This window comes from Pelobates fuscus, chromosome 1 (assembly GCF_036172605.1).
Source record: "Pelobates fuscus isolate aPelFus1 chromosome 1, aPelFus1.pri, whole genome shotgun sequence".
NCBI lineage: Eukaryota > Metazoa > Chordata > Amphibia > Anura > Pelobatidae > Pelobates > Pelobates fuscus.
Genome location: NC_086317.1, coordinates 200833285 through 200977463, shown reverse-complemented (window position 1 = coordinate 200977463; position 144179 = coordinate 200833285). Strand labels below are relative to the sequence as shown.

The window sequence follows — 144179 nt, the reverse complement described above, 5'->3', positions numbered from 1 at the left end:
AGGCACATTAGTTAAACGTTTATGCATAGAGGTGTCTGCACTTTTTTTTTAGGTATATGATATTTGAGAAACAGGCTAGTCTAATAGGTAAAACATGTTGATAACAAGATAAAGCCTAGAGCCCTGTAGGGTAGAGAACGGTCTCGCTTGTCCGATATACGGGCTTTGATAGGGTCAACCAACTTGTCACGCTAATCACAGCATGGGTCCACTATGTGTAGCATGTACTGATTTGGCGTGACTGGACTACTGAATAATATGAGAGTCTGCAAAGAAATATTTGTGTATGCTTTTGGCTTGCCATGCTAAGCCTGTTATGCCATCACGTTAATTTTGTCTGTGCATGGGTATAGTTGAGCGGTGATCTATAGACTCGATATGAACATGCACTGGGGCTGCTTGTACATAGTTTAAGGCATAACGTGTGTTGCGTATTGGAGCCCTTATGGCAGGTACGTCCCTGGGACGCGTCCCCCAAACACTCGGTGAAGTCATAACACTAAATACAATTTACACCATTAAGCGCTATCTGTAAGCGGTAGGTAGGATAGAAGATATCGATAAAGGCTAACAAAAAGAAACAAAAACAGAAAAAATAGGCAACATTATCATGAGCAGCCATAGAGAATGTACAGTCCCCTTCTGAATGATTCAGGTGGTGGTTACAGTGTGCGTGTTGCGGGTGGGTCCACCCGGGACAAAGGGTATAGAGGTAGCCGGATTCCACTTGTGTGGCCTGCGGGGCGAGCGATGTCGCTGCATGGCGTCTGCTGGAAGGCCCAGGGTGGGGAGGAGGGCTTCGGCCTCCTGTAAGTCCGTTACAAGGTGTGTAACCTCTCCATGAAGCACTTGGAGTGTACAGGGCGATCGCCATCGGTATTTTACGTCGCGCTCGCGGAGCAGGACGGTGAAAGGCCTCAGAGTAGAGCGCCAGGCCATAGTCCCCCTTGATAAGTCAGAGTAAAGCGACAATGTCATGTCCTCAAAGACAATCGGCGCGGTATTTCGGACGGCGGACAGTATTATTTCTTTGTCCTGTCGCCTCTGGAATTTGATGATCAGGTCCCTGGTTGCTGTTGGTGGGGCCGTTGGTGGTTTAGGGATCCGAAACATGCCCTCGAGGCCCACTCCTTTGGCCTGCTTTGGCGGCAGTATTGTGCTCACCAGGCGCCTTACGAAGTGGGGGAGTTCAGCTTCTGGGACTGATTCAGCTATGCCTCTGACCTTGAGGTTCTGGGCACGTCTGGAGTCCTCCATTGCTGCCATGGCTTGTTCCACCTTTATATGTTTTTGTTGCATAAGTTTCAGCTCCTGTTGGAGTGAGTTAATCTGCCCGGTATGTGTGTGGGAGTTTTGCTCCACGGTCGCCACGCGGTCAGTGAGGCCTTTTATGTCTCTCCTCATGCCTGCCACGTCCTCCTGAATGTTCCGTCTGAGCTCTGCCAGCAGCTCCCTCATTTCCGATTTTGTGACCGGAGCTGTGTCGGGCTGCGGAGCCGGTTGTGTGGTAGGTTTCTCCTGAGCCCGTATCGCGGGCATACTAATCTCGTCCGGCTCGGGTCGTCGTCGGAATCCTCAAAGCCGTCCATGTAAGCGGCCATGACAGGCTCTGGGGCGCCATGCGCTCGCCGCCACAGGCCACCTATGCTAGTGCCCTGCCGAGGTGGATCGGGCCTAGGTTTCTTGCTCTTCCTGCCCATGTCTGCTGCCTACTCGGGTGGCTGGTCCGCCGACTAGATCTCATTTTAAGAGGGAATGAAGGACGCCATGTCTCTCCAGCTGTCTGACGGTTTTTATGACAATAACACTTGTCAAACAACAGCAGGACCCCTTGCTTTCCAAGTTTTATAATATGTCATAGGACAGTTAATAGTCACAATAATTACCATAAAAAAAGTCTAGGCAAGTGTATTTACTGTATTTAATACTATATTGCAGAATATTTAACCAAACTCCATTCAAAATAAATGGTGCGATTTATCTATTTTTTTATTTGATTTCTTCTATCTATTCTTCTATCTTTCTTCTATATTTGTTTTGTTTTTTACTGTAAAGCACTGAGGAGTTAAAGGCTTAAAATAAATTTCCCTGCGGTAAAAAAAAATTATGGCTTAAAAAAATGTTTCCTGAAAGAAGAAACTGTCAGGTCTTTTGTACAGCAATAGCCAAGAGGGAATATTTGTTGCACAAAGTGTTTTTAGTGATGACCTAAAAATAAACATAATTTATAGTTCAGCATGCCTAAAACAGAATATATCTCTGATCACCAGAGTAAAATAAAACATTAATTTATCTCTGAGTCCAGGCAAAAAAAAATATCTCTTTGTACATTATGCTTCATATATAGATGTTCATTTTAATGGTCACAGGTTACTTCTTTTGCTGACATTGACAAAACCAAATGTGATCTGAAAGCAAAGGATAAATGGGTCCTCTTCACAAGTACAATAGACAGTTGCATAGTTACATAGGCGGAAGAGAGACATGTGTCCATCAAGTTCATCAAAGGATTGAAAATGTATTCTCTGACATGGCTAGTACAACCTTGTGGCAGATATTCAAAAACTAATTTTCTGAGCAAACATCATGGGGTACTGCTGGAAATGTATTAATTCATCCATTTATTTATTCTTGTGTGTGTTTCTGTAGTATTTGTTATTTGGGTTGGTATGTGTCATTGATTGCCCAGTAAATAATCTCTGTTATGGTATGCAAAGGCAAATAACTCACATAAGTATATACACTCATGGGGCCAGTCCTGAGGAAAAAAGTGTGGGAACTCACCCAAGATCCACCCCCCCTCCCCCCCAAAGAAAAAAGGGGCACTTAACCAACTACTTATTGATACACTTGACTAGGTCCTTATTAATGACTTATAGTGAGGGACTTCTCCGGCTACTTCTTATTACTCTACAGTGGGACATTTAATATTTATTTATTAATATCCTACAGATGGTCATTCATACCATATAGCGGGTTACTTGCCCAGGTCCTCATTAATACCCTATAGTGGGACATTTGTCCAAAACCAAATTCCTTATTTATTAATATTCTATAGTGAGGTTACTTGTCTAGTTCCTATAGTGAGGCATTTTACCAATTTTTTTGATCAATTCCCTACAGTGGGGCACTTGAGCAACTCCCCAGTAATACCCTATAATTGTCAGCTCCTGAGCCCAGTTCAGTCTTTAGACTCTTAGCCTCAGGAAACCCTTGTCCTTGTCACTTCCCCTCTCTTGGAATACCCCCATATCAGCCCGCAGCCTCCCTCCCATATACAAGGTTAGTCTTTACATTGACCTGTTCTGGTTACTTTCTTACCCCTGCCCCTCACTAAACTGATACCCCCCAAGGGCACTTACCTGTGTCCTCCATTTGGAAGTCCCCCTCCTCATAGTAGAGTTCCTCCCCCTGCTCACAGTCTGGGTGCCAGTTCATGTCTCCCTGTCTCCCGGCCCTATCCAGCCCGGTGTTCTAGGGGTGTGAATCCCACATCTAGCTGCCGCCAAGTGGGAGAATTGGGCTGTGAACCGACTCCTGATTGGCAGGCTGCTCTTGACGTCACGGATGCTTAGCCCCGGCCGGGGGTGGGGGGCATTCTGTGGACGGAGCTCCAAACACCACTGCCGCATCGCGGCACCTGAGGCTGTATTTGGTTGCATTGGCTGTGTATTATTATTTTAAAAAACTGTGAAAAAATGAATGATTTTTCCCATTTAATTCACACTTAAAGCGGCACTGTCGCCATCTGGGGCTTTGCAGAATTTCGATCCTTTAAAAAACAGTATATAATATGTATTGGGGCATGTGACAGTAGTCACTGGAGATGGAAGACAGACAACCTCCTCAATCTCCCATCAGTCCTTGCTATTGTCTGACCCCACCCTTCCTTGTACTATAGTACTCTGTGCAAACTATTGTATGTAAATGAGGCTGTTGTCAGCTTAAAATATGTGTGCTATGTCTTTTAAAGTTAGTTGCTGTTTTAACTTTCACCAAGTGGTGTTTGGGTAAAGGGATATAATCTGCTGATGAAAAGTGTGTCCAGTGCTAAAATCACAGTAGCGCTGCGCACCCCCCTCCACAGAGCTCCTACATAACTTACTTGTGTGCAGTACTCCTTTGACTTTATGGGAAGAGTTTGTGGAGGAGAATCAGGCTCTCTGGAGAAAATCCCTTCCAACCACAGAACAGCGACATCGGAATCAATTTGATCTATGGATACCTTTCTTGGGAGAACAGCCCCCGGAAGAATGGGTGGTTAAACTGGAGAGACTGCTCTGGAGAGAATTGACTGTAGATGATGGCTACTGAGCTCTACGGTGGGATGGGGTCCAGTAGTACCCATGGCTATCCAATGACGACCTGCCAGAGGGTGAGGACTATAATGGCTCCGGCCTATTGTGGAAGGCCTTTGAGGAGGAGAATGAGTTTGGTACTGCGGTGCTCAGATTCTGGGACATCCAGGCACTTAGGCGAGACGTCCTGGAACCCGATTTGTTCTACCTGGCCCTTATGGAGTTTGATCTTGAACTACAGGCAACGGTTTGACGCAGTACAGTAGCAGGTTCCAGAGACTGCGGACTTAATAGACTTCACACCCGAGGATGTTGGCAAGGTAGGTGTTGAGGAACCTGTGTTTCCCTCCTTACCTGAGTCACAGGGATAGTGGGCTGCCGTTCCAGATCCCGAACCTCCTGGCATGGAAACCCAGGAAGCAGAGGTAGAGGTTGTCTGCCTCCCCCCTCAGCAGCAGATTGAGTTATTGGGAATATAGGCAGTGGGTCTCTCTCCACAGCAGCAGTGTGCATTCCATGGAGAAATGTGTTTGCAGTCAGTCTCATTCCCCAGCAGCATTGTAGGTTATTGGGAATGGAGAAAGTCAGTCTCACTCTCCAGCGGCAAAGTGTGGTCCGGGGAGAGTAGACAAATGGTCTCACTCCCCAGCGGCAGATTATGTTCCAGAGAGGAGAGACAAATGGTCTCACTCTCCAGTGGCAGTGCGAGTTACAGGGATTGGAGAAAGCTGGTCTCATTTCCCAGCAGCAGAATGTGTTCTAGGAAGGGGAGACAGCCAGTCTCACATCCCAGCATCTGTACTTATTATAGGGAAAGGAGACAACCGATCCCCAACCCCAGTCTGCCTTCCCTCCAGTGGCTGAGAGAGATCCAGGGAGACAGGACAGTGGACATGCATCGCCAGCAGCAGGTATATGCTTCTGTAGATGTAGAGGTCGGCTGGGTGAGTGATGTTCTTGCATGGGCAATTTGCTTGGGGGTACCGATTTGGTGAGGGCCTTGGTGGGCTGGATGTACTGACTAACTTCGGAGTGAACTGGTCTGGGGTCTCCTGTATTGGTCTCCTCCCGAAGGGGGAGAAATATGCTGGAATCGATCCTGGGCTGGAGTGTTCCAGATTTGCTATTGGGGTGTGCGGGTGTCACGGTGGCCCCCTGAGAGTGGAGTCATATGGGGATAGGTTTGAGTTTGGGAGTGGGGCCATGGCAGATTAACTCGGAACTCCTTTTTTTTCCACTTCCAAGTCCCCTCTTATGTCTTAATCACCCAGTGCTTATTAGGGGCACAGGGTGAGCGGGAAGCCCAGTCTGGCCTTCCCAAACCAGACTTCCACAGAATGATTGGCTGTGAGGGCTCCATGCTCCCGACCGGGACAAACTTACAAACTATGTGGAACTTTGTCGAGGAGGCTGCCAGGATGGATTGACTTTTTGAGACTTGTTACCTGACTAACCCAGGCACAGGCAGATTGCAGGTCTGGTACCTGGTTAGTCTACCTTTGGGGAGAAGATATGTGATGGTAGTCACCATCACTGGGGATGGAAGAAAGACACTATGCATGGGTCCCCAGATTCCTTTTGTGTTTTGGTCACCCTGTGCCCTTTATTGATGCAGGGTATGTTGAATGTATTGCTTGTCTGTGCCTCTCCCCCTCCCCTTTTTCAAGTCCTATTGTTTCCCCAGCAGTGCATTGTCCCATAACACGCCAGATGGGTTTAAACTAGCTGCCCTGTCTCTCCTTAATCTTCCATCAGCCTTTGCTTTTGTCTGACCCCACCCTTCATTGTACTATAGTACTCTATGCACCCTATTGTATGTAAATGAGGCTGTTGGGGGCTTAAAATATGTGAGCTTTGTCTATTAAAGTTAGTTGCTGTTTTAACCTTCACCGAGTGTCGTCTGGTGTTTGGTGAAAGGGATATAATCTGCTTTTGAAAAGTGTGTCCAGGGCTATAATCACAGTAGCCTGATCCAGGGTGGAAAAGACCGTCAGTGATCTTAGTTAAGCCTCGGCGACTGGGTCTGAAGTCCTCCAGGGTCCCTGATAGCTACAAGGAAACAGACTTGGTGGAGGTACTCGGTCAGAGTACTGGAGCTCCGTCACAGAGCACTTAAAAAGAAACCAATCCCAGAACCAAAAAAATCATTGCGTTCAATGAAGACTCCAACAGACAGCGCCTCTCTACCACACTTCACCCACAAGGTTATTTATAATTTAATTTTTTATTATAATTTTTATTTTTTTTAAACCTTCAATTTCTGCTTCTTTTGCTGTTCCAATGCTACCTACAGTTGCATTCAAACGTGTTTAGCTTTGTTTAATTGTATAAAAACTTGACAGAACAGAACTGCATAGAAAGAAACTAAAGTTGCACCACCAGACAACAACCCTTTCTCTACAAACTTTTCTGTATAACGATGTACTGTTGAAATGTTTGAACTTTGGCTTTTGCACAACGTCTAGGTTTTGTTTTAGTTTTAGTCTTTAAGGGACTAAATCCTGCTTATGCTATTTACGTCTATTCACATGCAGGGAGGGATGTGTTTTGAGGTTTAGAATAATTTCAGTAATTGATTATTAAATCATGTATTTAATGTATACTATCAATCACCAACATTTATCAGACTAGTCAGTAAAACATAAACCAGAGTATTTAAATGCCATTTTATATTATAATGTTCATATATAAATTAGCAATAATGCTGGAATTTAACCCCTTAAGGACCAAACTTCTGGAATAAAAGGGAATCATGACATGTCACACATGTCATGTGTCCTTAAGGGGTTAATGTTGCCACTTTTGTGTCTCTCATTGAGTCTTTTTTCCCCCTGTCATTAAAATCTTCTGACTTTAACTGTCAAAGCCATATAATCTTTTGAGTGACTATTTTGACTGTATTATATAACATTAAAAATTGTGTACTTTTCATACATTGCTAATAAGAAACTCGCCATCTACCTTTTTATATAAGGTATCTGATTTGCCTTTTCACAGTTATAACAATTTGTCTTACATTTCCCAGGGTTGTTGCTAGTTTACAGAACACCTGGGGACGAGCCCAAAGTAAAAATCAATTAACTCTACTGTAAGCATTGAAACCATATTTTCACATCTCTATGCACACTTGGCCAACTATGGAAGCTGGGCTGGCAATGAACAAGGCCCTGGGGAGATAGCGCAGCTAAGCGGACAAGGGCACATGTAGGAGTGTGGGGATAGATGCGTGGGGGAGTGGTTTGGTAAGAGTGTGTGGGTGGGACTATGTTCTATGTGAGTTAGTGGGGGTCGGTCTTACATCAGTGCCACTTAGGATTCGGGCCAGCAAACAGCTTCCCGCCCACCCCTTTAGTATAGTTAGTCACAGCTAGCCAGGGGTATGTCCTTGCCAATTACGTTTGAGGCTATCCTAACTATAAGATAAGGCCAGAGACTAATGAAAGTATTTAGAAAATTGGGCAGACTAGATGGGCCGAATGGTTCTTATCTGCCGTCACATTTTATGTTTCTATGTTATGTTTAAGAATATGGAGTGAGTTCAATAGGTTTGCAGGTCTCAACCTCCCCTGCTTAAAAGGGTTAACATTAGGTTACCTGGGATGTCGTGCCCATCGAGCATGGATAAGGTCGGCTACTGGCAGGCATTGGAAGGATATGATTTTATGACTAGGGGGGAGGTAGGAAGTGGTACTTAGGAGCAATGTCTGTTATTGGCAAGGATGGTTGGGTCACTGTATAACACTATGTGTTAAGTTATATATGTATATATGTTAAGTTATGCTTATTTATGTTTAGTGTTTTGGGTTACAGAAAAAGAAGATAAATTATTAAATAAAGTTATGGATGTGTTATGCAGTATTTTATTTTATATTATAATAAATGCTGGGCCTGTTTTCTGTTGTGTGTCATTATTGGGGGGGGGGGGGGGGGGTTGAATGGGGTAAGTTTATGTAGTATGCTGGATCGAAATTCCCCACTACGTACATACATGTGACGTATTTAAAGGGACTCTCCCCTGCCAATAGCCCCAATGAAAAACGTATGTCTTTATTTGTGCCTATTTCCACTGTCAATAAATCTAAAAACCTCCAGTTCTCTTGTCTGAAGTCTTTGCAAAGCCTCCCCTTCTAACCCCATCCAGACTTTCTGTGGCTGTCCAGTCACAGACTTCCCAATGCAGCTCAATGAGAAGTCTTTGCAAGGTTCTGAGCTATTGCTGCCTATTGAATTTACCTGCACTGAGTTAACCAAACCAAGAAGTAACAGGACCTGTTGTCTGATTGATAGACATGGGGTTTAAGCAGGTTAATTTATAAAAGGGCCAATTTCTATTGAAAGCTGCACTTTTTGTAAAATGGAAAAAAGAGGGCACACTCTTCACACATAAAGGTAAAGTACTTTAGGAGTCCAGAGTGTCCCGTTAATATAATCCTACCTAGCCACCAGGTCCAGGGTTGAATTTCCCATTCGGCAGAGAAAGCCACCTGCCTACAGGTCCACTTCAGGAAAACAACCACTAGAGGCACATTTAATCCTGCAATGTATGTTGCCAATGCCATATCTTATAAACGCCATAGCTTTATGTTACAAGCTGAAAGGACAATTGTAACCTCAAAGCTATTTTAATATCCTTTCATCAGGTTTTGAAAAATATATATTTTGTTTTTAAATTAAGTATATGTAAAACAAATGAGAAAAGTTCATCTCTACCTTTAGTATAGCACAGAATCCTTTAGCTATTGTAAATGCACCTTGGGTCAGACAGTGTTGGAAAACCAAGAATTAGTCTCCACCCTGTGTTACTCGAAGCACAGAAGCCAGGAAGATCAGAAATACCAGAGAATAAACCGTCCAGGTGTATGTATTTTTAATTGAGGGATCTTGTCATATAATAAAGGTAGGGATCATTTTTTTCTCATTTGTTTGACAAAAATAAAAGGATTAATATTATTTTTAAAATAGTTTTAGCGTAACAGTTGTCATTTTAACTAAGGGACCACTGCCACTAGAACACCTCATCTATTTGCACAGCTGCATACCCTCACTCTACTCATATATTCAAACATAATACATTACAAGCAGAAACACACACACACACACACACATATGTGAGTACAGAGTCCATACAGATGTTCAAACAGCTACTAGATGCATACTTGCAAAAACAGAATATTCAAGGATATAATCTTTCAATGTAGGGTAATAGCTGCTTGATCCAAGGATAAATCTGACTGCCATTCTGGGGTAAATGGAACACAGAAAATATACAAACAAAGTGGGATTAAGTGTGGTGGCAATAAATGCCACAGATCACCTGAGTGGGAACCCCTTACACCACTCTATAAAATACAAACAAAAAATACATACAATGTAAGAGATGATTCACACTTCTAGACTGGTTCTGTAATATAAAAAGCAATATAGTGTAATATGCTAGTACAATTGTATCAATTGAAATGAGCGTCAGGTACTCACAAGCCTAGAGCCAAATTTCTGCGTATGGCTCTCATGGATAGCGCTGTGGGACTTTTCAGGATGTCCCTCTCCTATTCCCAGATCACTTATATGATGCTCCGGTTGGGTAATAATCCAGGTTCCACAACTTGACTTGACTTTTTTCAAGAGAAAACTTTATTGCTCCCAAATGTGGAGTAAAACATGGATCAATTAAAATTTCGATAAAATAAATAAAAAATAGAGTAACTGTATACAGTCCTGCCAATTGGCAAAAGTCCAAGTGTCCGAAACGCGTTTCGCCCCGTACCAGGGGCTTTTTCAATCGGTGTATGGGCTTCTTTCTCTGTTTGGCGTCTTCTTAATCCCCTTGTGTCTTTTCACTTCCGGGTTCCGGCTATCGCACGTATGGAACGCAACGTGCGTTCCACCGCTGACGGCATGCGTTCCACTTTCAGATGGCGCCGTCGCTATCTACTGACGTCACTGGAACGCATGTCGAGCGTGTTGTGCGTTCCATTTCGGAATTAATAGAAATTTAGATAATTTAATGGCATAACATAAAAGTGCTAAATAGATATGAATTTGTATAGCATTAGTGGCTTAGCATTAAAGTGCTGGTGGAATTTAAATAGCATTAATAGCTTAACATTAAAGTGCTTAATTCAACATAAAAATGCTGATTGCTGTGCAAAAAGTGATATTGCCTTTAACTTAGATAGTATTATTCACATTGAAAAACATCATATGCTGACATCTTATATTAAAGTGCTGGTGTTGTGCCGATGGTGATAATCATTCTTAATCTTAATACTGTTATATATAAAGTGCTTATAGTTGTAGGGTATTATTCACTATCCATTATAATATTAAATATTAATCACACAGGTGTCTCTAGGTGGATAACAAAGTGCTTTCCGTTTTAGAGGATTGCAAATATATCTAATACTTTTAAAAGCCTGCTCTATGTAGTAGGAGGTGACAGCATTTTCCTGATATTATTCCATTTTATTCTAGCATAAAGATGTATCTAACAAATAGGCATTTAGAAGAAATAACAGACCTCGAAGTCTGAATTTAATCCGTGGGGTATTAGAGTGTTAAAATTATAGATGAATTTCATTTCTTCTATTCCGATTTTTTTGTTAAAGTCACCTCCCCTCCAATCTTTTTCTACAAGTTTAAGTGGGCAAAAAAATAGGTTCTCAGGTTCCTGGTTATGGTGGGTTTTAAAGTGCTTTGATAAACTGTGTGTCTCTAGACCTTTTTTTATGTTGCGCACGTGTTCCGAAATTCTTATGTGCAGGCATCTTATGGTTCTGCCTATGTATAATAGGCCACAGGGGCATTTTATCACATAAATGACTCCTTTAGAGAAGCATGTAAGTTGTTCCTTAATGGTGAATTCCTTATTGATGAGATCTTTAATATCGGTCAGGTGTCTCTTTTTGCTTTTGGTGGTCCTGCACGCCAGGCAGGTCCCACAACCATAGAAACCTTTATTATAGTTTAGAAAATGTTTTATTTTGGCTGGGCCTTCACTACTTCGAACTAGGGTTTTTTTCATATTAGTGGCACCTCTATAAATTATACGTGGTTGGGTCGGTAACATAGTTTTTAAAACAGGATCTTCTTGTAAGATATACCAGTATTTCCTGATGGCTCTATTTATTTGTTTATGGTTACCATTAAAATTGCAAATAAAAGGAATATTCTGGGTATACGTAGATTGTGTGTTTTTGGGTTTGTAGGTTAGTAAATCTTTCCTTGATGTGTTCATTACTTCCTCCATAGCTATGTTCAATTCAGTTTCTTCGTATCCTTTTTCTTTAAATTGTTCTCTTATTCTCCCTGCTTGTGTCTTAAAGTCTTCGTCATTAGTGCAGTTTCGCCTTATCCTCAAAAATTGTCCTTTGGGTGCGTTCTTAAGCCATGGTCTATGGTGGCAGCTGGATTTCTCGATGTACCCGTTTGCATCTACTGTTTTGAAGAAATTTTTTGTTTTAATTTGCTCATTTTGTACAAAGATGTGGAGATCTAAAAAATGGATTTCCTTCTGACTTTGAGAGGTGGTGAGGATAATCCCCCAGTCATTGTCGTTTAAAAAGTGTTTGAACATCTCTAAAAGGTCTGTCGTGCCTTCCCAGATTAAAAAGATGTCGTCTATATATCGGTGGTAGGACACCAAATTCGACACCCAGGGATGGATTGAATAGATGAAATGTTCCTCCCAATACGCCATAAAAAGATTTGCGTAACTGGGTGCGAATTTGGTGCCCATCGCCGTCCCTCTAATTTGTAGATAAAATGTGTCGTGATACCAAAAAAAGTTGTTTGTTAAAATGAGATGGATCCCTTCTAAAATGAACTCTATTTGTTCATCTTTAAAATTCGCTTTAACTAAAAAATATTTCACCGCTCTTATTCCTATTTCGTGTGGGATAATGCTGTACAAGGATGTAACATCACTTGTGACCAAATGATAACTGTGTTTCCACTGGATAGAATCTAGAACTTGTAAGATATGGATTGTATCTTTCAAGTGTGACAATGTCTTAGCAACTATAGGCTGTAGTAGTATGTCGATGTACTCTGAAATTCTGGAGGAAATGGAGTCTATTCCTGATATAATTGGGCGTCCGGGTGGGTTTAGTGGGTTCTTATGGACTTTAGGTAAATAATAAAAAACCGGTAATTTCGGGTGTGCTGTCTGTAAATATTTACCTTCTTTTTCTGTAAGTATTTCTTTTTCCAATCCCTTCTTAATATATTCTTCAAAAAGTTCCTTCACTTTGTTAGTGGGATTTGAATTAAGTTTTTGGTAAGTGCTGGAGTCTGAAAGGATTCTTTCAGATTCTTCCATATATTTCCGCTTCGATAATACCACTATCCCCCCCCCTTTGTCGGCTGGTTTTATAATCAGGTCTTTGTTTTTTTGTAATTTTGTTAAAGTATTCTTTTCTTTTTTAGACATGTTTTGTTGAAATTTATTTAGTTTTTTAATTTTGTTTATTTCCCCCATCACCATGGTCTCAAATGTTTTCATTCCATCAGAGATCATGTGTCTGGGAAAAAAAGTTGATTTCTCTTTCAATTGTGTTTGAACAAAATTTTGTTCGCTTTCCGAGGGTTCATTCGTCGGGCAATCTTTATCATTAAAAAACTTTTTTAAGCATAGGTTTCTCATGAATTTATTCATGTCAATAAAAAAGTTGAATTTATCTATTTCGGCTGTAGGGGCAAACTTGAGGCCTTTTTTCAGGACTTGTATTTCTCCATCAGTAAGTGGGCAATCAGTAAGGTTAAAGATTCCATTGGAGTCTATAACCTTCCCTTCTTTTCTTTGTTTCCCCTTTCTTCCTCTTCTGATTCTTGTTCTCTGGATCTCTGGCGTTTGCCCGGGGATTCCCATGATGTCGGTTTCTCTTGCCATTTGAGCTTCCCTGTTGTGGGTTCCCTCCGAAAATCCACAGGAGTATCTCGATATTTTTCTGTGTGTGGTGGTTCTAGATTCAAAGTTTTTCTCTCTTCATATCTTTCTTGAGACTTGATGTCTCTTCTGGATTCCTTTTGTTGTCTTGAGGGATCTCTTTCTCTCGCATCTTCTGGTCTGAGAGCTTTCCGGCTATTCCTTCCATATTCTCTTGGCGTAATTTCTCTTCTTCTGTTTGGATCTGGCGAGGGGTTCCTCTTTTCTCCATATCTTTGGGTATTCCTTCTGTATTGTGGGGACTCTCTCCTTATGCCTTCTTTTACGACATCTCTATAGCTCCTATTTGGGTCCCTATAGTTCCTATTGGGATATTGGTATACTGAAGTTGATGCCTTTGGTGACCAATTGGTTTTCGAGGGATTGTGGTCAAGTACTTTTTTAGATTGCCTATTACCTCTCTGATCTTGTCTTATTCTCTGGGGGGAATTTTTGAGATATAACTCTTTATTGTTCCAATTATTTGTTCTATGGATTGGGGAGTGACAGTCTCTGTGATTTCTATACTTTACAAATTCGTTTTGTGGTCTATACCTTTCAATCTGATTTCTCTGATTTTGTTTTCTTATTCTTTTTGGATACCTGATGTTACCTGTTTTATAATCGTTAGTGTCTCTCAGGTATTTCTTTTTTTTAATTGCAATAGTTTCTTTTTCTATTTTTTCTACTTTTATTCTGACCTCTTTTATTATTTGATTAAATATTTCTGGGCTGGAGGTGTCGCTGAGTTTTTGTTTCCATTTATTTATCTCTTCGTCTATTTGTATTAGGGTTTCTTCCCTTCTAGATACTATGTACCCAATCACGCTAAAAGAGAAACCTTCAAGCAGCTTATTCCACCCTAACATAAAGCTGGGGTCTTCTCTATCAAAGGTAGGATCTTTTTCAAATCTGAGACCTCTCGGTGTTATCTGTTCTTTAACGTATTTTTTTAGGGTAGCTACTTCCCATTTTATTTTCATTTCACGGGTCAGTGCTTTTTCCAGATTGTTTTTACATTTGTCAGTGTTGGTGTATTCTATATTGTTTGTTGAATCTTCAATTTCTACAAACATATGGTCAATATCTTTGACCGTGTAATTTCTGTCTTCTAAATAAGACATATTGGTTTATCCCAACGTTGTATATAAAAGGGGAATTAAAACAATAGTAAGTGGAACACAGAAAATATACAAACAAAGTGGGATTAAGTGTGGTGGCAATAAATGCCACAGATCACCTGAGTGGGAACCCCTTACACCACTCTATAAAATACAAACAAAAAATACATACAATGTAAGAGATGATTCACACTTCTAGACTGGTTCTGTAATATAAAAAGCAATATAGTGTAATATGCTAGTACAATTGTATCAATTGAAATGAGCGTCAGGTACTCACAAGCCTAGAGCCAAATTTCTGCATATGGCTCTCATGGATAGCGCTGTGGGACTTTTCAGGATGTCCCTCTCCTATTCCCAGATCACTTATATGATGCTCCGGTTGGGTAATAATCCAGGTTCCACAACTTGACTTGACTTTTTTCAAGAGAAAACTTTATTGCTCCCAAATGTGGAGTAAAACATGGATCAATTAAAATTTCGATAAAATAAATAAAAAATAGAGTAACTGTATACAGTCCTGCCAATTGGCAAAAGTCCAAGTGAGACACCTGACCGATATTAAAGATCTCATCAATAAGGAATTCACCATTAAGGAACAACTTACATGCTTCTCTAAAGGAGTCATTTATGTGATAAAATGCCCCTGTGGCCTATTATACATAGGCAGAACCATAAGATGCCTGCACATAAGAATTTCGGAACACGTGCGCAACATAAAAAAAGGTCTAGAGACACACAGTTTATCAAAGCACTTTAAAACCCACCATAACCAGGAACCTGAGAACCTATTTTTTTGCCCACTTAAACTTGTAGAAAAAGATTGGAGGGGAGGTGACTTTAACAAAAAAATCGGAATAGAAGAAATGAAATTCATCTATAATTTTAACACTCTAATACCCCACGGATTAAATTCAGACTTCGAGGTCTGTCATTTCTTCTAAATGCCTATTTGTTAGATACATCTTTATGCTAGAATAAAATGGAATAATATCAGGAAAATGCTGTCACCTCCTACTACATAGAGCAGGCTTTTAAAAGTATTAGATATATTTGCAATCCTCTAAAACGGAAAGCACTTTGTTATCCACCTAGAGACACCTGTGTGATTAATATTTAATATTATAATGGATAGTGAATAATACCCTACAACTATAAGCACTTTATATATAACAGTATTAAGATTAAGAATGATTATCACCATCGGCACAACACCAGCACTTTAATATAAGATGTCAGCATATGATGTTTTTCAATGTGAATAATACTATCTAAGTTAAAGGCAATATCACTTTTTGCACAGCAATCAGCATTTTTATGTTGAATTAAGCACTTTAATGTTAAGCTATTAATGCTATTTAAATTCCACCAGCACTTTAATGCTAAGCCACTAATGCTATACAAATTCATATCTATTTAGCACTTTTATGTTATGCCATTAAATTATCTAAATTTCTATTAATTCCGAAATGGAACGCACAACACGCTCGACATGCGTTCCAGTGACGTCAGTAGATAGCGACGGCGCCATCTGAAAGTGGAACGCATGCCGTCAGCGGTGGAACGCACGTTGCGTTCCATACGTGCGATAGCCGGAACCCGGAAGTGAAAAGACACAAGGGGATTAAGAAGACGCCAAACAGAGAAAGAAGCCCATACACCGATTGAAAAAGCCCCTGGTACGGGGCGAAACGCGTTTCGGACACTTGGACTTTTGCCAATTGGCAGGACTGTATACAGTTACTCTATTTTTTATTTATTTTATCGAAATTTTAATTGATCCATGTTTTACTCCACATTTGGGAGCAATAAAGTTTTCTCTTGAAAAAAGTCAAGTCAAGTTGTGGAACCTGGATTATTACCCAACCGGAGCATCATATAAGTGATCTGGGAATAGGAGAGGGACATCCTGAAAAGTCCCACAGCGCTATCCATGAGAGCCATATGCAGAAATTTGGCTCTAGGCTTGTGAGTACCTGACGCTCATTTCAATTGATACAATTGTACTAGCATATTACACTATATTGCTTTTTATATTACAGAACCAGTCTAGAAGTGTGAATCATCTCTTACATTGTATGTATTTTTTGTTTGTATTTTATAGAGTGGTGTAAGGGGTTCCCACTCAGGTGATCTGTGGCATTTATTGCCACCACACTTAATCCCACTTTGTTTGTATATTTTCTGTGTTCCACTTACTATTGTTTTAATTCCCCTTTTATATACAACGTTGGGATAAACCAATATGTCTTATTTAGAAGACAGAAATTACACGGTCAAAGATATTGACCATATGTTTGTAGAAATTGAAGATTCAACAAACAATATAGAATACACCAACACTGACAAATGTAAAAACAATCTGGAAAAAGCACTGACCCGTGAAATGAAAATAAAATGGGAAGTAGCTACCCTAAAAAAATACGTTAAAGAACAGATAACACCGAGAGGTCTCAGATTTGAAAAAGATCCTACCTTTGATAGAGAAGACCCCAGCTTTATGTTAGGGTGGAATAAGCTGCTTGAAGGTTTCTCTTTTAGCGTGATTGGGTACATAGTATCTAGAAGGGAAGAAACCCTAATACAAATAGACGAAGAGATAAATAAATGGAAACAAAAACTCAGCGACACCTCCAGCCCAGAAATATTTAATCAAATAATAAAAGAGGTCAGAATAAAAGTAGAAAAAATAGAAAAAGAAACTATTGCAATTAAAAAAAAGAAATACCTGAGAGACACTAACGATTATAAAACAGGTAACATCAGGTATCCAAAAAGAATAAGAAAACAAAATCAGAGAAATCAGATTGAAAGGTATAGACCACAAAACGAATTTGTAAAGTATAGAAATCACAGAGACTGTCACTCCCCAATCCATAGAACAAATAATTGGAACAATAAAGAGTTATATCTCAAAAATTCCCCCCAGAGAATAAGACAAGATCAGAGAGGTAATAGGCAATCTAAAAAAGTACTTGACCACAATCCCTCAAAAACCAATTGGTCACCAAAGGCATCAACTTCAGTATACCAACATCCCAATAGGAACTATAGGGACCCAAATAGGAGCTATAGAGATGTCGTAAAAGAAGGCATAAGGAGAGAGTCCCCACAATACAGAAGGAATACCCAAAGATATGGAGAAAAGAGGAACCCCTCGCCAGATCCAAACAGAAGAAGAGAAATTACGCCAAGAGAATATGGAAGGAATAGCCGGAAAGCTCTCAGACCAGAAGATGCGAGAGAAAGAGATCCCTCAAGACAACAAAAGGAATCCAGAAGAGACATCAAGTCTCAAGAAAGATATGAAGAGAGAAAAACTTTGAATCTAGAACCACCACACACAGAAAAATATCGAGATACTCCTGTGGATTTTCGGAGGGAACCCACAACAGGGAAGCTCAAATGGCAAGAGAAACCGACATCATGGGAATCCCCGGGCAAACGCCAGAGATCCAGAGAACAAGAATCAGAAGAGGAAGAAAGGGGAAACAAAGAAAAGAAGGGAAGGTTATAGACTCCAATGGAATCTTTAACCTTACTGATTGCCCACTTACTGATGGAGAAATACAAGTCCTGAAAAAAGGCCTCAAGTTTGCCCCTACAGCCGAAATAGATAAATTCAACTTTTTTATTGACATGAATAAATTCATGAGAAACCTATGCTTAAAAAAGTTTTTTAATGATAAAGATTGCCCGACGAATGAACCCTCGGAAAGCGAACAAAATTTTGTTCAAACACAATTGAAAGAGAAATCAACTTTTTTTCCCAGACACATGATCTCTGATGGAATGAAAACATTTGAGACCATGGTGATGGGGGAAATAAACAAAATTAAAAAACTAAATAAATTTCAACAAAACATGTCTAAAAAAGAAAAGAATACTTTAACAAAATTACAAAAAAACAAAGACCTGATTATAAAACCAGCCGACAAAGGGGGGGGGATAGTGGTATTATCGAAGCGGAAATATATGGAAGAATCTGAAAGAATCCTTTCAGACTCCAGCACTTACCAAAAACTTAATTCAAATCCCACTAACAAAGTGAAGGAACTTTTTGAAGAATATATTAAGAAGGGATTGGAAAAAGAAATACTTACAGAAAAAGAAGGTAAATATTTACAGACAGCACACCCGAAATTACCGTTTTTTTATTATTTACCTAAAGTCCATAAGAACCCACTAAACCCACCCGGACGCCCAATTATATCAGGAATAGACTCCATTTCCTCCAGAATTTCAGAGTACATCGACATACTACTACAGCCTATAGTTGCTAAGACATTGTCACACTTGAAAGATACAATCCATATCTTACAAGTTCTAGATTCTATCCAGTGGAAACACAGTTATCATTTGGTCACAAGTGATGTTACATCCTTGTACAGCATTATCCCACACGAAATAGGAATAAGAGCGGTGAAATATTTTTTAGTTAAAGCGAATTTTAAAGATGAACAAATAGAGTTCATTTTAGAAGGGATCCATCTCATTTTAACAAACAACTTTTTTTGGTATCACGACACATTTTATCTACAAATTAGAGGGACGGCGATGGGCACCAAATTCGCACCCAGTTACGCAAATCTTTTTATGGCGTATTGGGAGGAACATTTCATCTATTCAATCCATCCCTGGGTGTCGAATTTGGTGTCCTACTACCGATATATAGACGACATCTTTTTAATCTGGGAAGGCACGACAGACCTTTTAGAGATGTTCAAACACTTTTTAAACGACAATGACTGGGGGATTATCCTCACCACCTCTCAAAGTCAGAAGGAAATCCATTTTTTAGATCTCCACATCTTTGTACAAAATGAGCAAATTAAAACAAAAAATTTCTTCAAAACAGTAGATGCAAACGGGTACATCGAGAAATCCAGCTGCCACCATAGACCATGGCTTAAGAACGCACCCAAAGGACAATTTTTGAGGATAAGGCGAAACTGCACTAATGACGAAGACTTTAAGACACAAGCAGGGAGAATAAGAGAACAATTTAAAGAAAAAGGATACGAAGAAACTGAATTGAACATAGCTATGGAGGAAGTAATGAACACATCAAGGAAAGATTTACTAACCTACAAACCCAAAAACACACAATCTACGTATACCCAGAATATTCCTTTTATTTGCAATTTTAATGGTAACCATAAACAAATAAATAGAGCCATCAGGAAATACTGGTATATCTTACAAGAAGATCCTGTTTTAAAAACTATGTTACCGACCCAACCACGTATAATTTATAGAGGTGCCACTAATATGAAAAAAACCCTAGTTCGAAGTAGTGAAGGCCCAGCCAAAATAAAACATTTTCTAAACTATAATAAAGGTTTCTATGGTTGTGGGACCTGCCTGGCGTGCAGGACCACCAAAAGCAAAAAGAGACACCTGACCGATATTAAAGATCTCATCAATAAGGAATTCACCATTAAGGAACAACTTACATGCTTCTCTAAAGGAGTCATTTATGTGATAAAATGCCCCTGTGGCCTATTATACATAGGCAGAACCATAAGATGCCTGCACATAAGAATTTCGGAACACGTGCGCAACATAAAAAAAGGTCTAGAGACACACAGTTTATCAAAGCACTTTAAAACCCACCATAACCAGGAACCTGAGAACCTATTTTTTTGCCCACTTAAACTTGTAGAAAAAGATTGGAGGGGAGGTGACTTTAACAAAAAAATCGGAATAGAAGAAATGAAATTCATCTATAATTTTAACACTCTAATACCCCACGGATTAAATTCAGACTTCGAGGTCTGTCATTTCTTCTAAATGCCTATTTGTTAGATACATCTTTATGCTAGAATAAAATGGAATAATATCAGGAAAATGCTGTCACCTCCTACTACATAGAGCAGGCTTTTAAAAGTATTAGATATATTTGCAATCCTCTAAAACGGAAAGCACTTTGTTATCCACCTAGAGACACCTGTGTGATTAATATTTAATATTATAATGGATAGTGAATAATACCCTACAACTATAAGCACTTTATATATAACAGTATTAAGATTAAGAATGATTATCACCATCGGCACAACACCAGCACTTTAATATAAGATGTCAGCATATGATGTTTTTCAATGTGAATAATACTATCTAAGTTAAAGGCAATATCACTTTTTGCACAGCAATCAGCATTTTTATGTTGAATTAAGCACTTTAATGTTAAGCTATTAATGCTATTTAAATTCCACCAGCACTTTAATGCTAAGCCACTAATGCTATACAAATTCATATCTATTTAGCACTTTTATGTTATGCCATTAAATTATCTAAATTTCTATTAATTCCGAAATGGAACGCACAACACGCTCGACATGCGTTCCAGTGACGTCAGTAGATAGCGACGGCGCCATCTGAAAGTGGAACGCATGCCGTCAGCGGTGGAACGCACGTTGCGTTCCATACGTGCGATAGCCGGAACCCGGAAGTGAAAAGACACAAGGGGATTAAGAAGACGCCAAACAGAGAAAGAAGCCCATACACCGATTGAAAAAGCCCCTGGTACGGGGCGAAACGCGTTTCGGACACTTGGACTTTTGCCAATTGGCAGGACTGTATACAGTTACTCTATTTTTTATTTATTTTATCGAAATTTTAATTGATCCATGTTTTACTCCACATTTGGGAGCAATAAAGTTTTCTCTTGAAAAAAGTCAAGTCAAGTTGTGGAACCTGGATTATTACCCAACCGGAGCATCATATAAGTGATCTGGGAATAGGAGAGGGACATCCTGAAAAGTCCCACAGCGCTATCCATGAGAGCCATATGCAGAAATTTGGCTCTAGGCTTGTGAGTACCTGACGCTCATTTCAATTGATACAATTGTACTAGCATATTACACTATATTGCTTTTTATATTACAGAACCAGTCTAGAAGTGTGAATCATCTCTTACATTGTATGTATTCTGGGGTAAAGATGGATTTTTTTTCCTAGTTTGTTGCAAAATTGGAAGTGCTTCAAACTGGTTTTGTTTTACCTTCTTTTGGATCAACAGCAAAAAAACAAATGTGAGGAAGGCTGAACTTGATGGACGCATGTCTCTTTTTAGCCTATGTTACTATGTAACATACACACATACAAATACACATATGCATTTGTCAAATATGAATATATATTTTAGACATTTTACGTCTGCAATGTCCAATTTGTAAACAACAGCGGCAGCAATGTCTCAGTGTAGTTGTGGCCAGGGCCGGCGCGTCCATAAGGCGGCTCAGGCAGCCGCCTTAAGGCGCACCGGCCCGGGGGCGCAAAAGTCCGGGTGACTGTCAGGAGGGAAGCGCACAGCTCCCCTTTCCTGCCGGTCACTTCTTGTAGCGTGGCCGAGCGCAAGCCGGCAGTGCCGCGGACTGTGTGGAGGGGGCGGGGATATGAACACGTCATATCCCTGCTCCCTCTGTAGCACACAGCGCAGCTGGCGCCCAGCAGGGGCGGAGCTACCGCCGGCCACCTCACGTCAGCATGGGAGGAAGTCCTCCCAAGAAGAGAGCAGAGAGGGGCTGGGCAGGACCAGCTCCTCCAACTCCCAACTACCTCAGGCAGCACTTTGGATCCCAGTTAAGCCACCCTCCTGAACCTGTCTGTCAGTGTGTATGTCTGTCTGTCAGTGTGTGTGTGTATGTCTGTCTGTCAGTGTGTGTATGTCTGTCTGTCAGTGTGTGTGTATGTCTGTCAGTGTGTGTGTATGTCTGTCTGTCAGTGTGTGTGTGTGTGTCTGTCAGTGTGTGAGTCTGTCTGTCAGTGTATGTCTGTCTGTGTGTGTATTTCTGTCTGTCAGTGTGTGTGTGTCTGTCTGTGTGTGTATGTCTGTCAGTGTGTGTATATTTCTGTCAGTGTGTGTGTCTGTCTGTCTGTCAGTGTGTGTGTGTCTGTCTGTCAGTGTGTGTGTGTGTGTGTGTGCCTGTCTGTCAGTGTGTATGTGTGTCTGTCTGTCAGTGTGTGTGTGTGTGTGTGTGTGAGTGTATATGTCTGTCAGTGTGTGTGTGTGTGAGTGTATATGTCTGTCAGTGTGTGTGTGTGTGTGTGTGAGTGTATATGTCTGTCAGTGTGTGTGTGTATGTCTGTCTGTCAGTGTGTGTATGTCTGTCTGTCAGTGTGTGTGTATGTCTGTCAGTGTGTGTGTATGTCTGTCTGTCAGTGTGTGTGTGTGTCTGTCAGTGTGTGAGTCTGTCTGTCAGTGTATGTCTGTCTGTGTGTGTATTTCTGTCTGTCAGTGTGTGTGTGTCTGTCTGTGTGTGTCTGTCTGTCAGTGTGTGTATATTTCTGTCAGTGTGTGTGTCTGTCTGTCTGTCAGTGTGTGTGTGTCTGTCTGTCAGTGTGTGTGTGTGTGTGTGCCTGTCTGTCAGTGTGTATGTGTGTCTGTCTGTCAGTGTGTGTGTGTGTGTGTGTGTGTGAGTGTATATGTCTGTCAGTGTGTGTGTGTGTGTGTGTGAGTGTATATGTCTGTCAGTGTGTGTGTGTGTGTGTGTGTGTGAGTGTATATGTCTGTCAGTGTGTGTGTGTGTGTCTGTCTGTCAGTGTTTGTGTGTGTATGTGTCTGTCTGTCAGTGTGTGTGTGTGTCTGTCTGTCAGTGTTTGTGTGTGTATGTGTCTGTCAGTGTGTGTGTATATCTGTCTGTCAGTGTGTGTGTATATGTCTCAGTGTGTGTGTGTGTGTGTATATGTCTGTCTGTCAGTGTATGTGTGTATGTCTGTCTGTATCATTGTGTATGTATGTCTCTATATGCCTCTCTGTTTCTTTATGTCTGTGTCTGTATTTCTGTGTGTGCCTGTGTCTGTATGAATGTATGTCTGTGTTTGAATGACAATGTACCTGTATGTGTAGATTGTATGACTGTGTTTGTTTGATTGTGTGCCTTTTATGACTGTGTGTCTGTATATCTTTGTGACTGTGTGCCTGAATAATTATGTCTGTGTGCTTGTATGGTTGTGTGTCTGTATGTTTGTGTATTTGTGCATGTATGTATTTTTGCCTGTATCCATGTCTATGTGGGAGAAAAAGAGAGATAGATAGGGGCTGAGGGGAAGAAAGAGACAGAAAGGGGCTGGCGGGGAAGTAAGAAATACATAAGAGGGGTTGTAGGAGCACACTAAAGGGCACAAAGGGGCCAAAGGGGTAATACATTGACGAGGTTGGATATGCAACACTAATGGGGGTAAGAAATTAAAAAGGGGGCTACGAGACACAGAGGTGAAGATGCATTGTTTATTTTTTGGGGGGAGGCGTGGGGTGGGGCGTCAAAATGCATCTTCGCCTGTGTAGTCAAAAATCATTAGCACCGGCCCTGGTTGTGGCTCAAAACCCACCTCTCATTAATGGTACAACTTTGTGGTAAAGCATTCATGAGAAGAAAACTTTCAACTGCCCAAATTACAGTGATAAATAAAATTGCAAGCTTATCTTTTGAACTGAAGTAACAATAACAAGAGGTTGGTTTTGAGCCCGAACTACATTTGTTAAAACATTTGTTTATATACATATATTATTATTATTTTATTTTTTTTACTGTGTTCTTAAAATATTCTAGAAGGATCATCTTCCACTTAACAAGTATATCATTTTTTTTGTTATTATTTTTTATTTTTTTCAGTCTTGTGTATATATATCTTCTATTTTCTGTACCTACAGGCATCTGACATTTACATTTGACTCTCCTAACCACACTATTTAAAGGGACACTCCAGGCACAAATACAAATGACAGATTTTGGCCTCATTGATATGCTGTATTTTTGGAATGCTCAAATCTTTATAGTTTTTTTTCCACTAAATAAACAAGTGTTATGCAGAATGCTGCTTCATAAGCCTGCCTCATCATGCCAGAAAGATTTCCTTATCAAAGGTATGCACACAGTCTCAGCCCCAACAGCACTGAGTGAGCGGCCTTTAATTCACAACCTAACTGCAGACAGTCAGAGAAACTGCAAACATGCTATGTGCCTTGCTGCATGTCCTCTCCTTATAATGCAGGTTGTTTTGTAGTTCAGATCATTCTGTACCAGAGGCGGCTCTCTAATTAGGCGATTTAGGCGGCCGCCTAAGGCCTCGCGCCTAAATCGCCTGAGGGCAGACTGACATGTCGGGTTCTCGGTCTATGACCGAGGACCCGACACAGGAGGGGGCCCGACGGCTTGCCCGGTATGCCGCCGGGTGTGAGGCCCCTCCTGTCAGGCCGCCCGGGGAGAGAGCCAGCCTCAGTCTGCAGCTCCGCCGGGTGTGAGCTGCAGACTGAGGTCTCGCGATCTCCAGCCAATCAGAGCGTTGCCGCGGGTTACCACGGCAACGCTCTGAATGGAGATCGCGAGACTTTGCCCATGTGGTCTGCAGCTCTGCATCCGGCAGAGCTGCAGACCGGAAAGCCCACTGGACCACCAGGGAGCCATCCAGGACACTGGACCACCAGGGACAGATTGACCCCACTGGACCACCAGGGAAAAGGTACATTTTGACCCCATCTCATCCTGTCATCCCCATCTCACCCCCCCTCAGCCCATCTCACCCCCATCTCACCCTGTCACCCCCCTCACCCCATCTCACCCTGTCACCCCCCCTCACCCCATCTCACCCTGTCACCCCCCTCACCCCATCTCACCCTGTCACCCCCCCTCACCCCATCTCACCCCCCTCACACCCCCCTCACCCCATCTCACCCCCCCTCACCCCATCTCACCCCCCTCACCCCCTCTCACCCCCCCTCACCCAATCTCACCCTGTCGCCCCCCCCCTCACCCCATCGCCCCCCCTCACCCCGTCGCCCCCCCTCACCCATCTCACCCTGTCGCCCCCCATCTCACCCTGTCGCCCCATCTCACCCTGTCGCCCCCTCACCCCATCTCACCCTGTCGCCCCCCCTCACCCCATCTCACCCTGTCACCCCCTCTCACCCCATCTCACCCTGTCACCCCCACCCCATCTCACCCTGTTACCCCCCCTCACCCCATCTCACCCTGTCACCCCCTCACCCCATCTCACCCCGTCACCCCCTCACCCCATCTTACCCTGTCACCCCCCTCACGCTGTCACCCCCCTCACCCTGCCACCCCACTTCTCACCACCTTCTCACCCTGCCACCCCACCTGTCACCCCCTCACCCTGCCACCCCACCTGTCACCCCCTCACCCTGCCACTTCACCCTGTCACCCCCCTCACCCTGCCACTTCACCCTGTCACCCCTCTCTCACACTGCTACCCCACCTGTCACCCTGCCACCCCACCTGTCACCCCCATCTCACCCTGCCATCCCACCTGTCACCCCCTTTCACCCTGTCACCCCCTCTCACGCTGCCACCCCACCTGTCAGCACGTCACCCTGCCCCCCACCTGTCACCCCCATCTCACCCTGCCACCCCACCTGTCACCTCCTTTCACCATGTCACCCCCCTCTCACGCTGCCACCCCATCTGCCACCCCACCTCTCACTCTGCCACCCCACCTGTCACCCCCTCTCACCCTGTCACCCCACCTCTTACTCTGTCACCCACCCTGTGACCCCCACACTGTCACCCACCCTGTCACTCCCCACACACTGTCACCCCACCTCTTACTCTGTCACCCCCTCTCACCCTGCCACCCCACCTGTCACCCCCCTCACCCTTCCTCCCCTCTCACCCCACATCTGACCCTGTCACTCACCCTGCCACCCCACCTGTCGCCCTGCCACCTCACCTGTCACCCCCTCTCACCCTGCCACCTCACCTGTCACCCCCTCTCACCCTGCCACCTCACCTGTCACCCCCTCTCACTCTGCCACCTCACCTGTCACCCCACCTCTTACTCTGTCACCCACCCTGTGACCCCCCACACTGTCACCCACCTTTCTCTGTCACCTTACCCTGTCACTCCCCACACACCATCACCCCCTCTCACTCTGTCACCCCCTCTAACACTGTCACCCCCTCTAACACTGTCACCCCCTCTAACACTGTCACCCCCTCTAACACTGTCACCCCCTCTAACACTGTCTCCCCCCTCTAACACTGTCTCCCCCTCTAACACTAGGTCTCCCCCCTCTAACACTAGGTCTCCCCCCTCACACACTAGGTCTCCCCCCTCACACACTAGGTCTCCCCCCTCACACATTAGGTCTCCCCCCTCACACATTAGGTCTCCCCCCTCACACATTAGGTCTCCCCCCCTCACACATTAGGTCTCCCCCCTCACACATTAGGTCTCCCCCCTCACACATTAGGTCTCCCCCCTCTTACTCTGTCGCCCCCTCTCTCTCTGTCACCCTCCCTCTCATGCTGTCACCCTCCCTCTCATGCTGTCACCCTCCCTCTCATGCTGTCACCCTCCCTCTTTCTCTCCCCTCTTACTCTGTTACACCCCTTACACAAATGTAACCCTCTCACACTAATGTCACCCCCTCTTACTCTGTCACCCCCCTTACACTAATGTAACACTCTCACACTAATGCCACCCCCTCACACTATGCCACCCCCTCACACTATGCCACCTCCCTACACACTCTGTCACCTCTCTCCACACACTCTGTCACCTCTCTCCACACACTCTGTCACCTCTCTCCACACACTCTGTCACCTACCTCCATACACACTATCGCTCCCTCTAAACACACGGGCACCACTCTGCGCACTCTGGCACCCTCCTGCTCTTTTACACTCACCCTGCCACAGTTACTCCTTTACTCACCCTGTAACCCCTAAAGGCAATCATTCTACACACTGTCATAAAACATAGCGTCGCCATGAACTTAATAAAGGCCACAGGCAGTACACAAACATACACATGCTCAGGGAAACATACATACATATACAAAGATACTCACTGGCAGACACAAACTCTCAGGCACACACAGGTAGACAATGCAACAATGTATACAAAGACTAGTTCTCTATATCCAGTACTGCAAGCTTCCCCTTCAATATATCTACAGCTTCTTATACACACACACAAGTCAACTGCAATTTTTTTTCCAATAATGGTGTTAGTGGGGGCCTCATGTATGAATTTCGCCTAAGGCCTCGCCAAGTCTAGAGCCGCCACTGTTCTGTACTATCAGTGACTTAGCTGGGTGCATGCTTTTGATATTAATAAGGAAGTCTTTTTCTGGAGTGAGAGCTTGTGGCTAAAAAGGCAGGCTTATGGTGCAGTATTGTTCAACACATGTATTTTATGCAAAAACTATACAGATTTGAGCATACAAGAAAATAGTAAAATCAAATGCATTAAACTGGTATTGGTGTGCGGAGTGTTCCTTTAAACAATGTAGGGCCCTCTGTGACTGTTACCAGAGATGGATCAGCCTTAGTAGCCTGGAAGAGCACTGTACTAGTGAAGAATTTTTTTTATTTATTTTTTTTATCAGGCAGTAGTTTTGAGAATAAATTTTTCCATATTGGTTATTTGGACTAAATTGTTGAATTCCTTGTTTAGTGTAAACACCCCAGAATTTTTAACAGTTTTTTTGCCTGATCCCCAGTACATCTTTAAAATGAGTGAAGTCTCAATGTACCCTTCATGTTAAAATATTACCATGCTTAATAAATAAACAAAAAAGAAAACACATGCAGACATGTAAGATGTTGCATTATATACATAACCAAGCAGGATGTTGCCAACAAGTAAATGTAATTGAGGATTTAGAGTAAATTGGTAGGTGTGTTTTTTGTTTTTCATAAAACCTATAATTGCCTTTAAAAGAAAAGTTTTCGGTTTATCTGGCAAAAGTATAAAATGGTTTAATTAATCACGAATGTAAAGGTTTTGTAAACAAAATAAGCAGCACCGTGATCAAACACAAATCTACTCTGCTGCCTAAAGTAGACATTTTGTTATTGTCAAAAATACCCAAAGCTACAGAAATGTATTAATAGTAGACTTGGACATTTGGATAAAAAAAAAAAAAGCAAATGTATTGCATGTCTTGAGACTAAATAATAGAGTTGTGTTGGTAGCTATGCTGTGCACCCACTACCAGCCTCCAGTCCCTATTTCCCACATCAACATGTAGTGGATGAGATGTTAAAACGACACTGTTACACTGCCAGGGTAACCCACCCAGCAGGCCAAGATTACAAACAAATTGCAAAGTATCATATCCCTCATATCTCTCATGTTGAGTGAGAGAAAGAGGGCTTAGGAGGGCTGCAGTTACACAAATATACTGTGGTCTATCTGGCTATAAAAATTAAAGCTGATTTTGAGCAATGTTCAAATACATGGGCTGCTCTTATACCTGTCTAACTGTTCACCATTACTCTGGCAGCAAATGGCACTTTGGTAGTTAGGTCCATCATTATCATCTATGCATGAGTAAATCTATATGTAATGAGTTAATCTATATATCTGTGATACTGTGTGTCTTTGCATGTGTAAATGTATCAGCCTTCCATATATCCCCACACACTCACTTCAATCTGTAAAGAATGCTGCTGCCTGGATTATCTTGCTGATTCACCACTACTGTCACACATCAAGCCTGTGCCAGTCCTTATATTGGCTTTCAGGATCAGATTGAAACTACTGAAATTAGCTTACAAAGTCCAGAACAATTCAGAAACAAATACACCCCTTCTCATCTCTGCTCTGTAATTAAGCTTTTCTTGTCTTTTGTAAAGTTTCCGCATTGCATATTCTCTGGATTTCCCAAGGGCCGCACCATTTCTATCCAATGCTTGACCTCGTCCTATTAGATTTCTGCTAGTCTAAAGTTCTTTAGGGAACCACTGATCACACACCTCTTTCAGAAAGCTTACTGTCTTCCTGAGTGCCTATTCTCTAATAACAATGAGACTTTCATCCATCAACATGTCATCTCTGCTTCCATAGTCTATTCACTCCTTCCATTCTTTGGGTCGTCCACACAACACTTTTACTAGGTTTGCCATATCCACCATGTTTTCCCGACTGACAACATGTGAATATGCCATACTGTAGTATGTAGAATGGCTGCAAGTTTCCTGATTGATTTTATCACCAGGTTACTTAGAAGTGTGCACATTTCAGTAGCAAAAATAATTTTTTTAATAAAATTTTGATGAACTTTATTAGTTTCATAAAAGAACCACTCCAGACTGATTTTTGTTTAAAATCAAAATCACTGTTTGATAGATATACCCTCAATGAATACATACATGCATTTGTCATGCATGCATTAATTGAAAGTATATCTAAAAGATCTTGCAAAACCTGCAGTTCTTTTCAAGCATCCCCTTTTTAAGCCTGAAGAGACTAACATTCTCTACACAGGGAATAAACTCATTGAGAAGCCTCTGAATCTGGGCAGAGGCGGCTCTCTAATTAGGCGGTTTAGGTCGGCCGCCTAAGGCCTTGCGCTGGCTGGGGCCTCGCGGCCTCTTAAACCACCTTAGGGTCCCCTCCTGTCTGCCTGGCCAGCAATAGCAGTGTGCAGAGCTGAAGACCATGTGTCTCACAAGTACTGGCCAATCAGAGTGTTGCCGCGGGTTACCATGGCAACGCTCTGACGGGTCTCGGGAGCTGTAGACCGGATATAATGTCCACCGGACCACCAGGCAGCCCACACTGGACCACCAGAGAATAGAAAAAGGTATTAAGTCCCCCCCTCTCCCCATTACCCCCCCTCCCTCACACCATCACCCCCCTCTGCCTCACGCCATCACCTCCCTCACGCCATCACCCCCCTCTCCCCCACACCATCACCCCCCTCTCCCTCACACCATCACATCCCCACCCTCTCACACCACCCCCCCTCCCTCTCACATCACCCCCCCCTAACACCATCACCCCCCTCCCTCACACCATCACCCCCCTCACTCTCACTCTCACAAAAGCTACAGGCAGACCCCGATACACACAACACACTTCAAGCAGCTACTACATACACATACGGTACCAGACAAAAACGCAAACATGCTCACAGAAACACACATTCACACACACAAGGATACTCTCTGTCAGACACACTCTCAGGCACATACACAGGTAAACTTTGCATCAATGTGTATATGTGAGAGTGTGCATGTATTGCAACTCAATTTTTTTCACTTTTTTGTTAGTGGTGCCTCATGTTTAAATTTAGCCTAAGGCCTCATAAAGTCTAGAGCCGCCTCTGCATGCACCAGTTTGTGTGTGTGTGTGTGCACAGGCTCTTGCACGTGCACACATTTGATTTGAGGGCTGTGGAGGAGTTTGAGGAGCTGAAGACACTTCTGAAGTCTGTGTGGGAGGAAAGGGTTTCCCACTTACCGTTAGCTCAGGGGAGCTAACAGAAGGAGGAAGCAAAACCCCCTGGCTCTCTGGTTGACAGCCAGGGGTGTGTTCCCTAGTTAATTTATAAAAGTCTCGATTTCACAATAAAATCTGCAGTATTATAAACTTGGATGAAAATAAGATATTTCTCACCTATGAAGTACTTCAGCAAGCTTAAGTGCTTTCTGGTTGTGGAGTGGTGGGGGGAAAAAGAGAGAAAAATATGGGCAAACCAAAATTTTATTCTGTGCACAAGAATAAGTAATAGAGCATTGTAAAGTTGAAGTATGGAATAGTGCATAGTGTACAAACAAAATATCCACACTAGCTTCTGCCTTCAAAGATGGATCCAGATAATATTGATTGTAATTAAACAAATGCTAATGGTAAATCAAATGCTAATGATTACTAATGGTATCAGCATGTATAAAAATAACAGTTTGAGAAATTATAGTATGAATGAAAGAAAGAGCCGCAGCAATTGTTCTCAGCTATGCATACTTTCATCCTGCAAACACCCCATTATCTCAATTCGTTTGTAAAAGGAAGAAAACAAAAGAGAAGCCAGGGGCCGATTTGTTTGTTATTTTAAGAATGGAATGTTCTAAAGAATATTATTTATTTCTAATAACATATTGATCGGAAGTCATAATATGTTCCTAATACCTTGAACCTTACCATGATGCCTCTTAATGAAAACTTTGAAAACTAAAATTAAAATCTTTTTGCTTCTTATATAGTTGTAGTGTTTGCACTTTAAAAGTATCTTAATATGATCAAGATGTTGATGCAAAAAAAATGCAAACGTTGTTTGATCTCTGTATTTACCATTGCAGATTAATGCCAAGAAGCCAATTTACAAGCTTGTTGATAATAGGTGATGTGAGCTGTAACTATTAACAGCAGCTGGTAGTTTGTAGAAGAAGAACAGCTCCTGCAATTTTTAGACATCATTGTCCCAAAAAGCTGCTTAGTTCCTTACCTAGCACCGAGACGTGGCAGGCGACCACACTGAGGGGTGCTGGCTCGGAAGCTCGGACAATTATTTGATTATTAACTCCTCGTGGGGAGAAACACAATCTCCATGATCAACATATATTATTATCTTGATATATCTCAATCTCCACTTGTCTATGGCACACATCAGCAAAAATCTTAATCCTGGCACCTCTTCAACTGCAGCTCGTTCATTGGTTGGTGCACCTAAGATTGCTGCCGAACTGGAGCTTCATCGTTGCCTTGCAGACCTGGCATGCCAGACATGGAAGGAAGCCTTGGAACCCAGATTCAATGCAATCTGCCAAGCGTTAAGCAGCCAATCTTGCAATTTTACCTCTGCTGCAGATGTGGAGCTTCCAGCGGTCACTGCAACACCATGCTCCACTTCCAGGCTGAGGGTCCAATTGGAGTCGTGTCCACATACCCAAATGGGCTACAAGATTCTGGAACTCCTGTGGGCCCAAGTTCCTGCCACAAGGAGAAGGGCGATCCGTGGACATGGGACTCTGGCCCTCAAAAAGGCCTGGGCTCAATGTTGTGGGGAGCGGAGCTGATCCTATGTAAAGTCCGGTTTCTGAATAGATTTCCACACAATGGTTTGTATTGGCCCCGAATATATTTGTATAATGTTATCATATCTCCTCTCAGGCAACGTTTTTCTAAACTAAATAGGTTTACATTTGTTAACCTTTCTTCATAGCTGATATGTTCCATTCCTTTTATTAGTTTAGTAGCCCACCTCTGCACTTTTTCTAGTGCCATAATATCTTTCTTTAGAACTGGTGCCCAAAATTGCACAGCATATTCAATAAGTGGTCTTACCAGTGATTTATAAAGATGCAAAATTATATTCTCATTCCAAGAATTAATGCCCTTTTTCATGCATGACAATACCTTACTAGCCTTAGCCACTGCTGATTGATATTGCACATTCTTGCATAGTTTGTTGTCTATAACAATTCCCAAGTCCTTTTCGTGTGTGGTTATCCCTAATTCGCTTCCATGAAGGGTATACGTTGCATTCTTTACGCCAAAGTGCATAACTTTGCATTTTTCAACATTAAATGTCATCTGCCATTTGAGTGTCCAGTCCCCCAGTCTATCTAAATCCCTCTGCAGCAAAGTAATATCTTGCTCACATTGTATTACTTTATGGAGTTTTGTGTCACCTGCAAACACTGAAACATGACTTTCAATGCTTTTTTCAAGATCATTTATAAACATGTTAAAGGGACACTATAGTCACCCAGTTCTAAAGAAGGATATTATGGCACTAGAAAAAGTGCAGAGGTGGGCTACAAAATTAATAAAAGGAATGGAACATATCAGATTTGTTTTCCTGACACTATAGTGTCCCTTTAAATAGAAGGGGTCCCAGAACAGAACCCTGAGGGACACCACTTGCCACCTCTGCCCAGCTTGAAAATGTACCATTAATGACAACTCTTTGTACTCTATTTTTAAGCCAATGTTCTACCCAAGAACAAGCATTTTCATCTAAACTGATTTCTTTGAGTTTGAACACTAATCTATTGTGTGGAACTGTATCAAATGCCTTGGCAAAATCCAAATAGATCACATTCACTGCAACACCCTGATCTATACTTCTACTTATTTCTTCGTAGAATGCAATCAAGTTAGTTTGACATGACCTGTGCTTCATAAAACCATGCAGATTTTTGCTGATAACCATGTTCTTCACAAGGAATTCTTGAATATTATCCCTTAATAACCTTTCAAATAATTTTCCAGCCACAGAAGTTAAGCTCACAGGTCTATAATTTTCAGGCAAGGATTTTGAACCATTTTTTGAATATAGGAACCACGTCTGCCTTCCTCCAATCCTCCGGAACACTTCCTGAAAGAAAATAATCTTGAAAGATTAAAAACAGAGGTTCACATATTTCTACACTTAGTTCCTTAAGTACTCGTGAATACCGTCAGGCCCTGGATAGCATATATCATATACAGTATTTGACATGCACAGCTATTCACCTTTTACGCTTAGCAGGGATTTGTTTTTTTTCTGTTTATTTCACTATTACCTATTATTGGTACCCAGAGGTAAAATACAAACCTGGGATACTTTAAAGTTTAACGTTACTCATGTTCTTAAAAGCATGTAACCAATCTCTGGCAGCTCCCCGCTTATCACAACGATTCATAGGCATACATGTCTGGCTTTATCTCATAAGTCTCATGCTCTTACCAAACCTATTCCAGTCTGACTACTAACAGTTGTTACTTATATTACTGCTTATAAGAGATTATGTACCTTATTCCATATATTACGCTTGTCTGCCAAACTGACATTTTCAGATTTTTGGTTATTTCCATTGTGTATACTGTATGTATCTCAATAAAAGAAAGATTTAAAAAAAAAAAAATCTAACCTGTGGTTATTTTCAAACAGTATTTATTTAAATTCTATTTAAAAAATAATTAAGAACTCAATATAAAAAAATAAACATATTGCCAGCTCATTAGAACATGAATGAGAGTACAGTTGGACAGAAATGATTGATTGATGGAGGAAAGTTGTCTATTTTTAACAACATATAACAAAACAAAATCTTATCATTTCCATAACATACAAAAGGTTTTAAAGCAATGTGCAAATACCAAAGATTTTTCATCTAATATAAATTATTTTAAAGTAACTTTACATTTCTGCAGTGGGAATGCTGGAGAAGGGCCATAAGTAATTTCTACTGATGGGTATGAGTCATTTATATTGTAGGTAGTATAAACATTAAAAGGAACATATTGACAAAATGGGTATGCAGTGGTGTGGGCAGGGAGTGGGCAATTGATATTGGAAGTGGGTTGGCAGATTAGTGATGGTAGGTATTCAAATGGGGGCAAGGAATGGGTGACATTGTAAAAAATAAAAAAGTGCAATTTACATGGGATGTCCAAAAACGAATCCATTCAGATTAATTTGGGTGCTAATGCTCATGACAGCACTGGGCACAATCTCTAATGACAAATAAAGAAAACTGTTATGACACAGTGACATTATAGAATCACAATGAGAGTTGCATTTGTATGTCAACATGTTTACAGGGAATCAAATTAGTAACTACTTGTATCCTACTCAGTCATGATGTTAATTGCTAACTGCACAGTGCTGTGGGTGATAGATCCCTGTGATTCAGAGCAGTGTCCCTTGGAAATGTCACTTGTATTATACAAGATGCTAACTAATGTGACGGGATGGCATTTTATGTACAACACTTTATAGTTATTCCCTTGCAGCCTGCTAGGGGTGTGCCTGTCCTGTGGGTGGAGTGTTTTTGCAGTGAGTCAGTGCTATGTATCCCCTATGCACACACATACCTTAACTCACACACAAAACTGTACCTCGTGCACACCTGGACTGGATCTGTATACTTACAGACAGGTAAGGGACAGTGTTAGGGGCTGACATAGAGACAGGACGAATATAAGAAACATAATTTAGCAAAGTGAGAATGTCACCTGATGTTACTTCCTGACATAGGTTTCTATTAATCGTGGGTTTATTGTGCTGTTGTGTATGTGTGGTTTTAGCAAACTGTATATGCCAGCCCGTGAAGCCCTGCTCGCAAGAAGGGCCATCGAAAACATTGACATATGAGACAGAGGTAACATACAGGTCGACGTTGCTTTATAGTTACTTGTAAACACACCTGAATGTGACACATAGCTTTTCATTGTGTATGAGTGACCCTGTGTCGCTGATGAACCTATTTTATTTTTCACATGGCTGTAACATATTGAAGATAGAATGTTTTGCAGCAGACTAAAGACTGTTGGATTCTGATGCACTCAGTTTAGTTTGTATGACAGGGATAATATCAGGAACATGGAGGCATTCAGCCAAACAGTCACTTTTTGAAGAATTGAAAACTGGTCTTTATTGGACTAAAATTATTTGAGGCCAGATTTTGTAAGCCTTTTGCTAAACAACCTGCTTTGGTGAATACACACACCATATTAAGTATTTTCTCCAAACATCTGCTTGGGTTAAGGCTCTAACAGTTTGATTATTTCTGTAAAATTCAACGTTTAGTGAATAAACCCCGGTGTATAAAAGTTTGTGTGCTCACCTGTATGACATAGACTGCAGGAGGCAGGCTAACATGTGTGGCATTGGAGAAATGGAGACACCCTCTATCCTGTTTATTTGGCACAGCCAGGAAGGATATCCACCTGTGTGTGACAGGCGGTATTCTTGAGAGAGTTGACATAAGGGTGTACTCACTAAATAGTTATTTTTGGTGCGTTGACAAGTCAAAATATTGACTAAAACGACATTTGTAACTGAACTAATTTATTTCTGTATTTTAAACTACAAAAGTCACCATAGTTTAGTAAATAGATCCCACATGAATACACCATCTTATTTTGATATAGACAGTGGGATGCTATATGGCTGTCAGATAAATGACCCCCTGAAAGAGCACCTTGCGGTGGGACACTTTATTATTAACTAAACTATGAATTGTAGTGAGTCAAAACCAAATTTAGGCCAAATTAGCAAACCTGCAAAAATTCTTCAACTAATCTACAATCACAACTACATTTTGTAATATGGTTTTCAATTCACTACAATTCAGTGTTTAGTGACCAAACCTCATTGCATAATTTCTGCTGTATGTGTTCACAGGGTTTTATTTAATGTGTGTGTCTAACTTGGCATTGCATATTGTACTGGTACACTCAATGATCCATTCAACTGTGCATATTGCACCAATGTCTAGAAAAACAAACTATGTGTTCTAAGTGGCTCATGTAATGGAGTTTGTTCCCTGCTTGTAAACTTTATGCAGCCTTAATGACTGCTGGGTGTTTATTTGGCAAATGAAGAGTGCCGTGAATGCTCACCTACATAATCACTCAACTGGGCAATGTGGAGAACTAACCAGGGAATTGCACATTTTTGGCCAAAATATCCAAATTGGAAATGTTCTCCTGATTCACTTGGTTATAATTTTAGTTTTTTATTATTATTTTGTTTTTCTAATTTTTCGTTTTACTGCTTGGATAAACACATTGTTTGGCATATAGTTATATTTTTCTACCTGTAGGTAAATTGCCAGCTAAATGGAATCCATATAAGAACCAGTCTTGTGGCACTCCTCTTTTATACACATAGAATAGGAAATGCTTTTAGATAGACAGGGATGGGCAATATCTTCAATCATACATATGGCTGGAGGGATCATTGATGTTGTGTTTCACATGCACACAAGAATGTCCTTCTGCCAGGCATTTAGACACATGAGAGCTTTCTATTTTCTGTAACTGAGAGCCTGAGGCCAGTCTTTAGCCACTGATATTGGCTAAGCACGATACAGGAACGGGCATCCACTGCAGGTAAGAACACATATATTTTTAGCAATACAATTCTCTGGGACTGATAATTCAGTTTTCGTTGCTCTAATAGTATATTTATGACAGGTGAAATGAACCTTGATCTTCACTGTTGTCCCACCAGCACATTAGGCCACAGGGTATTTTCAGTTGAAAACCACAAAATTATATTAAATATAATTATATAACCCTTGATGTTATATATATATATATTTTTATCATGGATGGAATGGATAACTTACTCCCTTTAATAACTGAGTTTAAGAGCTGGAATTCAGACAAGGTAAGGTGCCACAGACTGCATCTCAGTGACATGATTGATATCTATGGTTTCTAGGTACATATTTAACCCCTTAAGGACCAAACTTCTGGAATAAAAGGAAATCATGACATGTCACACATGTCGTGTGTGCTTAAGGGGTTAAAGTAGTGTGCAGAACTGTCCTAAACAGTCAAATTTGACTGTCTTACACATTGTCTGTAATAAAATAGGGCAGCTATAGGTCTAGATGTGTAGCCATGCAAGCCTATAATAGAACACTCCCACCCCCATGCAAGTTTAAGTTTTCTATGGTTGTTTTGGGAACAGGAGTGTCTTGGCACTGTAGTTCCTTCAGTGGTGAAACCATTTTGCAAAGGTTGAACCCCAAAGCTGAAACTCAGAACCTATCACTGGCTACTCATTGAGAGAAATTGTATGTACTATTTCCCTTGATGGGTAGCCAGTGATAGGCTGAGAGCGTCAGTTGACCCGACCACTTCTGGGTTAAACGAGTGCAAAACAGTTTAACCCTGAAGATAAACAATAAAGATATGTTTCAGCACAGTACCCTTTTATGAAAGTGTCTTCAGTGAAGAAAGCAGCAATGTTTCGACCATAACTGTGACAACTTGACAAAGACCACAGTTGGTGTTAAAATGCTGCTGCTTTTAACATTAAAGACACTTTAATAAAAGGACACTGGCTGTCAGAATGAGAGCCACTAGCAGTGGACTTAACCCTGCAATGTAAACACTGGGCTGGTGTAAGGATTTTTGCAGCCCTAGGCAAAAACATTTTTGCCGCCCCATTCACTCCACAGTGGTCCTGTAGGTTTAACCCGACAAGATAAAACATTGCCTTACCCTGAAGGGTTAAACATGCCTTTAGTAGCTGTCCCACTGACAGCCACTCGAGGCACATCCGCTGTTGGAAGTGCATAGAGCCTGCCACTTATGTGCATCAGGTCTCCAATGCTCCTGTATGAGGAACATTGGATTGGACCAGCATTGTCCCATCAGTGATATTAAGCGAGATAAGGTGGCCAGCAGTGAAGAGGGAGTCGTGGTGCTTGAAAAACATAAATAAAAGTAAATCCCCACTCCCTTTTTCTTAAAAAAAAAATATATTTTATGGTGGGGTGGGGGGTGGGTGGGGTGGGGGGTGGGGGGGGTGGGGGGGGTGTTTGAGTCTAAGTAGGGACAGATATACTATAGTATTTGGCATACAGGTTTATATTCTTAACACTAAGAAAAATGTTTTAAGAAAATGATCCTTTCTGCCGAAATGCAATCACTGATAGTCTGATACATACATACACACCCTCACGCATTCACTCATTCACAATCAATGGTCCACACAATAAGTGACCAATATACACACACACACACACACACACATTCACTGACTCATGTAGAGTGACACACACACACTGGCTCAAGCAGACATAAAATGATCTGTGTTGGCTAACATGCACACACAGACACTGTCCCCAGCAGACACACACACACTCTGTCCCCAGCACAATCACAATTAGTGACCAATGCACGCACACATTCAATGATTCATGTAGAGTGACACACACACACTAACTCAAGCATACATAAAATGAACTGTGTGACCCATGCAGACACACACAGACACACACACACACACACACACACATACACACACTTTCCCCAGCAGACACACACACTGTCCCTAGCAGACACACTCAGTCCCGAGCTGACACACACACACACACACATCATCCCAAGCTGATACACACACTCTGTCCCCAGCAGACACACACACTGTCCCTAACAGACACACACACTGTCCCCAGCAGAAGCACACTGTACCTAGCAGACATACACAAACTGTCCCTAGCAGACACACACAGTGTCCCTAGCAGACACACATACTGTCCCTAGCAGACAGACACACACAATGTCCCTAGCACAATCACAATTAGTGACCAATGCACACACACATTCACTGACTCATGTAGAGTGAGACACACACACTGATACAAGCAGACATAAAATGACCTGTGTTGGCTGACACACACACACACACACACACACACACACAGACACACACACACTGTCCCCAGCAGACACACACACACACACACACACACTCTGTCCCTAGCAGACACACATACACACTATCCCTAGCAGATACGCACAGAGAAACACACACACACTGACCCTAGCAGACACACACACTGTCCCTAGCAGTCACACACACACTGCCCATAGCAGACACAACACACACACACACACTGTCCCTAGCAGACACACACACACAGTGACCCAAGAAGACACACACAATGTCCCTAGCAGACACACACACACACTGTCCCTAGCAGACACACACACCGTCCCTAGCAGACACACACTGTCCCCAGCAGACACACACACACTGTCCCCAGCAGACACCCACTGTCCCTAGCAGACACACACACATTATCCCTAGCAGACACACACACACACACACACACTCTCCTTAGCAGACACAGATACACACCACCTGAAGCAGGCAGACACACATTCTTTAAAACACACACTATGAAGGGCCCCTCTTACCTTAATTTCATATTGGCTCTGTCCAAGGCTTCCTCAGGGCCCCTTGCTGCCTTGCTCTCAGCTCAGACTCCGCTATTCTCCCGCCCACTTGACCCTGAGTACAGGGCAAGGGGCGGAAGCGATCGAGCAAGGCGCCCTTCCACTGACGACTTTTTCAATCGGTGGGGGGCAGCTCTCTGTGGTTGTTGCGTGCGGAGGTTAATGCCACCGGGCGCTAGTCTGCATCTATGTAAGTGCTGCCTAGTGCCCGGTGGCATGACCTGCGGCACACAATACAGAATTAGTCCCTCGTAGATGGACCAAGGCTAGCATTAGAGCTGCTGCTGGCACCCCCCCCCCCCCCCCCCGAGCAGCACCCTAGGCGACCGCTTAGTTTGCCTATAGGGAGCGCTGGCCCTGATTGCAGTTTCTCAAATAGTACAGGGGCACTGCACCCTTGTTCACTATAGTGTTCCTTTAAGGCCTAGGACCCTCAGAGGTTGGCCTTTAAAGATAGGCAGGTAGCCTGGTATATATTCACGCTAGGCTGACCTGCCAGTAAAAGAGGCAGAGCCAGTGACACAATGGCGTCTCTGGCCCGCCACCTCTACCTCCTACTGTCTTCCTGATTCTACACATGCCGCAGTTGGCAGGTAAGATGATGGTTTCATGATGTGCTGTCTGGGGGCAGTTCCTTGATGTCCCTTGATACGAGCCACCAGATAACTAAATTGGGATGGCGGGACCACAACATTGATACTGTACTGTGAAAAGCAGGAGAATTGGGTACTGGCTTAAGTTGTTGTTGTGAGGACTGTGAATGTCTAGTGCTTATTGCAGTGGAATTTTTATTGCCCTTTCAAAATTTAAATTTTCTGTTGTAAAGTAGAATATGAAACGTGTGTGTGTGATATGCCAGCGTAGCAGAGACTGGACTCTTGTATGGTAATAATGTTCGAATAAACCAACATGACAAGCCCCTGAATGAAACGTAATATGTATAATCCAAAGTTTTAACTTCCCTGCACAACTGTGAAAAATTTAGCAATTTAGTAATTTAGATTCAGATTAGACTAATCTTTTGAGTTTTATTTGCGCTTAAAGCATCCCAGTCTAATCAGCATTATGATTAGACTGAGATGATGACCAGAAAAAATAATAATAATTTAATGTATTAAAATATCTGATCTGTTAGTATCTGTTGATACTATTTTTCCCTTCATCTCTTGTCCAGGCTAAAAGACACAGATTATTGGTACTTAAATGGTCACTCTAAGCGCTATAACCATTTTAGCACACAATTGTGTTCCATAATATGGAGCCAAACTATTTTATATTTGACACTTACCTGTATCCCTTCATTGGCCACAGTCCTTACAGTCTTGTATGATATTGCTAAAGTTAGCTAATACCAACTAATTAAGTCCAGGTAGGCCAAATTTCATATTGCTAAAACAGAATGGGAACTAACTGCTTTAGTGATATTACAGAAAAATAGAAGCGGATACCTGAAGGACCTAGGTAAGTGTCAAAACATTTATAAATAGCTTGGCTCCTTAAAAATGGGAGGCCACTATAGACCCTGCAGCACTCTTTAGTGGTTATGGCGCTTAGAGTGCCCCTTTAAGGATGGAGGGCCCCATGGCATTACAATGAAAATGGGTATTTAGTTCTATGTATGCATTAAAAATAATACAGAAAGAAGCTGTAATACATGCAATTCTGTACGTTTAATGTTTATCTCACAGTTTATTACTATATGATTAACAACACAACTTTTGTATGTTTTTGGCTCTGTATTCCAGCATATTAGATATGGAATAGAAAAATAACTAAGCATTGTGAGCTTTGTCTTTAATAAAACTCATTTTCAAATGGAGTCAGGTGTGACAGGTGTGGCCAGACGAACATTTTTAGCCTGGATAAACTCCTTGGTTGCTATAGCAGTATGATTAGGGTAATTGTTTTGCTACATATTAAAAAGGTATTTAGGTGGATTTGTGCAGATAAGATTTTTCTATACCTTCAGAATTCATTGTATTGCTGCTATCAGATGTCAGATCAACAAAAAAGATAAGAGAACAAGTTTCAGTAGCAGCCATGCACACATAAAGCATTTCAGCATTCCAGAGTTCCCCTTTAAGCCATAAAAATGCAGATTTCCTGGCACTATAGATCTCTAAGGAGACCCCCACTCTAGCACAACTCCTAGTCAGTTACCTGAATACACACTCCGCCTGATGACGGCATGGGAGACCTAATGCGCATGCGTGGCAATGGCCATGCTCGCATTAGGATTTTCCCATAGAAAACATTAATGCTTTTCTATGGGGCAAATCTGATGCTGGATGTCCTCATGCAGAGCGAGAGGATATCAAGCGTCAGATAACGGACCAAAGGTCCGTTTCGATTCTGGAAGCCCTCTAGTGGCTGTCTGGTAGACAGCCACTGAGGGCAGACTTGGACCTGCACTAGGTGCAAAAAGGACACAGCACCTAGACCATTTCAATTAGCTGAAGTGGTCTGGGTGCCTACAGTGTCCCTTTAATCTATTGTTGCCATAGTCTATTTCTAATCTCATTCTTATTCTTCTTATTATTTACCTTTGGCTGATCTGCTTCACTTATACAGGCATTTTTTGGCCATCTACTATAGTGGTATGCGTTCTGCCAAGCCATTTGCGATTGCCATACATCCTAATATGTTCCTGCGTATTTGCGATGTACCACACATTCAATTATTTATACATATGTCTTTATTTTTTTCAGCCTAGCAATAGTTAACTTCTGATATGTGCCACAACTTGGCTATTTTGCCTCTGGTTTATTGTTCGTATTTAATTTGCAAATAATTGTAGTCTAGTGAAAAATCGTGGTCAGACTTCTAAGGCAATAGACTTTACAATAGAATCACCTCCAGATCATTTTGTTATCTGTGCATGAACTAATTATACAATAAAACACACCTGACCAACATAATAATGAACAGCTAGTGGCAGTTTTATTACTGCTTCAGTAAAATTGTTGATTTCTGTTTAGATTGTAAAATCTACTCTGTTCACACTTATTAGTATTAATACGCTCAAACCAACGTTCATCATCTGAGTCATTGTTTCATTTTAGAATCCGAAACGAAACATGTACTGCACACATCAATAGGTAAAAAAAAGCACTCTGAGAAAGACCTATTGTTAGGTCGAAACGTTATTCAACTTGTTGTGGGGACCTCAATAAATCTCGAGTGCTTTTCCACCCATTGGTGTGTGCTGGACATTTTCTTTTTACCGTTTTACATTGAATAGTCATAGTCTATTTTTGCACCTTCAATAGAGATATATGAAATGATGTTGGTGGACTTTTTTTGTACTGTTTTATTTTAAGTTTCATGTGCTGTCCAATGCAACTACATCTGTACTACTGTCCAAATAGATACATTTTACCAGCTATACATTTGGCTATTTATTTCTATTTGAAAATGTAACTTTTTATAGACTCATAAAGGCCTTCCTTTGTTCATGAGAATAATTTATGTTCTAGCTTGTGAGAAAAAGACTTGCCTTTATAAATGAATGTTTTCAACTTTCACATATATAGATAAAGCTACTAAACTAATGAAAAGAAGTCATACGAAAATTTGGACTGAAATAAGTATATGTTTTATTCATTTTACATTTGAAACATAGGAAACAAAAATTACCTAAAATTACAGGTTAAATAATTAATTATCCACGCGTATCCCTACTCATAGGGAAACATTGAGGGGTGACCAGGTAGCTGCTCCAGTGGCTGCCTGTGTGACAGCAACTAGATGTGGTCTTAGGGAGCAATGTAAACACTGCCTTTAAAAAAAAAAAAAAAAAAAAAGGTAGTGTTTGCCTTGCTAAAACTACAGGGATAGTTTCTTTGCATCAGAACCATTACATTAAGTGTCCCTTTAAGAATGGGGTGTATTCCATATAGCTTATAAAAGAAGTTCTAGCTATGCAAGATGAAAAGCAAGTGTATAGGCCATGTTTAATATTTGTAATATTAGTTAATGTACTTTTACTTGTATCTCGAGTGCATACAGATGGAAATAACTTAATTATTTTATATACAAAAATCACACCTATTTATTAATCTTATAATTTGTTTATATATTACACAGAAGTAGGGACAGCGCAATATCCACTTAAATCTTGCATCCCCACCGTGCAACAATTATTTCAAGGTAATGCACTTTAATTGAAGATTATGCTAGCTTTAGTGTACTAATAATCTTCATTTTAATAAGGACAGGAGGCGAGTATTTTGCATTAACTCTCTTTACTAAACTCCACAGCAGTAAAGAAAAACGTAAAGAGTAACATTAAATCACTGAGCAGCATAGTGTATATATAAGGGTCATGCTGCCTGTATACTTCCTCTTTCTTGAAGCGACATCCAAGTCCAGACTGAGCTCGAAACGACCAGAAAAGCCAACGAAACTGCAAACAACGGTCTCAGAACTTTGAGGGGACTCCTGGCAAACGAGATTGGGGGCAAGACGAAACTAAGTCTTTATCCTATCAAGCGGAGTCGTGAGGGTAACCGAACCAACATCCCGTAGAGGTCCTGAAGAGGATTACACTGAAAGGAGAGTATGAAATAGGTTAGGTACTGAACCGCAACTGGTCACGCAGGTGAGCCTCATCAGAGTGTGTTAACATAAATGATTAGATACATGATTAGCGAGCGTAATGTAAAAGTTAAATACATGTTTATATGCAAGCATGTGATACAACGTAAACCAGGTTGCATAAGACAGTGTTTCTGGAATGAGAGTCGGGATAGAAACAGCATACACCCCAAAGAAAAGGAGAAACCACTAACTAGTCAAAACAAAACATCCGTCACCTTGAGATCCACTCCCCCGAGGAGTCAGGGCAGGGAACAGAAGGGAGGGAAAATACTCGCCTCCTGTCCTTATTAAAATGAAGATTATTAGTACACTAAAGCTAGTATAATCTTCAATTTTATAACATGACAGGAGGCTTCCTATTTTGCAATTTGACGCTGAAGTAGAGATGTCCCCGCTTAAGGGGGAGTGCGAAAGTAAAAGGTACGGAAAGTAGATTCCCTAGACCAATCCGCCGCTCGGGGAATGTCTGACAGGGACACCTCCGCTAGGAAGGCTGAGGAAGCCGCCACTCCGCAAACGGAGTGGGCGCCGAAAAGCGGGGTTTATACCGGCGAGAGAGAGGATCCAGCGAATCCATCGGGCCAGCGTGGTGGCCGAGACCAGAGCATGGGGGCGAATATAGGAGACTAGGAGTTGACCCGACGCCGAGCTACGGAGTGAGGAGGTAACCGAAACGTATCTGCGAAGGGTGGACACGACACAGAGCTGCGGGTCGTCGGGGAAAAAGGGGTAGAAGACCGAAGTCGAACCCGACTTAGTGCGACGGGAAATGTGGAATGTGACTCCCTCAGGGGCAACCTCGAAGGCGTAGATGTCGAAGGCAAAGAAGAAGACAAAGAAGAAAGGCGCACTTAGCTGATAATTGGCGTAGGGAGAGACGGTCGTTAGGAAGCCAATCCCTGAAAAAACGGAGAACCAGTCCAACATCCCATAGGTGAGGGTACCTGGGGGCCGGAGGGCGGCGGAGCTGCATACCACTGAGCAGGCGGCAGACGAGAGGGTCTTTGGCTACCGGAAGGTCCCCGATGGGAGCGTGGGCCACCGAAATCGCGGAGTGAACGACGTTAACTGAATGGTAGGAGCGACCCGACAAAAACAAGGATGAAAGAAAATTGAGAATCATGGGAATAGGTGCTGTAAATGGATCGGAGTCCCGTTCCACTCACCAAGTAGACCAGGAGGCCCAAGCCGAAAGGTAACAGCGTCTAGTTCTGGGGGCCCAGGAATCCCATAAGAGGTCCCTAGTAGCCTGCGATAGTCCGCTGACTTGCCAGGAACCACAGAAAGAGTCCAAGCCACCAGGGGTAGGCGGTCTTCCAAGAGAAGTGGGTGAAGATTCACTTTGGGATCCGTGAGCAGGTCCAGAAAGGATGGTAGGAGAAGAGGTTCCTTGCAAGAGGCGGCCAGGAGATCCGGGAACCATGGTTCACAAGGGCGTTATGAGAACCAGTGTGACCTGTTGCGTCCGTATCTGGTGCAATGTTCTCACAATCATGGCGAATGAGGGAAAAGCGTAGGCCCCGGTCGTCGGCCATTGTTGGAGAAATGCGTCCGTCGCCTTGCTCTCCGGGAAGCGAACAGATCCAGGTGAAAGGGACCCCTCCGGGTCGCCAGGGCCCTGAAGACTCTCGTCTTCAGCATCCAGTCGCTGACGTCCCTCCAGTGGCGAGAGAACCAGTCGGCCATGAGGTTGACCTCTCCGGGTAGGTATTCGGTCTGAAGTGCAATGTTGCGGGGTAGGCAATAGTCGAAAATGTATCTCGTGATGTCCGACAGCAGGCGTGAGCGTGCGCTCCCCAGGCGATTGATATACCGGACTGCGGAGACGTTGTCTATGCGTAGGAGGATGCAGCAGTTGGATCTATCCCGGGCCAGGCTGCGGATCGCGAAAGACCCCGCCAGGAGTTCTAGGCAATTTATGTCCATGGAGAGATCCTGTGCCGACCATGTTCCCCCCCCGTGGAGATGGTTCCGTTGGTGGCACCCCAGCCCCACAAGCTGGCGTCTGACTCCAGTATGAAGTCTGGGGTATCTCCGAATATGGCCCTGCCGTTCCAGGCTTGCATGCTGTCCAGCCACCATGATAGTTCTTCGCGAACCTCCGCCGTCACCGGGACGGGTTGATCGTACGTGGGCCTGCGGCGTAGGTATCTTGCCTTGAGGTGTTGCATGGCTCTGTAGTGGAGGGGACCCGGAAATATGGCTTGAATGGAGGTGGAGAGGAGTCCTACGATCCTGGCCAGGTTGCGTAGTGGAATGGAGTCGCGACGGAGAACTCTGCGAATCTCCTTGCGAATAGACGGGATCTTCGAGGCTGGTAGCCTCAGAGTGCATGTTGTCGAGTCGATCTCGAAGCCCAGGAATTGTATCGTCTGGGACGGGGTCAATTCCGATTTCTGTTGGTTTACCACAAAGCCCAGAGATTCCAGTAGTGTCACTGCGAGATGAGCGTGTTGACGCAGTCTGCGTTCGTCGGAGCAAAAGAGGAGAAGGTCGTCCAGGTCGATGATGCATCGGATGCCCTTGGATCTCAGGTGGGCCACTACTGGTTTCAGGAGTTTGATGAAACACCATGGGGCCGAGCTGAGCCCGAAAGGAAGGCAGGTGAATTGCCAAGGAGGGTCGTGCCAGAGGAAACGTAGGAGGGTTCGACAGTCCGGATGCACTGGGACCAACAGGTATGCATCTTTTAGATCGAGCCTGTTGAACCAGTCGTTGCTTCGCAGGAGGTCTCGCAGAAGGTGGATGCCCTCCATCTTGAAGTGGCGGTACACCACATACGCGTTGAGGTCGCGTAGATTGATGATGGGACGGTATTCTCCCGTCTTTTTCCGAACCAGGAAGATATTGCTGAAGTAACCTTCCCAGTCGTGGGCCGGCTGGATTGCCCCTTTGTCCCGAAGCTCGCTTAGTTCCACGTTGACGAGGTAGTGGTCGGAAGACGACATGTGGATGGGGTGAGGAGGTTGTGTCTGAATGGGGGTCCCCACTAGGTCTATGATATATCCCTGTACTGTTTGCAGGATCCACGCAGAGCGGGTGCATGGTTACAATGGAGGAATATGGGTGCTTACCTGAAGCAAAGCGGGAACATCCGCGTCCGCGGGGTCCACGGCCTCTGTCCGAGCCTCTGGGGAAAGGCTGCTGCCTGTAATCTCTCGTAGGGTAAAACGGTGTCGGTTGGGTGCAGGGGCCTGAAGGCCAGAATCGGCTGGCGGCACGGCCCCGTTGCCGGCCAGCCCTTCCAAAAACCCCTCTGGTCGGGTTGCTTCGAAAGACATTTATTAAGTGAAGTGAACACGTTCACGTGTTTGTTAAGTTCCTTGAGGAACGGTTCACCAAACAGTTTCCCTTGTGCCTGGGGCCCAATCTCCTTTGTGCTAAGTTCTGCCAATTTACCGTTAATACGGTATAACGCTGCTTTCCGTCTCGAAGAGAGCGTAACATTTGTGTTTCCAATTAAACAAAAACACCGTTGTGCCCACTCGCGAACATCGTGTGCCCATTCCCTGATGTCTTCGGCAGAGAAGGAATCGGCTTTGGCATAGGCGTCATCTGCCAGGTACATGATGCGGGCCAGGGGGCCAACGGAATCCAGCAGGTTATCCTGAGCGCCAAATAGGCCTTTCTCTACCCCTCGTCGAGGGTCTCTTCCACGGCGCATCATGAAGGTTGTCATAACCTTGTCAAACTCAGGAGTCTGAGCCACTTTATCCGGCAGGGAAGGGCGTGGGCATTCTGATCTAAGCCGGCTGCGGACCTCTTTCTCTAGGGGCTTGCGGAGCCAGAGGTGCATGAACCTGTAGAGGTGTTCTGGGGGTGACCAGTCTCCCGATCTGGGGTGCCGTATGTTGCGGGGATCGAACATCGCCTGACCCAAAGGGTCTAAAATGGTGTCCGAGTCAAGAAGAGGCTCTGCGTCCGCAGTGTCCTCAGTACCCCCTGTCTGGGCCGCACCCAGGAGGGTCTCCCACATGAAAGCGGAGACAGATTTCTCATCCGAACCCCAAGCGTCGTAGTCTGAGTCAGAAACGTCAGCTTGCTATTCGTCTAGCACTGACATGGAATGGGAAGGACCTTGCTCTTCATCCGAAGAGTAATCCTGACGCGGGGCCGGGGTACTCGCTTTGGCAGATTTGCGTTTGGCAGATGCCTTACCCTTGAGTGGTTTGGGTGCATAGTCTTCTCCTTTCTTAGGGCGGGAATCATCCCTGATCTGATGGTCGGACATATCAGAATCCGACTCGTGGCGTGTTCGCCTTACAGGTACGCTGGGTTACATCTGAAGCTGTAGCCCGTACCTTGGAGAGTGCCTTCTCCACAGAGGCAGCGACGGCTGCATTGATCATGGCTTGGAAGTCCACAGGGACATTCTGGGAGTCTTCCATGACATGGGTAGGCTGTGATACACGTCACTAATAGGCACAGTATTAAATGGGGGGCACCCAGGTCTTAAGTATAGGCGTAGGGTCAGTTGACGTGGTAGTTGTGGTGGGTAACAACACCACCCAGTTATAAACCCCAGCAGGGTATAGTTGGTGACCTTATAAAACTGGGGCTCACCCAGTTAGAGAGAACTGCAACAGCTAGTCTCCCAATAAGCAGCATGGTACTAAAGTACTTATAGTGGGGGCTCACCCCGGTTGCACAGGGTTGGTACCCTTAAGTGCAGGTCACAATATTAAACAGGCAGCAGCACTGACCTGACTGACCCAGCCACAGAATATAGGAGTCTGTAGTTTGGTTGGAGTAGACAGAGATACAGAGATGCAGTGTAGAGTACAGTAGGAGGTCTTGTGAAAGGCTGAGTAGATAATCCTTGGCACTCACAGGGATGAAAATCACACTAGGGATTAAATCCAGCAGAATGCAGGTGGTAGACAGTTAAGACTGCAAGCACTGAGTCTCCAATGAGATCCACGCGGTAAAACAAGATGGCCGCGTGAATCTTGCGGTATTCGCGATCCAAAATAGCGGGCGCGAGTGTAGGCCGCAAGCCGGGGACTAAATTTAAGGCCGGCCGCAAAAGCAGGCCGGCGCGAAAAAGGCCGCGATCGATTCCGGCCATGAGGAGGGAGCCTAGGAGGGCACTCCAAGGTAGTAGGACCGGGGGGGACCTGAGGGAAGCTCAAGGGGGAAGCCCAGGGAGTCCCAGGGCCGGTAGAGGGGCAAAGAAGGAGAGGAAAGAACCCTAAAGGGCTAACCCAATCCCACTGCCCAGAGTAATAAAATAGAAAGATAAACAAGAAAAATTTACAAGAATACAAATATATAATGGAGAAATTAAACTAAACAGACTAATAATAATAAATGAATAAGGCTCTGGAGGAGCCAAATAGTCTGACCTGTCTGCGATGGAGCAGTAAAGAAAGAGGAAGTGTACAGGCAGCATGACCCTTATATATACTATGCTGCTCAGTGATTTAATGTTACTCTTTACGTTTTTCTTTACTGCTGTGGAGTTTAGTAAAGAGAGTTAATGCAAAATAGGAAGCCTCCTGTCATGTTATAAAATTGGAATCGCCACACAAGACAACAGTTAACAGTGACAATGCTGTGTGATATTTGCTTATGACATAGGAATTATTTCATCAAAAATGGTGGACATGGATATTTTTTTTCTAACACTGTTTTATAGTGAATATAAATTTATAGTATACATATAAAAAAGTCCTGACATTATGGTTTGTTTAAATGCTGGTTTAAACGTATGCAAAGAGTTGAAGGAACACTTTAGTGTTAGGAAAACAAAACTGCCTACATAATGCTGCATTACTGTAATCTCTGAAATTGAGCATATTAAGACTCAAATTAGATTTACATTGCTTGGATTGCATAAGTGGTTAGCAGACGCTGTATCTCCTACAGATAAAAGCAGTGGTTATTATTCAGGAAAGCCAGAGAAGCATCAGTTTGAAAGAATAAAATGAGAAAACCATGTTTAAAGTTCAATAATTTAGTGCTGCTCGCCAGTGGCGGCTCTAGACTTTGTGAACCCTTAGGCGAAACTAAACCATAAGAACCCCACTATCACCCAAAGTGAAAAAATAAACAGGGGTTCATTGTGTGCTTATATGGAGCTGTAGTTATATTAAAGGGACACTATAGTCACCAGAACAACTACAGCTTAATATACAGGTGAAATAGTAGAAAGAGAGAGGGCGTATACCGCGCTTATAGTATTAGAAATAAAATATACAAAGATACATACATATGTTCTTGAGTATTTCAATTAGTCGTGACCTCAAAGGGAAATACAAATAGAAAAATAATAGCGCAATACAGCAAATATATTTATAAAAGTAAGTGATAAAAAACTAAGTACAGTCCACTCACATGAAGTAGAGCTATAACAGAGCTCTACTGTAAAAGCGCTTGGACGGTACAATCCCCGTCTTGGGATTCGTGGTGGTTGCCGCAGATGTATTCAAAGGTGCCAAATATGGAGTTGGTATAAAAAGAAAAAATAGCAGCAATATGGTGAAGTAAGTCCAAGTGGTAGAATAAAATAGTAAAAAGTAATGTACTTACACTTTCTAGAGCATGTAACCTGCTCTAGTGTGAACAGCTTAGGTGGTATGATCCCCACCAAGGATATGCAGGATACCAGGAAATGAAGATAATAAAAAAGTAACTTAAAAGTATACTTTAATGTAAACAGACTAAACAATGAATATTAAAATATAGATATAAAATATAATATATAGAATATAGTCCCACTTAACGCGTTTCGCCTGATAGGACACTTCTGAAGAAGCCTATTTGCATGAACTTTTGCATGATATTCTAATTTTTCGAGTATCACCTGTAGTTGTTCTGGTTAGTATAATTATTATATGCAGGCATTTTCATGCAAACACTGCCTTTTTAGAGGAAAGGCACTGTTTACATTGCCCCTATGGACACCTCGGAGTGGGTACTCCTCAGATGGCCACTGGAGGTGCTTCCTGGCTCAGTGCTGCACAGTAGGCAGCAGTGCCATTTAGCGTCTCCAAGCTCTGCATGGGGATGCTGAATTTTCTTCATAGATTCAATGCATCTCTATGAGGAGGTGCTGATTGGCCAAAACTGTGTTTGGCCATGGCCCCTTGCAGATTTTACCCAATCCAATGCTTTCCACCAAAATAGTGGGTTCTGCACTATAGAGTCAGGAATGTTTGTGTTCATGACCCTATAGTGTTCCTTTAAAGGATTGGCTTGCAGGGCTGGATACAGAGAGCTAGTCGTGTTATGGCTCCCTGTGCCACTGTGTTGTGAGCTCTCTAAATGTAATTACAGCATAATTTGCTAATTATTTTAATTTGCTACAAATACGTTTAATTTGCAATTATGCTAATCCTGCACAGCCTGGCAGTCGTGTATACATAAATGCAAGTGTGAAGGGGTTATTTCAAACAGAAATTAAAATTTGCTATTTGCAAAAAAATAATTTACTGAATAATAAAGTTACAGATAAGAAAACAGCGTCATAGACATTTTCTCCACATATTCTTTAATCCTATTACATATATATTACCCTATATGTTCTTTATATGTGTTTCTCAATGTTTTGTTTATTATACATATTATATATTTTGCCACTTTACTTTTACATTGCCTGTACCATACCACCCTCACATAGCAGACACTGAGGGGTTGTGAATATCACAGGGTTGGGGTGAAGGTTACATGGTAACAGGAGGGAGTGTGACACGGCAAAGGGAGTGTGGGAGTTATTGTGATGGGGTGAGAATGGAAGAGTATGACAGGATTAGAGGCATTAATGTGACAGAGTCGGAGGAGGGAGTGTGGCAGGGCAAGGGAAGGTGAGCATGACAGGATTAGGTGGGGTTTATATGACAGGGTGATTGTGGCATGGTTGGAGTGGATAGAATGACAGGATTAGGAGAGATTAGCGTGAGTGTGGCTGGGTGAAGGGGGGTAACAGTGTGAGGGGTATGACAGAGGGGGGGGGGGGGGCAGTGTATGGAGGCTTAGGGCTGGATTAACATAGGGGCTGATGGAGCTGCAGCTCCCTCCAGGCCCAGGCCCATGGAATAAGCCCATTGATTTTTTTTTATTTTTTCTTACACACTATTCTTAGGGTTGCCAGGTATTTCTCATGTATTTCTTATGGTTCCCGGGTATTTCTCAGAAGTATTTCTCAGGTATTTGTGGCTGCCTAGCCGGTGCCGGTATTGCAGTAATACCGGCAATACAAATGTCTGTCTCAGTTTAAACAGAGATTATTCTACAATACCAGCGCCGGCCAGTATTGGTCGCTGTTTGTGTGGAGAGAGGCAGGCATAAGAAGTTACAGCATCTCCCTCCCAGCCTCTCTCTACTCACTGATCCGTGGGGAAGCAGCTCTGCACAGAGAGTCCAGACAGCAGCTCCGAGCCTGCAAGACAAAGGGACGGTGAGAGACCTGGGGATGCTGAGACATAGGGACACTGGGGAACATGGGGACCCTGAGACACTAGGGACACAGTGGCCCCATGTCTCCCAGTGGCCCCTAGTCTTTCAGTGTCCCCATGTCTCCTAGCCAGTGTCCCTAGTGTCTGTGTCCCTAGTCTCCCAGAGTCCCCTAGTCTCCCAGAGTCCCCTAGTCTCCAAGTGTCCCCATGTCTCTCCCGGTGTCTGTGTCCCCATGTCTCACAGTGTCCCAATGTCTCTAAGTGTCCACTAGTGTCCTAGTGACATCGGGACACTGGGAGACATGGGGACACAGACTCTAAGGGACACCGGGAGACATGGGGATACAAACAGTAGTGGACACTGGGTGACATGGGGACATTGAGACACTAGGGGACACTGAGAGACATGGAGACACTGGGGGACACAGGAAGACATGGGGACACTGGTCTCAGTGTCCCCTAGCCTTTCAGAATCCCCTAGTCTCCCAGTATCCCCATGTCTCACAATGCCCCAAGTGTCTCAGTGTCCCCTAGTATAAAAGAAAAGAATCTCAGGCACTCACTGTGATGGATTTAAGCAGGTTTATTGGACACCGCAACGTTTTTACCTTTACCCAGGTCTTTATCAAGTCTCCAATGTCCCCTATGTATCACAGTGTCTCAGTGCTCCATGTCTCCCAGTGTCCCCTCATGTCTCAAAGTCACCGAGTGTACCCATGTCTCCCAGTGTCCCCAAGAGTCTCAGTGTCCCAATGTCTCTCAATGTTCCCTAGTGTCCTAGTGACATGGGGACACTGGGAGATATGGGGACACGGACACTACAGGACTGGGAGACATGGGGACACAGACATATCCCCTTTTTGTGTATGTTTGCCCCTTTCAGCAGTTCTGGTTATATGATTTGTGTCGGTGGCCCACCCTTTTTACCCCATCCATAGACTTCCTGCTTTACTGGACACTGCTGTTAGGGGGTATGGGTTTACTTGCAATATGAAAGCATGAGATTAGCATAGGGTATGTGTTTTCTCATAGCTGCATCCTATGAGTTTCCCTCCAGCACCATCTCCATCCGATAAATAACGCTTAGGAGGTAGGACTCTTTTAGTGTTTTTGGTCAATACGATTTTGTAATTAGGCCCATCATAATTGTCAGCACCAGGCCCATTGGGCTCTTAATCTGGCCCTGTGGAGGCTGAGTGTGTGGGAGTGTGACAGTGTGGGGCCTGAGTGTGTGGTAGTGTGACAGTGTGGGGGCTGAGTGTGTGGGAGGGTGACAGTGTGGGGAACAGTGTGTGGAATGATGCCGGTGTGGAGGGGAGACAGTTTGGGGGTGGCACTTTCTGGAGGGACGTACTCTGTGTTGAAATTCTCCACAAAGCTCTGACTGTCAGAGATTACAAGCCTCTTACCACACGGCCTGCAGCTCTGTACCTGGTCGAGTTGCAGAGTGGAGGTACTGGGCTCTTTCCCTCTATGTCAGAGCGCATGGAGGGACCCGGCAGAACACAGTGCAAGCTACCAGTCCTCCTCTTGGACCAAGGACCGGACAGTTCAGTGTGCCCTAAGATGAGTTAGGCAGCCACCAGGCCCCAGTCAGAGCGAGGACTTAGGCGGCCACCTAGCTTGCCTAATTAGAGAGCCACTTCTGCTGCTAGCAAATTTTTAAAGATTTGCTGGACCAGTATACTATACAGGTCCCTACCAATACCCCCTTCTTACTGTTTGTCGTAATCTGAGTGTAAGTAAAATTCTGTTGTGTTGAATATTTAATTTATCTTATTTCTTTATTGCCATTCTTCAGTAATGTGCATGGAACGTGGTCAACTCGTATTGTTACTTACAGTTTACTGTATGTTTCTCTGCTTACTTAATGCACACATGTCACAGTTGAAAAAACTGATTAAAAATGAAATATCATTAAATAAAAGGATGAGCATATTATAGGTGTTTTCAAAACTTTATTCAATATTGGTGTAATAATAAAATAATTCACTGTTCCCCTGATTCCTGATTCTTGCAAATCTTATTATTTAAACAAACGTATTACTAATCATTATTCTTTACTAGTTAGTCTCTTGATTTTCAAACCTTGGACCACCTATCTCTTCTAACTTTGCATAAATGTGTCCTCCACGATGTTCTTCATTTGTTGGTTCTTTCTTATCTCTCTTACTACACTTCCAATGTATTTTTGACAGCTCTTCATTCCTATTACTATTTCCCAGTTGCAGTACACAAAAGTATAGTTCTGAGTCAATGTCTGGTTTCACTTTATACAGAAGCAGTCTTATTATGGATTCCATTGCCATCTACACATTAATGTTTCCCCTTTTTCTGTATCCTCCTGTCCTCCTACCATTTCCCCAACTGTCTTTCTGTGCCCTATAATGACAAAGATCTTTGTCTGCTGAAGCGTCTGCAAAGAAGTGCTACCTAGGCACGAGTTTATTTGCCCAAATAAAATGAGGAAGAAATATCATCCTAAGCGACTTTGAATTTGGAAAATGTTGGTTCCAGGTATGGTATTTTAAGCATCTCCAAAAAAATGCATATTTCCTGTGATTGTAGAGCAGAACTGTCTCTAATAGTTACAAAGACTAGTGCAAAGAAACTCAAAACATAGCCCTTGTAAGCAAGAGAGATCAGAGAAGGAGAACATATTTACATGCTGAGAGGATGGTGGGAGTAATTTAAATTGATACTGTAGGCACTGTAACTACTTTATATCATTATTATTATTATTTTTATTATTATTTTATTATTTATATAGCGCCAACAAATTCCGTAGCGCTGTACATTGATTGAAGTGGTTATAGTGTCTGGAGTCTCCTGGCACTGTCCATCTATTCAGCAATAAAATGATTTTATGCTAAGCACGAGTCCCCATCAATCCATCCCTCTGTGCTTCTTGAGCTAATGAGAAAGCATTAACCTGAGCAGCAATGGGCGGCTGTGATTGACTGAGAGTCAGCTTGCTTTAGCCTATCTCAGTGCTAATATGAACTGGTATGGCCTGAAGGAAGTGTGTAATCTTTGTTTTATCCACACCTCAAGTAAGGGTTAGGCTGTGGGTTGCCTGGCATCATTATTTAGTGTTAAAGGGACACTATAGTCACTAGAAAAACTACAGCGTATTGTATTTGTTCTGGTGAGTAGCATCATTACCTTCAGGCTTTTTGCTCTAAACACTGTATTTTCAGAGAAAATGCAGTGTTTACATTACAGCTTAGGGATAACTTCACTGGCCACTCCTCAGGTGGCTGTTAGATGCTTCCTGGGTCATGGCTGCCTAAAATGCATCCAAACATTCAGTATCTCCTCCCTCTGCATGCTGACTCTGAACTTTCCTCATAGAGATTCATTGATTCAATCAGGGCCTGCCTTAGGCTTTACCTTGACCTCTTTGGAAATAAAATCATACACTATACCACAATACAACTCTAAGTAATGTGTCTATTAGTGTATCACCTAGCTCCCTAACTATAAAACAGAGTAATGTGCATTTTATATACCAGAGCTCCACTGTAATACATCTCACTATAATACGATGTAATGTTTGTGTTGTCTGTGTATGTGATAGGTGTGATGACTGTGTGTAATATGTATGCTATGTGTTGGCTGTGTGTGCTTTTGTAATGGGTGTATTAACTGTGTGTGATATACGTGTATTGGTTGTATGAGATATTTGTGCTGGGTTTATTGGCAGTGTGTGATGGTTATTTAATTCAGATAAAAATATGCATTTAAGCCTATGTGTGAATGCAGGTGTATATTTTTGCAGAAATGAATATACTGGGTAAAATTAACTAACCCTCGAGAGTGGAGACAGTGCAACAAAACAGGGATAGGAATAAGTTAAGGGTCTCTACTAGTAAAAACAAGCCCCCATAAAAGCTCTTATAAATAAGTGAATAAAAATAGGTGTAAGAACCTAGGGAATAAAAATAAGTGAATAGAAATAGGTGAATAAAAGCTCTTAGATCTCCTGGTACGTGTAGGTTCTTACACCTATTTTTTATTCTCGTATATTTTTGCAGAGTTATGTGCACACAGTCCCACTGTCAGATTCACAGTTATACATATACACTGTCAAATACACCACATGCACACAGTCGCAGGCAGATAATCGCAGGAACACACAGGTACAGACAGTAACACACATACACAGTTACAGGCAGATAAACACACACACAATTACAGGAAGTCAGCCACACATACACAGCCACACATACAGTCTGACTTACACACATATACTTACATGCAGACAGCCACACACACAGCCACATACAGGCAGACAACCACACACACAAACACACACAGGCAGACAGCCACACACACACACACACACACAGAGGCAGACAGCCACACACACACACACACACAGGCAGACATAGAAACATAGAATGTGACGGCAGATAAGAACCATTCGGCCCATCTAGTCTGCCCAGACAGTCACACATAGGCAGTCACACACACATACACACACACACAGGCAGACAGTCACACACACACACAGGCATACAGGCAGACAGTCAGTCACACACACACACACACACAGGCAGACAGTCAGACAGTCAGTCACACACACACACACAGGCAGACGGTCAAACACACATTTACACACACAGGTAGACAGTCATAGTCACACACACAGGCAGACAGCCACACACACACACACACATGCAGACAGTCACACACACACACAGGCAGACAGTCACATAGACACACACAGGCAGACAGTCAAACACACAGACAGTCATACACACACACACACACAGGCAGACAGCCACACACACATACGTAGACAGTCACACACACAGGCAGACAGTCACACACACACACACACACACACAGGCAGACAGTCACACACACACACACACACACGTAGACAGTCACACACACACAGTCAGTCACACACACACAGGCAGACAGTCACACACACACACAGGCAGACAGTCACACACACACACACACACGTAGACAGTCACACACACACAGTCAGTCACACACACACAGGCAGACAGTCACACACACACACACATACAGTCACACAGACACACACACAGGCAGACAGTCCCACACAGGCAGACAGTAACACGCACACACACACACACACACGCAGACAATCACACATAGTTACCTCTGTTCCTTATGGAGGAGTGGAGGCAGTGCGGCTCCTGGAGACTGTTGGGGAAGCAGGGACTCCTTCCTGCTTCTCCTTCAGCAGTTACCCGGAACTTTTAGCTCCGCCCCCGCCGCACGGTAACCTCCGCTCCTGCCGCAATGTAAGCTCCGCCCCTGCCACAGAGTAAGCTCAGCCCCGCCACTATTTTAAATTTTTTTTTATAAATCCCGGCCGGCCATGTGTGCGCTGTGTCGGCCACATGGTGCCCCCTGCTCCATGGCACCCTGTGCGGCCGCACAGCTTGCACACCCCTAAGGCCGGCCCTGGATTCAATTCATCTCTATGAGGAGATGCTGATTGGTCAGGGCTGTGTTTGACTCATGCTGGCTCTTTGTCACTCTCAGCCAATCCAATGGGGAAGCATTGTGATTGGATCAGGCCAGGGCCGTCTATAATATGAATAGGACCCTGGGCAAATAATTTTGTTGGGCCCCCTTGGCCCTGGGACTCTCTAAATCCACCAACCCCCCAATTACGCCCAACCCCCAATCACACTGACATATTGACACATACACACACAGACAGACATATTAAAACATTCACAGATACACACTGACACACACATACACTGACACACAAATATATACTGGCAGACATATTGACACACATTCAGACACACTGACATACACACAGACGCACATACATACACACACAGACACATACACTGACAGATATACTGACACACATACAGACACATACACTGACAGACGTATTGACACACACACACACACAGACATGCTGACACACACAGGCATACTGACATACACACAGACACACTGACACACACACAGGCATACTGACATACACACAGACATACTGACACACAGACATACACACATACAGTGACAGATGTACTGACACACACACAGACACATACACTGACAGAAATACTGACACACACACACTGACAGAAGTATTGACACACACACAGACATGCTGACACACACACACTGACAGAAGTATTGACACACACACAGACATGCTGACACACACAGGCATACTGATATACACACACAGACACACTGAAACACAGACAGACATACTGACACACACACAGACAGAAATACTGACACACACAGACATACTGACACACACACAGACAGAAATACTGACACACACACACAAACATACTAACATACATTTAGCCAGCCTCCAACCACCCTTACCTTTTCTGGAGGGTGGTTTCCCTGGAGTCCAGTGGCAGGCTGAGGCAGTTGGGAGTTCCACTCTGAAACTCCCCTCCTCCCTGCCTTTCTCCTCCTGTGCGGCTCTAATCTCCGGTGGGAGGAAGTGACGCGCGGCACTCACTTCCTCCCAGCCGGCTGCCGAACAGGAAGGGTCCCGGTCGCGCTGTCTAAGCGTAACAGCGCCCGACTGGGCCCCTGCTGGCACATGCCCACCGGGTGGCCCTTTGTGCATGGGCCACCCGGGGGCCCTCTTTAGCATGCGGGATGTTGCGGCTCTGTGCAGCCGCACTGCCGGGTCCAAGGGGGGCTGCGCAAGGGCCCCCCAGGAGCAACTGGGCCCGGGGCAGCTGCCCCGTTTGCCCCGCGCTAAAGACGGCCCTGGATCAGGCTACCACTTCTGCTGTTGTCAGCAAGCAGTGGGCAGGTCTAAAGGAAACAGGGAGAAAACCAGCAGCTCCAGACTTGAATAACAAGTAAGATTTTACTATATTTTTAGAGGTATGAGGGGACCAGGGGGGTTAGATGGCGGTTTTAACCCTATAGGGTCAGGAATACATGTTTGTGTTCCTGACCCTATTAGTGCTCCTTTAAACGGCTTAAAAATGATTTAACACTGAATGGAGAAACAGCCCCAGAGGACTCTAAGCACTATAACCAATTCAATAAGATGAGATGCTCATAGTGCCTTCAATGCCCCTTAAAAACTTAGTGCTGCACAGAAGAGCAACTCTGTATGAACAACATGTCGCACTTGGCATGGATGGTCTGTTGCAGGAGTACTTCATGTCAGGTAAGTACAGGAACTTGTGGCTACAGTTTTTTTTCAAGATTATAGAAACGTCACTTGGTTTGACAAATCCATATTACTCCTGACAAATGCAGTTAGTGGGATCAGAATCTGGTATAAACAACATGGATTGCTCTATGTGGACAGCGCCGTACTTCATATTGGATGGACTCTGGGCAAGCATTAGCTTGGGCCCCTTACACTCTACCCCAACCCCACTCACTGGCATGCAGTCATGCTTTACACCCCAATGCAGTGACCGTACCAAAGTAGAGAGGGTACTGGTGCCAGAATTTTTTGGACCCCTTATTGCAAGGGTGGTAAAAAAGGTAGATCCCCATTTGTCGTGCAGCTCCAACAATGTTTTGACAGCGGGGGCTCTATATTTTCCCATGCTTGCAGGGTTGTATTATGCACTAAACGCTGTCTGTGTGTTTTAATGTAATGTAATGCTTGTTTTTTTTTTCTTTTTGTAGTATGTTTGTGTGAATGTTAAGTAGTGTTGAAGTTTGAATGCAGAGGTGTATTTGTGTGTAGTGTTAGTTTTTAAATGTTGAGATGTATGACATATAGACATAGATTGCCACACAAACACACACACACACTCTAAAACACATGCAGATACACACTGACACACAGGCAGATATACAGACACACAGATACACACACACACACTGACACACATACAAATACACAGACAAACAGATACAAAAATTGACACAAAAACTGACAACATAGAGACACACAGATACAAATACTGACAACATACAGATATACACACTGACACACATACAGATACTCAGACACATATACTGACAGACCTACTGACACACTGACAGACATACAGACATACTGACACACACACACACACACACACGCAAACTGACACATAAACTGACACACATATACTGACACACACATTGACAGACCTACTGACACACACACTGATTGACATACTGACTCACAGAAACGCACACACACACACACACACCAACAGACAGACAAACTAACACACTCATTGATTGACATACTGCCACACACACACACACACACACTGAGAAGCATACTGACACACATTCACACACATTGACAGGCATACTGACACGCACTGAGACATACCTGGGGTCCAGTGCAGCACTGTATTTACCGCAAGGCTGGCAAGGCATCACCCTGGCAAATGGCTTATAATTGAGGTGGGCAGCGTGGGAACACTCTCCCCTGAGCTCTCTCTGCTCCCTCGCATGCACCTCAGTGATCCCGGAGACGGAATATGATGTCACTCTGGCCCCGGCATAACTAAGAGGCGCGCGATGGAGCTGAGCAGGAGAGATCAGAGCTCAATCGCTGCCCTCCTCCAATGTTCGCCTGTCTACCCGACCTCCCGCCTGCCTACCCGCCGAGCTGCAGCCAGCCCCACTGGACCCCATGGAAAAAACAAAGGTAGGAGGCTGGTTGGATTGAACTTTAAACTCTGTTTTTTAAATTGTGAGTGTTAATGTGTGTGTCTATAAGTAAGTGTTATTGTGAGTGTGTTAGTGTGTGTCTGTTAGTGAGTGTTAGTGTGTGTCTGTTAGTGAGTGTTAGTGTGTGTCAGAGTGTGTGTTTCTGTTAGTGAGAGTTTGTGTGTGTCTGTCACTGAGAGTGTATATGTGTTTGTCAGGGAGCGTGTATATGTGTTTGTCAGAGAGAGTGTATACGTGTTTGTCAGTGAGTGTGTGTATCTGTCACTGAGAGTGTCAGTGTATGTTTTTGTGTTTCAATGTGTGAGTGTGTGTATCTGTGTCTGTCACTGAGAGTGTGTGTCTGTCAGTGTATGTCTGTCAGTGTGTGTTGCATATGTGTGTTTGTCAGTGTGTATGTGTGCCCCAGTGTGTGTGCCCCAGTGTGTGTGTGTCTGACACTGAGTGAGTGTGCATCTGTCAGTGAGTGTGTATGCATTTCTGTCATTGAGTGTGCATGTGTCTGTCAGTGAATGCATGTCTGTCAGTTAGTGTATATGTGTGTAACTGTGAGTGAGTGTAACTATGAATGTGTATGTTTCAGTGAAAGTGTGTGTTGTGTGTGAAAATTACTGTGCATCTGTTAGTGAGTGTATGTCAGTGCATGCATCAGTGAGGGCGTGTGTCTGTCAGGAAGAGAAATTTGGAAGGCAGGGGTGCCCGAGTTTTGTCATGCCTAGGGCGGCACAAAAACAGAATACACCACTGGTCCAGTGGCAGGCTGAGGCAGTTGGGTGTAAGGCTCTTGAACTCCTGGCCTCCCCCCCTCTTCACTGCCTTCCCCCTCCTGTCCCTTCCTCCCAGCCGGGTGCCGAACAGAAAGATTGGCCCTTAGTGCATAAGCTACCCAGTGGGCCTCCTTAGTGTGCGGGCCAATTCGATGCCACCTGGGGCTGCTCAAATAAATCGTGGGCAGGGGGGCCCATGAAGTAGCTGCTCTGGGGCTCCCCAGAAGTAACTGGGCCAGGGGCAGCCGCCCCAATTGCCCAGCGTTAAAGATGGCCCTCCATGTTGATCCAGTGGTAACTATTTCAGACTGCTGGTGGAGTAACATTATAGAAATATTTTATTGGAACACCAGACTCCATAATATCAACCCTAGATAAAAAAATGCAGAGAACTAGAAAAAGTGCAGAGACAAGCTACAAAATTGATAAAAGGATTAGGACATTTTAATTACGAAGAAAGGTTTAAAAATGTAAATCTCTTTAGTTTGGAAAAACGGCGCCTGAGAGGGGATATGATAACATTATACAAATATATTCGGGGCCAGTACAAACCATTATCTGGAAATCTATTATCTGGAAATCTATTTTATACATAGGACACGAGGTCACACATTTAGGCTAGAAGGTTTTTTTTTTACATTAAGAGTAATAAGGATATGGAATTCTCTGCCTGAAGAGGAGGTTTTATCAGTCCATACAGGTGTTTAAACTGAAATTGGATAAATACTTGCAAAAACATAACATACAGGGATATAATTTCTAATTAGTGGGGTAATAGCTGCTTGATCCAAGGAGACATCAGACTGCTATTTTGGGGTCAAGAAGGATTTTTTCCTAGTTTGTTGCAAAATTGGAAGCGCTTCAGACTGGGTTTTTTGCCTTCTTTTGGATCAGCAGCAAAAACATATGTGAGGAAGGCTGAATTTGATGGACGCAAGTGTAACTATGTAACTAAGCATTGTTTAAGTGCTATATCTGGGCTGTGCATTGTTGCAGTACATTTGCATCTATGGCTATCCATGACAATAGTTATTTCAACTATATACTTCATGAGTCACAAAGCACGCGTCTTCACAAGCTGGTTCCAAGAATATAACAGTGAGCTCAGTGTGCTTCAATGGTTTCCCATAACTGTATCTCAATCTAAAACAGCACTTTTTGCATATGGTAAAACAAGTGAAATGTGCAATTTTGTATTGCCTTCATGTCAAAACAGGCCAGAATCTCTAACGGGTGTCCCCATGTTTAATACACACTATAAATAATTCCGAATGTTCTGGGGTAAAGGGGGGGAGGTCCTAACCATTCTCAGAAAAGCTTCTTACCTAAGTGGCCACTCAACTTATCAACTCATTGATCTCTAAATTCCCTGGAGATTCAAAGCTGTAAAATTAGTTGAAGCACCGGAAAATACAGGTGGCATGACAAACAATCAGGTGATTAGAAAACGGAAAGATAATATAGATTTTTACGATGCTAAATTACCTGTTCTGTACTTTACAAATTTTACAATTGTAAATTTGTACAAACCATTCCCCCATTTTTAATCTGTATTTTTTCATACCGGTTGTATAATGTCTAACTTATGTTTTCTATATTAAAATAAGCTCTGTTTCTTTGTATAACTGAGTAAGCCAGTACTGTGTGTAGACTTGCCAGATCTCCATATGTTACTGGGCACATATCTTGTCTGCATGTGTTCCATGTAGGCAACACATGGTAAATACTGCCCTTTATAATATGACACTTATATGCTACAGGGTCCCTCTTAGATTCATTGACATCATACAGGTAGAATTTGAATGCCATAAACCTCGCAGCTGTCCTGATTTAAATGGGGCAGCCCTGATTTCAGAGTCCTCTACGGGACACCTGGGAACTCTCATCAGCCAACACACTGTAAGCACATCATTAGACCATGCAGAGTGCTTCATCACTGCTCTGTGTATTGTCTGCACTGTGTGGGGCATGGCAGGTTGACATCGCATGCCAGGGTGGGCATGCCTCTCCTGTGGACATACCCATCCTTTTTATGGGCATCACTGGCCTTACTGAAAGACTAACCCACTCCAGTCTTAAAGGGAAACTACAGTGCCAGGAAAACAAAGTTGTTTTCCTGGTACTATAGTTCTTTATAGTGCTCCCATCCGACAGAGCAGAAGAGTTTAAATGCTCTATAATGCAGGTCAGCACTTTTTTTTTTGTCTTGTCCTTCGTTATATACGTCCAGGAAAACACAGTGATTCTGGCAATATAACCTATTAGAGGAGGTCATAAACTATATGTAACTCATGGGAGTTTTGCCTTTTTTATCTACTTTCGATAGAGCCATTGTAGTGAAAAGGTGGCATGTGTCAACCTCTGTTCCTATATCACCAAGTCACTGTTTTCTTTTTGGGTGGGGTCCATTCAATCTACAAAGCTTTCATAAAGCAATAGAGATGCAGGTATCTCTGATTTCAACAACCCCTGTCTATTGTTCCCAAAATATTTTGTTCATCATTTCCTTTTTTAGAGGCTGTGGTGTATATGTAAACCCACTTCCTGCAAATAAACAAAAAGCTACATTTATTCTATGCTACTGTTTCCTGCTTTTTATGTGTGTTTGAGAATTGCTATACCCCATTTCAGTTGTCTGTGTAACTGTGTTTCTTTGTGCACTATGCATGCATACATGCTATAAATGAGTTTTGTGTGCATACTTTGTATGTGGAATATAATCATCATACATTTTTAAGCTTTGCTGTTATGGTCAAAAAAAGAGGTGCCCAAAAAGTAGATACCCAGCTATTTTAAAACTACAGTGTCCATGGTGCTTTGTCATTCTAAAGGCATGCATATCATAGTTCTAAAATATCTGGGGATCTACCTTTTAGGCACCCATCGGTCTAAAATTTGCAATTAATTTGTCACTTGAAAAAACACAATTGTGACTCTGTTCAGAGTTATTCACTAAAATATTATCTGTTGGAAACTCTGGGAAAAGCTGAATTGGAAAATGTTCTTCAAGTCAGCTATGTTTTCATTTTGAGCTATTTTGGCCTAAATTTTGATTCACTTTGAAGTCCTAACAATTCACACTGCATTGTAGACCCTCCGAGTTATTCACTAACCAGGGAATTGCAGAGAAGACAATGTAATTTTTTTACACAAATTTTACACCAAAATGTCTATAATGTCTATGTGAAATAAGCTCAAAATCAGTTATCGTTCTACCATCCCTTCTGTGGCCTAAATGTTGCATAGTGAATAGTCTTTAGGTAGTTAGTTAAGCAAAACAAAGTTCTCAATAGAGTGAATCTGCATATAAAGTTAGTAATCTTAAAGAGAAACTCTCATCAGATTTCATGATCACTTAAAATAATAGATTAAATGCATTAAAGCCTTTCTGTGAATGATTTATATTTTTAATGCAAATATTTAAGTAAATACCACTTTTTGGTGCATGCTACCCTTGCTCTTTTTTCCCAATTAGTAAAATGATGTTATTAAATACCACGACTACTTCCCTAATCTTTGGTATCTGAACAACATTTTTTTCCTCTGCTCTCTAGATGTTTTCTGCTAAATTAAATGAATAAGGGTCCCATTCTGGAAGACCTCTTTCCATGTGAAGTCAACGCATATGAAGTGTCTTCCAACCTTTATCTTTTATGCTGTAAAAAGATCCATGTGGGCAAAGCATGGAAGTGGAAGAGAGTAAGGACCTTCTGGACCTCAGTTTCCTTACAGGGGAGGAGCAACAAGCAATAACTCAGGTGTTACAGCGAGACACTGAGCTGAAGGAGAAGGATGAACAGCGCATAAAGTGAGTGTAGTAGCAGTGCAATGCTTACACAGAATGGACAACCAGATTTGGTATTGGCAAATTGTCATCATGAGATCTTAAACCCCCAATAGGCAGTGATAATCAGAGGCAAATAGTGCTTTACGAAATAACACTGATATAAATATCCTGTCTGGAAGGCACTGAAAGGCAATAAGTGCCATGTGGGAAAACAAATTACATAGCTACTCTTTTCATATAAAGCCCCAGGTGATGAAGTTTCATTCTGTAAGCAACAGAGAGACACTGCTTGTCAGATCTAAAGTTGGAAAGCAAAACAATTAGACATGTGCAATTTGTTTGTTCTGAATGTATATTTTTCGGACATCCGTGCAATTTGGACATTCGGATGCTTTCCGAAGTGCCGAATCGAACTGAATTGCCGATGTTCTGAAGTGCTCCGGATTTCTGAAAAGTGGCAAAACACATGGTTAGGGTTTAAGGGTTAGGGTTTAGGTTTAGGGGTTAGGGTGAGGGTTAGGGTCCGCATTCCTGAAGTTGCGAATTGCCGAAGTTAAGGGAAGAACCGAAACAAATTTTTTGCCCATGCACATCCTTAAAAGAAATGAATACTCACCAAAAAATAATATAGTAAGCTTTATTATCCAACCAAGGCAATAGACATGGGGAATAGCCAGAAAAAAATGCCCAACATATTTCGTACTTCACTTTTCTTTATGTTAAGTGGCAAAGACGAAAACTCAGATTTTTTTTTTCTTTTTTGCTATTTCCCCTGGATGTTGTCTGGTTACAATGAATACATAAATTTGTAATGCCTTTTTCAGGTTTGTGCTTGTTTTCTTTGGTGTGCCCTTCTGAACCTTCCGATATCTGTAATATCAATATTACTTGTCAAATACATTTAAAGGGACATAGCAGGCTAGAGTTTACACCCTCTGTTTTTATTTTTTATAATATGGAATTAATACATTAAACATAATACAGAGATTAGAAAGTGACCGAGTTTATCCAGCCAATCCTGATCTACTCATATTTCTCAGTGAATTCACCATTGAATCAATTAAGTCAATAAAAAATGTGGGCTTAAAACATAATTTTTTTAAATTTTCTTATAGTCTTTTATTTTGAATTTCAGGTGCAACTTTAAAGAAGTCTGTAGTACAACTTACAAGAATTATGTCTCATTGTTCTTAGGAAGCTACGTTCATCTGTCACAGATCAACGTATATTAAAGCGCCTTTCGGGAGAATGGTTTTGTGATGTGAGGGCAATACGTCCTTGGGGGAAGGTGGGAGGAGTTGACATTGTGCGGGCATCCATCAGGAAAAAGAAGAAGACCAGAGGTGGGTTCAAATGACTCTTATTATCACTTCTTACTAAAATGCATTGTTTCATAGATCAGAAAAGGGTGTCAAAAGATGTCATGTTGATATAATGATTGAGGTAGACTTTTGGCTGTTAGCTTTTTATTGTCAGCAAACACTCAGAATTCCATGTAAGTGTATAATCATCAAATAATCACCTGATAGATTGATCTTTCAGGTGAATGGGACCAAAATTGGGGTCTGGATGACAAAGAAGTGAATGGAGTCAATGAAAGTGAAGAATCAGATGAGGATGACAGATGGAAACCTGAAACAAGGTGAGATATGGAAGGACTGGATGCGCCTTCAATACAACAAAAGAAAAAGAGAGTGAGAATTCCTAGATATAAAATGTATAAAATATAACTTTTATTAAAACTATTGTTTAATGGCAAATAGCCAAGGTATAATAAGGTGTCCCGTTTTATTTCTAGGAATTCTCTTTATTTTTTCCTTTTGTTGTTTCACTAACCAAGGTTACCCACACCACCTTTCCTATAATATATTTGGATTGGCACCTGTTTTTGTTATTTATTCTACCTCATGTAACAAGAAATACATTGCATGTCAGCTTACAATTGTGGTAGTGAGGGACTGAGTTGGGATGTCTTTTTTGTTTACAGGTCGGCAGATGAGTATTTGCAACATAAAGTCTCCAGTGATATTCAGGTGTGTACTACCATGTAAAACAGTAACACAGAACACCCCCTGCTAAAATCCAAACTCTTACTTATCACTCTGTCCCTTCATCCTATACTTCAGTCATTATTGCTGTTAGTGTGTTGAATGCTGTCCAGAAAATAGCCACATACACTAACACATTATATATTCTTGTCTTTCACTTACTATAGGACGATGAAAGCTCAAATGAGGATGGGGAGGATGTCAAGACGGGTTAGTTACTCTATCTAACTCTTCGCAACTTTCCTCTTTGTCAGTTTTATTCTTAGAGGGGTGTCCTATGTGAACATCAGTTGATAACAGCTCTAAAACTTGACCGATGTGATCCCCCCCTTAATGTTGGGGCCTGTTGTATGTAGTCCCACAAGAGATTTCCAGAATTTTTTTACTACCTTGACTTTATGTGTCCTTGTCAGCTATTCCACTTATATTAATTTCTGGAGGCTATTTCTTAATAACTGCATTAATAATTGATGGATAATTTAAAGCGTGGCTATTAAAATTGAATGTATTAAAAAATGAAAAAGGACTCAAAGGACTTGTTAAAAAAAACAAAAACGTGGGGGCGGGGCCGGACCGCCGAGCTGGCTGGTCGCATGCAGGACCAGCTCCTGCAGCATAAGCTTAAACGCAGATTTACAACCACTAATTTGGGCACAAAACCTACCGGCACCGGTGGCCCTCGCCGGGCAGAGAGCCCTAGGATCCAGGGTGAGGCTGGCCCAACAGGCTACAGTCCCCTGGAGGAGGAATCCTACCCGACGTTCTACAGGCCTACTCCGGAGGCGAGCGGGGCGGACGGCCCCTGCCTTGCCGCTTGCTGTTCGGGGCTCAAAGTCGGGCCCGCTGGGATACCGTTCCCGTTCCCCCCCTCTGGACCGGGGGGGTGATCCCGGTCTACGCCCTCGAGACCTGATCGCCTACAAGTACTTCAGGCGAAGCAGCAGGACCGCTAGGACCCACGCTCCAGGCAGTGACTCCAAAATGGCGGAGGCCATGCGGGATGGCGCTGAGCTGCTTAACCACTGCAGCAGTATATAGAGCGGAATGCATACATCGCAGGTACAGACCCATACAGCAACCATCCAACTGCAAACTCCCTTGAACCCTGGGAAGCCTCCCACCCTCACTGAGACAGGACCCTCAGACAGCCCCCACAAGATCCCTGTATACCCTCATTACAGAGAACCGAATCGCCCCACAGGGACTTCTGTGCCCCACAACCACCGCTGCACTAAGGGGCTTACCTGACAAGTGGAGAAGCTAAAATCGATCATCCACACCCCTGTTGTCGGAGAAAAGCTCACAGGCGGAAGGGGCATAGCAGAGGGCTTGACAAGCACTCAGCAACCAGCCACAGACCATGCTCCCTGACACCAAAGATCAGCAGCTGCAGGGGACACCTCTTATTCATCTAAAGCAGGACTTTTTAAATCTGACACTATCTTGCCTCCATCTTTTCCACTGGAACTATGTACCACCACCACATGAGATCCGATGCCTGGAGATATCCTCCATCAACATACTCACCTATGGTCCACACTGTACACACGGGCACACAGCTTGTTAACCTAACCAGTCATTTTTTTTTCTGATGTGTTTTTTTTTTTTTTTTTTTTATATATGTGTTTTTGTTTCTTTAGATAACCGTTATTTACTGGATACCTAAAGTATGGTAGATTAACCCGACAAACGCAGGATTTACATAAACTCACTTAATCTCTCGTACCAATGTGACTTAACTAGCGACAGACACAATGCTTGACACATGACCTAATTGTCTACTCAATGCAGGACATGACTGGTTAGACAGCCTGTTAATGCTCGGAGTACTTATGCCACACTCGAGCATGATAAAGCGCGACTAATCCTAGGGCCTGAGGCTAAAGCGACGACATATAACACACTCACTAACCTAACGCTATTGTTGATAAACGACTGAAGAACCCCTTATGACCAACCAGCATGTACCCAGCTTGATTTAGTTACTCTCACTATATGTATACATGTGCATGCCTCCTAAATGCTACTTAACAGCTTACTAGCTACCATCTTGTTTAAACTATGTTTTAATATTTGTTTTAAGCATCAATAGGACCCTAGCGTCTGTCTACAAGGCGAAATAAGCTCTCTGTTTTGCGTTTTGTAAACATATCTAGTATAAATGTCAATCTATACAAGCTAAGCAGCTGTACACCTAAATATAAAAATGTGCTGAAGAAGCGAAATGAAACCAGCGAAAACTCATGATGTTCAATACCCTATGTAATCTGTTTCACTGTGTTTTATGCCTGTTCTTGCATTCGTTATTGTGACGGTGCGGGACGACTTGTTCACTTACGCACAATAAAAATAAAGAATTAAAAAAAAAAAAAAAAAAAAACATTCAATTATATATGATTAGTTTAGAGGATAATAAAATAATAAGGTTTGACCCTCCACATACAAATAAATACTTACTCATACTTACTCATTTACTTATTCAATGTATTGCGTGTGTTAAGAAGATTCCACCAACAATTCATAGATGGATATAAGGAATATTTGTAAATTGGAGTCAGTATTAAATTAAGTCAAATGTCCACATTTTTATTTTGTAACTGTCTATTACCCTCTAACTAATATAAAGATGTTCCAATGTTTCTTCAGATGTTAGTCTTGGCCACCATCGCATACCAAGTGTTGGAGAGCAAGATATGGAAGAGATAAATTTGTCGTCAGTTACTGTCACAGTGGGGGTAAGTGGCAGAAAGAGTTATAATTGTATGTTAGGCCTTTGCATAAGTATATGAAACAATAAACAGTTGATCACACTATGTGCTAAAGCGTTGTCCAGCAATGTATCAGATCTCACTGAGAGGCTATATTAGTCCAGAATCCTCATTCCATGAAAACTTAAAACTTCTATCCTATACAGTTAGCAGGGGTGGGGAACCTTCAGCCCTCCAGATGTTCTGCACTACATTTCCCATAATGCTCTTACAGCCTTAATGCTTGTATGAGATGTAGTCCACAACATCTGGAGGGCTGAAAGTTCCACATCCCGCTATACAGTTTCCAAGTAGCAGCATTTAAAACACATAAAAATCAGCTGACTTAAAATATTTTACTAGTTACTAAGGGAGTTTGTGTAAGTCAGAAGTCCCTGATTATAATACATTTTAATAAACTTTAGACTCAGTGGCGTACACACGTCCCATGGGGCCCCGGTGCGAAAATTGATCCGTGGGCCCCCCGCGCTTACTCTGCGCTGGCCGGGGCCGCAACACATGACGGCGGGCACCTGCGACCCCTGCGACCGCGGTTTGTACGCCAGTGCATGCAGATGCACACACACTTAAAGGACCACTACAGACACCCAGATCACATCAGCTCAATTAAGTGGTCTGGGTGCCAGGTCCCTCTAGTTTTAACCCTGCAGCTGAAAACATAGCAGTTTCAGAGACCCCCGTGTGTATGCCACTGATTGGACTACGTCAAGACAGACATCAAAGGAACACGTTTCATGTTGTTTTTTGGGGGGACAGGTAGGCCTGGTAAAGGGCATATCCTGGAACTAATCTGTGGGCAGTAATTTGGATAGCAAAAGTAAGGCTTTTTTGTGGTGTCTTTTTCAAGCGGGTTAGCCACTTAAAGTAGATCTGTCACTTTAGGGGATCTTTGCATATTTTGCAAAGCCTCACGAAGGTTATATCTTGGTTCAGGGTCCAGGAGTGCAGTGGAAGATAGGTTTACTTACCTGAAGATTATATATTTGAGAAGTGAGAGATTTGCTTTAAGATGTCAAATATGTTGTTTCAAATTTCTGTTTTTAGCAGCATATTCTTCACGATTTGCCCCCCATCTGCATTGAAGGGAAGTGATCTATGATAATTTCCTCCCAGAAGTAAGCCATACTGGAGGAAAATCCTACAGTTTGGACCCATGAGCTGAGCTCACAGCCAGCACCAGATCCCTTGGGACCCCTAGGAAACCACCCATTGGCAAAAAAAATAAAATAAAAAAGTCTCACTGTGCATCTGACTTTCTCCACTATAAATTAATGCTGCGCTCATACAGCTTGACTCTTTCATCTGCAAAAGTAAATTACTTCAATACCCTCATAACCACACTCTCCCACTAACCCAAACGACTATTTCACCCATTTAACTCTCTTCTTCGCCCTATTGTTCCTCTTCCACCTACTAACTTGATCGCCACAGACCTTGCAACTCACTTCACTGACAAGATCTCTACAATCAGGGAAGAGATCTCTCATCTTTCTTCTTCCCCTTACAATACTTCCCCTAACCTCACTCCCTCTAACGTTCTATGTTCATTCGCACCCGCTACAGCGGAAGAGGTTTCTGCTTGCTCCAGTCCTCCCGCCTCACCACCTGCTCCCTATATCCAATTCCTTTGCATCTCATCCGTACTCTGTCTTCTTCTCTTTCTCTACCTCTCACTAAAATTCTCAATTTTTCTCTCTCCTCTGGAATATTTCCATCGCCCTTCAAACATGCAACTGTAACCCCAATTCTAAAAAAGCCCAACCTGAACCCTAACTCCCTGTCCAACTGCCGTACTGTCTCGCTACTGCCTTTTGCATCCAAGATCCTTGAAAGAGTTGTGTATGCGAAATTGACAGACTTCCTCGAGTCCAACTCTCTGCTAGACCCGCTTCAGTCTGGTTTCCACGCTAAGCACGTGGAAACGGCACTGATCAAAGTATCCAATGATCTACTCGCTGCAAAATCTCGTGGTCACTACTCTATCCTAACCCTCCTTGACCTTTCTGCGGCTTTTGACACTGTTGATCATCAACAGCTTCTATTCATCCTCAGCAATATCGGTCAATATCGGTGCTCCTCCTACCTCTTCCAGTGTTCTTTCAGTGTTTCTTTCTCTGGCTATGCTTCTTCTCCCCATCTCCTCTCTGTTGGTGTCCCCCAAGGTTCAGTCCTTGGTCCCCTACTGTTCTCTATCTATACTGCCTCCCTTGGTAAACTTATTCCTTAAACTCAACTTGACCAAAACTGAAATTCTGGTCTTTCCTCCCTCAAGTGTTACTCCTGTGTGTAACGGATCACCTGGCACCCCGACTTGGTACCTCCGTTAATGGATGCTCCTAGCGCTTCCTGAGGACTCCAAGCACTCTGGCAGACACCATAATCACCGAATCCGAGAAACCTTTAAATTCTCCCAAGCGTATGAATGCTGTAGACCATTGAATAGGAACCATACGAATAGGCTTGTACTCCTAGCAGTCAACTGGGACAGCATACATTAAATCCTTCCCCCAATAATGAGACGACACATCACTTTGAGGGTAAAACAGGAACTCTGGACTGGCTCATCCAGCCTGGCTTTTATTACACTAATCCACATACAGGCCACACCCAGGGGGAGGCATAAAATAACCAATCACATACATGGTTCAGCCCACACATCCCCTCCCCTCAGATAACATTAAACTCAATTATCCGGTACACTTTTTCAGCCAAGTTCTGGATGTACCCCAAAACCCGGGGGTACACCTTTAACTCCAGCATCACTGGATAGCCCTTATTCAGGGGGACAACATATCCAAAATTCAAGTAATTCGGATGAATGGTTCGTGAGATATGGGGTTCCAAAGATTTGACCGACCGCATGGGTAAAGTATCCGAAAACAGTTCCATGCATTTTGGCCCTGCGGTCGGTCACAAACAAGGGAATGAAAACAGGCGAATTGCCTGTGTTATAGAGCCTGGAGAGGGTTTGAATGAATTCCCTTGTTTATGGGGTTCTTTCTACCGAACGTCGGGTCATTCGGTAGTTTCCATACGAATTTCTGGAAGTATGGAGGTCTCAGCGGTGTTTGCCTAGTCAAGTGTCCGATTTTAGTTCCAGACACTCGACGGCAAAACACCGCTGTTCGGTAGTTTAAGATGGCCGCCGCCACGTGTTTGTTTCCCGAATGGCGGCCACCCAGAGGACAAAGAATACATTACACTGATTGCCAATTACCCGTTTGCAACATTGTTGCAAACTGTAATTGGAGGCACACTTATTCCTGGGTGGTCTGGTTGTTCGGTAGTTTCACTCAATATAATAAATGGAGTGATTCTACCGAACAATCAGATGAATGCTGCATACATATCCCAGGTTAAACTTAATACACATATAATATTACAGGCAGTACACTAGAATATGTATCACAGTCTTAAAGGGACAGTAGTCCCAAAAGTCCCAATATGTCCATAGATGCTGTTAAAAGGGCCAGTAGCAGCAATATACAGTACAATATGCCCCAAATAACCCAGGGGCCATAGTCAGCAGGTAGGAGGCTAGCAAACAGGCTTCTCCAGGGCCCAGTGGCGAGGTTGGTTTCGCCACATTTCTCCCCTTTTCCAAACAGACTAACAGGGTACCTGACCTCTTGCCGGTCAGTGCCCTTGTTAGTCCAGCAGCCCACCCACAAAACAGAAACAGCAGTACAGCCCACCCACAATAAATGGTTACTACACCTGAGTAAGAGAAAAACTTGTCCAGGTCCAGGTGCCTCACCCCGGCTGTGTGGGGGACTGGTAGGCTGTTTTGGTGGGTTGCTGAGTGGGCAGAGACCAGCGGTACTCTGCCCTGGTGCCAGCACTACTACAGGAGTAGTCTGGTTGGAGCCTGGTTGCTGGAGACCGACTGTCTCCCCTTTAGCTGCGCAGCTCTGCTGCTGGAGACCGACTGTCTCCCCTTGAGTTACACAGCTCTGCTGCTGGAGACCGACTGTCTCCCCTTTAGTTACACAGCTCTGCTGCTGGAGACAGACTGTCTCCCCTTTGGCTAAACAGCCCTGTTGTGGGGGGGCAGGACCGACCGTCCCTACCCCCTGTGCTGGAAGTGCAGAGACCACGGTCCCATCTGCACAGGTGTGGGGCTTACAGTCTCCCCCTGGTACATTAAGCTGCCGCTGGGGAGAGGTGGTAACCAGCTCCTCTCCCATTAGAACACTCTGCCCATTGATGATCCGCCGCTGGGGAGAGGTGGTAACAATCTCCTCTCCCATTAGAACACTCTGCCCATTGATGATCTGCCGCTGGGGAGAGGAGGTAACAATCTCCTCTCCCATGCCTACTTTCAGTCTTTGTGGAGGGAGACCGACTGTCTCTCCTCCCAATTCAGTGTCCTGCTGCTGGGGAACGGAGACTGGGCTCTCTATTCCCAAAAAATCACGCTGCTGCTGGGGGGTAGGACCAACTACCTCTGCCCCCTGTAACTCAGCCTGCCGCTGGGGAGGGAGGACGCTGCTCTCCTCTCCCTGCACTTCACACTGCCTTCCCGGCATATCACTCTGCTGCTGGGGGGTAGGACCAACTACCTCTGTCCCCTGTAACTCAGCCTGCCGCTGGGGAATGGAGACTGGGCTCCCAATTCCCTGCAATTCACACTGCCGCTGGGGAATGGAGACTGGGCTCCCAATTCCCAACAAATCACACTGCCGCTGGGGAGGGAGGACGGCCCCTTCAGCTCCCTGTAACTTGGGCGCAGAGACCACGGTCCCATCTGCGCTGGTGAGGGGTTTACTGTCTCCCCTTGGTGGGTTAGGTTGTCGGTGGGGAGAGGGGGTAACAAACTCCTCTCCCTTACACACCTTCAACCGCTGGGGAGAGGGGATAACAGGCTCCTCTCCCTGCACCGTAGACTGCCGCTGGGGAGCAAGAACGGCACTTTCAGCTCCCTGTAACGCACACTGCCGCTGGGGATCTGGGCCGACTGCCCAGCATCCCTGTAGGGCCGGTAGAGAGACCGCAGTCCCATCTCCACCTGCCATTTGTGGGTCTTCCCAGGACCAATCCGTGAGGCCCCTCAACATTTGTGAGTAAGGGCCACCTGCTTCCCCACCTGGCAACTCTGGCTGCTGCTGGGGATCTGGGCCGGCTGCCCAGCATCCCGGTGGAGAGACCTTGGTCTCATCTCTACCTGCCTGTTGTGGTTCCTCACAGGACCAGTCTATGAGGACCCCCACTTCGGGTTCCTCCCGCCGCCTCAGGGAAAGACGGCTAACCTCCTCGGATGCAGCCTCTACTCGGCTGCTGTAACGCTCCTGCTGCTGAGCATACTTCCTCTCTTTCGCCAACCGGAATTCTCGGTCCAGCCTTGTGTTTCGCTCAGCCATGACCTGGTTCCAGATCACCCGGCGTGTCTCCATGGGTATATCATCCCCATACTCGGCCACTCGCTGCCTCACCTCGGCCAGCCAATCATCTCCAGAGCCAGAACCTTCCATACTTGTCTGCTCCCAGGGGCGCTGCACGACTGCTAGCGTTGCCCTCAATTTGTAAATCCAAACAGTGTCTCTGAGCTGCTTTACCTCACACTAGGACGCCATCCCACCGCTTGCCACCAATGTAACGGATCACCTGGCACCCCGACTTGGTACCTCCGTTAATGGATGCTCCTAGCGCTTCCTGAGGACTCCAAGCACTCTGGCAGACACCATAATCACCGAATCCGAGAAACCTTTAAATTCTCCCAAGCGTATGAATGCTGTAGACCATTGAATAGGAACCATACGAATAGGCTTGTACTCCTAGCAGTCAACTGGGACAGCATACATTAAATCCTTCCCCCAATAATGAGACGACACATCACTTTGAGGGTAAAACAGGAACTCTGGACTGGCTCATCCAGCCTGGCTTTTATTACACTAATCCACATACAGGCCACACCCAGGGGGAGGCATAAAATAACCAATCACATACATGGTTCAGCCCACACATCCCCTCCCCTCAGATAACATTAAACTCAATTATCCGGTACACTTTTTCAGCCAAGTTCTGGATGTACCCCAAAACCCGGGGGTACACCTTTAACTCCAGCATCGCTGGATAGCCCTTATTCAGGGGGACAACATATCCAAAATTCAAGTAATTCGGATGAATGGTTCGTGAGATATGGGGTTCCAAAGATTTGACCGACCGCATGGGTAAAGTATCCGAAAACAGTTCCATGCATTTTGGCCCTGCGGTCGGTCACAAACAAGGGAATGAAAACAGGCGAATTGCCTGTGTTATAGAGCCTGGAGAGGGTTTGAATGAATTCCCTTGTTTATGGGGTTCTTTCTACCGAACGTCGGGTCATTCGGTAGTTTCCATACGAATTTCTGGAAGTATGGAGGTCTCAGCGGTGTTTGCCTAGTCAAGTGTCCGATTTTAGTTCCAGACACTCGACGGCAAAACACCGCTGTTCGGTAGTTTAAGATGGCCGCCGCCACGTGTTTGTTTCCCGAATGGCGGCCACCCAGAGGACAAAGAATACATTACACTGATTGCCAATTACCCGTTTGCAACATTGTTGCAAACTGTAATTGGAGGCACACTTATTCCTGGGTGGTCTGGTTGTTCGGTAGTTTCACTCAATATAATAAATGGAGTGATTCTACCGAACAATCAGATGAATGCTGCATACATATCCCAGGTTAAACTTAATACACATATAATATTACAGGCAGTACACTAGAATATGTATCACAGTCTTAAAGGGACAGTAGTCCCAAAAGTCCCAATATGTCCATAGATGCTGTTAAAAGGGCCAGTAGCAGCAATATACAGTACAATATGCCCCAAATAACCCAGGGGCCATAGTCAGCAGGTAGGAGGCTAGCAAACAGGCTTCTCCAGGGCCCAGTGGCGAGGTTGGTTTCGCCACATTTCTCCCCTTTTCCAAACAGACTAACAGGGTACCTGACCTCTTGCCGGTCAGTGCCCTTGTTAGTCCAGCAGCCCACCCACAAAACAGAAACAGCAGTACAGCCCACCCACAATAAATGGTTACTACACCTGAGTAAGAGAAAAACTTGTCCAGGTCCAGGTGCCTCACCCCGGCTGTGTGGGGGACTGGTAGGCTGTTTTGGTGGGTTGCTGAGTGGGCAGAGACCAGCGGTACTCTGCCCTGGTGCCAGCACTACTACAGGAGTAGTCTGGTTGGAGCCTGGTTGCTGGAGACCGACTGTCTCCCCTTTAGCTGCGCAGCTCTGCTGCTGGAGACCGACTGTCTCCCCTTGAGTTACACAGCTCTGCTGCTGGAGACCGACTGTCTCCCCTTTAGTTACACAGCTCTGCTGCTGGAGACAGACTGTCTCCCCTTTGGCTAAACAGCCCTGTTGTGGGGGGGCAGGACCGACCGTCCCTACCCCCTGTGCTGGAAGTGCAGAGACCACGGTCCCATCTGCACAGGTGTGGGGCTTACAGTCTCCCCCTGGTACATTAAGCTGCCGCTGGGGAGAGGTGGTAACCAGCTCCTCTCCCATTAGAACACTCTGCCCATTGATGATCCGCCGCTGGGGAGAGGTGGTAACAATCTCCTCTCCCATTAGAACACTCTGCCCATTGATGATCTGCCGCTGGGGAGAGGAGGTAACAATCTCCTCTCCCATGCCTACTTTCAGTCTTTGTGGAGGGAGACCGACTGTCTCTCCTCCCAATTCAGTGTCCTGCTGCTGGGGAACGGAGACTGGGCTCTCTATTCCCAAAAAATCACGCTGCTGCTGGGGGGTAGGACCAACTACCTCTGCCCCCTGTAACTCAGCCTGCCGCTGGGGAGGGAGGACGCTGCTCTCCTCTCCCTGCACTTCACACTGCCTTCCCGGCATATCACTCTGCTGCTGGGGGGTAGGACCAACTACCTCTGTCCCCTGTAACTCAGCCTGCCGCTGGGGAATGGAGACTGGGCTCCCAATTCCCTGCAATTCACACTGCCGCTGGGGAATGGAGACTGGGCTCCCAATTCCCAACAAATCACACTGCCGCTGGGGAGGGAGGACGGCCCCTTCAGCTCCCTGTAACTTGGGCGCAGAGACCACGGTCCCATCTGCGCTGGTGAGGGGTTTACTGTCTCCCCTTGGTGGGTTAGGTTGTCGGTGGGGAGAGGGGGTAACAAACTCCTCTCCCTTACACACCTTCAACCGCTGGGGAGAGGGGATAACAGGCTCCTCTCCCTGCACCGTAGACTGCCGCTGGGGAGCAAGAACGGCACTTTCAGCTCCCTGTAACGCACACTGCCGCTGGGGATCTGGGCCGACTGCCCAGCATCCCTGTAGGGCCGGTAGAGAGACCGCAGTCCCATCTCCACCTGCCATTTGTGGGTCTTCCCAGGACCAATCCGTGAGGCCCCTCAACATTTGTGAGTAAGGGCCACCTGCTTCCCCACCTGGCAACTCTGGCTGCTGCTGGGGATCTGGGCCGGCTGCCCAGCATCCCGGTGGAGAGACCTTGGTCTCATCTCTACCTGCCTGTTGTGGTTCCTCACAGGACCAGTCTATGAGGACCCCCACTTCGGGTTCCTCCCGCCGCCTCAGGGAAAGACGGCTAACCTCCTCGGATGCAGCCTCTACTCGGCTGCTGTAACGCTCCTGCTGCTGAGCATACTTCCTCTCTTTCGCCAACCGGAATTCTCGGTCCAGCCTTGTGTTTCGCTCAGCCATGACCTGGTTCCAGATCACCCGGCGTGTCTCCATGGGTATATCATCCCCATACTCGGCCACTCGCTGCCTCACCTCGGCCAGCCAATCATCTCCAGAGCCAGAACCTTCCATACTTGTCTGCTCCCAGGGGCGCTGCACGACTGCTAGCGTTGCCCTCAATTTGTAAATCCAAACAGTGTCTCTGAGCTGCTTTACCTCACACTAGGACGCCATCCCACCGCTTGCCACCAATGTAACGGATCACCTGGCACCCCGACTTGGTACCTCCGTTAATGGATGCTCCTAGCGCTTCCTGAGGACTCCAAGCACTCTGGCAGACACCATAATCACCGAATCCGAGAAACCTTTAAATTCTCCCAAGCGTATGAATGCTGTAGACCATTGAATAGGAACCATACGAATAGGCTTGTACTCCTAGCAGTCAACTGGGACAGCATACATTAAATCCTTCCCCCAATAATGAGACGACACATCACTTTGAGGGTAAAACAGGAACTCTGGACTGGCTCATCCAGCCTGGCTTTTATTACACTAATCCACATACAGGCCACACCCAGGGGGAGGCATAAAATAACCAATCACATACATGGTTCAGCCCACACATCCCCTCCCCTCAGATAACATTAAACTCAATTATCCGGTACACTTTTTCAGCCAAGTTCTGGATGTACCCCAAAACCCGGGGGTACACCTTTAACTCCAGCATCGCTGGATAGCCCTTATTCAGGGGGACAACATATCCAAAATTCAAGTAATTCGGATGAATGGTTCGTGAGATATGGGGTTCCAAAGATTTGACCGACCGCATGGGTAAAGTATCCGAAAACAGTTCCATGCATTTTGGCCCTGCGGTCGGTCACAAACAAGGGAATGAAAACAGGCGAATTGCCTGTGTTATAGAGCCTGGAGAGGGTTTGAATGAATTCCCTTGTTTATGGGGTTCTTTCTACCGAACGTCGGGTCATTCGGTAGTTTCCATACGAATTTCTGGAAGTATGGAGGTCTCAGCGGTGTTTGCCTAGTCAAGTGTCCGATTTTAGTTCCAGACACTCGACGGCAAAACACCGCTGTTCGGTAGTTTAAGATGGCCGCCGCCACGTGTTTGTTTCCCGAATGGCGGCCACCCAGAGGACAAAGAATACATTACACTGATTGCCAATTACCCGTTTGCAACATTGTTGCAAACTGTAATTGGAGGCACACTTATTCCTGGGTGGTCTGGTTGTTCGGTAGTTTCACTCAATATAATAAATGGAGTGATTCTACCGAACAATCAGATGAATGCTGCATACATATCCCAGGTTAAACTTAATACACATATAATATTACAGGCAGTACACTAGAATATGTATCACAGTCTTAAAGGGACAGTAGTCCCAAAAGTCCCAATATGTCCATAGATGCTGTTAAAAGGGCCAGTAGCAGCAATATACAGTACAATATGCCCCAAATAACCCAGGGGCCATAGTCAGCAGGTAGGAGGCTAGCAAACAGGCTTCTCCAGGGCCCAGTGGCGAGGTTGGTTTCGCCACACTGTGTCTGTCTCCCTCCAAGTCAACAGTGCTACCATCAGCTCCACCACGCAGGCTCGCTGACTAGTTGTTCTCTTTGACTCCAACCTCTCGTCATGCCTCATCTTAAGTCTATCGCAAAATCCTGCGCTTCCATTTCAAAAACATTGCACACATCCGACCCTACTTACGCCAGATGCGACAAAGGTGCTGGTCCATTCCACTGTCCTTTCTCACCTTGACTACTGTAATCCGCTTCTCCGTGGTCTTACGTGCTCCCAACTTTCGCCGTTACAGTCCATAATGAATGCGGCGGTAAGGCTTATCTTCCTTTCCGCCCACACATCCCATGCCTCACCCTTCTGTCAGTCCCTACATTTGCTTCCTGTAAGATATAGGGCTCAACTTAAAATTCTGGTTCTTGCTTTCAAATCTCTACATAATGCTGCTCCCACCTATCTATCCTCCCTTATACACAAGTATGTCATGTCTAGGCCCTTACACTCTGCTGAAGACTTACGTCTATCTTCTGTCCGTACTCCTACCTCTGATGCTCACCTTCAAGACTTCTCGAGGGCTGCACCGTTCCTGTGGAACTCACTTCCCTACTCCGTTAGATGCTCACCTAGTCTCCACTCCTTCAAAAAAATAATTAAAACCCACTTCTTCATAAAAGCGTATCAATTAAACTGTTAATAGCTCCCGACTGATTCCTCTCTTGCAACTGTCATTAGTCTAATACTATCCTTACCTTTTGTGTCACTTTACCCCATTCAATCTAGCATGTAAGCTCATTGAGCAGGGCCCTTAACTTCTCTGTTCCTGTGTGTCCAACTTGTCTGGTTACACCTACATGCTTGTTCGTACACCCACTGTAAAGCGGTATGGGATTTGTTGGCGCTATATAAATAATAACATAATAATAATAATCAGAATAATAATGATAAAAGATAGGCAGAGGAGAGTGGTTAAAGCATCTTAATTTTCAGTATCTGAGTTTTTGTGTCTCTCTATCAGTGTTCGTGTATGTGTGTTTATGTCAGTATGTGTATGTGGTAGTGTGTGCATATATGTGTATGTCAGTATGTATGTGTGTGTTTGTCAGTGTATGTGGATGTGTGTGTATATTTGTCAGTCTGCGTATGTTTGTCAGTGGGCTTTGATATATCTGCGTGTTAAGCATTAAATATCCATGCATGTGTATGTCTGTCTGGCAGTTTGTATCTGGGTATGTTTGTATCCGTGACTGTTTCTAGAATATGTATATGTGTGAATATGTATCTATGTGTCTGGGAGCATATGTGCGTAAGTATGCATGGGTTTGTGGGGGCCCAGTGAATATGCTTGTAAGGGTACATCTTGAATACAAGATGGTAATTAGCTTCCTCTGTGTTTTAGGATATAATATAATGAAAGATTAACATATTCAGTACTGTGCTTTTATATACATTAGCAAGCAGTATATCTGTTTTCCAGGAGAACTCTTCAGAAATGAATTTGGATCTAGAAAATGGCCCAAACGAGGATGGACATCGAAGTCTCAATCACAGCCCATCAGTGCCAACTCTTGGCAACAAATCTGTGAGGAAATATATACGAGCCTTGATGTTAAATGCAGCTATGCAGCTAACATACAGTGCCTTGCAAAAGTATTCACCCCGCCCCCTTGGCATTTTTCATGTTGTGTTGCCTCACAACCTAGAATTAACATGGATTGTTTGAGGATTTGCATCATTTAATTTACAGAACATGCCCACAACTTTGAAGATGTGTTTTTTTTATTGTGAAGCAAACAACAAATAGGACAAATTAACAGAAAAAGTCACTTGTGCATAACTATTCACCCCCTAAAGTCAATACTTTGTAGAGCCAACTTTTGTGGCAATCACAGCTCCAAGTCGCTTTGGATGAGTCTCTATAAGCTTGCCACATCTTACCACTGGGATCTTTGCCCATTCCTCCTTGCAAAACTGCTCCAGCTCCTTCAAGTTGGATGGTTTGTGCTTGTGAACAGAAATCTTTAAGTCTGACCACAGATTTTCTATTGGATTGAGGTCTGGGCTATGACTAGGCCATTCCAACATATTTTTACATGTTTCCCCTTAAACCAATCAAGTTTTGCTTGAGCACTGTGTTTGGGGTCAATCACGCACAGAGTGGTACAGGTTTTGCTCAAGAATATCCCTGTATTTAGCACCATCCTTCCCTCAACTCTGACCAGTTTCCCAGTACTGGCTGTTGAAAAACATCCCCACAGCATAATGCTGCCACCACCATGTTTCACAGTGGGGATGGTGTTCTTTGGGTGATGTGATGTGTTGGGTTTGCACCAGACATCGGTTTACTTTAATGGCCGAAAGGTTAGATTTTAGTCTCATCAGACCAGAGCACCTTCCTCCATACATTTTGGGAGTCTCCCACATGCCTTTTCGCAAACTCAAAATGTGCCATTTTGTTTTTTGCTGAAAGTAATGGCTTTCTTCTGGCCACTCTGCCATAAAGCCCAACTCTATGGAGAGTATGGCTTATTGTCTTCCTATGTACAGATACTCCAGTCTCTTCTGTGGAACTCTGCAGCTCCTCCAGGGTTACCTTAGGTCTCTGTGCTGCCTCTCTGATTAATGCCCTCCTTGCCCGGTCCGTGAGTTTTTGTGGGCGGACGTCTTTTGGCAGGTTTGCTGTTGTGCCATGTTCTTTCCATTTGGTTATGATAGATTTGATGGTGCTCCTGGGGATTATCAAAGATTTAGATATTTTTTTATAACCTAACCCTGACTTCTCAACAACATTGTCCCTTACTTGTTTGAAGAGTTCCTTGGTCTTCATGGCAGTGTTTGGTTAGTGGTGCCTCTTGCTTAGGTGTTGCAGCCTCTGGCGCCTTTCAAAAAAGGTTATTGCTTAGATTGCACACAGGTGGACATCATTTCACTAATTATATGACTTCTGAAGGTAATTGGTTGCACCAGAGCTTTTTATGGGCTTCATAACAAAGGGGGTGAATACATAAGCACATGCCAATTTTCTGTTTTCTATTTCCAAAAAATAGTTTTATGTACATAATTTTTCTCATTTCACTTCACCAACTTAGACTATTGTGGTCTGATCCATTACACAAAATTCAGATTAATAAAACATTGAACTTAAGACTGTAATGTAACAAAATAGCTAAAAAGTCAAGGGGGTAAATACTTTTGCCACGCACTGTATACTAATACAATCACTGGTCAATCACATATTTATGATTGAGTTCTGACTTTTAAAAACCATGTCTAAATTTGGCTGTTTCATTTTTACCAAATGCATTTTTTTATTGCGCAGTAGAACAGTACACAGTCATTTGAGGCATTTAACCCCTTAATGACACAACTTCTGGAATAAAAGGGAATCATGACGGAATATATCCGTTGTCTGTCCTTAAGGGGTTAAAGAAAAGAAAAATACCAGAATTAATGCATGTCACTAATTATGCAAAGAGGTATACACCTAGTTTTTATATGAAACAATCAACCATGTAGAACTAGTTTCATATAGCTGGGGAAACAAAATATATGATATATTTTGATCAGATCTCTATATGAAACCTAAGCTGTGGGGACATGGGCTGACTCAATCACATAATGTGCACAATAATATTGTTAGCTATGTTCAGGTTCAAGAGCAAAGGCCAGGGCATCTGAACTAAAGCGGCAATATTTTCACCGTCAGAAATGTACTATTTTGGGTGTACCATGTGCACAGCATCCAGGCACCTTAGCGCTCCTCTGTAGGTAGGGCAAATGTCTGTGTTACAACTGCAGCATCAGAATTTTTTAATACAGCGGAATACAGAGTTATGTCAGTCTCGTCCCAGGCATACCACACCATTGGGGGTGGTTCCCATTAATAGTACTGGTCAGGAAAAATTAAAACATCTCTCTTGACCAGTTCTGGAATATATAAATAAAGAGAGCAAGCTGTGTCTACATTACCTAAGTAAGTAGACAGCATTGCTCCTCCACTAGCTGTCATCTGTATCATCTGCTTGACAGATCTGGGAGGAAGGAGTCATATTACTCTACATTTTCCCTGTGAATCTGATTTTGTATGGAAGAGCTCCATCTTATACAGTAGTATGCTATGCATCTATCTTCTGGCAACAAAATCTGTACATATGTATCATACAGTAGGAAGTACCGTATTGTACAAAAGGAAGTATGAATTACCTGTTTTCCTCCTGTAAAAGAGCATCAATATCTAGAAACATAGAGTGGTAACTAACAAGAAGCAAAGCTTGGTTACTGTACAGGTTAGTGACCCTGTGAGTATTAAATTAGATTCAATCTTGCGGGGAGGTTGACAATATGTTCTTAAGCCTTTGGGTTAAGTAGATAATTAGTAAAGACCAATAGGCCAAAAAAAAAGAGAGGTGTCTGGCCATTCTAATTAAAACAAATGTTTAGCTTTTTTTTTTTAGCAAATCGAGCAAAGTATGTGTGACTATTCTTGTCCTCCAATTCCCTTCCTTTTCAATCATAGAAAAAAAACAGCCAAATAGAATGAGTCAATGACAACAACCACGTATTTAATTAGACAGCTATGAACACAATGCAAGAGTTCTCTGATCATTGGTTCACTCCTGTTCAACATATTTGATGCCATGTGCTTGATTCAGTGTCTCTTGTATATTTCTTGAGGAATTTATATCTACATCAGATGTTCTATACAACTTACATATATACAATTGGTTTTGGGTTACAGCTGCACCCTAGAGAAACTTTAAAAAAAAAAAACATAACATGATAGCGTTACACCACAAATCACTGGAAGTGTACTCACAGAATAGCTGTGCAAATAACTTTGCTTTTCTTGACTTTTTTAATATATTTTTTATTATGATTGTTATCTTCTTTTCTTATAGCTTTCAGGTAGTATGATGAGCCTGTTCAGTGCAGGAGAAGTGCGATCCTTAGAGGTACGTGGCTGGATCCAGTTTTCGATACAGTATGATCCACCAAAGAAAGAGTTGAGAATCCTTGTTATACAGTGCAGGGACCTGACGGCAGCACACAACCAAACTTCTAACCCGTGAGTAATGGAGAGAAGTAGAAACTTGTACTATATAGGTCATTAAGAGGCTTCCTGATAGAATTTAAAGAGGTAAACTAAGTTATGTAATATTAGACTTATTTAGGTTTTAGCTTTCTTTGACCAGAGAGGAATAACGTGGGTGACCTGAGAAATAACTACAAAGATAAGTGTCAGTTCATAATTAATCCCCCAGTGCCAGCAGAAAGCATGGGAATGTGGTATAGAGACTTTAACAGTTAAAGGGTAAAAGTTGAAGAGAAAGGATTAATTGTAAGGGTAATCTTAGAGTACGTGTTTCAAAATGAAATAAAATATAAGTTAAGTGGTGTCAAACACATTTATGAATTGAACTTATTTTCCTTTGGCTTTGCACCCCTCAATAGATATGTGAAGTGTTATTTGCTGCCTGACAAATCTTCACAAGGCAAAAGAAAAACAAAGGTGAAGAAGAAGAGTCTTGACCCTTTGTTCAATGAGACCCTCAAGGTCAGTGTGTACGAAATTAGAGAAATTAGGACCCTCTTAGTGAATGTGGACAAATGAAACACAAACACACAAACAAGTGCATGTAAAAATAACATATATAATTTATATGTTATTCAGGAACTGGCTATATACCAAGCAATATATTGCTGATTGGGTATCATCAATATTTCTTCTTGTAATAGCAACAGTCACCTTAAAGTACGGGACTTGCACTCTATACCATCTTATCTATCTACCTTTATAAAAGCCACCTACTTTCCTCGTCTCCCATAATGGGACAAATTAAGGTATAATAATTTATAATAATTTTTTACCGCTATAGATGTAATTGTTTATGCAATATAAAAAACATAGTGATGGCTGTATACATTATATGAAGTTCTAATAAAACGTCAATCATTGTTAAACACATTATAAAAAAAAAAAATGTCAATAGACATGTGTTTTATCATAGGTTGAAAATAAAAAGAATCAGAATGATACTATTTTAACAGACCAAGCAATTTTTTAATATAGTTTTTTATTATAGTTTTATTTCATCTACACACAGTCAAGAGAAAATAACGAATGACAGTTAAAAACAAACATGTCTACATGTAACTTTAACCTGATAACACAATCATACACAGTCATACACCTAAAAGGGCAATATCTCAATATCTTACAGGCCCACAGCTTTCTTTAGTTACGTTGTTCCCACACCTTGCACATATCTTGCATATTCACACAGATATTCAAAGTCATTTAATATTTAAACAAATACTTTTTAATCCAGTTTTGAAGCCCTCAAATCACCAACATTTCACAAAATAACAACATTTTGTGAAATGTATAAAATGTAGATAAAAGAAAAAAAAAAGTCCATAAACCCATTCTTTACCTACTACTTCATAGTACAAACTGGAGCGGACAGAACTACAAAGCCGATTCTTAAACCTATCCGTATGGCATCGTGGGTCACTAGGGAGGAATCTTTTTCTGGGTGAAGTGGAGCTAGATTTTGCATCCTGGGACTGGAGCAAAACACAACACGCCTGGTACCATCTTCAACCAAGAGTAAGTATATGGCTTTTCTTTAATAGCCTCTTGTAATCCTCTAAATATACATTTATTAATGAAGGTATATATATCCTCTAAATATACCTTTAATTAATTAATTCTCTAAAATGCTCTACAAAACTCTTTTTACTAATTGATGATGAAATATAATCAGCTGTGAGTAAACATGTCATACATAATACAAGTGGATAACAAGGTCACCTTTAAGTAGGTGTACTAGTAACCTTTACATTCTTCTAACACAATCCTTAGCAAATGCGAATATTTCAATTACCTATTGGTAATTCAGCATGGCAGACTTAAATCTATGTGGTGGCCACACACTGTTCCATGTATAGGTTACCCATTGTTCTTACCCCAATTGACTTGTATGTATAATATACCACAGTTCTAACTGTGCAGGTAAATGCTAGGAATTTAGACGTGCCTACATGTCACTTTATGGCATGGTGGTTGCACGTACCTGGAGTCACCATATTTTGTACTCTTTAAAGGGTACACTATCATTAGGAATAAAAACATACAGGTGATACTCAAAAAATGTGAATATCGTGCAAAACTTAATTTATTTCAGTAATGCAACGTAAAAGGGGAAACTTATATATGAGATAGATACATTACATGCAAAGCAAGATAGTTCAAGCCATGATTTGTCATAAGTGCGATGATTATGGCTTACAGCTCACGAAAACCCCAAATCCACCAACTCAGTAAATTAGAATATTACATGCAATCAATAAAACAAGGAGTGTGCATAGAACAATATCAGACCTCTGAAAAGTATAAGCATGCATATGGACTCAGTACTTGGTTTGGGCCCCTTTTGCAGCAATTACTGCCTCAATGCGGCATGGCATGGAAGGTATCAGCCTGTGGCCCTGCTGAGGTGTTATGGAAGACCAGGATGCTTCAATAGCGGCCTTCAGCTCTTCTGCAATGTTCGGTCTCATGTCTCTCATCTTTCTCTTGGCAATAGATTCTCTATGGGGTTTAGGTCAGGCGAGTTTGCTGGCCAATCAAGCACAGTAATCCCACGGTCATTGAACCAGGCTTTGGTGCTTTTGGCAGTGTGGGCAGGTGCCAAGTCCTGCTGGAAAATGAAGTCAGCATCCCCATAAAGCTCGTTTGCAGAAGGAAGCATGAAGTGCTCCAAAATCTCCTGGTAGACGGCTGTGTTGACCCTGGACTTAAAGCACAGTGGACCAACACCAGCAGATGACATGGCTCCCCAAATCAACACAGACTGTGGAAACTTCACACTGGACTTCAAGCATCTTGCAGTGTGTGCCTCTCCATTCTTCTTCCAGACTCTGGGACCTTGGTTTCCAAATGAACTTTGGACCACTGAGCAACAGACCAGGTCTGTTTTTCTTTAGCCCAGGTAAGACGCTTCTGACGTTGTTTGTTGTTCAGGAGCGCCTTGACAAGAGGAATACGATATCTGAAGCCCATGTCCAGGATCCGTCTGTGTGTGGTGGCTCTTGATGCACTGACTCCAGCCTCAGTCCACTACTTGTGAAAGTCCCCAACACATTTGAATGGCCTTTTCCTGACAGTCCTACTAGGCTGCGGTCATCCCTGCTGCTTGTGCACCTTTTTCTTCCACACTTTTCCCTTCTACATAACTTTCTATTAATGTGCTTTTATACAGCCCTTTGGTTACATCCAACTTCTTTCGCAATTACCTTTTGAGGCTTTCCCTCCTTATGGAGGGTGTCAATGATGGTTTTCTGCACAACTGTCAGGTCAGCAGTCTTCCCCATGATTGTGATTCCTACTGAACCAGACTGAGAGACCATTTAAAGGCCCAGAAACCCTTTGCAGGTGTTATGTCTTACTTAGCTGATTAGACACTGTGAGCCTAGAATATTGCACCTTTTCACAATATTCTAATTTACTGAGATTGTGGATTTAGTTTTTTTTTATGAGCTGTAAGCCATAATCATCGCACTTATGACAAATCACGGCTTGAACTATCTTGCTTTCCATGTAATGCATCTATCTCATATATTAGTTTCCCCTTTTACGTTGCATTACTGAAATAAATGAAGTTTTGCACGATATTCTAATTTTTTGAGTATCACCTGTATAATCCTAATGTCATAGTGTTCCCTTACCTTTTTAGGTGCCCGTGGATTTGGGTTTAAAAGGTAGTTTTTCTTAACTTTACTCTATCAGCGCTGGACTCACCACGGCCACTCCGATCCCTGGCTAACATTATCAAGATGGATGGTCTCGGCCAGATCGGTGCTTTGTGTCAATCAAATGCTCTCTAGAAGTGCCTCTAGTTGTTGTCAGGAAGACAACCACTAGTAATGTGTTTAGCCGTGCAATGTAAACATGTAAACAGTTTCCACTCATAGAGAAGCCTGTGATTGGACTGTTTTGACAGTGCAGTGCAGCGAAGGAAGATAGGGAGTTGGGGGGCAGAAGGGGAGGAAAGGAAGGGTGACAGGGAAGGAATTGGTTGGGAGCATATTTGAATTTTTTTATTATGTATTAAACCAACAATTTTATTTGGAAGGAGGGGAGAAAGAACACGTCCCCTTGCAAGGGAAAGCTCAATATGTCAGTTTCCAGCATGCTAAGCGCACTGATGACACGGATGTATTTAATGCACATAATTAACATTTGGGGTGCAACCAGTATTGGTGCTAGGTGCACAGTATTGCCAATATCTCGGTACGCACAGTTTTTTCAAGCTGAAACACTGTACATACTGACTCATACCACCATGGCCACTTCAAATCACTAAGTAACCAATTAACACTAAAAGTTCACTGCCTAATATGGGCTATCTGAATTTAGCATATTCTGTTTTTAATTCACCATAGTTGACTTACAGTAAGTATGCAGCATTGAAAATGTTTCTAATGTATTCTGGCCCACCATCATTGATAATGGGGAAATCTTATGCATTAAGACATCATGAAGGATTCTATGATATAGAATATCAATTAGTAATGTTGGCAACCCTGAGTTTGTGGAAGAGCGCCGCAGGAAGTGTTTGGAAGAGGAGTACCAAAGTTAGTCTAAACTGTCTGAAAGTAACTAAATAAATATTGCAATACTGATTCTATATCATGCTGAAACAAGCATGGATATATTAAACCAGTGAAGAAATTCTCTTTTTCACATTGCTGCTTACTCCCCTATTGTGGCTGACTGCTGGTTTTCGTCAAGGGATCAATTGATATTCTTTAGTAAAATCAATTTACATATGCAGATGCTAATGCTTCAACCAGAAGGTTCCTAAGATAATGCAGTGCAGTGTGATTTTAATAAAAACACACAAAAAACCTGTATGATAAAAGAGTTTGCTTTATTTTTTCATGTGGCAAAATAGTATATGTCTCAGTAACAACTCAACAAATGAAAGCACACCTGTCGTAACCCCCCCCACCACCCCCCCCCCAAAAAAGCTAGAATGAATGTTAAACACTAGAACAGTTTGTCAAGATGATACAAAGCTTTAGAGGGATGTCCTATAATAGCCAGTGCTAAGTAATAAATAATACCTGACTGTTACTGTGGTTTAAGGTGTGAAGCAGAATATATTTTCTAACTTTTACAGACTCCCCTGTCACCAGACTTTCTCTATAGTCGAGGGAAACTCAATCTAGCGTGCAAGTTTATTCCCCAGGGGGGAGATGGTGAGTAATTTCATATATCTCAAAGATATTCAATTTTCTGTTTTTTCTCTCTCACTATTGTATTATTCTATCTTCTTTCTGCCATTATTCTCAATACCAATTCTCCTCCTCCACAGGCTTAGGCCTTCCTCCCTCTGGGGAGCTCCACATTTGGGTAAAGGAGGCCGAGCAGCTTGTACCTCACAAGGCTGGGAATGTCAGCGCTTATGTGAAGTGGTAATGTTTCTGTATATTAAAACATTTCCCTTTACTCATTTTCTGTTATTTTCCCATTCTCGGTCTCCCACTTTGAGTCTTAATCATCCATTCACTACCTTCCCTTCTCATCTGAGGCCTTGTCATATTTTATCCTCCCTTATCTCCTACCTCTTCTTACTCTTCTCTTACTTTGCAGCTCATATATAACCAATTCTGTCTCACTACCTTCCATTTAAAAAAAAAAAAAAAAAAACATTTTACTTGTTCCTTGTCTAAAGGCATTCTTCCTTCCTACTTCATGTGTTCCCTCTCTTCTCTTCATGTCTAGTTGTGTGCTCCCAGATGACAGTCCAACCAGTATTCAACGCACACGAGTGATCCCACATAGCTTGCACCCCACGTTTAATCACACCATGGTGTATGATGGCTTTCGTGTAGAAGATCTGACTGAGGCTTGTGTGGAATTCACAGTCTGGGACCAGGGCACTCTTTCCAGCAAACCTCTAGGGGGAATTCGTCTCAGCACTGGCAAGGGTAAGTGGTCAGGGGTGTAGCAAGGTGATGAGGTGTCTGTTAGCAAGTATTTTATTTGGCCACCAAATAAGTGTGCTTTTCATAAAAACACACACACAAAAAAACTTTAGGTTTTTATGCTACCCAAAGCCCATCCATTTTTGATATAAAAACATACACTCACTGACAGACTGGATCTGAGAGGGGGATAGACACTGACACAAACACATTGAACCATACACACCCACTGGTATACATACACACATTCACAAACAAATAAATACTGACCCACATTCTCGCTAAGTCATATATTGACTTGTGTAGTCACAGTTGTAATCAATATTTTTCAACACCCCATTGAAATTAAGGTTTTATTGTCAAAATATACAGACTTTCAGCTGTTTGCAATGAACAAATCAAACAAAAGCATTTGAAATAGCTCAACACAACGAATACTTCTAGTGGTTTCCCAAAATTAAAATACCCACATCTGACTCCTTAGCGTGCAGCAGTAATATTACATATATGCAAACTTTTTTCTTTTTTCTTTACTAATCCTTCTCCAAACTCACTGAATGCCGCCTCACAATGTAATTGATTACCAGCTCAGGTTGCCATCCCATTGTTTACTTCCTTCACTGATAGTGTAATGGAAAGAGTGTGAAGACCAATGTGTTTGTACTCTCACCGCTGCACACATATATCTGTTCTTTTGTGGCTTTACCGCTTTATTTAGCACAGGATGTATGATTGCGCTGTGTCCTGTATTCTTGGGAAGCAGTGAGGGCACCTTTCACTCTTGCGCTAGAAAATTTTAGCCCAAGAGCTAGAATATTAAAGGGATACTATAAGTGCCAGGAATACAAAGTTGTATTCCTGGCATTATAGCTCCCTCTGCTACCCCTTCCACCGCACCCTTCCCCCAATCAACGTGAATAAAGGGTTAAAAACCCACAGCTCCACCTCCTCTGAATCAATGCTTTCCTATGGGGACAAATGTGACGCTGGATGTCTTCATGCAGAGCATGAGGGCGTCCAGTGTCAGATACCAGTCCAAAGGTCCGCTACGATGCAGTGGCTGTCTGGGACAAATTGCAGCACTAAGTGCAATATGGACACTGCACTCAGACCATGTCAATGAGCTGAAGTGGTTTGGGTGCCTATAGTGCCTAAACGGTTCTGGATCTTGTAGCAAGATGACAGGCGAGTGAACAAAATGTTTCAGTCTTCACACAAAGGGGTTACATTTCCACTGTAAGGATCTGATAATAGGGAGATACCTTACTAATCACCATAAATAAACCGATTACCCAGATTTTTGTTGATGCTAATTTAGAAATCCAATAACAGGAAATATTGTACAAAAAAAAATATAGATATATTTATTAACTGTAGTAGAGATTGTAGCCGTGTTAGTCCAGTGATGCAGATGTAAAATAACAGATGAAATTAGTATCTTGTAACACATTTCCTATTGGACTATCAGAATTTTGGAATGACTGTTAGTCCAATAAGAAACGTATTACAAGATACCTTGTAATACCTTTGTAATTTAATCTGTTATTTTATTAAATGTAAAACTTAATGCAAAAACTAATAAGAAACCTATCAGTGACTGTAACAGACCGTTTTGCACACAAGAGGTTAAAAACCGTTTAGGCGATATTCCCCTTTCAGATGCACAGGCAGCTACTGCAATCACCAATCTCCCGAACCGCAAACACACAAATTCTCCAACTCCCAAACTGGAACCATACTGTGAAGAAAATTTACTTTTACTTAACATTTTCTTCTTTATTCGTTTGTTTTCCCCATTCACTGTATGGATATTGAATATTGGTTCGGTAGTTTGAAACTACCGAACACCGACCACCCTCCGAACGCCACGTGGAATAGAAAACGGCGGCCATCTTGTTCGCACGAGGGGAGTCAGCGGGACTCGGTCGTTGAGTGTCTGGAACTAAAATCGGACACTCGACCTCACGAACCACCACTGAAACTACAAAATGCCGGCTTCTCTACCTTACCGAACAGCCAGAAGACCGCCATTCGGTAGTTTTGTTCGTACAGGCAAGGGGAGCAATCGCTCCTATGAGCCAGGAGGATCCATTCGGTACTTTGTTAATTTTTCTTAATTGACTGACCGCACCCGCTGAATTCGTGGAACTGTTTTGGGCAGGAGCCTCGTGTGTGGTCGGTACAACATGACTTCCATACTTTTTAAGAACCCCTGAACCGATCTGGGTGAAATTTGGATATGTTTGTCCCCCAGATCGGTTTGTGGGGATACCTTGTGGGGAAAGGGGTGTTCTAACTTTTGGGGAAATTGTGTGCCCTCTGCCTGGAGATAATTGATTTATTCCTTAACTTATCTCAATATCTCCCAGGCAGAGGGAAGGCGTGTATTACTGTAAAACTGTATGATGATTGGTCAATGTCTTTGTTTGCTGTGGGAGGTCCTCTTACAGGAGGATTTCTCATAAAAGCCAGTGTGTTTTCAATAAAGATCATTCCTGTTACACCCTACATGAAGTCTAGGCTCATGTTTGGGGAATATTCTATTTGCTGGGGTGAATCGTCTTGGAAGCTGCATTCATCTATACTATTCCTCTACTCCCTGCTGCAGCTATAATCACTTATGCTCAGCTGTTGGGAAAGGAAAAGAAGACCGCAGTAGCATAAATACTGCAGGTCTTAACAACTGGTGTCAGCGGTAGGATTGAATGGAACACATAAAGACAACTGGTGAATGGCCCAGCAGTACGAGAAACTAAAAAGGACTATGCTAAAGGATCTGCTGGAAGCCCGAGGTCAGGTGGCAAGCAACAAAAAGAAAGCTACCCTCATAGCAGAACTGATGGAGGGTGACCAAACCAGCAGCATGGCGAATGTCAGCCGGGAGGAAGCAGGATTCCAACAGAAGGTGATGTGGAGGCTTAACCTATATGGGCCAAATCCCACACCTGATATGGTGACGCAAGTCCTGGCACAAGTGAGCGCAGAACGCAGAGCACAACAGGCAAGCTTAAACCAAGGAGACACCGCTTCCTTAGCTGGATCTATAAATGGAGGGCAGTGGAGAAAGATTAATTATGCTGCTTTTAAAAGTTTTTCAGATGTAGAGATGGAAATTGACGCATATTTGCAAGATTTTGAGAGTCAATGCACTTTGGAGGGTCTGGAATCGGAGCAACGATTTTAAGCAGCAAGCTCACAGGCCGAGCAGCAGAGGCATACCGAGCAGTTCCTGACACAGCCATATACGACTACGCCAGGGTAAAGGACATTCTGCTAGCCAGGTATGCCGTGACCCCAGAGACTTACAGGAAAAAGTTTTGGGTATTACGGAAAGGGGGCCGAGACTCCTACACCGAATGGGCCTTTAGGATGTATCGGGCAGCCCAAAACTGGATACAGGGCTGCCAGGCCACAACGCTAGAGGAGGTGCCTCAACTCCTCTTGCTCGAACAATTCTTTGACCACACACCTGCAGACACCAGGGACTGGGTCAGAGACAGGAAGCTAGCCACAGTCGAGGAAGCGGCCAAGCTGGCAGATGAGCATCACGAGGGAAGAAAAGGAGAGGCTGGTGGAAACCGTCCTCTGGTAAGGTCCAGCGCTCCAACGCCAGGTCCTGTGGCCAACCCCAGACCAAACACGGAACCACCGACGACACAGCCTAATTTTAATAGGAGAACACAATTGGTGTGTCACCAGTGCAATCAACCAGGGCACTACAAGATACATTGCCCGCAGCGGAGCAGAAACTGCTGGGAGTGGCCACCACAACCACCGAGGGCTGCCGCTCACCACTATCAACATGCACCACTGGAAGAGCACACTCCAGATTCAGAGCAATGGGCCGTACTACATGAGGTAGATCTAGCACAAGCAGAGGCGGACAACAGGGTGCACCACAGACAATGGGTCACCATAGATGGAAAAGAGGCGGAGGCACTACGAGACTCTGGGGCCACCCTTACTTTGGTGCAGCCTCACACAATATCAGCAAAGGCATGCACCAACAAGACTGTTGCAGTACGAGTGGCAGGAGGCGCCATACACAAGTTACCCACAGCCCAGCTGGAGCCTGCACCGTGATTACGGCGCAAGCCCGCCGAGCTGAACCGACACATTCCGAGGAACCACAGGTAGGAACCGAAATCCCCGTAGCATGCCCTACCCCTATCCCCTTCTGGGGCACTCCCCAAGACTTTGGCCAAGCCCAGCAGTCAGATCCCACCGTAGCAGGTTACAGGAAGGCAGTAGGTACCCCTAAGGAAGGTAATGCCCACGAGAGCTTCCACTGGGACAAGGGGCTGCTGTATAGGGTCACAGGGGGAGTGGGAAAGGGGACAGCACAAGTTATAAAAAGACAGTTCTAAGGCTCAGCCATGATATCCCGCTAGCAGGGCATCTGGGTATCAAGAAGACTAAGGACCGCCTTACCCAGAAGTTCTTCTGGCCAGGGATATCAAAAGATTTGCAGTCCTACTGCAGGACATGTGACACATGTCAAAGGATAGGGAAAAGGGGGGATCACCCTAAGGCCAAGCTACGATCCCTACCTATAACAGAAGAACCATTCTACACGGTGGCAGTAGACCTGATAGGGCCTCTCAGCAAACCCAGCTCCTCCGGTAAGCGCTACATCCTCACGGTGGTGGACTACGCCATCAGGTACCCTGAGGCTGTGGCGCTTTCCAACATTGAGGCGGAGACAGTAGCAGAGGCTCTAGTCAGGATCTTTTCCCGAGTAGGGTTTCCCCGGGAAATACTTTCAGACCAGGGAACCCAGTTTACGGCAACTGTAACTCAACAGTTGTGGCAGAGCTGCGGGGTCAAACCATTATTTAGCTCCCCCTACCCCTCCCAGACTAACGGTCTCTGTGAGCGGTTCAACGGCACGCTTAAGCAAATGCTCACAGCGTTCACAGAGTCCTACGGTCAATGGGAGAAATTTCTACCTCATCTCCTGTTTGCCTACCGGGAAGTGCCTTAGGCGTCCACTGGGTTCTCCCCCTTCGAACTCCTATATGGGAGAAAAGTCCGGGGACCCCTGGACCACATACGGGAGCACTGGAAGGGCAACACAGGAGAGGAAGGAATCCTAGTTCTGCCATACGTGCTGGAGTTCCGGGACCGCTTGCAGGCCCTAACCGAATCAGTTCGGGAGAACCTGCAGGCGGCCCAGAAACGTCAGAAACAATGGTATGACCGGGGAGCACGAGATAGGAACCTGGAAGTAGGGCAAAAGGTACTAGCCCTCAGACCTTCCAAAAAGGACAAGCTACAGGCAGCTTGGCAGGGGCTATTTAAAGTGGTGCAACGAATTAGCGACACCACCTATATTGTAGCCAAATGTTCAGATGAAAGGATCAGACGAGCTTTTCATGTGAACATGTTGAAACCATACTTCGAACGCTCTGAGGACGTGGCTGCTATATCTGAGGTAGTGACGATAGTGATGGGCTCCCCTTACCCGACCTGCTGGCAACTAATCAAGGTACCTTAGAACAGGTCGAGTTGGGGGAAAAACTAGACCCCACTCAGCAGGCAGACGCTAAACACCTGCTGCAGGAATACAGTGCTGTTCTCAGTTCTACCCGGGTACACCTCCGCCGCAGTGCACCAGGTGGAAACGCAGGGGGAGACCCCCCTGAGACAGCAGCCATACCGTATCCCTGCAGCAGTACCAACTAGCATGTGGAAGGAAATGCTAGAATTAGGGGTTATTGAGGCTTCCCAAAGTCCCTGGGCGTCTCCGGTGGTTTTAGTACCGAAGCGAGATGGTACGACTCGCTTCTGTATTGATTACCGGAAACTGAACGACCGGACTATCACGGATGCATACCCCATGCCACGGATCGATGAATTGCTCGATTGCATGGCCAGCGGGCACTTCCTAACTACCCTGGACCTGTGCAAAGGATATTGGCAAATTCCGCTAGACCCGGCCGCCATCCCTAAGTCGGCATTCGTCACCCCATTCGGGCTATACCAATTTCGGGTGAGGCTCCCTGTTCCTACCCCACGCCGCCCGTGAAGTGCAGAATGCGAGTGGGGCCGTGGGTGGGACAGGGAGACAGGTAGAGGATTCCCGCTCAGCGGACAAAGCCGGCGGACGGGAATCAACACGTGGGGCCGCCGGAGTCTTACTCCGCGGTCCCGACGGTCGGCACAGGAGGCGGTCGGGTGATCGCTTCTCGGCGACCGTACACCAAAACAACACGCAATATATATATAAAAAAAAACACAAAATACTCAAACTAAGCAGAAAATAATTGGATATGGAGAGTATTTAACCCAGAGGAAAGAGAATATACGCATATTTCAAAAGTACATTCTTCACTTTCCAGAATAGACCACGTGTTGGGGGAAGCAAATCTTGTAGACATAATAAAATATATATATACACTGTGTGCAGAATTATTAGGCAAATGAGTATTTTGACCACATCATCCTCTTTATGCATGTTGTCTTACTCCAAGCTGTATAGGCTCGAAAGCCTACTACCAATTAAGCATATTAGGTGATGTGCATCTCTGTAATGAGAAGGGGTGTGGTCTAATGACATCAACACCCTATATCAGGTGTGCATAATTATTAGGCAACTTCCTTTCCTTTGGCAAAATGGGTCAAAAGAAGGACTTGACAGGCTCAGAAAAGTCAAAAATAGTGAGATATCTTGCAGAGGGATGCAGCACTCTTAAAATTGCAAAGCTTCTAAAGCGTGATCATCGAACAATCAAGCGTTTCATTCAAAATAGTCAACAGGGTCGCAAGAAGCGTGTGGAAAAACCAAGGCGCAAAATAACTGCCCATGAACTGAGAAAAGTCAAGCGTGCAGCTGCCAAGATGCCACTTGCCACCAGTTTGGCCATATTTCAGAGCTGCAACATCACTGGAGTGCCCAAAAGCACAAGGTGTGCAATACTCAGAGACATGGCCAAGGTAAGAAAGGCTGAAAGACGACCACCACTGAACAAGACACACAAGCTGAAACGTCAAGACTGGGCCAAGAAATATCTCAAAACTGATTTTTCTAAGGTTTTATGGACTGATGAAATGAGAGTGAGTCTTGATGGGCCAGATGGATGGGCCCGTGGCTGGATTGGTAAAGGGCAGAGAGCTCCAGTCCGACTCAGACGCCAGCAAGGTGGAGGTGGAGTACTGGTTTGGGCTGGTGTCATCAAAGATGAGCTTGTGGGGCCTTTTCGGGTTGAGGATGGAGTCAAGCTCAACTCCCAGTCCTACTGCCAGTTTCTGGAAGACACCTTCTTCAAGCAGTGGTACAGGAAGAAGTCTGCATCCTTCAAGAAAAACATGATTTTCATGCAGGTCAATGCTCCATCACACGCGTCCAAGTACTCCACAGCGTGGCTGGCAAGAAAGGGTATAAAAGAAGAAAATCTAATGGCATGGCCTCCTTGTTCACCTGATCTGAACCCCATTGAGAACCTGTGGTCCATCATCAAATGTGAGATTTACAAGGAGGGAAAACAGTACACCTCTCTGAACAGTGTCTGGGAGGCTGTGGTTGCTTCTGCACGCAATGTTGATGGTGAACAGATCAAAACACTGACAGAATCCATGGATGGCAGGATTTTGAGTGTCCTTGCAAAGAAAGGTGGCTATATTGGTCACTGATTTGTTTTTGTTTTGTTTTTGAATGTCAGAAATGTATATTTGTGAATGTTGAGATGTTATATTGGTTTCACTGGTAAAAATAAATAATTGAAATGGGTATATATTTGTTTTTTGTTAAGTTGCCTAATAATTATGCACAGTAATAGTCACCTGCACACACAGATATCCCCCTAAAATAGCTAAAACTAAAAACAAACTAAAAACTACTTCCAAAAATATTCAGCTTTGATATTAATGAGTTTTTTGGGTTCATTGAGAACATGGTTGTTGTTCAATAATAAAATTAATCCTCAAAAATACAACTTGCCTAATAATTCTGCACTCCCTGTATAATCTGAGTGAACAACATGGCTTCTGGCATCCATGTTGCATTATAATTCTGAATATGAGTTAATGGTCCATAGTTCTCGTTTGATACTGTCAATATGCCCTAAATATGCCACAGTGAATAGGAATTTTGAGCCCTCTTTTATGCCATTGCAGATAACTGTGAGGGAGCATTATCAGAGACAGACTCTGCAAAGTTACCTTGCAACTATTTACATATTTTGACCCGCACTGCATCAGACAGAGCACAATGCCACCCCCACCACCTCTTGCTACTCCTTTGTAAGTGATTAGAAGTCCATTTTATTATACCAAATTTACAGATTTTTGGGGAAAGCTTTTCTTGTATCTTTAGTATACAATAAACTTTAACTCTATTCACACATTTTTGATTATTTATTAAAGTGTGACAAGCACAGAATACCAGTTAAATATGATTTATGGATACTGTTGTCACAATATATTTTATTTACCATCCATCCACCCATCTATATGGTATAATTTTAATATAGTTTTACAGTTCCTTCAAATATTTAGTTTTGAAATAAAGAAGCCTGCTTTGACCATTTTACGATTGAGCCTTTTTCCAGATGCCATCATTTCGTGATAAAAGCCTTTTTGGCATTTTTTCAATTCGTTTGTTCCACTGTAATCTGACACATTACCTTTAAGTGTACCCACACTTAATACTGGTATATACTATTTTTTTCTTATGATATGCTATATGTGTACTTCAGACATCCCAGCATGGAAAAATGCATTTCACACTGGCACAAACACACACTCAGATACACACACTGACATACAGATACACACTGTCACATACACACACTGGTACATACACCATAGGTGTGTGCAGCCTATTGTATTTAGTTAATATTTAGTTAATATTCCTCCTCCCTTCTTACCTTATGTAGGGAGGGGGGACCGTGCTGCTGCCATCTATGGTGGAGCTAGAGTTCACTCTCGTGAGATCTGAGCATTGCTGCGACAATGCTCCAACCTCGCGAGAGGAACCCGGCAGAGCTACTGGCAAGAGCTCCCCGGGTTCTCTCCTGCCTCCCTCACTTCCTGTGGGTCGCCCGTGCGCACGCCTATGACATACCCTCAGATACACACTGACACATACACACACTCTCAGATACACACTGACACTTATACTCAAATACTTACACTGACAGACAGATTCACACTGGCACATATACACACACACTGGCACATACACTCAGACATACAAATACACACATACAAATACACACTGGCACATACACACACACACACACATACTGACATACACACAGATACACACACATAATCTGACACACACACATATATGTCATACTTTATATGTTTGCAGCCATGCTCCTGTTAGCTTACCTCTGTGTCCATGATGGTAGCTTGCTTAGAGTTCTGGTCCTGGCTGAGGCTGATGGAAGTGCGCATGCAGCAGCAGCTCACTCCAGCCTCTCCTCTGCCTCCAAGTCTATGTGTGCTCTGGCTAGCCTATTCCTCCCTTCACTCCTCCTGCACGGCTGTCTGTGAAGATGGGAGGAAGTGACAGGCTGGGCTGATTTTACAGGGGCCCGATTGGCTCTTAAAGGGACGTGGCACTCGACTGGGCCCCTGTAAAGGAAGTATGGGGGGGGGAGGGGGGCAAATCATGTACATTATCCGTAAATACTAAGGGATCCCCTGCCACCCCCAGGAGAGTAACATAAACAATAATAATTGTATTTTTGCACAATAAGATAATAAGATAATAATTAAATAATTATAATGTTGCTATACAGTCTATAAATATATACATATATATAAAATACTTAGAAAATAATACATTGAAAGATAGTACAATGTCTCTTTAACTATAAGATTATAATACATTTGAAAAATGACGGTTAAGAAATTAGTGCTCTGACCTGACTTGTGATGGAGCAGCAAAGAAAAAGGAAATGATTGGTCATGCTTGGACTTATATATACCGTATATACTCGAGTATAAGCCGACCCGAATATAAGCCGAGGCCCCTAATTTTACCCCCAAAAATTGGTAAAAAGTATTGACTCGAGTATAAGACTAGGGTGGGAAATGAAGCAGCTACTGGTAAATTTCTAAATAAAATTAGATCCTAAAAAAATTATATTAACTGAATATTTATTTACAGCGTGTGTATATAATGAATGCAGTGTGTATATGAATGCAGTGTGTGTGTATGCAGTGTGTATGAGTGCAGTGTGTATATAATGAATGGAGTGCAGTGTGTGTATATGAGTGCAGTGTGTGTATAATGAATGCAGTGCAGTGTGTGTATGAGTGCAGTGTATGTATGAGTGCAGTGTGTATGTATGAGTGCAGTGTGTGTATATGAGTGCAGTGTGTGTATGAATGCAGTGTGTGTATGAATGCAGTGTGTATATAATGAATGCAGTGTGTATATAATGAATGCAGTGCAGTGTGTGTATGAGTGCAGTGTGTATGCAGTGTGTGTATGAGTGTAGTGTGTGTATATGAGTGCAGTGTGTATATGAGTGTGTATAATGAATGCAGTGCAGTGTGTGTATATGAGTGCAGTGTGTATATGAGTGCAGTGTGTATATAATGAATGATGAATGCAGTGTGTATGTGTGAGTGCAGTGTGTGTGTATGAGTGCAGTGTGTATGCAGTGTGTGTATAATGAATGCAGTGCAGTGTGTGTGTATGAGTGCAGTGTGTATGAATGCAGTGTGTATATAATGAATGCAGTGCAGTGTGTGTGTGTGTGTGTGCAGAGCATTGGTGGGGGTTGGGCATTTTATTAATTATTATTTAATTATTATTTTAATATTTTTTGTTTGTTATTTTTTTAGGTAATTATTTTTTTATTTTATTATAAATTGTATTATTTTTTTTGTTATTATTATTTTAATATTTTTTTTCTTATTATTTGTTTTATTAATATTTTTATTTTTTCGTCCCCCCTCCCTGCCTGTTAGCTGGCCAGGGAGGGGGGCTCTCACTCCCTGGTGGTCCAGTGGATGGGCTGTAGGAGGGGGGCTGGCAGGAAGCTGTAACTTACCTTCACAGCAGCTCCTGTCAGCTCCCTTCTCTCTCCTCCGTCCGTGCAGCTCCCAGGTCAGCTTCCTCTGCAACTCTCGCGGCCGCGCGGAGCGTTGCCACGGTAACCCGTGGCAACCCTCTGACCCCGCGGCTCTCGCGAGAGTTACAGAGGAAGCCGACCTGGGAGCTGCACGGACGGAGGAGAGAGAAGGGAGCTGACAGGAGCTGCTGTGAAGGTAAGTTACAGCTCTGCCAGCCCCCCTCTCCCCCCAGTCTGTATTATGGCAATGAAAATTGCCATAATACAGACACTCACTCGAGTATAAGACGAGTGGGAGTTTTTCAGCACAAAAAATGTGCTGAAAAACTCGTCTTATACTCGAGTATATACGGTACTCTGACTCGTTCTGATTGGTTCTTTATTTCAACTGTTTTGTTTTTTTTGGTTTGTTTTCTTTGCTGCTATGGAGTTAGTAAAGAAAGTTAATGCAAAATATGAAGCCTCCTGTCATGTTGTAAAATTCAGAACAGAGATGCTGGGGTCTATAGAGAGGAGCTGGAGAGAGATGCTGGGGGTCGGAAGGAGCACTTTCCCAACAGCTTCCTCGACAAACAGGCTCCTGCTCTGCCTTGCGGATACAGGCTCAGCTCCCACGTCGTAAGCTCCACCCATGCATGCAATCTCCACCTCCCATCATCAAGCTCCGCCCCCACGTTAAGCAGGAAACCTTGCTGCAGAATATGGCTACCTTGCCTCCCAGCAATAGCCTCCAGTGCCAGGTAGGCTTGATATACTCAGCTGTGTGTGTGTGTATGTGCCTGCTAGTGAGAAAATGTGTGTGTGTGTGTGTGTGTCTGTAGTGAGCTTGTGACAACTCACCACCACCAGACCACCAGGGAACAGCACCCCTGACACAAAGCACCCCAGAACACACACATCACCTTCACATACACACACACACAGCACCCCTCACACACACACAGTACCCATCACACACACTGCACCCATCATATGCACACACTGCACCCCTCACGCACACGCAGCACACTTCATGCATGCTTGTGTGTGTGTATGCAGCAGTGTGTGTGTATAAAGTAGCCTGTGTGTATTAAGCCGTCTCTGTGTGTGTATTCAGCAGTCTCTATGTATTCAGCATTCTGTGTGTATTCAGCAGTCTGTGTGTGTGTACTCAGCAGTCGGTGTGTGCGTGTATTTAGCAGTCGGTGTGTACATGTATGTAGCAGTCGGTGTGTGCGTGTATGTAGCAGTCGTGTGTGCGTGTATTCAGCAGTCATGTTGAATTGGTGGCATGAAAAGGGACTAATGGAATATGTGCATATGCCTTCCTTTTGCTCCCATGTCTCTCTATAATTCCATTCTGTAAATTCTCCTTCTATATCTTTCATTTCCTATTGTCAGCTTTTTTTTAAACTCTATTCACTCCCCAATATAATTATTTCTGAGAACTAATGAATGTTTTATGGTGTAGACACAACTTTATGACTGAAGCACATCTGCACAAGGTCTATCTGTATTTGTACTGACAGTGTCACCACTAATACCCAAATCACATTAAAGTGATAACATGTACCTGCCTGATATAGATGCTGTGCTGCGAATGTATCTATTGCACACCAAGGATGCAAGTTGGTGGGAACTTGGTGTTATAAAGGTCTACTCAATAAAGAGAGAATTGCAGGGAATTGTGATGGGAATTTCAAACTTTAGGTCGAAATAGTGCAGCTGAATGGGAGAAATGTTCAACTCTGCTACTTTGGCCTTAAAGGGACACTCCAGTGCCAGGAAAAGAATCCATTTTCCTGGCACTGCAGGTTCCCTCTCCTTCCCACCCCCCATCCCAGGTTGCTGAAGCGGTTAAAACCCCTTCAGTGACTTACCTTTATCCAGCGCCGATGTCCCTTGGCGCTGGTTCAGGGTCCGCCCACGTTCCTCCCCGCCGATGTCATCCGGCGGGGGAGACCTATTGCGCATGCGCGGCCGGCGCCGGGGGAGACCTAATGCGCGTATGCGGCATTCCGCATTAGACCTCCCCATAGGAAAGCATTGAAAGATGCTTTCAGTGCTTTCCTATGGAGATTTCAGCGAAGCTGGAGGACCTCATATAGCGTGAAGACGTCCAGCGATGCTACAGCACAGAAAATCTGTGCTATAAACCAGGAAGTACCCTCTAATGGCTGTCTAGTAGACAGCCACTAGAGGAGGAGATAACCCTGCAATGTAAATATTGCAGTTTATGAAAACTGCAATATTTACATTGCAGGGTTATGGGTAGTGGGAGTTGGCACCCAGACCACTCCAATGGGCAGAAGCAAGAGAATTAAAGCTGCTTGACCATAGACGTAGCAGCACTTTATACTAACATTGACCATGCACTAGGCTTACGAGCCTTAGAATATTTTCTGCTATCTGATCCTCTCCTCCCACCATCAGGCAGAAGCAATCATTGAAGGAGCTCATTTTATTCTAAAAACACAATTATTTTAACTTTGACAATGTATTTTATCTACAGACGAAGGGGGCTGCTATGGGGGCAAGTTTCTATTTTTATTTTTTTATTTTTTGACAATTTTTATTGTGTCATTTCAATTACAAGAATTACATTGTAAAATGGCACATACAGAGCAGACAACATTTCTCGACAAATATTGCAAATGCAATATTGCCGACAGCACCCCTCCCCTCTCCATTGCAGGCACCGTCAGCTGGTACCCTCATGTACACTTTATGCCGGTGTTTTTGTTAGGGCTGTGTTCGTGGCCTCATTGCTAAACCTGTCTGGAATAATAACACGTTTCTAGTGAGCATTGGAAGGAAAGATATAAGCCTATATACATAGAAACATATTTACAAATAGGAGATGGGTGAGGTGTCACCATGTGTTGTGCTGTTAAGTCTGTCCACTGTTTCCAACCTGAAAACAAAAGTACCTACATTTCTAATGTCGGCAGCCAAGGTGGCATGGAAAGGCTTCACCTTCGCTACTAAACACCACTTGGGCCTGTTCCAATATCCCCACTCTGTTGACTTCTAACCCCCCATCCCAGGTGGTTCTCTTTAGGGTAGGTCCAGTACCGTCTGGTGGCCTCGAGATTGTAGATACATATCCCATTGTTTCCGTACCACCTGAAACCTATTACCTGTGTGTAAGTGGCGTCGTGCCATGCATTCGTAATCTAAGTTGGTGGAGATTTGAGTCCTCAGTGCCTGCTCCGAAGGCGGATCCGTGGCCTTCCATGCCCTTGCTATTAGTATATCTGCTGCTATTAGGCAGTGGAATATTAAAATCGAGTCAGGGTAGCTAAAGAATTCCAGGGACATTTTATTTATTTTTTTCCCCATTATTTGTATTTCCCTCTCCTCACCCCTCCGCCCCCCTCATTAGTAGCGTATCTAGCAGTGCTCGTCATAGGTAGATTACCCTCAGTACGCATTCCCAACATTGTATGTGGGACCTACAGTTGCAAGAAAAAGTATGTGAACCCTTTGGAATGATATGGATTTCTGCACAAATTGGTCATAAAATGTGATCTGATCATCATCTAAGTCACAACAATAGACAATCACAGTCTGCTTAAACTAATAACACACAAAAAATGAAATGTTGCCATGTTTTTATTGAACACACCATGTAAACATTCACAGTGCAGGGGTAAAAAGTATGTGAGCCCTTGGATTTAATAACTGGTTGAACTTCCTTTGGCAGCAATAACTTCAACCAAACGTTTCTTGTAGTTGCAGATCAGACGTGCACAACGGTCAGGAATTCTTGAACATTCCTCTTTACAGAACTGTTTCAGTTCAGCAATATTCTTGGGATGTCTGGTGTGAATCGCTTTTTTGAGGTCATGCCACAGCATCTCAATCGGGTTGAGGTCAGGACTCTGACTGGGCCACTTCAGAAGACGTATTTTCTTCTGTTTAAGTCATTCTGTTGTTGATTTACTTCTATGCTTTGGGTCATTGTCCTGTTGCAACACCCATGTTCTGTTGAGCTTCAGATGGCCTTAAGTTCTCCTGCAAAATGTCTTGATAAACTTGGGAAATCATTTTTCCTTCGATGATAGCAATCCATCCAGGCCCTGACGCAGCAAAGCAGCCCCAAACCATGATGCCCCCACCACCATACTTCACAGTTGGGATGAGGTTTTGATGTTGGTGTGCTGTGCCTCTTTTTCGCCACACATAGTGTTGTGTGTTTCTTCCAAACAACTCAACTTTGGTTTCATCTGTCCACAGAATATTTTGCTAGTACTGCTGTGGAACATTCAGGTGCTCTTGTGCAAACTGTAAACGTGCAGCAATGTTTTGTTTGGACAGCAGTGGCTTCCACTGTGGTATCCTCCCATGAAATCCATTCTTGTTTAGTGTTTTACATATTGTAGATTCGCTAACAGGGATGTTAGCATTTGCCAGTGACTTTTGTAAGTCTTTAGCTGACACTCTAGGATTCTTCTTCACCTCATTGAGCAGTCTGCGCTGTGCTCTTGCAGTCATCTTTACAGGACGGCCACTCCTAGGGAGAGTAGCAGCAGTGCTGAACTTTCTCCATTTATAGACAATTTGTCTTACCGTGGACTGATGAACAGCAAGGCTTTTGGAGATACTTTTATAACCCTTACCAGCTTTATGTAAGTCAACAATTCTTAATCGTAGGTCTTCTGAGAGCTCTTTTGTGCGAGGCATCATTCACATCAGGCCATGCTTCTTGTGAAAAGCAAACCCAGAACGGGTGTGTGTTTTTTATAGGGCAGGGCAGCTGTAATCAACACCTCCAATCTCATCTCATTGATTGGACTCCAGTTGGCTGACATCTCACTTCAATTGGCTCTTGGAGATTTCATTAGCCTAGGAGTTCACATACTTTTTCCACCTACACTGTGAATGTTTACATGGTGTGTTCAATAAAAACATGGCAACATATCATTCTTTGTGTGTTATTAGTTTAAGCAGGCTGTGATTGTCTATTGTTGTGACTTAGATGATGATCAGATCACATTTTATGACCAATTTGTGCAGAAATCCATATCATTCCAAAGGGTTCACATACTTTTTCTTGCAACTGTATATCTGAGTAATGGGATCCATTACTCGAGATACGGTATGGCGGGGGCCAGCCTCCATACACAATACTTGTTTTAGGTTGATGCCATTGTTTTGGATCAACCTGTATTATTCTTATGTAAATACTAATAAAGAACGTTTTGTTTTATTTCCTTATATGTATGTCAACATTTGGAGAGAGAGAGACGCAAAAAATAAGAAATTATCATAAATTAAGTTGATTTCTAAAAATAAACGCATCAAGATACCTTATTATTATAAGTGCAGCCTTAGAAGAAAAAAAAAGGCGGTGTTTTTGCAAAACATTTTCCCCTAGCCATTGAATATCAAGAATTAGACCCAGAAGGGCAATATTTTATCTTAATATGTGAAATTAATAATACATTATTTACACTAGTCAATATTTATGCAGCAAATAAAGCAGCAATAAAATTTATATCAAAAGTGCTTAAAACGATAGAGCAGATAAGACAAGGTCTGGTACTAATCATGGGGGATTTTAATTGTGTAGTCAACCCGATAAGAGATAGAAAAAGCCAGAATGAAAATAAAAAAGATGAGAACAAACTGCAAAACTTACTTAACAATCACAATTTGAGAGATATATGGAGAACATTTCATCCCACAGATTTAGATTACACATGCTATTCTAGAACATTCAACTCTTACTCCAGAATAGATTATATCTTGGGAGATGTGATCATGCTGTATCTTGTCAAAAAAAAATAGAGATACAGGATATAGCATGGTCAGATCAAAGCCCTATTATGCTGGAATATAAAGATAAATTTGATAATTTTTGCAAAGAGTGGCGTATAAAAGACCTTATACTACACAAAAAAGTAGTGTGGAAGAAATTGAAAAGATAACAAATCTATTCTTTAGTGCAGGGGTCCTCAAACTCCGGCCCGGCAGATGTTGCTGAACTACAACTCCCATGATTCTTTGAATGACATAGATAGATAGCCAGAGAATCGTGGGAGTTGTAGTTCAGCAACATCTGGGGGGCCGGAGTTTGAGGACCTCTGCTTTAGTGAAAATAAAGACAAGGGCACACCGATCTGGTATGCATACAAAAGTGTAGTCTAGAGGTCACCAGATAAAAATGGTATTGGCAAAATAAATTAGTACCTTCTACACAAACAGCATGTAAGATTGCAGAAATAGAAAAACAGATTAACAATCAACTAATAAATAAAGCATCTAAACAACTAGAATCACTGCAGGCTAAATGGTATTTAAAAGGCAAGAAACCAGAAACAATGATGACCAATAAATTAAAAAAAGATAAACATAAAAGAGTAATTTACTAAATAAAAGAGAACGATACCTTTGTAATGGCTCCGGAAAAAATTGGAGGTGCATTTGAAAGATTCGGAATTTATACAGCCTACCAGAAGAAACATTTGGTAAGGCAAAAGAGATTTAGAAGTTCTTTGAAAACTTGCCCATGCCAAAAATCCAACCCTATCAATTAAGGCAAACAAATCAGCCCAAGCAGAAGAAGTAAATCAATAGACAAACTTAAAATAAAGACCGCTCCAGGCCCAGATGCCTTTACAAATACATTTTACAAATTAATGAAAGGTCAACTAAAACTGAAAAGAACTCACCAATATTTTTTATCATATAATGGAAACAGGAGACTGTCCTGGAGAGCTGTTGAGGGCAAACATTGTGCCCATCCCAAAAGCAGACAAAGGCCTAGAAAAAATAGGCGATTATAGACCCATATCATTAATTAATATAGATATTAAAATACTATCTTCCATTATAGCTGATAGATTAAAAACAGTAATACCACAACTTATTAATAATGATCAAGTCGGATTTATACCAGGGAGGTCCTCAGTTAACAACCTTAGAAAAATAATAAACATAATGGAGGAAGCGGAGAGCAGTGGAACCCCTTTAATACTTCGTCAATAGACGCAGAGAAAGCGTTTGACAGGGTTGGATGGGGTTTCATGTTCGCCGCTTTAAACCACTTTGAAATTACTGGACCAATCCTACAAGCCGTGTCTGCTCTCTGCAGCTCTCCATCAGCCAAGATAACAGGGTAAGGTTTTATATCACAAATTTTTAAAAGAAAAAATGGGACCAGACAAGGGTGCCTTCTCTCCCCCCCTTCTGTATATAATGGTGCTAGATCACTTAGCTATTTTAATAAGACAGAATAATAAAAGTAAGGGATTCACAAATTCACTAGGACAAACCAAACTAAACAACTATGCAGATGACATCCTATTAACATTAAAAGAGCCAATCATGTCGGTCCCAGAACTATGGATGGACATAAACAACTACTCCAAAGTCTCAGAATATAAAATAAATCTAGAAAACAAAAGGCATTTATAGCTAAAAATATGAATAAAAGGACAATTAAAATACTTGTGCAGAACACTGGGCTACCCAAAAATAGTGACAGACTTAAATATCTGGGTATCAACATAACTTCAGAATTCAGAAAAGATTTAATAGAAGCTAACTTTCTACCCCTACTAAAGCAAACTAACAAAAACCTAAGGGATTGGAAAGGCATGGGTTTCTCATGGTCGGGTAGGATTACCATCTTAAAAGCATATATATTGTACCTTTGGAGAATGATTCCAATTCATTTCCCAGAAAACTGACTGTCTCTATTACACTCTTCGTTTGTTAAATTTATTTGGGGGGGGGGGGGGGGGGGGGGGGGGGGGCAGGAAGCCAAGAGTCAAAATAAAAGTATTGGCCAGACCAAGACAGGACGGAGGCTTGAGGTACCCAGAAGTTTTACAATGTTATCAGGCCAGCAGACTATTTCATATAATGCTCACACAAGGCACTGCGGCTACTCAAGAAATATGGTATAAAATGGAAAAAGCTAAAACTGGGGTTGGAAACTTATCCTCATTATTTTGGATTGTTGAGGCAAATAAAAAATTTATTAGAGAGGCACAAAGCAAATCTTAGATACTTAAAGAGCTAACTAGATGGTGGGATAAACTTACAAACAAGAAAGGCCTTAGAAACAAAATAATTGATACGCTCCCTTTCGCAAGTATTTCAGATATGTTAGAAAATATAAAAACAGACTTATGGATGTTAAAAGGGGTAAAGGAATTTAAAGACATAGTGGAGGAATACAACCTTAAATCTTTCAACCAAATTATGAAGGAATTTAACATTCCCCCCAGTGAAACGTTCAACTATATGCAAATATTGAGATTAGTTATTACGTTTTATTTTTCTCACCTGCAGGTTTATTTTTTGTTTTACATATTATGATGTTTTGATCTTAGTAATGAATTATATATTATACATAATCCACTGTTTGGGTGTGATTCCCCCATTTACAGTGTGATTTCCTATGTTTTATGCAGTAGCAGATACATTGATTTGATACATTGTTTTTAGTGTGTCCAATTTGTTGTATACAGATAATGATATATTACATTGATACTGTTCAGTTTTTATTCTGGAGTTTTTCAGATCAGTTGTTTACTTACGGCATTGTGACCAAGAAGACCTCGATAATAATTACTACCTCCTTTCTCTGTAACTTTATTATTCTTCAGTGTGTTAAATAGATATTTATTTGGTATATCTGATCAGTTGGCCTTTGTGAATTTTCTCAGGTCACGGTTGTTTTTTTCCCTACGGCATTGTGACCTGATTGATTATCATATATTAGATATCCTTGAATGTTTGCCTTATGTTTTCATAGTGTTCTTGATTGTAATTACATGCTTGGATTATACTTATATTAAATATTGATACTTTTGATTTAGATTCTACTTTGATTTCAGGAGCGCTCACACATTCTGAATATTGAGATTTCTACTGTACTTAAGTCGCTCACCTTGTGAAGCAGCCCACATTTATTTTTTACTATTTTCTCAATGAATGTGTCCTAACCCATAGTTCCATTATCTTTGCAGTAATTGATAACTGTGCTGCAAAGTGTCCCTGGAATTTTTTTGTGAACTTTGAAGATGGCTAGACCTTTATAATGTTTGCAAGTTTAGGTTAGTGCAGCCTTTCTGGTTTCATATCAATGGATAGATGGATGGAGATAGATAGATAGATAGATAGATAGATACTATTTCTATTATAGGTTTGATTTAGGTACAAAAAACAATGTTTCCATTTATTTTTAGGTTTTAGAAAATGTTGTAGTCACCCAGAGCTTGAAGAGCACATTTGAAAAATGTATTTTTGTATTTACCCAGGAAGCAGCTATACACTACCTGTCAGCTGGATGGATTCTACAGAGCAAGAGAAGAATTACTGGGAATCAGTTATAAACAGGCCTGGAGAATGGGTTGAGGTCACTCTGCAATTACGACAGAATCTGACACCACGCTGACCTTCAAGCAAGAATGTGATCCATAAAGAAAATAGTCACAGGGTCTAAACCCTGCTGAGTTCTAGCAGATACACTGAGAATAATACTTGACCTTCCATGGACTCCTAATTCCACTAATTTTAATACCACAACAGATTGAACCACCCAGTTTTACCCTTGGGACTAAATATGACCCCCATAAAGACTCTGTCCCTTTTATGTTCTCATAAGCAAAATCTAATTCTGAATGATCTTGTAAGAGACTCTCATAGTGATAATAGGACCTGGCCCCATATGATGTTCAGTCTCCTCAAGAGACCAAATCTGAGCTGATGCTCACCTCCAATACACGTTAACTTATGATTTAAAATTTTCACACTACAAACTGTGGGAGTTACAGTGTCACACCTACAATAAAGACTGTCATTCAGTGCACTTGAGTGTTTGAGTATAATGACTTTTCATGACAAAGTAATACATGTAATTCACAAGACCTTGATATGTAAAAGGATAAGATACATGGCAATCCATTGTTTTTGAAGTATAGAATTGCATTTTTTGTATAGAGATAACTGGAAATATTTATAATAATGGAATATGGAGTTAGATGCTAAAAGGTTTTTGTTTTTTTACTAACGTGAGAATTGTCATGAATTCAAAGTGATTTCCAAATTTGAGATTAAAGTAGCCATACTGGAAGCACAGCTGACTGGGAGAATTTTTCAGTTTGTCTTCTTTGGAGTTAAATTTGAAATTCACTTGAAATTCACTTTGAATTCCCTTTGTAAGTGGTACAATCACCAGAAACATTCCATCATTTCCAGTGGTGATTTTATCACTTCGAGCCCTATGAATAAACGAGGTTCATGGCAAAATAGTTTAAGTGATTAAGGAAACTAGCTGGCATCAATGTAGTTATGTTGAATGGGTAAACTATCTGTGCAAAGTCATTACCAGGTGGAAATGTTTCTTGTGCATAATGTATAGTTATTATTTTGTTCTGTTAAACATTCTAGATCCAGTATTCCTACCTTTCATGATGATTACAAGCACTGGTCATTTGTCATTATTATTATTAGCTTTAGTAATCATTGCTGGCTTATTAGTAAATACCATCTTTACCTAAACCTCTGACAGTGGCGGAGCCAGAACCTAAATACAGGTGGAGCATGGGTAGATTATTCAAAGGAGCACTTAATGCACCTTAACCACTGTAGGCTGCTGTAGTTGTTATGGTGCCAGGAGTGCCCTGGTGCCTATTCAGAAAAGGTAGACATACTGGTTTGTTTCAACACCCCAAAGTCAGTGTTGCGCTAGATTAGATACTTAACAATAATGAACCGTACATCAGAACAGTATATATAAATAAATTAACAAATATATAGTGCAGAGCATCTGATAAATCTATGAAAAAGGTCACACATAAACACATATGTGGAATAAAATCATATTTCCCAGAGCCCTATGAACCCTGACTTTGGGTGAGAAGAGCTCCTTAGAGAGAGAATAAATCCCACAAATGGATAACCAAAGGCGGCAATGCAGTCTTTTGGAGTGCAAACACTGTATAGGGAACACAAGCAGGCACAGGAACCTCCACTGATGCAGTGTAACATTTTTTTTATTCACACACAGATTAAAATATGCTTAAAACTCACAAAAGCATTATTGCCAGCTACACACACCAGTAAACAGTCCAGTGCTGTCTCTATTCTGCTCGTTCCGAGTCAGGGTTGATAGGGCTCTGAGAAATGTGAATTAATGCCACATTTGTGTTTATGTGTGACCTTTTTTTCAATTTGGACCATGTAACACTGATTCTACAAGGGCTACCTTGTGACCTGACCTGAGCTATCTAATGCTGATGAGGTCATATCCCAGTGTCAATGTGCTCTGTACCTAGAGGAATCAGTCATAGGCGTGCGCAGCCTATTGCATTAGGGTGTGCACCCTAATGCACAAACACACACGCCGCATGTATATGTATGTGTGTGTGTGTATATGTATATATATATATATATACTATGAGTTGGCCCGAGGGGTGTAGTACCTCCGAGTAAGAGGATGGGTGTTGACCTCGTGGGACCACTAACCTAAGGTGAAGAAAGCCAGGGGATATTACCACTATTGGACGCCTAAGACCCTGACAGCCAGCCACGTCTAGACTAGGTGGGGCTGCGAAGTACACCTTGGGAAAATGTGTAATGAAAACGTAGGGGAGGTACGAGGCAGCAACGTAAGGCAGACCGTATCTGGAGTGCAGAGTAAGCACGTCAGAGACCAGGTGGTCAGGCCGTACAGGAGGGGAAATGGAAATAGGTAATAGAAGGTGTATTGGTGTATGGTCGCCCGGGGCCTGTATGGGCCAGATCGTGGACCCAGAAACAGAAAAAAAAACTGGGAAAAACGTACCTTCCAGGAGGTAGAGTAGCATGAGAAATAGGAGGGCAAGAACGCAACCCAGCAAAGCAGCGTACTAAAACCTGAAAAAGAACACAGATTAGACAAAACCATGGGGGTAAAAGGAAACCCAAACTGAACACGAAAGAGCGAAGCAGCGAAACAGAGAACCAGAGAAGCGAGAGAGAAGCAGGAACAAAACCAAGATGAACAACCACAGGAGGGACACACTAACCCCAGAAAGTAGAAAAACACATTGATGTACCTATTAAGTTGTATCACGACTCGATATTGTAATTTTTTTTATTTTTTTTGCAAATTAAATGAGGAAATTCCCTACTTTAAAGCAGTATTACTTTATTATTTTTTTAATTTAATTATACTGTTTTTGAAATTTTTTTTATTAAAATGTGAAACAATAACGAAAACCACCACTAGGGGTCAGTAAAAGAAGAAGGCGAACCATGCAAACGGCAAGTGGTTCGTGAGGACGGATAGAAAAGCAGAACAGGAAACAAGAGAAAGGAGAAAAAAAAAAAACTCCAAAATGGCGAGCCCCGTTCGGGAGGTAAACAGATGAACACGTTGGAAAAGAAAAAACGAAAGACAGTGCAGGACATAGACCCAAACCATGATGATGCCGATGGACTGCGACCATGGCGCGACGGCAGGGTAAGTATCTTACGGTCCAGTGGAGTCGACAGTAGCACCTGGGTGTGCACAACTATACTGGATGCACAGTGATTTACACTTTTTTGCGCAGTGTTTTTTCAGTGTAATGGTGATCACAATTTATGCAAAAGGTTTTCAAGGGTTCTGAACTAGTACTATGCTCATTAAGGGTTAAGTTCTGGTAAGTGCATAACAAAGAGTTAGTCACTGACTATCACATGTCTTCAAGATAACACTCCATCCATCCATAATATCCCCTTTTCCACCAAGACAGTTACAGTCCCCAATGTCCTCCACAGCCACAATACAAAAAAAATTAATAAATCACTTTTTATTAGATATACAACAAATGAAAACATGAATGTATTTAATTATACATTTTTCATCGAGGCTATATTTAAAAACAGCTTTGCAAGGCAGGTGCACTGAGTAATTTCTGCCTCATGAGTTTAGTTTCACTGAGTTAACCAAACCAGGAAGTAACAGAACCTGCTATCTGCTTTAAAGCCAAGGGAGCAAGAGGAGGGTAACTATTTTAATTAATTAAAGTGTCAATTTTTATTTACATCTGCACTTTTTACTGAATTAAAAAAAGAGTACATAGTGTTCACACATGAATCTTTTCAGCGAGCTTAAGTGCTTTAGGGGTCTGAAATGTCCCTTTAATGATTCTCAACACCCTCAGCAATTTAATATATCCAGCCATCCCAGACCCCTATCTACTCCAAACCGTTTGTCTCTCTTTATCCTCCTACTAAGCAGTTTTGTGATAGAATGGCTGGGAAAGCATCTGTGCTGCTTAAATTTGTTTCCAGCTATGCTTTTATGGAGACACAGGCATGAAGCACAAGACCTCCGGCTGGTCGAGTAATATGCTGGTCATCATTATTTTCACTTTGATATAATTGCCTATTATAAAGAAAAAAACTGCAAAATGTGTGTGGCGGAACCAACCTCGCCACTGTGCACTGGAGAAGCCTGGTTGCTAGCCTCCTGCCCTGCGACTATGGCCCTGGGGTGTATTAACCCTTTAAGAACTGTATTTGGGCACAATGGGTTTTTGTATGCTGTTCCTGGCCCTTTAAATACTTTGGAGCAGTATTACAACTTTTAAACTGGCACTTCGGATGCAGTCTGTCACGTTTAAACATTTGTTATGAAGGAACACAACTGCAGATTTCGTATAGTTGAATATTTATTAAAGAAAGTAAAAGGTAAAAACTTTAATTCCAAATTACAGGCACTGTAGCTTAAGTAGTAAATGATAACTGAAGTCCACAGTTACAGGCACTGTAGCTTTAAGGAGTAAACGATAGAAAATTGCAGACACTGAATCAATAAAGAGTCTCTTAATAGAGTTAACGGTTTAGGTGAGAAGTAATTACAATAGCTGTTCCATACTTTAACTTAAGCAAGCCAGATGCAGATAACTGATATGAAGTATGAGTTGAAGTTAGCTGTAACAGGATTGTTTTTACCGAAGGACTTTTGGAGACAGGTAATAACAGCTTTTAGATGCAACTCTTATCACATTGGTTTTACTTAGCTTCCTGCACATAGAACACTGGTTCCCGAGATATCCTCAGAGGCGTATGAAGAGTGTTTAATCTTTAGTCTTGGATGAGGAGAGGTGAAGGGAACTTTGCAGAGTCTTTCAGTCCGGTTTGGTAGCAGAGGCTTTCACAACGAAGTTGTAGCCTGGTTGTGAGTAAGGAACGTAGTTCAATAATCCAGCCCTGATCAGCTGGTGCAGTCAGATTAAATAGGCAGACCGTGTCATAAAGGGGTGTGGCTAGACTCCGTGGAACCAGGAAGTAAGAGGATACCGTAGTTAAGGCATTACAGTACCCCCTCTCTAATGAGCAACCTCAGGGTGCTATTGACTTGGCTTAGAAGGGTAACGCTTGTGAAATTTGGAAATTAATTTGTCAGCATGAACGACAGACGAGTTTTCCCATGTATCTTCATCAATTCCATATCCTTTACATCTGATGAGGTATTGTAAGGAGCCACGATGGATCCTTGAATCCAGTATACTTTGAATTTCGTATTCTTCTTCACCCTGGACCAATATGGGATCAGGAGAAGTAGTGACATTTCTTTGGAAAGGATCAGGATGATGAGGCTTCAACAAGGATACATGAAAAACAGGATGTAGCTTTAAAGTTGGTGGAAGTTTCAATTTAACGACATTACGGTTGATAACCGATATTATTGGAAAAGGACCAAGGAAAAGAGAACTTAACTTCTTTGATGGACGATTTGTAGAGATGTTCTTTGAGGAAAGCCAGACAAGATCACCAATTTTATAAGAAGGTGAAGGTTGTCTTTTTGTATCAAAAAACTTCTTTTGATTGGAGGAGGCCAATTCTAGATTCTCATGCAATTTCTTGAATAAAGAGGACATATGAGAGATTTGATTCGAATCGGAGAGATTAGATGAAGAAACTGTCTGAGCAGGAAATGAGGAAGGATGGAATCCATAATTGGATAGAAATGGAGTCATTTTACTGCTGGTATGAAAATAGTTATTGTATGCGAATTCTGCCATGGGTAACCATGTTATCCAATCGTCTTGTAAGTGAGAGCAATAACATCGTAGATATTGTTCTAGGCATTGGTTGACTCTTTCAGTTTGTCCATCTGTTTGAGGATGATATGCAGATGATAGTTTACGTTGGATATGAAGAGTGGCGCACAATGCATTCCAGAATTTGGAGGTAAATTGAGTTCCTCGGTCTGAAATGATTTCGTCTGGCAGTCCGTGAAGTTTAACTATGTTATCAAGAAATATTTTCGAAAGTTCAGAGGATGTGGGTAACTTCTTTAAAGGAATGAAATGAGACATTTTCGTGAAGCGGTCTACCACCACTAAAATGGTGGTATGATGATGAGAAGGAGGTAATTCTACCAGAAAGTCCATAGAAATGGATTGCCAAGGTCGTTCAGGAATTGGTAAATTCAATAATTGACCAAATGGTTGATGATGGGCATGTTTTGATCTTTGGCATACAGAACAAGATTTGACATAAGATTCAATAGTTTGGTCTTGACGAGGCCACCAATAGTATCTTTTAGACAATTCAAGGGTCTTTTTTATACCTGGATGACCTGCCAGAGGAGAATCATGAATAAATTCGAGTACTTTAATTCTGAAAGAGGGAGGTACGTAAATCCGGTCTTTGAAGTAGTAGAGACCGTTTTTCTTGGATAATTGAATTGATTTAGGAAGTTCGAGAGCATCTTCACTGAGATCTTTAATGTCATCAATAAGAGAAGATAAGATTCCAATGACTTTAGGCGAAGGAGGTTCAATTTGAGTGTCTTTATGGATCCTGGAAAGGGCATCAGCCTTTTTGTTTCTAGACCCAGGTCTAAAGACGATTTGGAAGTTGAACCGGGAAAAAAAGAGATTCCATCTCACTTGTCGAGCAGACAGTGTTTTATTGGAGTGAAGATATTCGAGATTTTTATGGTCAGTATATATGATTAAAGAGTTCTGAGCACCTTCAAGAAGGTGTCTCCAGGTTTCTAAAGCCGCTTTGATACTTAATAATTCTTTTTCTCCTGTAGGATAATTCTTTTCGGCAGGAGATAATGATCGTGAGAAGAAGGCAACAGGATGAAGAGGTTCTTGAGGAGTTTTGTGTTGAGAAAGGACAGCTCCAATTGCAAATTCCGAAGCATCCGTTTCAAGGACATAAAGACATGAAGGATTTGGAAGTTGAAGAATAGGAGCTGTTGTAAATTTTCTCTTTAATTCAGTGAAGGCAGTTTGAGCCTTCTCGTTCCAATTGAAGGGATGTTTTTTACTGTTAAGTTGATTGAGTGGGTGAGCTATTTCAGAGTAGTTATAGTAGAATCGAAATCTGCTGGATCCATTACAATGGCTGGATTATTCTGTCACGTTTAAACATTTGTTATGAAGGAACACAACTGCAGATTTCGTATAGTTGAATATTTATTAAAGAAAGTAAAAGGTAAAAACTTTAATTCCAAATTACAGGCACTGTAGCTTAAGTAGTAAATGATAACTGAAGTCCACAGTTACAGGCACTGTAGCTTTAAGGAGTAAACGATAGAAAATTGCAGACACTGAATCAATAAAGAGTCTCTTAATAGAGTTAACGGTTTAGGTGAGAAGTAATTACAATAGCTGTTCCATACTTTAACTTAAGCAAGCCAGATGCAGATAACTGATATGAAGTATGAGTTGAAGTTAGCTGTAACAGGATTGTTTTTACCGAAGGACTTTTGGAGACAGGTAATAACAGCTTTTAGATGCAACTCTTATCACATTGGTTTTACTTAGCTTCCTGCACATAGAACACTGGTTCCCGAGATATCCTCAGAGGCGTATGAAGAGTGTTTAATCTTTAGTCTTGGATGAGGAGAGGTGAAGGGAACTTTGCAGAGTCTTTCAGTCCGGTTTGGTAGCAGAGGCTTTCACAACGAAGTTGTAGCCTGGTTGTGAGTAAGGAACGTAGTTCAATAATCCAGCCCTGATCAGCTGGTGCAGTCAGATTAAATAGGCAGACCGTGTCATAAAGGGGTGTGGCTAGACTCCGTGGAACCAGGAAGTAAGAGGATACCGTAGTTAAGGCATTACACAGTCGAAGTGCCGAAGTCGTTGAAGTGCCGAAGTCATGGCAGTGGCCGCCATTAGACAGTCGAACACGTGGCGGCGGCCATTTTAATCCAGTCGAACGCGGTGAGCTGTACCTTCCCCTACCCTTCGACACTGCGGCTGGAGACTAAGTCCCATTTGAAGATTTGAACACACGTTCGAACGGGACTTTGTCATTTTGGGTGTAAAATAGACCTCTGGTAGACCATTTAACACCACGGAAACGCAACCCCCAACAGAAGTCGAAGTGCGTTCGACTATTCGAACGCTGCCTTCGGATGGGACTTTGTCAATTTTCAAGGCAGAAATAGACCAACCACACAGCCTGAATCAGTGGAACTGATTTGGGCATGCAAACAGGCGTGCGGTCCAAAGAGACTTTTTAATATTTCTGGAACCACTGGATGGATTTTCACAAATTTTGAATATGTTGTTCCACAAGTTGTGTTGTTCATAAAAATGTTTTATTCATGTACGATGTAAAATGAGAAAGTTATAAAAATGTATAAAAAGTATAAGTTTTAGCTTGGAGATAATTGAGTAGATACAGTAAGAAACTCAATTATCTCCCAAGCAGAGAGGAGGGAATCTGTGGGATGTAACCGTCATCTGGTTGGTTAATGCATAATTGCCTGTGGGCGTCTCCCTTGCAGGGGAGCACTGCATAAAAGCAGAGTACCTGCCATTAAAGTTCGAGTTCTACTTTACCCTCAATTTGGAGTGCCGTCTCTTATTGGGGGAATCTGCTACAAGGGATTGCTATGCTTGACATATTCCCTTGCTAAATCACTGCTAAGCTCTTGGAATAGCTGGTTCCTGTTTGGCTCTCTGGAGGAGTCTACGGTGGTTATGGTGTCTGCTGCAGTGCTTGGAGTCCTCAGGGTCCACCACCCTCAGGGTCCCCCTTCCGCCGGGCTCTAGGGGGCTGAAGGGGTTAATCACTTACCTTTCTCCAGCGCCGGGCTCCATTGGCACTGGGGAAATCTCCTCCCTCTTCCGACATCAGCGCTGAATGCGCATGCGTGAAAAGAGCAGTGCGCGCATTCAATCAGTCCATAGGAAAGCGACCTCTAGTAGCTGTCAATGAGACAGCCACTAGAGGCTGGATTAACTCTATTGTAAACAATGCAGTTCCTCTGAAACAGCTATGTTTACAGCAGGCAGTGTTAACCCTAGATGGACCTGGCACCCAGACCACTTAATTGAGCTGAAGTGGTCTGGGTACCTATAGTGGTCCTTTAAGTAGATCATTTGGGTGGAAAAGTGGACCATTGTATATGTTAAACACAATAATGGCCATGTAATAAAGCTCAGCTTTGATCCTCCCTACTTCAATCTAGCAACTTCTCTAAAATATATGGCCCATGAAAAGTCTGCTATTATGTTTTTATATTTTCAAAGTATTTAGGATGGACAGTCCCTATTTTTGGCACCATTCACTCTTTTCAATCCATCTTTTTTAATAGTTCCATAGTGTTTGTGTGTCTGAGTGCATACTAAAGCTCCACAGCAATAATATATATTTAAACTACAATAAATGTGTTTATGAATCACTCCGTGTAAATAAGATGCATTGTTCTGGTTGTAAATTACATTTTAGTTGCATACATTTTTTATTAGTAAGTTACCTAATATTTCTCAGAACAGCCCCACCCCTGGTCACACCCTTACTCACACCACCATAATTAAAGTGTCCCTTTTTTCCATTTGAAATGTTGGGAGGTATGTGTTTTATTGTTGTATATTTTAGCTGCACTGTATTTAATTTATAAATATGCACTATATTTATTTTAGCTGCACTGTAACACCCAACACCCAACACCCAACACTTTTTGCCTTCATGAACCAAAGTTTCCTGAAAAAGCTATATACATTTTTTTTTTTCAATTCCAGATACATTTGGTGTATTTTGATAATATAGGAAAATACAGGAAGCAAAAGGAAGGGCAGGGAGGAAGATTTAGAGATGGAAGGAAATAGAGATAAATTACTGAAATCCAAGTTCACCTCAAACCATGGATTCCATATTTTATGGAAGAATGTGAAGTAACCAAAGACTGAATCCATCATCACATATATAATGGGTCACTCTGGTCTTCTTTTAGAATCCATGCAGCATGTGTATATATATATATATATATATATATATATATATATATATATATATTCATTCTATAAAGTGAGGGAAAAAGTATTTGATTCCCTGCTGATTTTGAACGTTTGCCCACTGACAAAGAAATGATCAGTCTATAATTTTAACGGTAGGTGTATTTTACCAGTGAGAGACAGAATAACAAAAAAAAAAAAAATCCAGAAAAATGCATGTCAATAAAGTTTCAATTGATTTGCATGTCAATGAGTGAAATAAGTATTTGACCCCTTCAACTTGCAAAACCCTTGTTGGCAATCACAGTGGTCCGGCGTTTCTTGAAGCTGTCCACCAGGTTTGCACATATGTCAGGAGGGATTTTGTCCCACTCCTCTTTACAGATCCTCTCCAAGTCATTAAGGTTTTGAGGCTGACGTTTAGCAACTTGAACCTTCAGCTCCCTCCACAGCTTTTTTTTTGGGATTAAGGCTAGGAGACTGGCTAGGCCACTACAGGACCTTAATGTGCTTCTTCTTGAGCCACTCCTTTGTTGCCTTGGCTGTGTGTTTTGGGTCATTGTCATGCTGAAATACCCATCCACGACCCATTTTCAATGCCCTGGCTGAGGGAAGGAGGTTCTCACTCAAGATTTGACTGTACATGGCCCCGTCCATTGTCCCTTTGATGCGGTTCAGTTGTCCTGTCCCCTTAGCAGAAAAACACCCCCAAAGCATAATGTTTCCACCTGTCAGGATCGGGACAGGGATCCAACACGCAAAGTACAAACAGGAGGTAGGTACGTATACCGGACCTTAGAATGGCCGGACTAACGTAAGGAGTAAGCAAAGAATGGTCTAGAGACAAGCCGCGGTCGAGGGAACGAGAGAGCAGATAAGCGAGAGACAAGCCGAGTCAAAGGGTAATAGAGGTAAGCAGGGTAGAACAAACAAGCTGGGTCAAAACCAAAGAGACAAATAGAAAACAAGAGCACTGAGTGACTAGACAAGCTAGAACCACGACAGGGCAATGAGCAAATGCATAAAGCCCTACTTTATACCCTGGTTCTAGATAGGTAATCACGCCCCCGACGAGTCCTGATTCGTGGTCGGGACTTGATTGACAGGTCGGAACGGATTGTCGTCATGACGTCGGCTACTGAGCGCCGCGTCATAAAAGGAAGCGGGTCCCTCGCGGCCGGCGTGTAAACGGCCGAGAGAACTGCGAGGAACGAGTGAGTCAACCCCTCTGAGAGGATGAACGTCTAAGTATCTCACCTCCTCTGAGGTAGAGACAACAGGTACCCTGACAGTACCCCCCCTCTCAGAAACGCCCACCGGGCGGAAGGAACCGGGGCGAGATGGAAAACGAGAGTGAAAAGCCCTGCGGAGGCGAGGAGCATGCACATCCTCCTGAGGTACCCAAGTCCTCTCCTCAGGACCATATCCCTTCCAGCCAACAAGATATTGTAACCTCCCCCGAGAGATTCGAGAATCGAGGATGGAGTTGATCTCATACTCCTCCTGACCCTCAACCTGAACAGCGCGAGGAGAGGATACAGCGGAGGAAAACTTGTTACATACTAGAGGCTTCAACAAGGAAACATGAAAGGAGTTCGGAATGCGTAAGGCAGATGGAAGGGCCAGACGATACGCAACTGGGTTAATTCGAGTCAGAACCCTGTAAGGGCCAATGTAACGAGGGGCGAATTTCATAGAAGGAACCTTCAAGCGAATGTTTCTGGTACTCAACCATACCCTATCACCTGGAACAAAAGCCGGAGCCGCCCTTCTACGCTTATCAGCGTGTTTCTTGAACAACGCGGAATTATGCAGGAAAATTTGTCGAGTTTGATCCCACAACTTCCTCAAATTGGCAACATGAACGTCAACCGACTGTACCCCTTGGGAGGGAGAAACCGAGGGAAGAATGGAAGGATGAAAGCCATAATTCATGAAAAAGGGGCTAGAACGAGTAGAATCACAAACGAGATTGTTGTGTGCAAACTCCGCCCAAGGAATCAGACCGACCCAATCGTCCTGTTGTTCGGAAACAAAACAACGTAAATATTGTTCAATCTTTTGGTTGGTGCGTTCAGCAGCTCCGTTAGACTGGGGATGATAGGCAGAAGAGAAATTCAATTTGATGCCCAGTTGAGAACAGAAGGATTTCCAAAAACGGGAAACAAATTGGGAACCTCTATCAGAAACAATTTCGGAGGGTATCCCATGTAAACGAAAAATCTCTCTCGCAAATATCTCAGCCAATTCGGGAGAAGATGGCAGTTTAGGTAAGGGCACGAAATGAGCCATCTTAGTAAACCTGTCAACCACCGTGAGGATAACAGTCTGTTTTTTAGAAACAGGCAAATCGACAATGAAGTCCATAGCCAGACAGGACCACGGTATGAGGTTGTTTAGTCTTCATACAGACCTCACATGCTCCGACGAAATCCCTAATATCCTTACGTAGTGAAGGCCACCAGAAATCTTTGGAAATCAAGGCACACGTCTTGCGAATGCCAGGATGCCCAGCCACCTTACTGTTGTGAAAGCACTGAAACAGTTCCAGTTGGAGTTCAGGAGGAACGAAATACCTTGCCCCAGGACCCTGTCTAGGAGCCAGATGCTGTAACTTCATGATCTCGGCCAGCAACGGAGAATGAATCCTGAGACTCGTGTTGGCGATAATATTGCACTTGGGAACTATAGAAGACAAAACCGCCTCAGATATATTAGAAGGTTCATGTTGGCGAGACAAAGCATCGGCTTTAGAGTTCTTAGAACCAGGTCTATAAGTGAGCACGTAATTGAAATGAGTGAGGAACAAGGACCAACGAGCTTGCCTGGCGGACAAGCGCTTGGCCTCCCCAATATAGGACAAGTTCTTGTGATCCGTCAAAATAGTAACAGGATGCAAGGTCCCTTCCAATAAATGTCTCCACTCCTTTAAAGCCATGATGACCGCCAGTAGTTCCCTGTCACCAATGTCATATCTGCTTTCAGGCCCAGATAATTTCTTGGAAAAAAAACCACATGGATGTAACGGTTTATCCACACCTAACCTTTGAGACAAGATAGCGCCTACCCCTGTCTCTGAGGCGTCTACCTCGAGTAGAAAAGGCAAAGTCGTATCAGGGTGAACTAAAATTGTGCAGAAGCAAAAAGTTCCTTGAGTGTCTTGAAAGCAACGAGAGCTTCAGTAGACCAAGTCTTAGTGTCAGCCCCCTGTCAGGTCATATTGGTAATAGGAGCAATAATAGAAGAGTATCCTTTAATGAAACGCCTGTAATAATTGGAGAATCCAATAAACCTCTGAATGGCTTTGAGACCCCTGGGTAATGGCCAATCTAAAATAGACTGGAGTTTATCCGGATCCATTTTAAACCCGTCCCCAGAAATCACGTAACCAAGAAAGTTTATCTGAGATTGGTCAAAACTACATTTCTCCAATTTGCAGTACAACCCATGTTGTAGAAGTTTGCGCAATACCCTTCTGACTTGTCTGTGGTGGGTCTCAATTTCTCTAGAGTGTATTAGTATATCATCCAAATATACAATAACGCAATCCTGTTGAAATTCCCTAAGAACTTCATTGATCAGGTCCTGAAATACTGCCGGTGCATTACAGAGCCCAAAAGGCATTACCGTGTACTCATAGTGCCCATATCGGGCATTGAACGCTGTTTTCCACTCGTCACCCTGCTGAATTCTCACCAAGTTATACGCCCCTCTGAGATCTAACTTGGTGAAAATCTTGGAGCCTTTTAGACGATCAAAGAGCTCAGTAATCAAAGGAATCGGGTAGGCATTTCTAATCGTTATTTTATTCAAGCCTCGAAAATCAATGCAAGGCCTTAACGTACCATCCTTCTTATTCACAAAAAAAACCCCAGCCCCGGCAGGGGAGGAGGATCTCCTAATGAATCCTTTGTCTAGGTTCTCACGAATATACTCCTCTAAGACTAAGTTCTCCTTAGTGGATAAAGGGTATACCGTACCCCTCGGAGGCATGGTCCCAGGCAGGAGTCTGATCTTGCAGTCAAAGAACCTGTGTGGAGGTAAAGTGTCAGCATTCTTTTTGTCAAAGACTGCCTTTAAATCCAGGTACAGAGGCGGTATTTGTACGTCTGTAGACTGGGTAGAATTAGCCGGTGCGTTAACTACGCAAACCGGTGAGACTTTCTGTAAGCACCTGCTCTGGCAACCCTGACCCCATGAGACTATCTCCCCTAGTTCCCAATCAATAATAGGGTTATGTTTCTTTAACCACGGATACCCCAGGACTATAGGAACAGAAGGAGACGAAATAAGCATAAGAGATATACCTTCCTCGTGTAGGATACCAACAGTTACGTTAACAGGTATGGTCTCACGAAAAATAACAGGTTCAGATAATGGTCTACCATCTATGGCCTCAACGGCCAAGGGTGTATCCCTTAGCTGGGATGGAATAGAGTGTTTAGTAACAAAAACTTGGTCAATAAAGCTCTCAGCAGCTCCGGAATCTACCAACGCCATAGTTTTTAGTACTCCCTTCTCCCAAGCTAAAGAAACAGGTAGCAGAAGCCTGTGATCTTTATAATTATGTATAGAGGACAAAATAGAAACACCCAAGGCCTGTCCTCTAGAGAAACTTAGGTGCGAGCATTTCCTGGGCGATTAGGACAATTTAGGCGTAGGTGCCCTCTTACTCCACAATACATACACAACCCCTCCCTTCTCCTGTACTGTCTCTCTTCTTCTGAGAGGCGAGTATTGCCTATCTGCATAGGTTCTGGAAAAGCTGAGGTTGTGGATTCAGGACTTTGAAATGAGGGAGCTAGTTTAAAGGAAGGTCTACGGGTTCTATCTCGAGTGTTCTGCCTCTCTCTTAAACGTTCATCAATACGAGAAATAAAAGAAATTAAATCCTCCAAATTTTCAGAAAGCTCTCTTGTAGCAACCTCGTCTAGAATTTTATCTGATAGTCCGTTTAAAAATACGTCTATATAAGCCTGTTCATTCCACTTAACTTCTGCCGCCAAGGACCTGAACTCTAGTGCATAATCCACAAGGGTTCGGTTATCTTGTCTAAGGCGCAACAATAATCTAGCTGCATTGACCCTTCGACCTGGAGGGTCAAAAGTTCTTCTAAAAGCAGCGACAAAGGCATTATAATTATAGACTAACGGGTTATCATTCTCCCACAATGGATTGGCCCATCTCAGAGCCTTATCAATGAGTAGTGTGATAATGAATCCAACCTTCGCTCTATCTGTAGGGTAGGAGCGGGGTTGTAATTCGAAATGAATACCTATCTGGTTTAAAAAACCACGACACTTATCCGGAGAGCCACCATAACGTACAGGAGGAGTAATACGGGAAGAAGCACCTACTGTGGCTACCTCTAGACCTGAACTTACAGGGGAGATGGATGTAGTACGCATCTCTTCTGGTTGATTATTAGAACGAGATAATAAAGTCTGCAGCGCTAGAGCCATCTGATCCATTCTATGATCCATGGCCTCAAATCTAGAGTCGGAAGAACCAACCTGAGTGTTTGTACCTGCAGGATCCATTGGCCCTGTCGTAATGTCAGGATCGGGACAGGGATCCAACACGCAAAGTACAAACAGGAGGTAGGTACGTATACCGGACCTTAGAATGGCCGGACTAACGTAAGGAGTAAGCAAAGAATGGTCTAGAGACAAGCCGAGGTCGAGGGAACGAGAGAGCAGATAAGCGAGAGACAAGCCGAGTCAAAGGGTAATAGAGGTAAGCAGGGTAGAACAAACAAGCCGGGTCAAAACCAAAGAGACAAATAGAAAACAAGAGCACTGAGTGACTAGACAAGCTAGAACCACGACAGGGCAATGAGCAAATGCATAAAGCCCTACTTTATACCCTGGTTCTAGATAGGTAATCACGCCCCCGACGAGTCCTGATTCGTGGTCGGGACTTGATTGACAGGTCGGAACGGATTGTTGTCATGACGTCGGCTACTGAGCGCCGCGTCATAAAAGGAAGCGGGTCCCTCGCGGCCGGCGTGTAAACGGCCGAGAGAACTGCGAGGAACGAGTGAGTCAACCCCTCTGAGAGGATGAACGTCTAAGTATCTCACCTCCTCTGAGGTAGAGACAACAGGTACCCTGACACCACCTCCATGTTTGACAGTGGGGATTGTGTTTTTGGGATCATAGGCAGCATTCCTCCTTCTCCAAACACGGCGAGTTGAGTTGTTGCCACAGAGCTTGATTTTGGTCTCATCTGACTACAACAATTTCACCCAGTCCTCCTCTGAATCATTCAGATGCTCATTGGCAAACTTCAAACGGGCCTGTACATGTGCTTTCTTAAGCAGGGGGACCTTGTGGGCACTGCAGGATTTCAGTCCTTCATAGCGTATTCTGTTACCAATTGTTTTCTTGGTGACTATGGTCCCATCTGCCTTGAGATAATTAACAAGATCCTCGTGTGTAGTTCTGGGATGATTCCTCACCGTTCTCATGATCATTGAAACTCCACGAGGTGAGATCTTGCATGGAGCACCAGACAGAGGGAGACTGACAGTTATTTTGTGTTTCTTCCATTTGAGAATAATCGCACCAACGGTTGTCACCTTCTCACCAAGCTGCTTGGCGATGGTCTTGTAGCCCATTCCAGCCTTGTGTAGGGCTACAATCTTGTCCCTGGCATCCTTGGACAACTCTTTGGTCTTGGCCATGGTGGAGAGTTTGGAATCTGATTGAGTGCTTCTGTGGACAGGTGTCTTTTATACAGGTAACGAGCTGAGAATAGGAGCACTCCCTTTAAGAGATAAAAGACCTGTATAAAAGACACCTTGGAGCCAGAAATCTTGCTGATTGATAGGGGATCAAATACTTATTTCATTAATTGACATGCAAATCAATATATAACTTTTTTGACATGCGTTTTTCTGGAATTTTTGTGTTTTTCTGTCTCTCACTGTTAAAATACACCTACTATTAAAATTATAAACTAATCATTTCTTTGTCAGTAGGCAAACGATCAAAATCAGCAGGGGATCAAATACATTTTCCCTCACTGTGTGTGTATGTATGTGTATATATGTGTATATATATATATATATATATATATATATATATTTGGTTGCACCAATTTTCGAGAAACTCTGTTCCCACTGAGACTGGAGAAACAAGCAGTACTACCCGTTGTACAAATAAATACATGCATCCTGTGACATAGATGCATTCTTGGAGGCATAAGGTGGGTTGTAGGTGGAGAGTTAAGTGGAAGACAGGTAATGGAAAATAATCTTATAACAATTCAAAAAAAAAAATAGGAGAGGAACAGCGCTACAGTACTGATCACAGGGGAGAATAGAGCTGCACACCTGAGGGGAAGGGTAACCCTCAAGCCCTTCAAAGAATGGAGAGAACAATATACATCAAATACAGGGTGCGCTAAGTAGGACAATGAGAGATAATAAACAAAAATCAGCAATAATATAAAGAGTCTCTTAAAGTACAGCGAAGACCTGGAGTGTATATTCTTCAGTTCTTGCTTTGAATCCTCAGTGGTAAATATGAAATACAAAAGCACTGACAGCCGCAGGGGGCCCTGAGAGGCTGGCAAACTGGCGTACACCAGTGCTTACACCATAACAGACTTCTATAAGGTAAAGAAAAGCTGTTGTGAGGGCTAGATGAGAAAGCTGAAACTGGTGAGTAAAGCAACCACAAAAAGTTTGTACAGTTGGGGCCAAGAGAAAATGTCCCACTCCATTCAGACCAATTTAGGCATATTTGCTTCAAAATGTATTGAGGTCAGTTGAGTGAAACAACATGTGAGGATCCTCAGTAATACTATACAAGGCTACACGCCTATCAAAAATGAGAATCATTCAAGCCTTACTGTTATTAATATGTCTACTAACTACATTTAGATTGGAGCAGATTGGTTATTTTTTTCCCTGCACAAATTGTTAATGTGATGTGATATATAGAATGACAGGTGCATAGTCGCCATACGGGCCGGCGGAATCAAAACAAAACCTCCACAAACCTAACCCAATAAGACACCCACACTACGGTATATGGGTCAAAATTGTCCACAGCTTTATTAATAATATTTGAATAAATTAACATTTAAAAAGTCATTGCCCCAAACCCCGCCATAGAACATCTGTATGCCCACTGTTAGATATAAAAAGGCAATGACTCATATATAACATAGTAAATAACATATAACAGTATTTCAACATGAACATAAATTAAAGTGCCAACATTTTATTAACTATAGTAGTGGTATACCCGGATACCCCTACCCCACCAGGTTCTGAGCCACCAACAAGCTTGAAACCTACCAAATTTACCAAGAACCATATTAACCATTTCCAAAAACCATCCCAAACCTTGATCCCTTAAGCCGTCTGAACTCTTCCACCCAGAAGAAACAGCGCTCTAAGCAGCCCCTCCTGCCAACCCAGGTTCAGAAGGTCCCACCCCACTTTGGAAAGGTGAATTCTATCCGAGTGATAGTAACCGTGCAGCCCAGCCTCCAATTCCCGATGCCTCACTACCACTCCCCCCACTTTCCTGACAAAACTAGCCATCAAGCTATTCACCTTTCCACGTCAGCGATCGATTGCTAACAGGTCACGCGCGTGCCGCCACTGCCATTGGGGAACAATCTCCGACCAAACCAACATTACCCTGGGCAGTCCCCTCAACCTATTAAAGGGACACTGTAGGCAACCAGACTACTTCAGCTAATTGAAGTAGTCTGGGTGCTGTGCTACTTTTGCACTTAGAGCTGCAATGTAAAACATTGCAGTTCCAGAGAACTGCAATGTTTACATTGTAGCTCTAAGTCTGCCCTCTGTGGCTGTCTAACAGACAGCCACTAGAGGGCTTCTGGAATCCAAACAGACTTTTGGTCCATTATCTGATGCTGGTTGTCCTCACGGACCTCCAGCATCAGATTTTCCCCACAGGAAAACAAATAATAATAAGGTCTAATGCGCCCGTGGCCATTGGAGGGTGAGCGGAGCTTGACCCAGCGCTGAGGGACAGCGGCTTCGACTTTTTTCTCCTGGCACTATAGGATCCCTTTAATGTCCTGCTTTATCCATTTCATGAGCTGACGCTGCCGTACCAGGCCCAGATTATTCCCCCCAGCATGTAGAACAAGAAAATCAGGTCTTCCCCCACCCGATACCATCCGAAACACATACGCCCCCCAACAAAGGCACCTGTAACCAAACAAACAAATTGCTCTCTGGTCCACTGGAAAGCCCATCTGCTGATGCTAAACTCGAGCTGCGGCCCTCCTCTCGGCCCAGAAAACGAACGAATGACCGACGATCCAGGCGACTTTACCTAGGGAGACAAATAAAAACATCAACACCGACTCTCAAGACCCACAGTTCCACCCTTCTTAATCTACCAGCCCCAAACGCACATAAGACAAAACCTCATGACTCCCATCTCCCAATCCTCTTAAATAAGGCCTCCACTAAGCCTAACTTCGTTGCTTCCATAGCCGCCCTGATACGGAAAGAATGAGTCCCAAATTTACCAGCGTGCGACCCCAATCTTGCCAAGCCAAACCTAAAAACCTTGGTAAACTGAATACGAGACAGTGAAGAACCATCCGCATGCACCAATAAGGAACTCCTAACCTTGGGCCTCTTCGGCAGATACCATGACACTGCGGCAAACACAGAGTAACGTCCTTGCCCAAGCCCCTGAAATTGGTCTTTGACCGGGCCAAATGAAGCACAAGTCATCCATCTTAAATGCGCACATCCGCCACCTGAATACCCCCCATTATTCACCCGATTAGCGCTAACCCGCTCCCCGATCCAGACTGCACCAAAGAAGGCCAAGAGAAATGCGGTTCTAAACAGAAGCCCCTTGAAATCATCAAAACAAACCTCGGGTAACACACGAATGAGACCCTCCAACACCCTCATGGACACCGGCCTCCGAGCATCAGAAACCCTACGCCCCTTCCGATACCCCTTAAGCTGAATCACAAAAGTTTTCATGAGATTCTCCCACCCGTGTAAATTGAACCAAAATGCTAGCGCTGCCATATTCCTATCCACCACTGCCGGGGATGCGCCCCTTGCCAACAACCTGAACGTAAACCAAAGCAAGGCATCGAGCCGCGAATCCCCCACAAGCATCTGATCCAACCTAGCCCACGAGCTTTCCCATGAATCCCAGACTTTACAGTAGGCAGCCCACGTGCGAGGGGTCAAAGCAAGACCCAAGCAAGAAGCTCTGAGCTTCTCATCCAGGCATGCCTGCCCCACCCCCTGCGCTCCGGGTGCTATGGTCCAAAACTAGGACCACTGCAAATGAGGCAACTACCACATTCAAATATCCTGGCACATGCCGCACACAGATAACCACATTGAGTGACATACAGAGACAAAACAAAGCGCCGCAACAGACACACCACCAGTTTCGATAAAGCAGACAGATTATTGACGGCGTGTACAATGAACGTTATTCGAAAAGAAGACCATTTTCTGGTCCCGAAGCTTGTCACCCCAAAGCACTGGCGCCACCACCAAAGGCAAAAGTTCCAAAAACACGAAGTTAAGAATCAACCAGCCACAGCTCTGCGCACCACACGCTGCCTGACGCATCCGTGATGAGCTCAAGATTAGCAACCAAAACCCCCGCCCTGAAATCTTGCAAAAACGGATCTCACACCTTCAGATCAGCCCGCATGGTCGATGGCACCCTGATGAAATGGTGCGGCGACCACACATACAGGCTCCTGCTGAAAATCTGCCCTATAGGAATCACCCTGCAAGCAAAGTTAAGTTCCCGAGGAGCGATAGTAGCTGCCGAAGTGTCACCTTAATAGCCCGAAAGGCCTCAGCCACCACGCCCCACCACCCTACCAGTTATCCTGAGGCAGCCAGCACTCACCCTTGTCCGAATCAATTTTAAGGCCCAAAAAACCTTGACACTCCAAACTGCCCCACTGCCCACTTAATGGTTCGCAGCAGGTGAAGACAGGCTGAGGAATGCATGCCAGACTCATCATGCCCACTGCCCTGGGCCACTGCCCAGTAGAACCTCGCCTTGCCCATCGTTGGTCCCCCCTACAGGCACCCACGCCCGGATCCCCACCCATCCCAGAAAGGGGGGGCAAGCCCTCCCTGCACCACCCCGGCCATGCCAAAGGGACCGACGTCCAGCTGCCATATGTCCCCCACACCCCTATAACCCCCTTTGTCAGCAGGCTGCCCCAACCCCTTACCCCCAGGGGCACTGGAGACCATCATGGAAACAACCAAGCAACCCCCCACCGACCTAAGGGGCCCACTGCAGCAGCCGGAGAGCCCTGAACCCTGCCCCCCTGCCCACGGGTCCCAGGCTGCCCACCAGCCACCCTTCCCCCACCTACGGGGCGCACAGATAGACCCCTTGCCCCGGCACTGGCCTGCTCTGGAGACATGGACAGCCTTGCTGCTATTCCTCGGATTCCCGCCAGGGGGCGCCCTCCTTCCCGGCAGCCCCATCACCTGCTGAAGTCCAGGGGGCCCACTGTCATCCATGGCGGCCCCCGCACCAAGTGCAGCCCCATCCTGTATGGAGTCGACGCTGACAGAGACCTGGGCGGCCACCCATTGTGAGGGGAAAAGACACCTACCAGGCCTAATAAGTGGACATACAAGGTGCATACCAACTCAGCCAGGTAAGCAAGTTAAAAGTGATTTTTCGAAGATGGCTGCCTATTTAGCTCAGCCCCTAACCCTCTTACCCACCAATTCCTACATACCTTCCTCCTATGCCCGACTCCTAGCCCTGTCAAGGCCCCTTTCCACTAAGCTGTGCTTTTGTTACATGGGGCTACATTTATTTTTATAGTGTTGCTTGTAACCCGTTTATAGCATTTTAATGTGGATTGATGTTTAGACAATGTGTCCATGGATGTCTTGTCAATAAATGGTGAAATGAGGAAACAGAAATCCCCCCTTTTGTCTATTCAAAAGAGGTCTTGCATCTATCATTATGTTTAGTTGTGTTTGTTGTTTTATTTTTAGTTCAGTATGTATTATTGTTGTTCTGAAGCTATGTGAATGCGGTATGTATAAATACAATTTTGGAGTGTTCCCAGTAAATTTTCTGAATGTAACTGTAGTGCAATATTTAGTCAATCAGCCCTATTATATTGAGGTTTTTAATTAGGAGTAGCCCTATTTTTAGTATTAGAAGGTATATATGGTCACCCACAATATCGGTGATGTGAGCTGATGTTATTTGATTTTGATTGTCAAATATGAGAAAGTAACATCAGTATACAAGGGTAAATACAGTTTGTAGCGGAGCTGCAATATTAAAATCAATATCTCTGCTGGTAGACTGTAAAACATCAAAGAGAAGCATAGTACAGCAACACAATCCCAATTTCCCAATAACCGGAGATACACAGTTCTGGGAGTCAACTGATTTTTATTCTGCCACAGCTGGCTTTTATGCAACTCCCCATGCAAAGGGTTTCTTGATTTACATTCTAGGGGTTTTCCATTGGCGGACCTTGTTGGAGACAGGGGACAAGCTAACATTTCCCAGACTCCTCCTCTGTACCTGGGAGATAATTGAGTAAGGACAGCGCTTTCATTACATTATCTCCCAGGTACAGAAAATATACAATATTTCAAACCCTCATAACACACATTAATTTTATTAAGAACTCCACAAAAGATACTTCACCGTATAGCAGGGATCTGAGGGTCCACTCTGTCAAAATATCACTCAATATCATCAGTCAACCATGAGGTGAAACCCCGAAATAGTTACGGATGGTTTTAGGCTTTGACTGGTCTTCTTTCGGGAGTATTAACAATTAAAATAACAAAGGGAATTGTTTGTGTAACAGGGGGTCGTGTGCCCTGTGTTCAGTAGTTTATTTCATACGAATGCCGCTCTTTATAGGTGAAGGGAAACGAACAAGATTATAGTTCCATGCACTTGAGGACCAAGCAGCGCTGTCTGTTCATGAACAAAGATGGCTGCCACCACGTTTTCGGTCATACGAACGACGGACACCCATCCGACCACTTAGAACCTTGTGGTTTCTAAGTGTGAATACCGTCAACTGGAGGCACATGCCTCCCCTGGGTGGGCTCATGGTTCGGTAGGTTGTTCGACAGTCAAACAATATATCTTTAGTCTGTTCGAGAACAAAAATTGTCGAAACAACTCAGTCTTTAATACGAATAGGTGGCTGGTCCTGCCACACAGCTCTCCCGTAACTACAAGCCGGCATACACAGTCTGATCTTAAAGGATTGGCTTGGGGATGTCCAGGGGAGTACTCACAGATCACTTTTCAAGTTCAGTTTGTCTGGATAACCCGTCAGCGTTGCTATTTTGCTTTCCAGGGTGGTAGTGTATTGTAAAGTCAAAAGGCTGCAGCGCTAAACTCCAGCGAAGCAGCCTGGCATTGTCTTCTGCTATCCTGTTGAGCCACACTAACGGGTTGTGATCTGTAAGGAAAAGGTTTGCCCATATAAGTACGGTTGGAACTTCTTGAGGGCCCACACCAAGGCCAGGCATTCTTTTTCAATGGCAGCGTAGCTTACTTCTCGTGGTAATTTTTTGCTTAATTAAGTCACAGGTTGTTCGCCTCCATCTGCTCCAACTTGGCTCAATACTGCCCCTAATCCAAAAATAGAAGCATCTGTGTGAAGTACAGGTGTCTTAATTAGAGCAGTTTTCAGTTGTTGGAATGCCTGTTCACACTCTGGGGCCAAGACTACCTGCCTAGGGAGGTTCTTATGGGTCAAGTCAGTGAGGGGTTTGGCCAGGGCACAAATTTGTGGGGTACAAATTTGCGATAATACCCTCCTGTTCCAGGAAAGCTAGGACCTGAGTCTTAGTATGGGGGTCAGCCATTTGGCTACAGCCTCTACTATGGCTGGTTCAGGTTTCTGCTAGCCGCTACCTACTCTGTGGCCGAGGTGGCCGAGGTACTATATGACACTTGCTAGGTTTATGTGTCAACCCTGCTTCTCTGATACAGTCTAACACCGCTCCTACGTGGGTCAGGTGTTCTGACCAAGTGTTGCTATAAATAGCTATATCGTTCAGGTAGGTGCAAGCGTACTCCTGAAACCCATCCAATAGCTGATCAACCATACGCTGCAAAGTTGCCAGCGTTTTTTTTTCATCCCGAATGGCAAACTGGTAGAGGCCAAAGGGGTGACAAATGCCGACTTTGGTATGGCTTCTTCGGCTAGTGGAATCTGCCAGTACACCTTACAAAGATCTATTGTAGTGAGGTACTGGCCCTTGGCCATCTTGTCTAGAAGTTTATCTATTCTGGGCATTGGATAGGCATCAGACACCATTTTGTCATTTAGCCTCTGATAGTCTACACAGAAGCGGGTCGTTCCGTCCCGCTTCGGTACTAGCACTACCAGGGATGCCGTGGGACAAATGTTCAATAACCCCTAACTGAAGCATCTCCTGAATCTCCTTGCGCATATTCTCCTTTACAGATTCAGGGATGCTGTAGGGAGGTTGGCGTAATGGTAATTGGCCTGGGGTTTCTATGCGGTGAGAGGCCAGAGGTATGTACCTAGGTAAATTGGAGAACGTGGCCCCCTTAACCGTAATCAACTCCTGAGTTTGGGTACACTCCTGCGGGCTCAGCCGTTCCCCTAATTGTTTTAAATATTTTTATTGTTATCACAACATAAAAGCAGGTTTCAAGTATAAAACGGTTTAAGCGGGTAGTCGCCTACGCAGAGGCGTGCGTATTAAAGTTTCAGTTAACATGGGGTAACTATAATGCGGATTCATCTGAATATCATGTAATTGCCTACGCAGAGGCGTATGAGTCATTGTAGGCATGTATTCACAAATATTAAGTTTACATAAGCTTTGCAGAGTTGGACATCGATAAACAAGAACATGCTGTACTGAGCTAGTATAACAAAGGGAGCGAGTTAAAAAACTATTAACTGAAGAGGATATCTTCGTTATGCATTTTAGACCGTTGCACATTTGTGTGCTCCAGCATATTTCCGGTTGCATGTAAACAGTTGGTCGTGCTGTCTGGTATTTAATGTAGTTGGCCTGCTGATATGGCTAGCGTCTTAGTGTGCGTTCTATGTGGGTCTGTGTGTGTGCCCCAATCATTTGGGCCGTATTTGTCAGAGAGTTCGGTTCAGATTCTGGTGTCTGTGCGTGTGTGTGTGTGTTTAGATTATTTTCGTTTTAAATATGTTTATTGTTGTCGTAACGTATTTGCGTGCAGCCTTTTTGTATATCTCTCTCTGCGTCTCTGTTGTTTGTGTATCTAGGCCGGGACGTGTTCCTTGTGTCATTGTGTTGGGTTGTACCGTGTGTGTAGTGTCTCCAGTCCGTCGTGTTCAATGGGGGGGGGGGGGGGTGTCCCTCCCCTGTCTGTCTGTCGCGTTTCGCTGCCGTGCCTGTCTCGTGTGATATGGTAGTGGGTCTGGTCCAAGTTTGGTGGGGGATGGTGGGGTTGGTGTAAGGGTATGGGGTCATTTGTGGCTCCTTCCCCTGCTGCTGCTCCACTCCGCCGCACCCCTCCGCCCCCCCTCTGGTCTCCCCTGCTGCTCTCTCCTTCCTCTCGTCTCCCCCGGTTACTGCTGGACTAGGCGTAGTTGAAAGTCGTTCGATGTGGTTATCCTCAGCCAGTGAAACCAGCGTGAGATGTAACGGTCTCTGAGCTTCGGGGTGTTTGCCTTTATATCTTCGTATTTCCTGGTGGTTTCCACCTCTTCCACCCACCTCGATATCGGGGGTACGTTTCCCTGCTTCCAATAGATGGGGATTATAGCTTTAGCTGCGTTTAGCAGCCGTGGTACAACGGACCTGCTGTATGTTTGCACGGCCATGTTGGTATGATGGAGGAGGAAGGCTGCTGGGGATCTTGGGAGCATCTCGTCTGTCACCTCGCGTATGACGTCCCTAACCGTGTCCCAAAATGGCTTTAGCCGTGTGCAGGACCACCAGATATGTAAAAATGTGCCTGTTTCCTCCCCGCATCTCCAGCAGGTGTCTGGTATGTCTGGATTCCTAGCGTGTAGTGTTGTTGGCGTCAGATACCATCTGGTGAGTATCTTGTAGGAGTTTTCTTGTAGGCGTGCGGAGCTAGGCGTTTTTTGTACTAGGGTGAGGCATTTGTCCCAGTCTGCTTCTGACATGGGCTCGTCAAGGTCTTCCTCCCAATTCCTTATACAGGGCGGCGCCAATATGTATCTGCTGGTGATCAGTATGGTATATATCTGTGAGATAGCCCGGGGTGTTTCCTTGTCTTGCGTGCAGATTCGTTCGAATTGTGTCGTCTCCCTCATCAGGGACGGTTTTTGTGGGATCGACCTGGCGTACTGGGAGAGTTGTGCTCTGGCCAGCGTATGGGAGAATGTGTGTAGTCTGTCTGGGAAGAGTTCTGTTAATGGCCGAATGTTGAACGGGTGCACAAGGACGTCCATCATGCGGGGGACAGCCGTGTGACCCGTTGGGCCCGGCCTGGGACCAAGGTCTCCCGCTGGGAAGTCCGGATTGCCCCTCAGTGGCAGCAGCGGACCTGGGTCTGTCGTTAGGTATTGTTTCAGCCCCTGCCTGTGCCAGATCTTCATGGTTGCCGCCACGAAGGGGTTGGTGATGCGTTTACTTCTGTATGCCGCCGCGGGTATCCAGGGTAGCGTCCGGAGGTCGCAATTGATGGTGTCAGATTCCAGTTGGGTCCATGGTTTTGTGCCGCTGGCTATCGTCCAACTGGCCACTCGTGTTAGGTGTGTGGCGTGATAGTATTTTTCAAAGTCAGGGAGTGCCAGGCCTCCTCGAAGTTTAGGTAAGATTAACTGGTTGTGTGCTATGCGTGGGGACCTGCCTTTCCATATAAACATGCGGACCTCGGCCTTCAGTGCCTTAAAGAATGTTTGGGGGGCTAGGATCGGTACTGCCTGGAACACAAACAGCAGCTTGGGCAGTAGTGTCATCTTAACCGCATTTATCCTCCCTAGCCAGGAAATGTAGAGGGCATTCCATCCATGAAGTTCCTCCACCGCTTTTTTTAATATAGGGAGATAATTTTGTGTGTACAGGTCTGCCGGGTTGGGGTTGGTGGTGAGCCAAACCCCTAGATATCACATGCGGTGGTCGCACCAGCGGTATGGGTGTTGCCTCTGAAGGGTCAGTCTATCCGCGTGCTTGATGGTTAAGTTCAGTATCTCTGATTTTGAGTAATTGATTTTAAGGTTTGAGACCTGCCCGTATTCCTCGAATTCTTTCTGTATCGCTGGTAGGGAGGTTTGCGGGTTCGTGACCACGAATAGCATATCATCTGCATATGCTAGTCTTTTGTGATGTGTGTTCCCTATCTTGATCCCCTGGATGTCCGCATTATGCCTGATCCTGTTCAGGAATGGCTCCAGCGTCAGCGCGAATAGTAATGGCGAAAGCGGGCAGCCTTGCCTGGTCCCGTTGTGGATCTGGAAGGGGTCTGTCAGTGCGCCGTTGATCCTGATTCGTGCCGTCGGGCAGGTGCTGTATTTCGGTCCTATTCCTATGGCGTGGAGGGTTTCCATCAGCAGATCCCAGTCCACCCGGTCGAACGCCTTCTCCGCGTCCGTGGACAGAAGAAGGGTTCCGTGCTGCTGGGTCCTGACGTGTGCTATGATATTCAGGGCCCGGATCGTGTTGTCCCTCACCTCCCTGCCTGGGATGAATCCCGTTTGGTCCGGGTGGATCATGGCCGGCAGTAGTGGCGCCAGCCGCGACGCCATGACACTGGCAAGGAGTTTGATGTCGGTGTTTAGTACCGATATCGGGCGATAGCTTGGGCACACTGTCGGGTCTTTTCCCTCCTTCGGCAGCAGGGTGATATTCGCAGAGGTGAACTGCGCCGTTGGCGTGGCCCCCTCTTGAATGGAGCAGTTTCGGAACGACTTCCTGTGCGAAGACTTTGTAGTATTGGAGAGGGAGTCCGTCTGGCCCCGGCGCTCTGCCCGTCTTCGCCTTCTTCATCGGGTACGCCAGTTCTTCCGATGTGATGGGGGCTTCCAATGCTTCTCGATCGGCCTCTTGTAGTTCCCGCATGTGTGCCGAATTCAGGTATCTGTGTATGGCATCAATTTTGTTCGCTTGTGGGTTTCCCTGTTCGTCCCGCCGGAGGTGGTATAGGCCCTGGTAGTAGGTATGGAATTCTGTCGCTATCTGGTCTGGGAGGTGCTTAAGTCGTTGCTGCGTGTCTTTTATCTTGGGGATGTATAGTTGAGTTTTTCGTTGTTTCAGAAGGTTTGCCAGCAGTCTCCCGCATTTATCACCATGTTCATGTATCATGTGTCTGTAGTGTTGGTATGAGCGTTGGATGGCTCGGTTGAGGTGTGTTGTAAGTTGGGTCCGTTTGGCTGTTAGGTCTCTGTACGTCTGTGCGTCGAGGGTTCGTTTGTGTCTAGCCTCCAGGACCGCTATGTCTTTGCTGAGTTCGAGCGTCTCCCGCATCGCCGCCCTCTTGCGGGTTGCGCATATGGCGATGATCCGGCCTCTGACGACCGTTTTATGCGCTTCCCAGCACGTCAGCGGTATCACTTCCTCCGTTTCATTGGTTTGGAAGTATTCTCTTATGGTGTTACTGATCTTGTCTGCTTCCACCCCATCCGAAAGGATCGATTCGTTAAGTCTCCATGACATTTGCCGGGGTCTGTATAATGGCGATTTGAGCCACATTTGTATTGGGCTGTGATCTGACCAGGTCATTGGTAGGATCTCTGCGTCTCGGAGCAGGTTCAGGTTGTGATGTGTCGTCAGGAAGTAATCCAATCTTGTGTATGTCGAGTGTGTCTGTGAATAGAAGGTGTAGTCCTTGGTTGTTGGGTGCAGTGCTCGCCAGCAGTCTGCTAATTGGTGGACATGTAGAAGGCGAAGTGTGTTGGCGTGTTTGTCGTGTGGTGTTGTTCCGCGCGGTGACGTGGAGTCCTGATCTGGGTGTAGTGCCAAGTTCAGATCTCCCCCGATGATCAGGGTGCCCTCCGTGAATTTCATCAAGGTGCTTAGGGCGTTCCGGAGGAAGTAGTGCTGTTTCATGTTTGGAGCATAAAGGTTGGCGAATGTGTAGGTCTGATCTACTATTGTGCCTTTAGTGAAAAGGTATCTGCCTTGTTTGCACCTGAGGGTGGCTATCTCTTTGTATGGGGTTCTGCTTGAAAAGAGAATGCAGACTCCTAGTGTTCGTTTATCCGGGTTGTTACTAAAGTACCCTGTTCGAAAGTTGCGGTCTTTCAGGGCTGGCGCCCTGCCTTCTTGGAAGTGCGTTTCTTGGATAAACGCCACTGACGCCCTGTAGTGTTTCAGGTCTCTCAGGAGCCTTGTGCGCTTCTCTCTGACGTTGAGGCCGTTTACATTGTAGGAGATTATGCTCAGGTCTTCCCGGGTGTACCCGTCGGGGCTCGGGGTCGGCATCGTCAGGGCAGCCGCAGGGGGTGGATAGATGGGTAAAGGCAGGAAGGGGCGGTGAATGAGGCTGTGGTTAGTGAGTTTGTATAGTGTGGTGTGGTTCTTTGTTTAGTCTCTTCTTGTGCTAGTGCTGTGTGGGTCTACGTAATCCGTAGAAGTACTGTGAACTTTAGGTTAATGGACAATCGTCCCGGTGGATTGACCGTGTAGCTCCACCAGTTGGTGGGCTTGGGTCGTTTCCGGGAGTTGTATGGCCCCCATAGTATCGGGGGTTTCTGTGTCCTACACCTGTGGGGGTGTCGGGTAGTTCGTCCGTGGTGGGCTATCCCTCCGCGCGTCGTAAATAGTAGTTAGTACTAGTAGTAGTCTATGATCCTTCGTCTCCTAAGTGGCTGTGTATCTGTAGCGTCTGCTCGGTTTCTCTGTGTGTGTTGGGTTTTATTCTGTGTGTGCGTGGTGCGCTGTGCCGTGTGCGTGTTGTTACTGCCGCGCTCTTACTGCTATTCTGATTCTGAATTGTATTGCCATGGGTACGGTGTGCCGTGTGGGGTTGGGTCTTGCGTGCTGTTGAGTTTAGGATCAGTCTGGGCTGGGCTGATCATTGTTGTGGGGTGGGGGTGAGTCGCTATTCTGTAGTCTGCTGGTGGTGCGTGTCTATTCGGGGTTAGGGGATAGGACATCATGTGACATGGGGGGGACTATATTAATTCCTTTACTGCGTCTTAACGTCAATTTCTGCTCAGCGTGTGGGTGGTCTGACATCTATGTGTTGCTTCTCACGGTATTGACTATCCCTCTGTTGTGGCTATGGTTCGTCTGGGCCTCTGAGTTTTACGCATTGTCATGTTTGTCTCCCTAAGCTTGTGTTGCGTCCCGCTTTGTCATGTGCGTACGCCGTCTGGTGCTCTGGGTTACCACATTTTTGTCATGAATATAACATTTCGTGCAGTATGCCTTAATGCAATGTCACACAATATATACACATAACCTATACACCATTCCCAGTTTCCCTCTTTCTGTTTGTATGTGTCGTGGGACCTGGGCTGTAAGGATCGGGTGTCTGCCTAGATTCTTGCTTGCCTCTACATTCTACCCACTTGCGTGGTCTGTATCCCTGTGTTCAGTGGCTGAGCGCATGTGGGTCAACTTATTGTACTTCCCCCCTCCCCCCTCCCTCCCCCCCCCCCGTGTGTTTGGGAAAGTTTTGGAACTTTTGTCTTGTCGTTTCCCCCCCTCTCCTTCACCTTTCCTCCCCCTCCCCTCCTCCCCCCTATCTCCCCCGGTTGTTAACCTACATGTCTGTATTGTTGTTTCTTCCCCCTGCGCCAACCCTCCCCCCTCCCCTCTGCCTTCCTGCGACCCCCCCCTTCTGCCACTCTATCTTTCTCGGGTGCATCCCGTCTTCCTGCTCTTGCCGTGCTTCCGTCATTCCCTTCCCTGAACCCTTCCTATGCTCGACTCAGCTTTTGTGCCCCATGGGTCCCGCTCCCCCTCCTTCTCAGGTGCCGTCCCTCAGGTTCCAAGCCCTCTCCCTCCCCCTGTGGGTTGTCAGTTGGTATTGCAACATGAGGTGGGGCCCAGGCGTCTGTCTGAGTTGCACCTCAGGTAATAGTTCTGCTGGGATGTTTGCATATCTGTTCGTGCGCCTGCTCGCCATCTTCGTTGCCCACTGTGGCTGGGCTGCCCGTCCCCCTCCCCAAAGTGTCCCGTCTGCCCCCCCTGCGCCTTATCTGGTGGTATAGGTGTTGCCATTCGTTCGTCTTTATGCGGAGTCCCCCACGGTGTGGGGCTGATGTGGCTGGTGTCCCCTGCGCCCCTTAGCTCCCCATCCCCCTCCCCACGGCTTGCTGACAAGTGTAGTATGAATTGGTCAGTACCCACTGCCCGTACTCACGGTTTCGTTGAGCTGTGCAGTGATTCCCAAGTCCCCATTCCTGTTCCCCGGCTGCGCTGCTTGGTGTTTGGTTACCGCTCCCTCTTCACTGGGCCCTGGTTCCCGTCTCGTTGTTGCTGTTGCTGGGGTCTTTGCTGGCCTGCGTTTGGTCTGCGTGGTTGTTGTGGTCCCGGTGGTTGCTGAAGAAACGATCTCGCCAACCAGTCAGGTACCTGTTGTGGCGGGAGGCCCAGGCTTCGTAGGAATCCTGGGACGTCTCCTGGCTTTCTTATGAACAGTTGGTCTTGACCGTGTCTTGCAGAAAGTGAGAACGGGTAGCCCCAGCGGTATTGGATACCCGCCTGTTGTAGGGCTGATGTCACCGGGCGTAGGCTCTCCTGGCTTGTAAAGTGTACCTGGATAAATCTTGGTATGTGGAGATGGTTTGGCCTGCCATGCGGACAGTTCCCATGCGGCGGGGCTGTGCGTAGTATTTCTTCTTTGAGATGATAGTTGTCGAGGCAGCATATTATGTCCCTGGGTTGTTCTTCTGGTGCTGGTATGGGTCTCAGAGCTCTGTGCGCTCGGACCAGACCTATTTGAGGCGTGTGTTGGCCGCCAAGGACTTAGGCAAAAATTTGCCTCAGTAGTTCCGGTACGTTCTCCGAGGTGCCTCCCTCCCGTACCCCGCGGACTCGCAGTTTCAGTCTGCGGCCACGGTTGTCCAGGTCGTCGACCCATGTTGTAAGGTAT

General features: G+C 43.7%; 1 protein-coding gene across 2 annotated transcripts; it reads left to right on the top strand.

Moving 5' to 3' along the window:
• Positions 1 to 34875: 34875 nt before the first annotated feature.
• On the top strand, positions 34876 to 112781 carry SYTL1 (synaptotagmin like 1). 2 transcript variants are annotated; one of them, XM_063453601.1, is made up of 15 exons: positions 34876 to 34965; positions 65724 to 65977; positions 67151 to 67299; positions 67499 to 67598; positions 67944 to 67989; positions 68172 to 68214; positions 70651 to 70739; positions 82426 to 82530; positions 85847 to 86013; positions 86400 to 86502; positions 87397 to 87558; positions 91136 to 91214; positions 91331 to 91430; positions 91741 to 91946; positions 112231 to 112781. In XM_063453601.1, the coding sequence occupies exons 2-15, from the start codon at positions 65853 to 65855 to the stop codon at positions 112365 to 112367; spliced, it is 1611 nt and encodes a 536-aa protein (XP_063309671.1). In that variant the 5' UTR covers positions 34876 to 34965; positions 65724 to 65852; the 3' UTR covers positions 112368 to 112781. The 2 variants fall into 2 exon arrangements, with proteins under 2 accessions (XP_063309671.1, XP_063309680.1); XM_063453610.1 differs by lacking the exon at positions 82426 to 82530.
• Positions 112782 to 144179: the final 31398 nt, after the last annotated feature.

Excerpts from the sequence above, each read along its gene's own strand:
- SYTL1 (XM_063453601.1), top strand. The coding sequence starts at position 65,853 with ATGGAAGTGGAAGAGAGTAAGGACCTTCTGGACCTCAGTTTCCTTACA. Across the intron at positions 82,531-85,846 it reads CAACTCTTGGCAACAAATCT|CTTTCAGGTAGTATGATGAG; the intron begins GTGAGGAAATAT and ends CTTTTCTTATAG. Across the intron at positions 86,503-87,396 it reads TGTTCAATGAGACCCTCAAG|TACAAACTGGAGCGGACAGA; the intron begins GTCAGTGTGTAC and ends ACTACTTCATAG.